Here is a 133,497-nt window from a genome sequence, read left to right on the forward strand (position 1 = left end):
ATCTTTACGAATGAATAAATAAATACATTTGATTACTTCAACAAACCTGGTTTTAAAGGCGAAAGACCAGAATAAATAGAGTGTATTTAAAAAAAAACCTGTGAAAAATGAAATCATAGAAGATGTAACAAGCCCTGAGGTGGAGGAATAAATTGAATCTTAGATCAAAACTGCAACCATCTGCTCTGAGAAATGGTGCATTTCAGACTCTGCTCCACTCAGTACTTCAAATCATGATTCAGGTCCTATTTGCATTCAAAACTGGGATGTTTTTCCTCCACCTCAAGATTTATACCTGCCGCTTATTGGGTCAAAAGTATTCCTTCAAACTTTATCTGCAGGCTGAAAGAGGCAGTCCTGGACAGTTTGTCATTGAATAACAATTAGCAGGAAAAAGTATAACGGAGAATATAAAGTGCCGTCATGAGCAGATTTACCAATGAGCAGTAAAACTGGATGAAAAGATACAGTCGTTGTTCCCTGTACAGCTGTAACCAGAGTGTGATTTAAAACAAGGGACACAATATTGACACATCTTTCATCTACATTTTATATGCCATCCCTCTGCAGCTGTCTTCAGTTTTTTGTTAGCATGTTGAGGAAAAATGCTGCAGTTGTTGTTGTCTGCGCTTTATGTTATGTTGTGTTAATGCTGATTCTGCATTCATACATTGAAATCACTTCTCTTTGAAATCTTCTTTTGCATTCTTTTTTAATGCCACCTATAGCTTTTAGCTACTATTCTGCTACCTTTAGCTTCTGTTAAGCCTTTTGCTACTATTAACTTTTAACTAGCCTTTTTATATATTTAGTTTTTAGCTAGCTCTTTGCTACTTTTAACTAGAATTTTGTTTCCTTTGACTCACAGCTAGAGATTTGCTTTTTTAAGCTTTCAGCTCGTGTTTTGTTTCTTTTAGCTTTAAAAACTCAGTTATAGCTTTTTCTGCAAATTTCAGCAGTCATTCAACACTGAGCATTCACTCTGCTCTTTTGTAGAAAATTGTATATTTTTTTGTTTTGTTTTAATGATTTCCTCTCATATTCTAGGGAGAAGAAAATCCAAATCAACGCATACATTTTTAATCTGTTTTCCTCTGAAAGTAATAACCATTATTGTACAAGTGTTAATTTTATGAAATATAAAAGTGTTTGCTATAAAAGAACAAATAGGAAAAGAAGAAAATTTCCTAAACTCAGATACGTTTATCCACTCTGTTCTGATTTATAGTCAGAGTTAAAGTAAATAAAATCTTTATTTTATCTCCTTTGCATAACTGAAAACAATTTATGACACAAGGAGAAATAAATACGGGTCATTCAATCTTTAATGCCTGTTTGTTATTAGCTGATTAATTAGCCAATCAACAGAAAGCACTCAACCTCCAGCAAATGTGTAGAGTCTTATTATGAACAGCAGCTTTATGAATCATCAAAGATACAAATTTCCAGTCAAATCTAAAATGACAGACTAATTTTAGACAAACTCAAGTTTGTTTAGGAGCCTTTCACATTCAAGGTCTGTTAGTCGTTTATTGATTAAAAACACATTTTTAGTCGTGTAAATAGCCTGCAGGTAAGTGTATGTTGAAAAATAGCATCTATAATAAGTCTTTGTATCGATGTACTAATTAGCCAGATGCTTTGTTTTCCTTACAAAAACTGCAGCTGCTAACTGAGGAGCATGACTGGAAAAGGAGGTCGTGTGGAAATATCTTGCAAGGTTTACGACTGAACTGTGATATTTTTACTCTGAACGAAATTATTGTTAGAAGCGTTTTTGGTAAAATGTGATGTAATGACAAGAGCTAAACAAACAGTGTTTATGTTTTCCGATTAATCAAATTAAACAATTAGGTAAGGAAAAAAATACATTTTAAATAAACTTATTGATAATAAAATGGTATCCATCCTATGTTGCAGGAAGTTTCATACAACTCCAAATCTACGGTGACAACCACAGTTAGATTGCAGATGTTCTGCTGAGGTGTGAGGAGAAAAAGAGTGCCTGTGCTGTACTCGTGACCTTCTAGCTGCAAATAGACACAATTTCTCCAACATACTGATATATTTATTGCAATTTTTTAGTTTTGTTTGAAAAAGTGAGAAGATTTATATAATCTGGCAAAGCTTTTTGAGGAAAACGGGGTATCTAATATAGTGTCAGTTTCATAAAAAGGAATTTAATGTAAAATAAAGTAAAGTGATAATGTCTGACTTGTGTATATTTAAAAATATGTTGTATATAACAGTAAAACTGCATAAAAAAGAAGGATTTTACTAAAACATCTGAGACTCTGGAGCAGACTGTAATACCATTTCATATATCGTAACTGTTCAGCTTTTAAATGAGAAACTTTGGTCACAATATTTCAGATGTTAAAACTGTTGCATTTTAGTTCTTTTATCACTTTCTCTATGTATTTCTGGCTATTTTAATGCTAACACCTTTGAAAACATTTACATTTATTATTAAGTAACAAAACTTCACTTTGTAGCACTGAGTTTAAAAATCTAATATCTATGTGCCATATGCCTACTGAGCAAAATTTAAACAAATTGCAGGTTATTACATTTTGTTTTTCCACCATTTCTTTTTACATAACGCCCAAGCTATTTCAGAAATGAGGCTATATGATCACACTAAATGGGATATGGCGACCAGGTGATGGAAAGTAAATCCCTGACAGCAGACTTATGAATATTTAGAGCATGATAATTGTCCCCAAAATACATGCATGGCTGGACAAAACAGCACAAATGATTCCCCTTGGCACTTCTGGGCCAAAACTTACCCATGTGAGGTGAGCAATTAGCAACTCTGGTGGTTGAAGCGTACCGGGATCGATAAATTGATCATTTGGAGTGAAAGAAGTCAGGTGGACTTCAAGAAGGACCTCTGCTGTTGGGATCCTAATAATTGTTTTGTTTATGCAGCTCTAATCACACCATACCACACCTCTCCCACAGAGAATTAATGATTACTGGCAAAAGGTTAATATCCACTCAGCTGAAAATGAATCAACAGTGAATTAATGAGATCATTACCTGCATGGATTGATAACGAAATTAGTCGTGTTTCAAAGCAGGACTGTCGGGGATGTGAATGTATTGATTTGAAAAATAAAGCATCTGTTGGTGGTGCCCTTGACCAGATGGGCTGCACCGAGCAATCCATGATGTTAGAGGTCATAGAAAATGAAAGAACTGCTTGACCTGGAATAAAAACTTGCACAAGAATAGCAGGAGTAGATCTAGGGACGTTTTCTTAGGGTGGCAAAGGTGGGGCTTGACGATCCAGCAGGGGGGCAGACTTTGTTGTCACAGGAAAGGTTCAGTTTTAGATAATAAGTTTATGCATTAATTTATTCATGAAACAGAAGTACAAAAATTAGAAAAAAATAACCAAAATTTTGTTCAAATTTGACAAAGTTATTACATTTTGGATATTTTAATATTAAACTGTTCACATTTAAATAATCAACCATGTAATAAGCTCTATAATCATGTAATAATACCATGTTAAAAGATCTCCTTGTTTTTATAATCTGAGATAAATCTCCGTTACATGACTGTGCATACCCAAAATGAAAAGTCTTTTAATACAAATCCCTTACCTGTCTCCTCTGTCCAAATGCACTTTACATCTTAAAGTAAATACGTTTATGGTTTTTGAAACCTTTTCATCCCTTGGTGATAGTTTCAGCTCTTTCAAACTCTTCATTAAATCATTATGCTGATTAAACTGAACAAATTAAACTTTATTTTTCTACTGAGGAGACACTGCTGGTCTTGAGGTTAGAAGTTAATTAGTTCAGGTAGAGATCAGCAGTCATGACACTTAATCACACACTCACCCTATGTGCTAGAAAGACATCCTATTAAAGCTCTTATTTGTGCTCTTTTCAACAGAAGTCACTTCAACAGCCTTTTCTCTGGGACTGATGTTGGTCATTTATCTGCTATAAAGTTTATCACTGCTCCATCTATAATCATATACACTAAGTCTTACATTCTGTATGAGAATCCAGCTGAAACCAATGATGCCTCAGTTGCCTCAAGCACTCACACAGCCTGCTGAAGGCTCATCAAAATCTGAATGAAAATAAATTCATAATCAACACATGATCTTTAAAAAACAGGACTAAATTGTGAAAGTTTATTAGTCTATCTAATAAAATTTGTCATAAAAAGTCTGTATTTTTAAACCTTGGTCCCATTTCCCATCTTTAAGCTGTGAATGATTAACAGAGACAAAAATGTTTGGAATCGCTCCAATTTTGAGCAAGAACACTGTAACCGGCAACTGTGAAATAGCTACAATTATTCCAAGAGGCACTTCTCTGCGTTTAGGTAAAAGTGCTTGTTTTTGCTATTATCCTGCCATGCTTACATGCACACTGATGGCAGGAAAATACTGTACTCTACCTATAAAAATATAAAAATAAAAAACTTGTCTCTATTCCATCTGTAATAGAGCTCTTTCTGCTCTTGCAACATCCATCCATTTTCTTTTCCTGCTTCTCTTTTCCAGGTCATGGAGGGCTGGTGCCTATCTCCAGCAGTCACTGTGCGAGAGGCGGGGGACACCCTGGACAGGATGCAAGTCCATCACAGGGCCACATGAGACAAACAACCATTCACGCTCTCACTTACATCTAGGGACAATTTAAAGTCACCAGTTACCCTCACATGCATGTTGTTGGTGGGAGGAAACTAACCACTGTCTTGCCCTGCCACTCACTCTTGTGAAAATAAAAGTGCTGATTTTTTAGTTGATTGGTCAAGCTGGTCAAAATGGTTGCTGCAAACTCTGAGGCAAAGTGTATGAAAGGTGTTTAAATGCTCTTGTTGCAGCGTCTCCACGTTGGCATAATTTTGTGGCCTTAATTAAAAAATGTTCAAATACTAACCACAGTTTAAACGATGATAATCAATGTTTTTGAATAACATTTTTTAATAAGCTTCTTTCTGCAGAGCTCTCTTTTATTACATTTTTGTTGTCTGCAGGACTTTTATATACACATAATAATTTGCAAAAAATTCCTGTCCATGACACAATGTTAAATCATGTGGGCAGCTGCTATATGAATAAAACTGTTGAATTTTCAAGGGTGCTTATTATTAATCTGTCCTCAATAATGACGTCCTAAACATTTTTGTCACTTTTAATCAATTCCATCCTAAACAGCAGGGATTTTATGATCAAGACCTTTTCGAGACCTTCACCTGGTAAATAATAATGCTTATACTTCTATTCTATGTATAACTATACATGACCTCATTCCAGGTGACAGGGGACAATGATAAAAGAATAGTTTTACCTGTGGACTTCTGGGCTTCCAGACTACCTCTTGTTTTTTGGCCTGGAGCCTAGAAACTCAGTCCTTCCCCCTGGAGGCCTGATGTCCTCAAAGTTTTTGATCCTCCCTCTGATCCTCCTTGATAGTTAAAATGCCACGACTGATGCCAAGTGGCTTCAGACCAGGTGAGGCTTGTTAACTGTCAGAGAGGATCAAACACCTGCAGGACATCGGCCCTAGGGGACAAAATCTAGGTACCTAAGCAAATAAGAACATTACCTTTTCTTTTCTATGGAGCGACAGATTTTTCTTGCTCTTTTACATGCTTTCGCCAGCCTAATTTCATGTTCAAGTCACAGAAAGATAGAAATGTATAAAAGGCTTATCACTTATAACCACAGCTAAAGACAAAATAATTTAGTGGACTGTAGCAAAGAGAATCCTTGTCTTCGGTCATACTGAAAAACTAACAAAAGTACAGATGATTGTGAACCATTTTCAGAGCCCCTTTATTTTCATCTGCTGTCAAAGGTGAGATGAGATGTTTTTGCCAGTGTGTGTATGTTCATTTGCACAGTGTTAGCAAAATATCTCAGTGAATGAATTTTAATGAAACTCCCAGAAAGTAATCATTGCATTTACATTTAAAACTAATTAACTCACGGAGTTAATTAGCTGTTATGGTCATCATTCAGGGTGGCAACAACAGCTCAGCTTAGCAGACAGAAATGCCTATAACTCAATTTTACATATTGAGCTAAAACTTAGGGTGGTAGTAGCTGGGCATCATACCTAATACATACTGGACACAACACATTGCATTTTTTTATATATAAAGCCCTGTTTGCATGTTATCTCATGAACCACTGGATGGATTTTAATTAAACTTTCAGAAAATAATCACTGGGTGTACATCAAGATGGCCACTAAAGCTATTTGGCCCTAGCCAACACAAAACTGATTTTTATGTCAGTAAATTCTACAAAAATTGAGCTAAATTTGGAGTAGTGTTATTGAAAGTCATCTTCAACACATTCCTAGCACACCAGCAGACTTTGCATGATCTCATAATGCAGCAGGAGGTTGTGCATTGTGTCATTTACAAAAAAAACTCTGTTCCTTTTCATAATGAGTTAATCCTAATTAATATTTTAGGCTCATTTAAGAAATTATAGTCCTTTTATTGGTACATACATATACAAAAATGTGAATATATAGTTTAAAAATTAAAATTACAGAAGAATATTGAATTTACAATTATTTAATAGGCAAAAATGTGTTTTGCTTGGGTTTCTAATCTTGTCTTTTCTGATTACTTTCTGATAAGAATAGAAGCTGCTGCTCCATGTCACGCTGACTTCACAGTTCTGCAAAAAGAAAGTAAACTCAAAGCAGCAGCACTCATGTTTATCTGTGACAACAAATGTGTGTGTATGTATGTAGAGGGTTAACAAGAAAATGAGAGCTGCTGTTGTTGTGAAAGTGAATAAAATAAAGCTACTAGGTCAAGATTATTCAGCTGCAACTGGGTTATTACACATTATCAAAGGACATTTTGAGGAGTCAGTGCGATTTTCTACTAATTTCATTAAACATACATTAATTATGTATGCCTAATTTATTGGTCTACATTATCAACATGTTTATCTGTCCGTGATTAACATTTAATTGGTTATTAGATGCTAACTATGAGTCCTGTTGATGAGTAGCATTATTTATTTGCTTTGCTTTTGATGAGGACATTTAAACATCTCACAATACCTCAACTGAACACAAAAACCTCATTAAAACCACACCAATAAGTTGAATTTGTAATGAGCAGCACATAGGTAAAAAAACTGTAGCATAAGATGGTTTTGCCTTTGGGACTTAACTATAAGTTGTTGTGCATTTTTGTAAATTTTATGAATGTTTCAGTCATTGTCTTCATCTGTAATCCTGAAATAAAAGGCAAGCAAAGTTTTAAAACTTAAAAATATAGTTACACTTTTGCAAAAAAACAAGTTGATTGAAGTCTTAGTCACTGTGAAAGTGCTATACAGATTGTGGTGTGAGAAAAGGCAGACTGGGAGAATGCAGTGCAGCAGCAGGGATGGAAAATCACCCATCACAGCACAGAGGAAAGAACTGAGTCAAGATTTATGGAGGGATGCTTTTTCTCTCCTGAGGTGGTTAAAGAGGAAGTTCCTGACTCCGGAAGAAGCGTTAGATGAAAGTGATTACTTCTGGTACCGACTCTGATCTGTGGAAAATGGCAGGAACTCCTGATCTGAAGGTTTTTCAACCACGTGTGATAGAAGGTTGTTTCAGAAATTATTACAGCCCTGCGGTTCCTGTAATGACCATTACAGAAGCTTCAGTCCCTGCGTCAACATCAGTTTCAACTCTGAAATGCATGGAAAATTATTTCTACTTCACAAAGCAGGACACCACTTAAATAAATTTAAGATGAAAATGTGGAGTCCTGCTGAACGGAAAAAGATAGACGCTTGAGTATTGAATGTCTCTATTTTCAGTGATACCAGGTGTTGTCCTTTGCAGCCTCCTACATTCAATAGTTGGTAAAAGGTTTTGAAAAAATAAAGTAGGAAGCATTTGATAACTAATTTGGTTAGCAGCTTGATTCTGTGAATGCTTATAGGCCCCCCTGAGAAAATTCCCTTTCAGTTGTAGTTTTGCGAATAAATGATTTTAAATTTGGATAGAAGACACAGACATGGTGTACAGCTGCATTTCATCTTCGGTTTATAACAGTTTTTTGGTCAGGGTTTGCAATGTTCAGAGACTGAAATGAACAAATACACTTTTAAATTAAAGGCCTAGTATTCCCTGAAGGAATGCACTTACCTTGCATCCCAAAGATTTAGTCTAAAATCATCCTATAATGAGAAATCATGAAGTTATAGCTGTTTTGTTTTAACCTTTGACAATAACGTTACGTGCATTGTCATCCAATGTTCTCTCAGCTACTATAAGATCAATTTTTAGCTCAATATATGTAAAACCGACTGAGTTGTAACCACTTTTGTGTTGGTCAAATTAGATTAGCTGTGATGGTCATCTTAATTCGTGTTTACTCCAAACATTAATCAGTTGTAGATGTCCATCCAGTTATTTTTTTTGGAAGCTTCATTAAAATTCATCCAGTGGTTCATGGAATATTTTGGTAACAGACACATTCTTATTGTTGTTTTAGTCGGGGTCCAGTGGACATTAAATAGAACAATGCAAGAGAAAACAATGCAGAGTACAAAGCTGTAAATGTTGACACTATTGTGCCTCTTTACTCACCTGATAATCGTTCACTCTAATGAAGTGAAAAACTAATTAGCTTGTAGTCCTGAAGAAATCAGCATATCTTCATTCATGTTTCCACAACCAAAGATTTTCAATATCAGCTCCTGTTTGCTGCATCTTTTCATTGGAAAGCATCAAATTGTGCCTCATATTACAAAAGTCTGTAAGAGTAAAGACCCTCAACACCCAAACTCGTGTTGTAAATATTCTCTTAATACATTCTTGTTACTTCACACCATAAAGCTGTATTGATGACTGAGTTTTTTTCTTATTTCTCATAATATGCCACTACTGTAGGAGATACCTATAATTTTGGGCCACATAACATGGCATAGTTCCCCATTGACAAAAACACAAAGATGTCATGTATTTCATTCATTTAGAACTCGCAGGATGTATCACTCTACCTGTAACTAAAACAAGCAAGAGAGGCTGGAAAAAAAAAATAATGTGCGTGCATATGTTTTTTTGGTTAATGAGAGGTTGGAATCCACGTTTCACTTTGGAGAAAAATTCCCTCAAGCATGTAATCCTGGAAATGCAAATGACAGCCAAAGTGCATATTCATAGAAAGAAAATGAAGTCCTCATCTGTCCTAATAACACAGCAGGGGGCCTTTTGTGGATGTATTTACACTGCGTAGGAGGGACTGTCTGCTTTGGAAGGTGGGTTATACATGTTACTGTGGGGGAAAAAATGCTAATAAAAATTTATGATAATACTTTGTTTTATTTTTTTAAAATCTGTCTTACTTGCAGTTCAATTATCTTTAGTGCTGCGCATCCTTGTTTAACAGTTTCCCAACACAATCTCAGCTCAGAAGGGGACGTGTGAGCGGAGAGACAGAGAGGGGAAAAAAAAGATAAATGGGAAAAGGAGGTAAAAGTGCATTGTCAAGAAAACACCAAGGGATGGCTGCACAGAAAAGCCTCAAAGTGGAAGTTGTAACTCTGGGATGGCACGACTCGGAGGCGAGCGTTCAGGCTCGGTGCTGCAAAGGGCAGCGCAGAGCTTCCTTTTGATTGAATCAATTGCTCTGTGTAAGTAGCTGCTGGTGTCGGCCTCCCCGGGGTGACAGAGAGGTCTGTAGAGAGTGAACCAATCCAGCCATCCATGGCAAGAGAACAAGAAGAATTAACAGAGCAATGCATCATAGCTGTAGCAACCAGTGATGTGAAGCAGACTGTATTTATTGACTCATTGACTGTATTGATTGTCTCAATTGATGAAAAGTCCAGAGACAACAGACAGACACACAGTGGTTTATGCAAAACTAAACATAAAATCAATAAAGAAAATTAAAAGATGGATCATGTAACTTCATTGAGTAAATGTGAATTTCACAGCAGAACCCTGTTGGTCATGTATTTGCCAATAAACTTTCAAGTTACATCACATTTCTCTTGCAGAAATGGTCACATTCAAGTTAAGCACATACAGTAATGGCTTGGTAATTTACCTGGGCATGTATGTGGCTTTACCTTGACAGCAAATTCTCTCTGACATTGACTTTGTTCCAGCAGCAGCAGTTTATTTAACACACCATTAATCTCTAATGACAGAGGACCGCGCTGCAGCAGATGTTTGGTAACAAACTTCTGCTCGGTCCTGCACTGTTTTCCTTCACCCTCACTGACATGTATTACCGTGACAAGAGGAGGGTCACGAGGAAAACAGAACCGTCCAGATGCAGAATTGTTCAATGCACAAAGAGTAGATGTAAAGTTAATACCAAAACCACTGATACTGCACCACGTCAGAGTGCATGGTCATCAGTATGCTAATGTTTAACTTTGCAGTGAAACAATCCATTTGTTGAATGATGGCCAATGCACATTAGCTCTCCTATTGAATATGTGTGCAATTAATAAGTGCCAAGCAATCAGAATAGCGACAGAACAGTAAATGAACACTTTGGTAAACTTAAAAGGATTGTCTCCACTCAAAATATGGACAACCTAAAAGATGAGCTTGTCAAAGGATTATATATGTTCTCCTTTCTTTGTTTTCTAAAGCAGCAGGACTGTGTCAAAAGAAGTAAAACAAAGCACTTCATGGCCTCAGCCGTTGAAATACAATATCTTTTTGTAGTGGATGCTGGTGAGTGGGTGTGAGGGCAACAAACTGCAGGAAAGTAAAGGGAGAAAAAACAGGCAGAGTTTCCCCTTGGGGCTTATGAGGTAAGGACACTTAACTCATCGCATGCATCGCCATTTTCAACAGGATTCTTTATCAGTTCTATGCTTTAAAAACAAAAGGAATAAATCATCTCATTTACACAAATATAAATATATTTTATGTTTCATATACACAATAATAATTTGCCATCATCAAGAAAAAAGCATGTCAGTGAACTCTTGCTAATGGATACAGACACTGCAAGGACAGCCATGACTGATTGGCGTGCTCAAGCACTTTCTCTTGAGATGAAGTGGGACAATAGTAGTCTGTAGTGAGAAGGCTGGTGGTGTGGCGGAGCCTTGCCATGCTAGTCCTGAGAGCTGCGAGATTCACTGTCTTCCTCCAGCTCCCATTCAAAGTTCTGGCCAGTCATTTGGTAGAACATCATGTTAAAGGGTTTGTAGAACTTGTGCAGCCTCCGAATCACGTCTGGGTCAATTTTAGGGTGAGTTCTCCCTTTAGATTTGCCAAGGCATCTAGGAGTGCTGCTGTCCTCTGGCTTCTTCAGACACGGAAATCCTTTAGTTTTATTAAAGTAAAAGTGTTTGTCTGTGACGATCCGTTTCAGTCCCAAGAAGTCCTGTACTTTGGCCATCTCTCCTGCAGGATCCACAATGAGCCTCTCCCCGCTGACAAAGTGCATCTGGGAGAGAGGGAAATACTGCATCCAGCTCTCCAAATGAAGTGCATATATTCCTATGCGCAACGCACTCCAGGAGGCATCTATAAGCCCAAGCGTCCGGTTCTTAAAAGCCAGAACCTCAAAGGTTGGGATCTCAGGTTTCTTGGATAAGGTTTGTGTATAGTCTGAAATGGCTCTGGTGACAGGATTACGCACCACAATAATAAGCTTGATGTCCTTGGCCATGGAGTGGATGCGCTTCGGGGCATGGTTAGTCACAAAGTAGCTGGGTGTCTTCTCCATGGTGATCTGCCCCTCCAGTGTTGAAGGCATCAGGTCTCTGGGAACAGAAATGGTACAAAGAAAGAAAAAAAGCAGCTTAGAAAGGTTTCATCCTCTACACCTTTTGCAGTGCAAATGAAATACCCAAGGACACAATGAAAGCAAATTTGGTACATTTATTAAGCAAGGGTATTATTTGAAATTACAAGTGAAAATAACTGTTATTATCACTGGACATTATGTCGTGAGGAGAAACATACAGCTAATTACATCCGTGGAGTAATATGCAAGAGATAAAAGAAAGAAGATGAAACGGCAGGCAAGCAAGTATGCTCATTGCTTAATTGACTCCATCTGTGTTACTCCAGGAGCTGTTTTGGAACTTTAATAATGAGTTCACTGCATATCATTAATACTGGGGTGCCTGGGGTATTGTTTTGTCATACATTTATTATGCATGCAAGGCTCAAACTCAGTGCAGGCAGTTTTATTTCTTATCCACATGCACTTTCCCTGCAACGGGTGCAAGCAGCACTTTCTTTCCCCCTCCATGCTTCATGTAAGGTTACAAGCTGCTCATTGAAGGCAGCTATAATTAATTACCAGGTTGAAGGAAATAATTTTGTAGTTTGGTAGAAATGTCCTGAACTTGAGATATTTATCTTGGGGGTAAAGGGAAGCAATTTGCTACAGTCTCAAATGTTATGTTCAACTTGGTAGGCCTGTATGAGAATAAGTTGTACCACAGGACAGTACAGAATTAAGCGTATCACATGCACAAGGACAAGTCTTCTTTCTGTGGTTTATATTTTTGTATCAATAATAAAGCATAGCAATTGCCTCTAGCAAATCCTTATCAAATGTTTGCACTCATGTTCATTCCAAGCTGTAGTGTTTTCTTTGTTTGTAGGCTATGTGATTTAGTGCTAAATTGGTACATTAAATCCTCTGTGAGACACGCAGCTTATTTAACTACTGACAAATATGAACACAGGAGGGCTGCAAAATAACACAAAATAAAACAGAAGCTTGCACACTTTAAAATTCATGCATAAACAGCCAACCAACCATCGCTAAGTCTGCAAGTTTCACAAACTTCTCCATAATTCTGGGATAAAAGCTTTTCCCCCTCCCTCTGCAATATATTTTATTAGCTTGCCCTGCATCACAAACCCCACAGTTGTAATGATATAGTCACATCAATCATTTGCATCTTGGACATATTCTAAATTAACTGTTCTCCAACAAAGAATCCAATTTAGCCTGCTAAACATAAGAGCTGTTATGCACATATCGACCACCCTCACACACATTCATCCACGGACACTAGGCTGAAAGTCTCACAAGTGGCCTGGTAATTGCATCTCAGTAGCAGTATTGCCTTCCTGATGGGTAATTTCCCTCTGGATTATGTTTGTCTCTTGACAGTATGGAACTGTGGTTACTTCTGGGCCTGTAATGGGATATCAAACATATCTACAGATAGCTTGGTGACTAGAAAGAGTATTAGTTTTCATTATATTCCCTCACTTTCCACGCTCCCCCCTTACAGTAATGAATGGCTAAAGATTTTTGTAACCTTTCAAGGACTTTGCCTCTGTCTTTCATTTAACTCCAAAGTACAGTGGGAGGTCTGAGGGTGTAGCACCACCAAGAAGAAGAAGAAGTAACAAAAACAACTCCAATATACTGCCACAAATCACCTTGAAGCAACCAATATGGACATGAGGTGCAGTAGCTCACTGATAATCTCTGAAGCATATCCAATTGACAGGACAGATGTACACTGTTCAAGGTTATTTTTTTTGAGAGCGTGCACACAACAAAGCTTTGTCCTAATCGTGCTCAGAGCTAATCGTCAAACATTTAATTATACAACAATGGAAACGGCACAAGCAAAGTACTTTGTCATTGTGCCTTTGATTGGGAATCAGTCATGGATCATGTACGTCTAAAATGTCAGTGGGATGGCAAGGTGGGATGGAAATCAAAATGCTGATAAACAAGCTAATTTCTCCATGCATGGCAAATGTCTCCTCTGGCCTTGCAGTCTAGTGGAACTGAAGTAAACAAGAGCTAACAGTTAACTCTCAATTTTATTTTGCTTCCTGCATCAGCTGCTCAGCTCAACACGGGTCATTCAGGTGGGTAGTTAGATAAAATCCATAGCGCTAAAGAGGCCTTCCTGACCATCTGCTGTTTACTGCTTCACATCGAGAAAATAACACATAACATTCATTTTCTTGCATTTCAACACATGTCCATAGCTTTATTTACATTGCAAACAGAAGTGTGAAGACACAGTAAAGGTGCTTCATTTTGTAATGAGTAATTTTAGATAATCTCTATCATTAGAGACATTTTTGAATGCGGGTAATTTAATTAGCTGAGTTTAAATATCATAAGTATACAAATAAACAGTGAAGAATGACTAATAATACAGAAAAATGTAATCACTCAGTACAGTTAGATTAATAAGGGAAGCAGTGAACCTTCAAAACCATATGTTCTAATTTTGTAGTAACTTTATGAACAATAAGTTATGTGGTAAACCAGTTATACTGCTACTTTATGCAAAATTCAGACCTGTAGGATGCTTTGTTATTTCTAAAGGTTGATTCATGGTTCAGACTGTGCAATGTGCACAACCACAAAGGTTTTTTTTTTAAAGGTACTTAATGCCCCCCAAAAAACAAAGAACAAAACTTCATAAAGTAATAAACAAAAGCTGCACATTGTGTTTTCATATTGATGGTTAATGAATCCTTATATTAAAGATTTATTAGCAAAGTTTGTGACAGCTGCCAACTATCATGTGTGTTTGTTTACCTACAAAACAGCAGAAGTGACTGAAAAAAGGTCAACAATGGAAATATCCAGGGGAGAGACATTTAGGATTGAGAATTCAGACAATTTTGATGTATGGATGCATATTTGCGCTCAGATGCGCTCAGATTTTTACATTTAATTTGCTTTCTTGAGATTATCTGAGTACTCTCTTTTGACTCAAAATGGGGTCTTGACCCCAACTTTAGAAAACCACCGTTTCTACATGGTCAAGATTACATGTCTAAAAATTAAAAACAAAAATGGTTTGGAATAATTTCTGCTCAGCAAATACTATTTTAAGACATGATGGAGAGAGAAATCATGCTGATTTAAATTTCCGGATACTAAGAGGTTTAATGTTTTTGCATTTAGTTTCTTTGTGAAGAAGCTGAGCTTCTTTAAACGAACAATCACACAAAAATGTGTTGCTATTTCTAATAAACTCTGGCAGAAGAATGAAAGCTCCCTCAGACTCTCATTCATATTGATCTTAGCTGCAGAGTATCGATTCCTCCACATCACGTCAAATACAATCAATTATTCTAAAGGAGAACAATCATAACAAGCTCTTGACTGCTCGGAGACGGTTTCAGTGAAAAGGGCTGTGATTCTCTGAATAATTCTTCAAAATATAGCAATGATATTGTAAGTTGTATAAATGTCTCATACTGTCAGCCAGTATTGACTGGGTGACTGAGAAGAATCCATCTGTAATGAGGGTATCAAAGTTTTGCTATTTGCGTGAAAAAAGATATAATTGATATGTTCAAAAACAGGAGCTACTGTCAGTTTTAGTGACTTTTTTTATGAAGCGTTATCATCAGTAAATCAGTGCTTTTGCTTTGACTGCAGGCAAACAATAGAAATGTAATGAATGGTGGTTCTTTATTGTATTTCTCAGTGTCGGAGTGCAAATATCAATCAAGGGCACAAGCACCTATTCATCAGCAAAAGTCAGTTTGCACATGAGAAGTGAAAGATACTGTGGTCAGCTTGCAATGAAGAACCCAATTATTTCACCCTGAGTGACATGTTTCTGATTACAACAGCACAAAGAAGAAAGACATGGGTTTACTGCAAAGTGGATAAAAAAAAAAAACAAAGACCGGTCAGATGAGTCATTCCGCGCTCGCCTCTCAACAAGCAGATGCGTACATGTTTAGCACGCATAACAACAAACCCACAGGCCAAAGCAAGGGGTCCTGGTGGGTCTGTTGTGATGTAGGAGGCATTGTTTTGCCATGGAGAAGGTGGAACTTTCAGCAGGAAAACAAAAACAGAAGCAAACAGCCAGCCTGAGCAACCCGATCAGGCTGAAAGAACAGCAGAGAATTTGGTTTGTTTTTGTTTACCTCAACCTGAGCCTGACCTCACCACTCATGTGTAGTGAAAGTATCCCTTAGGTGGTCGTGTCTTTAGGCTGCACACTGAATATGGTTGTGTAATTTAAAAATGGGACAGTATTATGTAGTTTTCCATTTGAAGAAAAGAAAAAGAAAATAGGAGTTAAAAGCCTAGCATTCCTTAAAGGAGTACATATCGCCTTTCATGCCAGCGTTGAAGTGAAATCATCTCAGGCTGACAAGGGATGTTTTGGTCCAAGCTTGCAAATGACTTCATGCACAATCACATGCAATATTAAGACATTTTACAAGATGTGTTTGCATATATCATGGAAAAGACTCTCAGATAGTATCTGTAAAACTGATTAAGTTGTAGCTAATTTTGTGTTGGATAATGATGATTAGCTGTGGTGGCCATCTTGACTCCAAAAGTTAATAAATTGTAGTTTTATTGAAATTTGTGTAGTGATTTCAGTACTCTTATTTTCTTTTGGGGATCATTCTCAACTATTACCCCTCCTGATTTTAGGTCAATATCTGTAAAAAATGACTGAGTCATTGACATGTTTTCATAGGGTCAGTTGGCTGTGGCAGCCATCTTGAATTGGGTTGTTTCCAAAATTAAATCAGATGTAGATGTATAAGTAATGGTTGTTTTCTGGAAGTTTCGTTATAATCTGTTTGGTGTTTCATGAGATATTTTGCTAATAAACAGAGAGAGTTGAATCTAATAGTTAATGACAACATTTTAAAACCAGGTCTCACTTAATCAGTTAGCACTTTGAGTATGTGTTGAGGATGAAGCTCAGCTACTTTCATACCAAATTTTGAGCTCAATAGCTGTAGAACTGGTTGTCATAGCCATTTTTGCTTTTGCTAAGGTAGCTTAACTGCAACTCCATCTTAAAAGGGACTGACTTCAGAAGTTAACGAGTTGTAAATGGTCCTAAAATTACAATTGTCTGAGAGTTTCATCCTAATTCAACCACTGATCAATGAGATATTTTACTAACAAAACAAACAAACACAGAAACAGGCAAAAACATTATTGCTCCGTCCTTGCCTTTGAGTTGTATAATTACAGTTAAGCTGTATTTTTTTTTCTGCTTTTGATATTTTTCATTCTTTAATTTAGATATTAAAGGAAGCTGTCGAGACCATCTCCCCCTCACATTCATATTCTTTTCATAACTTTTTATCCTCATTATCTATTCTACTCTTCACACTCTCAATTGCCTTGCTTTTTATTGTGCCTCTTTTATCATTCATCTTCTACCTTATGCTTTGGACATCTTTTAATCAAATCATTAATCAAATCATTCAACTAAATACCTGTAAAAATAGATGTGTTTTCAAGCCTTGAAAAGAGCCGATATGATTGAATATTTTATCAGCATGATGCAGCTTTTGAGCAGCACAGAAATCAGTCCAGGATCACTGTGTTACTCTTTCAGCATATGCACTTTATTGTCTTTTTTAAAAATGTTCCTGCAAAAATCCATATGGACCTGCATCATGTTTCTTTCAGTCTCTGTGGTGTGTGTGGTATTCCAAAATATCCAGTATCAGATGTCTGAAATGAGTAGTTACAACCAGCACCATAATAAAAAACAGCCATTGTGAATTGTTTTATTAAAAAGGAATCACTGATTTAGCTTTATTTTTTCATCTGTGTTTAATAAGCACTCAGTCTGTTGACCAATGCCACAGATGTGGTCTACGTCTGTATTTGTACTGTGTGTGTTCACTTTTTGAGTTACGATTATATGCAAACCAAAATGTTGGTTTGTGGTGGGCTTTTTACACAGTCCTGTTAAAAATCTTTGAGCATGTCTAACAATAGAGACACTGAATTTATTCTGGAGATAAAACAAACGTTTATCGACATTTTTTTCCCTAAATTTTATTTAAAACATAAAAGAAAGAAGATAATTGAGGTTTTATAATGGCTGGAAACTTACTATAAATAGCCCACTGTCGAAGGTAAAAGGGTGATAATGTTTTTGCCCTTGTCTGTGTGTGTTTGATAGTCTGTCATATCAGCAAAACATCTCATGAACCACTGGATGAATTTTAATTAAACGCTCAGAAAGATAATCATAAATAATGTTTGGAGTCATCTCCATTAAAGATGGCCGCCACAGTTCAACAGCCAACACAAGAACGGGTAAGGTTTTGTGTGGTTGTAGCTGAGAGTCATTCCCAACACATACTGTAAGTGCAATACTTAAAAGTTTAATATTAACCATTTGTGTCAAACCTGTTTGTTGTTAGCAAAATATCGCATGAACCACTGTATGGATTCGAATTAAACTCAGAGTGTAATAACTGGATGAATATCTACAACTGGTTAAAATTTGGAATCAACTTAATTTAAGATGGTCACCACAGCTAATCGACCAAACAACATAAAAATGATTTTACTGTGTGTATGATACAGGCAGTGATTCAGTTGGCCTGAACCTCATTGAGAGTCATGGAACACGAAGTGTGTGTGCTCGCGTGTGTGTGCGAGGGGAGGTTTTAACAAAATAATTTTTGAAATATTTGCATGTAGCCTTTTTGTTTGTTTGTTTGTTTCCATATCAATAGTCATAAGTGAACAAACACGGTGAAAAAGGCTGTTTGTGTTGCCGTGATGCCCTTGTTTAATTGGCTCATTAGTGTTGCTTGTATTCAGTCTGTGATAGGTAGGGTCACAAGTCTCTGCCACTGTTATTTAGTGAGTTAGAAACTGAACAGTTTATGAGTCTGTGCTTTTGGAGACATTTTTACATACTATAGTTATAGATTGGAACTAAACCTTATGTTTCTTTTTTTTTTTTTTTTGCATTTCTTTCAAATTTAAAAACAAAATGAGCTCAGCTGGGCAACACTGATGCCACAATTTTCTGAGCATCATTTATGTTTGACTCCAGGCAACCCAGATTTGTTTCTCAAATTGGGTTTTTTAGGACAGACTATCCATGCTGTTATTTGCAAGCTATCTGCATGTGTTTCTGTGGTAACAATGTAGTTTGCTGCAGGCACGACACTATATTGTAGATTTTCTTTTATTTTCCCATCTTATTTGCTTATTTACATCTGAACATTTCTTTTCAAACAAATCTTACGTAATTCTTGTTCTTCACCACCTTTTCTTCATGATTTTAGAACACATGTTGATTTTAGTCCATCATAGAATCCACTCTTCACCTTTATATCTTGCATAAATTAAATGCAACATCTTGCCAGTTGATAGGTTTATAACTTCTGTTTATCCTGACATAAAGTACTACCAGATCACTGTTAATTACTTCTGAGTGAAGTTTGTTTAAGTATGTCTGCTGCATTGCAAGGAAAATAAAACCATTATACTAATTAAAGCACAAAACAGCCTCTCCACTCTAAATAAGCCCATTATGCTTGTGCTTCGGCAAGAACTGTGGACTCCAGCCGAATAGTTGAGGAGAGAAGTGACAGCTGGTCCTGTTTAAAACGTTATTCCCTACTCTCTTCCCGAGATCCCCCAAAGACCATCCCACTTCCAACAGTGGATAAATCAGGTACTCCTCTCCTCGCATCACCAGACTGCTGCGCCGAGATCTGAAGCTCTGTTCAGATGGCCTTTGGACATAAATCACCCTGAGATAAATTATGACTATGAGGAGAATTCTGAGAATGTTTGGAGAGATCCTGTGAATATAAGCTAGAAAATGATCTGTTTCAAACTTGTTTCAACTCCATGCAGAAAATGGAAGGAGTCATATCTTACATCACAGACTTCAGGAATATTTGTTTTCGTTTATTTATTGTCAACTTGAGTCTTTAATCTTATCGCCACCGTCTATGAAAAAGCACTGACGTCTCCTCATAAATCTAGAAATAAACATACAGTACAGGCTCCAAACCTCAAATAAAACTCTTATATAACGGTTCATCTGTGCAGAAAAAGATCAGTCTGCCCCTCCTCTTAAAGCTGATTGTCTTCTTTTTTGTTCTTGTTTATGTTTTTGCCTTTTGATGAGCTGATGAGAGCACTTCAGGCCAAACTCAGTTTGCTCGGCGCCATCCTCAATACTCTCTGATTTATGTTGTGCAACAAAAAGACGCTTTCCTGACACCACAACAAACACCAAGACTTAAGTGGGCTCACACTATACTTTATTTTAAAGTTGGAGCCCAAACAGAAAACTAAAACACTATTTTTGTATTGCCTAATGTTGATTAGCTGTGGTGGCCATCTTGAACCGGCGTGATGCAAAAATCAATCAGTTATAGATATACATCCCATGACTACTTTGAGAGTTTCATTAAAATTGGTCTAGTCGCTATTTTGCTAAAAGACAAACACAGAGTTGATGCAATAGGGTTACAACGAAAGTTTTGAACAAAGATCTTGTGTAATGTGTAGCGCTCAAAGTACATATTGTTTCATTTCCTTTTTGCATTCACACTACTTGGTCCTTATGCTTTAGTTAAAAAAACAACAGCTATGAGGCATTTATTCAAATAAAAAAGCACAAAGTGATTTTCATTTATCTCCCTATCTTCCAACATTATTCACTTACAGTGCAAAAACCTTATTGAAATGCATGTTAGCTCAAAGAAAAGCATAAAACAGCCAATTCTAATTGAAAGTCACACCTGAGTACATCAGAGTCAAAGGCTAAAATTTACATCCTGAAAATGTTGCAGATCCTGTTCAGTTAGGCAGAACCAATTAATATGACAGTTTGAACATGATAGATTCCCTTGCCTGTGAAAAATTCCTGGCACTTCAGGAACCAATCATTTAAAGTTGACCAGAAACAAAACTCTTCACCTGTTTAATTGCAGCATATGGAACAACGACAGTACTTCACTTGGTGCAAACTTTGTCTTTTTTTTAATGATGTCATTCTTGGAACAGTTCAAGATGTAGCCTCCAAAACAAGGAATATCCTGGTAGTTGTCTTTTATTTGTCAAAATACACGTTGCACTTGGTACTATCTTTAATGACGTGACAAGGCTAAGGGACATCAATTAATGTGAATAAAGAAGTTGGCACAGTTGGTCGAAAAAGATGTCTTATCACCAAGGCAATTCCATTCCGTCCATCCTTTTTCTTTTACTCATTTTAATCCTGTTCAGGGTCATGGGGAGATGGTGCCGATTTCCTGCAGTCATTGGGCGAGAGTCGGGATACACCCTTAGTTCATCACAAGGCCACATAGAGACAAACAACCATTCACACACAAACTCATACCTAAAAACAATTTAGTTGCCAATTAACCTAACAAACATGACTTTTGGACTGTGGGAGGAAACAGGAGTACCAGGAGAAAACCCACGCACGCAGAGGGAGAACATGTAAAGTCCACACAGAAAGGCAGTGCTAAATGCAGCACCAGCCCACAAGAGCATTTTAAATTTGTTTAAAGAAAAAAGACAACAAAAAAATGAGCAAAATGGATCAATGATGTCTCCATGTTACATCACAACTGACTGTGTGAATGCTGCATGCACACTAGTGTTTTCCTGTTTATAGTTTCTATCAAGAAATTCATGTCAGCTGGGAAAGGTGTGCCATGCCTTTAGGTTTTTGTCACTGTTGTACCTTTCAAAATATTTAAATTTAATAAAAATAAAATTTGTCATAGAATGACATTGAGATCTCTTTATTTACTTTTAAAACATTGTTGTATTTTTGTCTTCTTACTTTTAGTTTTTAGCGACTGTTTTGCTTATTTCCGCACGCATTTTGCTAATTTTATCTACCGTTTTACTATTTTAGTTATTGTTCTGATCATTTTAACTTTAGCATAGCCTATATTTTATTCATTTTAGCTACATTTTCCTAATTTAGCTTTAGCATCTTTTTTGCTGCTTTTAGCTGCTATTTTGCTCTGCCTTTAGCTGTTAGCCTGTGTTTCCTATTTTAGCATCGGTTTTGCTCATTTTAGCCTCTGTTCTGCTCATTCAGCTTCTGTTCTGCCTATTTTATTTTTAACAACTAGCTTCTTCAGCAGATTTCAGCAAAGTCATTCAGCTCTCAACATTCATACTGCAGTTTCCCAGAAAATTCTCTAGTTTTATACTATTGAACGGGAACATATTACCTATCAAAGCTCCACTTTTCTTCATTTTTTTTCCTTTTTGTCATGAAGCTGTAGGTCAGTGTGACACCCAATGGAGAAGACTGCAAAAAAAACTTTTCTGAGCAACAAGTGAACACATCAGGAGGGACACATGAAATCTTGGCAGTTTTCACCTTTTGGAGAAGCTCACAGTAACTCACAAAATGTCAAGATCAATATTTGGGAACATTCACAGCAGAGTTTTTTGTAGTATATACAGTAAATTGTCAAAAAAGGCTTGTTCTCAGATCATCGTTTTGTTGTAGGAATTTTTGTTGGTATCGGCTACACTAAAGGTCTGCTTTGCAGCAGAAATATGAGTAAATCCTGATGCTAAGGCTATAGAAAACGAAAACAACAGATACACCTTCTAAAACAACATTTTCTGAAAAGATAAATATGAGATTATCATCTGTGCAATGTTCCTTCCTGCTCTCTTCTATTTATTTCACTTTAAATTGAATCGTTGATCTGATTTATGAAGAAAAGTAGTAGACTAATAACTGACCAAAATATAATTGAATCGTAAGTCTTCTGTGTTTCCACTGCAATGGTGTCTTCACCATTAAAAGCGCTGCTGGAGCCTGGTGAGTGGTGCTTGACCCTCATGAGAATGTACACATGGGCAGAACTGATGAACGCTGAAATGTGTATTGATTCAGCAATTTTAAATTTGGCAGCAATTTTTAAAGCTTTAAAGTGAAATTTAAAAGCAACATGTACAGTATGTGAGATGTTTGCTCAGCGATTTATAGCCGTTAACTGGTCAGCAAGTAAATGTGACAAACAGAAATGATTTTCTCCCCTGAGAAGGGAAGTCTGATGAGTTTGGCAGATTGCTTGTGTGTGATTTCAGATGTGCAGAATATTTATGAGACTGTGCTGATAGGTCTTTGTAAACACCGTATTTCATTTTAAATATGGGGTGACTCATTTATGAGGACGTACAATGAAGCCTGGTGACACTTGTTATTTCATTATTGACAGGTTCACTTTGCACTACGCTTGTTAATGAACTGAATGTTATTTAAGTTCTTTGTACTTCATATATAAGAATTAAAGGCCTAGCATTATTTAAAGGAATGCATATCACCTGCCACCATTCATGCAAACATTTCAAACCAAGATAATCTTATATTTAAGATTGACATGAAATAATGTTATACACAGTCTCATGCATTTTTGTCAGAGTTGTGAATGACTCTCAGCTACTACATCACTAAATTTTAGTTTAATATATGCAACATGGATTTATAGCCATTTTGGTGTTTGATAAGGTTATTTGGCTGTGGTGGCCATCTTTAATTGGACAGACTCCAAAACTTAATTGGTTGTAGATGTCCTACCAGTGATTACTTTCTGAGACTTTCATTAAAATCTGTCCAGTAGTTTGTGAAATATTTTGTCAATTTTACAAATGAACATGCACACAGATACAGGCAAAAATATTTTTGTCACTTTGTCTTCAGTGGGACACATTACTCAGACAGAAAGACACTGAATAAACTGTATTTTACTTTATTTACAGCTTTTGTAACACAGAATGTAATGTGATGAAAAAATACCTGGACTACAAATCTAACTTAGAGAAACAAGTAAAAAGTTTTTCATCTGTCTTTGCAGCTCATTTAGGCCATCTAACTGCTCATTAAAAATGAATAATGTTTGTTAAAGTGCTACAAGTTTAAACACATGGCAATATTTCCGGTTACGGTACATGGCAGTAAAATTAAAATATAGAAACTGTCATCAGGAAGAAACCAGTTATCTGCTCTAATTTTGGAAATCCCATGGGCTTCTTAAAATGTAGGTTGTTGTTTCATAACAGCAGGTTGGATCACTATCAGCTAATCAATTACAACTCTGTGTCTTGATTCTTTATTCACACAAATTAGCTTTAAATATCAGAGATGACATAAATCTTTAAAGCATTTAGGATGCTGGTATAAAGGGGCAGCAGGGGGTGGTGGTGGGGGGGGATAGTAATTCTTCCTAATTTAAAAAAAGCTACATTTTATCAGACATGCATGGGGCACCTTGAGATGTCTACAAATATCAGATAAGTCTGGCTGAAAATATATTCTATATTTAGCTATCATTTTACTAGGTTTAGCTTTTAGTTATTGGTTTGCTGATTTTAGCCTGTGGCTTTTGTTAGCTATTTTTAGCTTTTGCTCTTATTGTTTTAACTAATTTCAGCAGTCATTCAATTATCATACTGTATTTTCCCAGAAAATGTAATTTCTCCAGTTAATGCTGTTTAAAAATCCTCTTTCTAATTAGTTTATTACTGTTTAAATCCAGATTTCGAGCAGTTAGCACAGCACTTAGCAGTTTTCATGTTACCAGAAAGTCACCATTTATTTTTTTTCACAAAGCGCTAAAAGTGGCCTCAGATTATAAAGATGAAATAATGCAGGATAATCCTAGTTTTCTGAGCCCTTTGGAATTACACAGTGCATTCAAAAGCACGATATTTATCTCCCCGCCACCTGCATTCACAAAGCTCTGGGCTGCCCCGCAGCAGCGAGTCAGAGAGGCGTCGCCGCCTGTTTGTGCTGAGCCTGAGCTTGTGTGTTCAATTAGCTGCAAAACTACTTTCCTGTGGATCACAAACCCATAAACAAATAGCTTGTTGTGTGAGAAAAATAAGCAGATTTGAACCTAACAGCAGGTTTTATTTATTTGAAATCGTCCCCCTCAATAGAAGGGTTGGTGTGTTCCTGCAAGGTGAGATCAGGTTAATAACAAAAAGTCCTCTGAGTGGAAGCTGCGTTCAAAAGAAAGGGAGGCACTTTGAAAATGACTAAACCACACAACAGTTTGCATAAACTTTGAGACCATCATCTGGAAGAATAAACTATTGATTTTTCTAGTAATCTTCCTTTCAACTGATTTCCATTATTGACAACAGCATTTATGAACCTTTAAAACCTCTAACCCCCATCTTGGCCTGTTGTACTGGATTATTGATTGATTTTAGGATGCACACATTGTGCTGAGATGAGAATCACAGTGAATTATTATTAACAATACACTCCTGAGTCCTATGTGTAGCTAATTGCATTAAAATCTGTCCAGCAACACCCACACACATAACCACACACACACACTCACACATACAGTCACTCACTTCAGTGATGAAAATTGAAAACTAAAAGGCTGAAATTAAATTAAAACAGAAAGCTCTGACAAATATAGTTTTTAATGTAAATGTATAGCTGTTAAACAATTTTTGATGCTTTAATTCTACGAGCAGATCAAACTACTAAATTGTGACAAATTAACATCTTTTAAAATTGATTAAACACCAAGTATATGTTACTTGTGAATGACTGTCCACCACCACTACCCCAAATTTGAGCACAGTGTCTACATAATTCACTGAGGTACAGTTGTTTTTGTGTTGGCTAAAGTTGATTACCTGTGGCAGCCATCTTGATTCACTTTGCTTATTTTTATTTGTGGCACATAAATAAGAACAAAGTGAGCTATTCTCACCAACACAGTTACTAAGGTTATTTTTTATGTCAAATAAAATGCAACAATACTGTAAAATTAAAAACTGGAGCTTTTTTTTTTTTGTTGGACTTGAGGACTGGCAGAGGGTTTTGGCTGTAACATCTGGATGTAAAGAAACAGGCTGCTAAGAATGTTCTAATCACGCAGACATGGCCTAAGCTGCTCCATTACGGGCTAAGCTGACCTATCAGTGGGGCTTTTGCTAATCCAAATTGTGCTTTAGCTGGCAGAGATTGCTCAATTTCGAGGAAGGGTTGGGAGGGGGAAGAAGATGAAACAGCTCACCTGCCATGTGAGCTGCTACCACATATGACATATTTATTTCCTAGCATTACACAAGCAAAAGAACCAAGGTACCCCCCCCACACACACACCACTTAGAAAAGCTCATTTTCACGATGGCTATTACACTTGCTCGCCAGTTATGACCAGTTCAAAATGCCAAGTTGATTAGCCTTCGCTGTCACAATAGGATCATGAATAAATCAGATGAGTGACAGTTGTATTTACAACCAAAGGCAGGAGCATGCTCCAAATATGTTTATTACCTACTGCTGCAGGCTTAGGAGGAGTGATAATGTTTTTGCCGGTGTCTGTTTGTGTTTGTGTGGATTCATTTGTCTGACTGTCTGACTGACACTTTGAACCGCCTTGTTGCTGAAAAGTGCTTTATAAATAAATTTGACTTGACTTGACTTAAAAGAATCTCTGAGTAGATTTTGATGAAACTTTCAGAAAGTAATCATTTGGTTTACATTTGAAACCAATAACTTACGAAATCAACCCGATTCAAGATGGCTGTCACAACCAACTGAACTTGAATACACAATCATGGCTATAATAAAGCCAATTTTACAAATATTGAGCTAAAATTTGGTGTGATAGTAGCTAAGCACGGTTGCCAGTACATACAATATTTGTCTGTTAGCACATATCTCATAAATCACTGGACAAGTTTCAATGAAACCCTCAGAAAATCATTAATGGCTGTAACTCTGCAACTGATCAACTTTTATAGTCAACCACAGCCATCTGACTTTAGAAAACACAAAAATTGCTATACCTCAGTGTATTTTACAGAAATCCTCATTCACAAGTAACACACCCAAGCATGAACAGATATTGCATGAAACTGAGCAAAATGTTATTTTAAAAATTTGACTAAAATAGCCATAATACTCTCATTCCTCAACGTAAGATGATCTTAGTTTAAAACTCTAGTGTGAAAGGACAAAATTTATTATTTCAAGGAATGTTATGCATTTAATTCATTTAAGAATTAAGTGTTTATTTGTAAAGATGCAACCCGCACCACTTATTATGTCAGACTTAATGCATTCAAATTGTTTTTGTTATTTTGATAAATGAAGTACAGACTTTGGCTTGTTTGTTGTCTTAGATTATTTATTTTTTTCTGTGACTTACAAGTCTGCATAGCATGACTACATCTAATGTCAGCAGCTCACTTTTTGTTCCATACAGGGAACGTGTTACCCGAGCTGACATGGCACTGGGGAAATTAATTTGCTACAATCATATAATGGTTAGTTATTCAATCACTGCTAGATTTAATCTAACACCATAATCTCAGTGGGTTGCTCCTCTTCGCCGAGCCTCGTAGCTGTAAAGACGGAGACGATAAAAGACAGGATTAGACAGGGAGTCCACTCCGAGCAGAACCTAACTCTGCAGCATGTTCGCTCTGCTGTCAGAGAGAAAACATGAAAATAGCTCCTAAACAACCACTCCACTAAATGTCTCTGTTTATAGCAAAATGATTTCATATCATGGCTTCTGCGCTTTCTGCTTTCTGTCATGTATATTTAATAATTTTCAAGATCAAAGCATGACAAGCTCTCCCACTCCTGTGAACTCAAAGGCTTGAAACTTTATTATAAGCTGAACTCCATCCAAAGATCTTGCCGCACACAACACCCCCTGCAAGACCTCTGACCTGTTTATTAAGGCAGGCTCCGCATTATTTCAGCCAGTTGCACCAGCAAACCAAGATTTTCTTTATCTCTCAGAAATGAACAGACAACACCTCAGCTGTGAAATGGCTGTTATAAGTCATTGAACACCTCGCTTGTTTTTTAATACTCAAGATGGTTGGTGATATGAGGATGTAATCCCTGAATGGATCTCGGTATAGCCCTCAGCCCTTTTGAGCAGCTTGTTTGAGCACTTCCAGTAAACCCCCCGTACACACCCTTAATCTCCCCAGCAGAGGTAGTTCGACACAGCGAGTGAATCCGCTATAAACACACATCGCAAATGCAGGATAATGTTTTAGAGATATACAGATTAGCTTGTGTAATCCAGGCTGCCAAAAGGGAGAGCTTAAAGAGAAATGTGTCAAATGTTTATAGATAGAATAAAGCTAAATATTAAACCTCAATCTCTAAAGGCTTTATAATGTCGCCCTCAAATGATCTGCTCTGTTCTCAGAATATGAAGACTGGTTTTATTTTTTGCAAATAGCAATAATGTAAATATTTTTTTTCCAAGTTTCCATAATTTATTTTCTTGGAAACTACTTTGCAGTTGTCAGTTCTACGTGTTGTGCTGTTGAAGCCTAAAGATAGAATTCACTTACTATTTCAAAAATATTGGATTGTTGTGTATAATGCAAATAAATAAATAAATAAAAATGTGATGATTTGCAAATCTCAAGAAATACATGTTTTTATAAATATGGAAATAAGTAAACATATCACATATTTAAACAAATAAACTGTATTATTTTTAGGACAAAATAAGGTAATTTTTTATGGCAGGAACACATCTCCAAAAAGTAGGAACACGGCCATGTTTACCACTATGAAGCCTGTAAAGGTACATGAAGTGAGGAGATCAGTTGCTTGAATTTTTAGAGAGGAAGGTTGTCCCATTCAAATCCCATTTGTCCTATGTCTTCTTTGCTTGATTTTTGTTTCATGGTAGTACCGAGGTTTGTCATTGGGATGAGGTCTGGACTGCAGCAGACCAGTTCAGCAGCTGCAGTTTAGCATTGTCTTGCTGAAATATGGAAGGTCTTCCTAAAAAAGACATTATCTGGATGGGCGCATATGTTGTTCTAAAATCTGTAGATACTTTTCTGCATTGATGGTGTCCTTCCAGATGTGTACAGGCTGAATGGCTACTCTCCTCTTCAGTACAGAAGACGTGGTGTCTGTGGTTTCCCCCCAAAATTTCAACTTTTGATTCATCTGATCACAGAACATTTTTCCTCTGTTGTTTTGTATTGCAGTGACCCCTGAGGGCCCAAAGATCACAGCCACCCAATACTGACTTTCAGCCTTGTCCTTTGAACACAGACATTATGAACCGAATATAATGGGATATTTAAAATCTTTCCAATCTTCTTTGAGGAAAATGACTCTGAAATGGTTCCATTTTTCCTAGATGCAGTTTTCACAAACTGGTCAACCTCTGCCTGTCTTTACTTCTAAAAACATTAGTCTTTCTAAAATGTTATTTTTATACCCAGTCCACTTACTGGCCTGTTGCCAACAATGTAATTTGTTGCAAAATGCTCCTCCAACAGTTTCTTATTGGTACCTGATACTTTTAGGCCTACAGCCTTATTTTGCTCTTGTTCCAACATTTTTAAAATGTGTTGGTAACATCAAATTAAAAAATACAGATTTTTTTCTTAAAAATGGTAGAATGTTTTACTTTTAACATTTTGATATTTTACTTTGTTCCATTGTGAATACAATATAAAACATTTATAAGAATTGTAAATCATTGTGTTCTGTTTTTAATCACCTTTTACATATTGTCCCAACTTTTTTCAGAATCGGGGTGTAAAAAAATAATTTTCATGTCCTTTTGGTTTTAGTAATATGTTCTTTTTTCATTATGAAAATAAATGTTTCAATATTCCACACAAGTGAATTGGAAGGGAGTTCATGAGAAGTGGAGGCTGGTGGGTGATGAATTTCACAATCGAGCCGGTGATTAAGTTCTGGGCAGAGAAGTCACACTTTATTGTTACCACAAAATGCTTTGAGCAACACAAGGGCTCATTTCTTTTTCTGTCACCGATTCACAAATGCTCAAACACAGACACAAAACTAGTCTGAACTGCAGCTCATTTGATCCATCTGACGTCATCTACTGGCACTCTTAGAAATGGTGCACATTCAAAGCTCCATGTTTAATCACATCTATGCAGTCAGGCATACCTTAAAGTCTACATGTAAACAAACAGCCTAAAGGCTTACAATGTGTGGAGGTGGCCTTTAGCACCATGGAAACTATTTGCTTTTAGATAAAACATGTTTGATGTTAGGAACATGACAAAAGCTTTCTGTGGCTGCACCTCCACCTCTGTGCTCGAGCAGCATCACATACCAGCTTTCACTGGCTGAAGGAGGAAATTAAATTCTGCAGAGATGCCAGGTGCACATTTACCTTTGTTTATGGTTTGACAGTGTCATGGTTGAAGTTTGGCTGAACAGATAGGAACTACATTTGGGTTGTTATTCATCAACCGAGCTGTGCCAGAGCTTGGCTGTTTATTTGGACCATGTTTCTGCCAAAGACAACTTGCTGACTGGATAATGCACTGAGAGACATACTGTGCGCCACAGCATCCCAATGCACGAACATATTAAATGCAAATTTGCAAAGCTATGTAGTATGTTAAAAAGAAGTTACTGTTGTCCTTGTAGCATGTCTGTCATGATATTAAAAACAAATAATGCGTATAATTTGGAGCTTCTTCTAGTGGGCTAATTATCACCCGCCGCCAAAAGCGAAGGGAAAATGTTTTTGACCGTGTCTGTATGTGTGTTTGTTTGTCTGAATTCTTATCAAAACATATCATGAATCACTGAATGGATTTTAATAAAACCTTCAGAAAGCAATTAATGGGTATGCATTTGCAACTGAATAACTTTTGGAGTCAGTCTAATTTAAGACGGCCCCCACAGCCATATGACTTTCTAAAACACAAAAATGGACATAGCTGTGAATTTTATAGACAATGAGCTAAAATCTTGTGTGGTAGTAGCTGGCAGTCATTCACAACACATACTTTTTAATGTGACATGTTGCAACATTGTTTGAGAATAATTTCAAGCTTTGACCCAAACAGTTACAACTCATTTCTGTCATCTTTTATCATAAGATGATCTCAGTCTAAAATTCTGGCATGAAAGGAGGTGGGCAATATGCATTCCTTTGAAGAATGTAACTTTTTAATATAAAAAAAAAAAAATATGTGTGCATTCCTGAGTCTCTGCTAGTGAGCTAATCCCTGGTTTTTGATTGCTGTTGAACATTTCCTATAGGCAGAGGTATTAGCACTGATTTAATTATATGATGGGAAATATTTCAGCAGTCTACCTGGGTGAAACCTGTTTAATTATAGAGCACAACAACTATTGCTTTACGGCACAGTTGACTGCATATTAATTTTCTGTGGCGCAAATGTACCACTGACATGAAAATCTCTTATCAATAACTAGCTCTTAAAACAGGTACACACCCAACACGGCGCACAAATGAGTCAAAATGATCCATATGGGCTGAGTAGCATGTTTTAATTAGTTGTGAAACCTGCTCTGCTATCTCTAGCCTTCTGCATTTCACATCAGTATTCAATTAAGTCCTGTGATCAGATGATTTGGCAGCACAAGCTGCACTGCAGCTTTTTGGAGCTTTTCCCGTTCAAGCAGATCAACTCTTTCATAGAAAGTATGGTTGAAGAAAAGGCATTTAAACTAATAAATAAAGACACACAAGAATAGGTGCATATGCAATTAAAAGCCTAGATTTTTTAAAGGAATGCATATCGCCAGCAGCCAGAGTTTTTCATGCCAGAGTTTCAAACTAAGATCAACTCATGTTGAGAAATAATGGAGTTGTAGCAATTTTAGTCAAACCTTGTAAATGGTGTTAGACATGCAATATTCTGAAATCTGTGTTAGCACTCAAAGTATGCTTTGAGGATAACTCTCAGCTACTACCACACACAATTTTATCTCAAAATCTGTAAAACGGACTGAATTATAGTTATTTTGGTATTTGATAAGGTAGTTTTATCAGTTCTGGCCATTTTGAATTGGATTAACTACAAAATCCATGCAGTGGATCATTAAATACTCATCAGACCGACACAAATGACTGCAATATTTTGTAATAAAGTTTTAAAAACAGAACTCAAGTGATCAGTTATGCTTCATGATATGTATTGTGAATGACTCTCAGCTATATCTACAAGATTGACAGGATTATAGTCATTTTTAGTCTTTGATAATGGCACTTGACTGTGTTGGCCATCCTGAATCAGTTGTAGATGTACAGCCAATGATTACTTTCTGGGAATTGCTTCTAAATGTATCCATTGTTCATGAGATATTTTTCTAATGCGTCCGACAAACAAACACATTCACATAAACAGGTTAAAACCTTATCAATGCTTTGCCTTCAGCACCAGACCATAAATATGTCAGACATCCCCTTTAAATTTAAACATGCCACGTCAAATACTGAGATCACTTTGTGTCAATTTCTGAAATGAAGAAAATAAATTTATACTGTTGTTCTTTTCAGGTTTTCTTCAGTTCAGTGATTTCCGTGTCACTATACATCATTAAACACTGGGAGCTCTTTACCAATTCATCATCCGCATAAAACCGTCTTGGTGTAAACACCACTCTGACCAATCCTTGAACTCTTCACGTTATGCTTCGGTGAATCCGAATCCTCCCTTTACATGAAATAAAAGCTCAGCTCATTTGAAGTATCTCATTTCCCAATCATTCGGTGCTCGTAAATTGAACCAGACACCAGGGTGTGTAAAGTTGCACAATAAATTAATTTTATAACGACTCTTGTACATACAATTTATATATTCTCATAAAAGCAGTTAAGAAACAGAATGACTTGTACTTTATTTGAGGACTTACAGAAGCAGTGAGGAAAGGTTCTTTGTCGCTCACTGTTAGCAGACATGTCTTATAATCTTGTAATGGGAGCTCAGTTATCACTCACAGCATAATATGACTTCATAAATTCTTCAATAAGAACATGTTTGAGCAATAAATATGGAGAAAAGCTTAAAAAAATAAAACCCTTCACCAGAGGCCCTCTCCAGAGACTCTATCATTCAAATTCCAGAAATGTGTTAAAGAAAAATTGAAGTGAGGTTCCATCATCTTTACCAGTCAGTTGTTTAGTGTAAATGATGCTCTGACAGGAAGAATAAAACGAAGGCTGGGAAAATGCAGCTTACAATATATTCAGCAAGTTATATTTTTTATTTATTGAGAAAACTGCAAAGAAGACGTTTGAAATATTGACATTTTTTCTGAAATGATCTGCCTTAAAACTGCACAGCTCTTTAGAATTACAAATTGAGACACCATTTTTTTAGATAATGTGTTTGTGTTTGATCTTATTTTAATATTAAACAAAGGAGCAACAAGTCCAGTAATATCCTCTGTTTGATTATGTCCATTTATATTAACACTCTGGGTAAAAAAATACAGACAATGCTAATAAATGCTAAATTCACCATCCACCTTGACAACTTGTTTTAAGAGCTCACTGCATTATTAAAGCTGCCTCATTTAAAAAAGAAAATCTTGCCTTTTACACACAACACTTTGTTTTCTGAGTTTCTTTAAAACACACATGGGCATCTTACGGCCTCCAGGTCACATTTGACTCATTAGCTCTCCCTTATCTAGTTTGTGGAAGGGCAATGAAAAATCAGACATAACAAACAAATTAATCTGCAGGCAAAATAAAAGTCTCTGCTTTTATTTTAACATTAGTTTTTGCACTGTTTTTATTTTGAAGGCCCGTGGATGTTTACTTTAGCAACCTCTGTGTGTGTGCTAGCACACTGTGAAATAAAAACAAAGTTAATCACATGCATATGTCACAAATGGTGTAAAACGCTACAAACCATTAAAATGATTAATATCAAAAACATTTAGGCAAAAATGCATACTGAGATGCAAAAAATAACATATCATAAGCATTTGTAAAGATAATAAGCAAGTGAACATTTGTACTCCCCTTCCGAGTTAAGGCAATGTTTGTAATTCTTGAAATGTTCTGCCTGATGAGGGTTTAGTGACTGAAACGTCACAACAATAAATTTCTGCATGTTTGGTCGCAACGCGAGAATGTCTTTTTGCTCCTGTGGTTAAATTCTAATAGACACTAAAATGAAGTGGCATGTTTAGCAGTCACATACATTTTAGTCACTGTCATATTTAGTTTTTTAAATATTTTTCATTAGGCTTCTTCATCTTTCAAAAAATCTTATGCTGAAACTAATATGGTCTTTTTTGCAACATTTGGTTCACTTGCATGTGTTTTGGTCAGGTCTTCTTGTTTTTGTGAGCTGATGGTTTGATAATCAGTAATCCACACAACAAACTTCTTCCCCGCAGGGATTATTGCTTCCTGTTTTCAAGCAGATATATCAGCTGTTGGTCACTCAAACTCTTTTGATCTTGAAGAAATTATGAAACTAAAAGTGCTTTCAACAAGGATAATCTGATAAAATGAAGTGTCTACAGGATTATAAATGTTTTTAGTGGACAGTTTCTGTGTGTGAGAGCAGCTCTTAAAAAACCTGTCAGGAGGAATTTTCTCAATTAATCCTCTCTGGCTAGAAAAAAAAAAGTGTTGAAAATCTCTGCACTTTGCACCATTCATGTTGACATTTGCAGATTGCGTTGGTTTGTAATGTGCTGATGGTTTCTCCACTTTTAACAAGCTAAGGCAGCTGCTTGTCTCGGGTAAGGCTGGAGAGCCTGGAGAATTTCAGGATATATTATGAGAAACAATATTATCGCAGGCTCCACCTGATGATTGCCTCATTATAAATTGTCTCCACATTGACTTTTACTTCAGCGAGACAGAGGGCTATTAGAGAATGCTTTATTCTTCCTCTGCATGTTCATTATTTGTCTCAGCTCAAATAAAAAAAGCCTGAAGTGACCAGCCTCAGGCCTGTCAGGGGAAATTCAGATAAGCCTCATATGCATATATTTTAAGTGTTTTTGTTTTTATTTGTTTTTTTTATTATTATTTTAGGTGGCCAAAAATGATAAGGGACCATCATGTTATTGTTACTTACTTACTTTTTTATCACCCGCCACTGAAGATGATAATGTTTCTTCCCATGTCTGTTTATTTGTCTGTACCATTAGTAAAAAACCAACAAAAACTTATGAATCACAGAATAGATTTAAATGTCATTTTCAGAAACTAATCGCTGTGTTGGCTTCTACAAATGACTATCGTTTGGACTCAACCCAATTCAAAATGACCGCCACAGCCAACTGACCCTAGAAATCATAAAAATGGCTACAGTGCACCAAATTGTATAGATAATGAGCTAAACTTTTCTATGGTAAGAGTTAAACAATGTCACAAGCACAAACCCTGAGCACAATACATTGCATAACATCTTAGCTTAAAACTTTGGCATTAATCTTGTTTTGAAGACTTGACTAAAATGGCTATAATCATCAGATCATAAGAAACTCTGACATGAAAGGCAACAAGCGATATGCATTCCTTCAATATTGATAGGCTTTTTTTTTTCAAACAAGCACGTGCCTTTTTAACAGTGGATTTCTTAAACAGATCTTTATCAAATCTTGTAGTAAAGAAGGGGAAACAAAGCTTTCTGCTCAGCTGCTGGAGACATTTCTGGGACAGAATGATGGAGTCTGAGAGTGATTTATATAATTAATAAAGTACAAGACCTATTTGGACAGCTCCAGATTCATGACGGTTTAATGTGTAGCTTGTGACAAGCACCAATCTCATGACCACATTGTCAGACATTCCCACTGAAACTTGTAATTATTAATGTTGCTTAAGTGCTTAAAGGGGAAAAAAAAGTCTTGTTTGACTGCCTCTACAAGGATTTTTCTGGACAAAAATAAGGCTTGTTTTTTCCTCAACATAATTTTATTCTATAAATAATAAAGAACTCCTTGATACAAAGGCAAGATGCTGCAAACGCAGGTGATTATGTCTAAGCTTCTGTAAAAGCTTCTAAGTAAATAAAAAGTCTAACTTGTGTGTTTGTATACCTTTAAGGTTAATTTTGTTGCCTTAGACTGTTTTTTGTGTCTTTGATATGCAAGTAATCAAATCAGACACTTATTATGGTGATTTGATTACTGTATCACAACATAGCATACCCATGATATTTCACTGTTTTTCTCAGAACAGATGTTCAGTAGAAAAAACAATGTAAATGTAAAAGAAGCTGTTAAAACAAGGATTAACAGGCTGCACATTTACTGACTCAGTTTTCAGGCACACTAAAAATTTATTAAATGCTTGAGATAGTTGTATTATTGCAGTGAGGAGTCAACAAAATCAAACAAAAATTAGAGTAAACTAAAACAATTAAAGCAGTCAGAATGTCATGCTCTGTGCCCATTAATCCCCTTTTCAGACATGCACACCTTTTTGTTGATCTGACAGCATCTAAATGAAGAAGCACTCCGGTGTTTTGGTGTAAGGTCAGATTTTCAGAGAAATCATACACATCTTATTGTTCCATAAATAACATCGACCAAACCTTTGTGCACTATATATATATATATATATATATATATATATATATATATATATATATATATAAAGAGAGAGAAATCATACTTTATCTAAACACAATCAATTTATGTAGAAGCTAGAAGAAATATTCTGAATTGCATTGGATATACACAACAAAAAATACATGTTTCATCAAAAAATCAGCAACAAAACCAGCTCATATACCAGAAATTATCTAAAAACTAAAAAAAGTTCTGAAGAAATGTTGAAGAGTGGCAATATTTGCTGCAAAAATTCCAACATGACTTTGTAATGACCTAAGCTGTGAAAGAAATGCCTACAGTGTGATGCATAAACTACATAAAAAGGTAAGGCAAACCAAGATCAAAAGACCTTTTAAAGTTGCTGTCATGGTCACCATGGTAACCACCAACTTGTGCCTGCCACTCCCTGACTGCCAATTAATATGGCAGTCAAAAACAGATTAAAAATTAAGCCTCACACAGTCACTGTGCAAAAAGGATAAGTCAGATCTGACAAATTCTTGAACCCTGAGTGGCAAAAGACACTGATGGCCATGCATGCAAATTATTATGTTTATGACAGTGTTTCATATTAAAAACATGACAAGTTGAATTTTTTTTTGGCTAAAATATAACTTAAGTATGTGAAAACTTGGGTGTGCACTTGTTGAATTCTGTGGAGATTTGAGAGAAAGCCATAAATCCTTCAGTAGTGAGAGACCCACTGAGTGGAAGAAAACAAGATTTGTGTTTGTATTGTATTGTTTGATGTATCATTTGCACATGTACTAAAAATGTTGTAGGAGAAAGAAGAGTTTGCTTACAAAGGTTTTGAAAGTTTCAGACATTTCAGTTTTTTGGGGTTTTTTGCCTACGCTGTGCAATATAGCTCTACCAAAAAACGAAAGACAACGCTCATTTGACTTTTGATGTATAATTTGCATATTTTATTTCAAAGCTGTGCAATGAGAAACAGGACAAAATCTTTTAACTGAGTAGTAATAAGGCTGCTTATGCATTGGCACCTTTTAATACAACCATAAGGCTAAACTTATTAAAACATAGAAGTGCTTCTCACTGTCATAACAGTGTTACTGCATAGTTCAAGCTTTGTTTTAGCAACTTGTGTTGTTTTGCATCTCTTATTTTAAAAAAAGCTGCACATTGATAAGTTATAAGGTTGGTATTTTATGAGAGAAGAATAATTAAACTTTGGACAATTACTACTCAATTTGGAGAATACCCAAATGTGACGCTTTGATTGTAATAGAGTTTGTCTAAATGTCTTCCTTTGTGCTTTAAAAACATCACTTCCCCTTGCAGGCTCAGTGTTTTGATGATATGACACTCTCTTGCCGTGTTTTCAAGTACGTGTTTATTGGCCCCAGACAATCCTCCACCTCTGCCGCGAGCTGATGTGACAGAGAGTCCCGTCTGGTTGTCATTTGCTCCTGACCATGACAGGGAAGCACATGGCTGTGAGCTGCATACACATCCGCGTACGCTGAGAATCTGCGTACAACGTTGACACTTTATCTCAACTGGAATGAGCTGTGTGTGCAGACACTGAAAGCCAACACCACTGTCTGTAACAGAAGTAGTTTTGAAGTGCCTCTGAATACCTGTCAAGACACATCATTGTTGTTCCTCATGGCCATTTCAACTGAAGCGGCACACACACACCCACACACCCCCCACACACAAAAAACACACAATGGAAGCTAATACAGCTGAGCTAAACCTCTTGCCCCACAGCTGACAGGCTCACCTGCTGGTATGTTGTGTACATTTTTATAAAGAAGCAATTTCCTCATATTTAAACCCTTGAAGTCATGTTGGTGCAACAAAAACTTATATTTCAGGTCTAAATTTTCTAATTAAAGATTTATTGCATTTTCTGTTAGACTTGCTTCATTTTAACCAAATCACACTTTTTTTCACAGTTATCTCTAAATTCTACAATTTAAATTCAGTGCTTCATTTGCCAAAATACACAGCTAAAAGCAAATACATTACACTGGATTAGTTGTTTAATTACAACAGTTGTATGGATGCTGAATTTGGCCTCAGTACCACCCAGGGCCAATGCTTTAACAAGCTAAATACTGAACAGCTGCAACATTTTCTAGTTTTCATTCTTTGTGTCAAAATCACTTAGGTAACAACAAAAATGAAAGGAAATTTGACCCTTTTTTGATGTTATTCATCATAATGGTTGTGACATAAAAAAAGAGTTAAATGAGAACAAGGTTCATTAAAGTTTATCATCTCCAAAGTTTATCATTCCCAACCGGTAAATTTGATGTTCTTTAGCTCTGTGGTTGAAGACTTAAAATTAGAGCATCGATTTCACTCTGACTGCCTCTTCATTAGAGTCTAGCTTTTACAAAAAGACACTTATCTTCTTATTTTTCTTTAGCTTAGGTAACCTAGCTTAGCCAGATGACTGCAGGACTCCATTCACAGGTGACAAAGAGCCCAGCTAAAGCTGACAAATATCCACTTTTATACCAGAAAGTTTTATACTAAAATCATGTACAGTTTGTACATTTCAGTTATTTTATCTTTTAGTGAATGTTTCCAGTGTTGTTTTGTTTCTGTTTTAGTTTTTGGTCCTTTTGTTTGGTTCATGTTTTGAATTTCATTGGTCTGTTCTCTGGAGGTTAAAATTTGTCACACCTGGTTTTCTTGTTTTGTGTCTGTTGGTACTCTCTCCTGTTCAGTGGGTTTCAATCTGATTAATCTTGAATTAAAAGTTCTTTCTTACTTGCCTGTCTGCTGCCTCCTATATATCTGAATTTGGGTTGCTCTTCTAACCCACATGTGCATGTATCAAAAAATTATATTCGTATATATTTTTTCCTATTTCTTAAAAATACACCATTGAGAGCAAGGTTTTGACTCCTTCCCTTCTGCCAGAAGCAAAACTGTACAATAAAGTTCCTATTCCCAGGGCCAACCCTGCAGACATCTACAACAAGATTTGGCAGGTTTTGAATCCAAGACTGATTAGAATATGTTCTAGTTGGTTTATAAGGTACCCATATTTTTTTTTCTTTTTTGTAGATATTTCTGATCTTTAACAAGTTTATGTGCCAACTGGGCCACTCAGATGTGTTGACGGTTTGCTTCTACTTGTCTCCAGGTCCAGTCGCACAGGGGAGACCCTTTGCAGTTTTCGACCCTCATTTGTGGAGCCATCCAGCCCCTTCATGTTAGGCAGGGTCAGTCCTTCCCTGTTTTTAGATCTTTCTGAGTCTGTTTTATTTCTTTGCAATGTGTTCAGCTTTAGCATCCAAGTTTTATAAAATCTCATTTACATTTGACAAAAGGTAAATGTCACACATTAAAAGAAAATGAAGTCAAATAGAATTTGTGATCAAATATCTTTTATTTTTATTTTATTACCAAGAAAATACCAACAATGATATTAAAAATCATTGTTTATTTAGCAATATTTAGTTTAAAGTTTGTGTGTGCGATAAAGTTTTATTTTGCAATATCATTAGTACATTAGTCTTTTCTACCTTTCAGTACAAACTGCATCAATGTCTTTTCAGATCAGGTTGTACTTACACTGACAAAATTAAGTGTCAAAATCTAAAATTCCTTTCTTAGCTCAGCAGATCTACCCTCCTGTGTCCTTTAGTGTCAGAGTTACTGACTTTGACCTTTCATCGTTTGTCATTTAAGTTAAAGACTTCCATCTTTTCTCATTAACTGTTATATTAAAGAAGTTTGTGCGACACATTTTTTTCCACATTAGTTGTTTTTGACACTTAGTTATTTCTGTGGTTTGACTGCATGTTGAAGAGGTTCATTAGAACAACATCCAGATGAGACTTATTAACAACTGATTAACTAATTCAGAATTTCTTCAGGGAAAAGTACTCAGATTGACTGAAATAGCCTCAGTGTTCTGCATTACACTGACAACATCAGAGCATTTTAAATCTGATAAAAGATGCTACTCGTATTAAAATACAAAATACGTTTTTCTTTCATAACCATGTGTTTAGAATACCATCGGCTTATTTCTCTGTCATGTGCAAAGGGCCACAGAGGAAATAAGTTTGACTCTAAGGTGATCTCGCTGCTCTTTTCTTCCGTGCACCTGCATGAACTGCTTGTTGTACTTTAACATTGGAATAAATTTGGAATAAATCTTGTCTAAACTGCTGTCATTCCCCCGAAGTACAGCTATTTCAAATCCTGCACAAAGGAGATGGCTAGGCTATTACCCTCGTAGACAGAAGTGTTTTGATAGCTGTCTTGATAGGGTGGCCTTGTGAAATCTTGTGAATGAAAAATATGAAGTAAATGCCAGTCAAAGTAGTTAAATGCCATCTTATTTGAAGCAACAGATCAGGACCTAAAACCTTATTGCAGCCAATTAAAGATAAATATGCAAGAGACTGATTCAAGAGATGTTAGGTTATCAGGTCATTTCTATTTTACAGCAATTAGTCTGCTGTACCATCAGAGTTCTTATGAAGGCTGAGCGGCTCAGCAATACATGAGGAACTCTAAAGGCCTGGTACATTACATCAGTTAGTCTAAATCAATGTCTTTGACCTTTACTGACTCAAAGACCATCATGTTTGCTGTACAAAATTCTACAGTTGAGGGTTGTACATATCACAGTGAGAGCCGGTCAGTCATGACCCCGATAGGCTAAGGGGCAGGCTACTTCTTAATGAGGCTTTTCATGCTATGCTAAACATGGCCTTCATAGCAGTGATTGTCAACTCATGGCCCCTGGGCCAAATCCAGCCCAAGAGCTAATTCTATCTGGACCCACAAAGTATTAAATTATATATAATCCATGCGTAATCTGATACAGAAAACAGCTGTAGTCGAGCTCAGAGGATGTTAAAAAGGTTAGTACCTTATCCAGTCATAGAGCAGGCTTGATTCAGATGCTAAAACATGGAGAGTGGTGATGAGCATTAATAATTGTTATGGTTGGCTGGCTCAATCTTGTTGATCACACATCATAAAAAAAGATTCCTTCTTTAAGAAAACATGTAAAAGCAACATATATGAGGTTACGATCAGTTGTTGAAAACAAAGATCTGATCAGACAGAGGAAACCAGGGCACTTTAGTTGTTGCTTTCTTTAAAATAATTAACATTCCCTAATAAGTAGCAAACAAAAATTATGATCCCAGGTTGATTATACAAGAAGTGATGAAAGTTTTAGCATCACTGTGAGACTTCAGTTGGCCCTTCTGCTTTATATATTAACTTAGACTTTTCATGTTTCCATGCATGATTGCATTTTGTTCCTCTAGCTTTTTGTATCTACAACTTCCCATCCTTGATGTTGACGTAAAAGAAACATGATGAAAAAAAAATGTTTTATTTATTTATTTTTAAATATGGATGTTATATTTTCAGGATCATCTTCACATCAGCTCCTGAATTATCACCCTAAGGCTCCAGAGGCAGTTTTGTAATAACACCTGATGTTCCCCATGCAATATGAGATTTTATGTACTTCAGTAGATACAACTAAACAAAAGAACGTGACATTAATCTGCAGCTTTTAGCTCGCAGCACACCACAAACTGAATTATTGATGTTTTATGTCAGCTTTGTGAGTTAGCCCCTTCTGCTTTGTCTGGAATTTAACAGGTTAATCAGCCCGCTATATTAAAGTACAGATTTTCACAGGTTGACGCATAAAAAATACATTTGAATTGGGATGATCTGATGCTATACATGCAACACACAAGCCAAAGCAGCACTCAAGAGAGAAAACAACAGAGTCAGAAACAAACAGTGTCATTAAATATGAATGTTTGTCTTCTCTCCTAAAACAGTGTATTTGACCAAGTAATGGATTGTTCACATAGCAATTGAGGCACAAAGACAGAGGCTATTCAAGCAAAACAATGCACCCCTTTGAGAGTATATGATCACAGCAACAAAACTGTGTATACTGCATGCATTACTGGCACTACAGCACAGGAACAATGGTGGGAGTGCTTAGAAAAATAGGAGAAACACAGTTAGAATACTTTTGTCTCCAGCTTTAACAGTTTAAAACACAATAAACCTAGAATTTTTTAGTCTGACAACCCATGATCATGTCTTCTGCTGCTTAAAATCATCCTTCACAGCCATGCACTTTTGTCTGAAGAGGCTCTTTCTTTGTTCTCTCAGTCCACTTCAAGTTTCTGAGTGACTTCATCAGTGTGATGAATGGCCAGGCGGGGGGTATAGGAGACCAGCAGGATGCTTGAGAATTTGGGAGAAAATCAGCACGTGCAGACGCTTCTGTGTCTTTAACCTCACAAATTATCGCAGGTGAAAATGTTTATCATCAGAATAAAATGTTTTAGTTAACACAGAGTGCACTATTTACAACAATTTATTGCTGCAATCTAGGATAAAAGCTGTGTGTAGTTTTGAATTACTGGAGGAATAGACATCTGCTGAAGCTAAGACAACAGACTCTGTGAGTCTGTGTTAAAGCTGGTTAATGAAGAGTGCAAACATTTATCTGTAAAAACAAAACAATTTGATCAGTGCTATGATTTAAACTCTGTTCTGGATAGAGTAAGGTCAACAATCATGCATGAATAAAATATTTTAAATAACTGACAATATTTCCAGTCTTATTTTCACAGAGCTCTTTTGCAGCAGAATGAATTTCAGGTTAAGATTTCCTTCAAATGCGTTTAAATCAATAAAACAAGCTCCTTTGCTTTTTATGTTGTCCTGCCAATCAGAGACTAATGACGCCAAGATTTTGCTTTAAGAAAATTTTTAATTATATACTAAAGGCCTAGCACTCCTTATAAGAGTGCACATCATTTGCCACCTTTGATGTCAGAATTATAACTAAAATCATCCTTATCTGAGAAGGGATGGAGGAATAGCTAATAGTTGTAATGTTATGCACAATCTTATGTGACAATGATCGTATTGAAATGTGTTGAGGAGGACTCTCAGCTCTTACCACTTCCAAATTAGCTCAATATCTGTAAAGCTGACTGATGCCCTGTTTATGAAGGTTAATGTGGATTAGGTGTGGTAGCCATCTTGAACCAAATTGACTCCAAACGTAAATCATCTGTAGATGGATATTTGATAATTATTTTTGAGAGTGTAGCAATAATAGACCAATCTCTCTCCCTCACTTCATTAAAATTTGTTCAGTGATTTAAACAAACAAACATGAACACACAGATATTATTGGAGGTGAGCAATAATTAAATCTTTAGTTGACAGTATTTCCAGTCATGTTTGATGTCTCAATGTGCTCTTTTTTTTAGCAACACGATGAGGTTACAAAATGATTCAAATTATTGTTTAACGTTAGAAAGGCTTCCATTGCTTTTATGTTGTGCTGCCAATCAGTGATTTATCATGTCAGCTTTTCGCTTCATATGTTTACCTCTTAACAAGAAAATCCCCTGTTATATGCAGTAATCTATTTTGATAGCATGTTGACTAACCCCTGCTGCGAACATGTGTCTAATTGTAAGCAGGACCTCCATCCATCAGCATCAACAAATAATCTGCTGAATCAGTGATACTTGTGAATAAACTGATTTCACAGTTACTGTGATGAGAAGGAAAGGTGTAAATATGGACAGCTGCTCGACAGAAGAAATAAATAAATAATTAAATTACATCTGTTGTAAAACAAAACAAAACAACTGCATAATGTGGTTCGAAGACGTAATTATAGTAGCCCTATCTACATGAGTTTTCAATAAGGTATTGTAAAGCGTATAGCGTTTTTTTTTCCTTTAATTTTTTTTTATTTATATGTTTTATTTACATGATCAGAATAAATAAACCTCCTTTTTTCTAAGGGCTACATGACATTTGTCCCGTTTTTGCTGGTTTTGGTTAGTTGCAGGACTCTTCTTTTACTCTCAGTCATCATTTTTGTTCAAAACACATAAGAAATCTTCATCTGAAGCAACATAAATGCAGGGAAAAGTGAAAAATGTGCCTGATGACAACAGCTACAGTTACTATGATATAATGTGCATAAATAAAAAATCTATCTACTGGCATGTGTGGGTGTGTTTTTGTGTACATATATATAAAAGCATGGCAAACATTCTTTAAAAGATCAGTTTATGTCTATATAGTTTATATATAAACCTGCTCAAGCCTCATATCCACTAAGACCTAGATGAAGAATAAGTTTGCCCCTTCAGTGTGTTGTTACCATGGGAACCATAAGTAAGGATTAAACGAAGGCCATCTGTTTATTGCAGGAAAAATGGGAGAACATTTAAAATATAAGTGCTTTGAATAGAGTTGAATAATAATAGTTTAAAGCCTGTTCAAAGTTATTTTTAAAATGAAATGCTCTGCTAATAAAGTGTGCCTATGTTGTATAGTAAATGAGTAAATTAATTTAAAGAAATTGTACTTTCTGTGAAAATGCTGTGTGAATGATGAGTGCTGAAGGACTTTAGTAAAATTTGGTAGAGAATGAATTGTAAAATATAAATCAAATAGAATGAAAGATAAAATCAGCAAAACTGGCTAAAAGCAAATTGGAGTAAAATCATAGCTAAAATTTTTAAACAGCTGACAAAAACTAAAATTAGCAAGTTAGTAGCTACAAGTAGTATAAAACAAAAACAGAGCAAGTGTGCTGAAGAAGATTTCAGAGAACAATGTTTTTGAATGAAGTGAAGAGATCTCAATGTTTTTCTAGGGAGCATACTTGGAAATAAAATTGAATAGTTTGAAAAGTATAAAGTTACTAAGTTGTAGCACATAGTTCCTGATTGAGCCAAATGTTTTGATATATGAATCGTTAAAATAGCACAAAGTATGCAGAATAAACTAAACAGTAACCAAACAATTGTGTAAATGCTTACTTAGCATTCACACAAATATTGTGTTTGGATTTTGCATGTATAATATTCCACAATTCCTAGGCTGCAGAGGAAGATTTAATTGGACAAACACCTCACATGTTTAAATATACTAATTAATTAAATGCAATATGCTTAACATTTTAAACATCCGTATCACATAAAACTAAAAAGATGCATTTTTCTATGCATATAGTGGTGACTATTTTTTCAAGATTTGTTTTGTGTTTTAACTCTTGCTTTTCAAGCAAAAAAGTGAATTTTGTATAATTGTATGGAATCAAATTCTGTCAAGTAAAATAGAACTCATGAAGCATATGTCCCTCATCTTTAAGACCACGCAAGAGTTTTTATTGCAGAAAAAAGAAACAACTATTTGAATAAACACAGACAACAAACAAGTAACTAAAGCAAATACTAACATATGGCATCAAAACAATCTTTTTATGTATAGATAAAGAAAAACAAACACAAACCCATGATGGTAATGACCTTCTCAGCCTTAGAAAAATGCAGAAAATACTCCAACTTTAAAGCTCATTATTATACAAATTGCTTCTCTGCCAGAAACAAAACAAGACCTTCTAAATATATGATGCATTTAGGTTACTGCTCCTCATAATACCTTGAAAACTGTAGAAAACTAAATAGTCGTATATAAAGACAGAGCCAGAATGTCCTGATTGACCTAATGTCTAACTGAGGCTGCAGCATTCCTAACCTGAGGCGTTATGCCTGTCCCTGCTCTGCTCTTAATTGCTAAGTGATGCCAAAACGCTAACACCATGAATTTTTCAGGAACTATTAATGAGCAGGTGCTTAGTGAAGACATTTAATAGGCCGGTGTTAGAATGGCTGTGACTGATGTTGTATATGAAGCTTGATGGAAAATGTGACATTTTCTAAGAGAAAAAAACTCAGATTTCACAATTGCGGCGACAATTTAGAAATATTGTTTAATTTTTAATAAAGTGATTGTTTTATGACTGAGCCAAAAACCAGAAGGTTACTGTATTATTAATCCTATAAATCTTGCTCCTTCTGTCCAGACAGATAAAAGAAAAAAAATAGTACTCAAATAGATGTTGTTGTTTTTTTTACAATAAGGTTTAGTTAGCAAAGAGTCATTCATTTTCATGACACAGCTATTTGTTGATTTGTTTGTTCTGTTATCACCTGCAACCAATGGAGAATACAATAACGTTGTTGCCAGTGCCCATGTCTGTGTGAGTTCATTTGTCTGACTTTTAGCAAAATATGTCATGAAGCAGTGAGAAAATTTTATTGAAACACTTTAAGTAATCACTTAATTCACATGCACAACTGATTAACGTTTAGATAAAATTCTGTATATTGTCAAACATCTTACTGTAAAAAGTATTTTTAAAAGAGACAAAGAGTGCATTCACACCAGCCCTGTTTAGACTGCTTTCATCAAACTCCAGTTCGTTTGCCTAGAAAGTCCGGTTAGTTTGGGGAGGTGTGAACGCACAATCGAACTCTGATGACCAAAAGCATTAAGCGGACTATAGCATAGGGCCTTCTGGGTAAATGCAACCAAATCAAAGGTGCAATTCTACCACTGGCGGGAGAAATGGCTCGTGGTCAGACGTGGAGTGAAGAGGAGGTAAAATGTTTGTTTGGCACATGTACCACAGACAAACCAGAAATCCCAAAACTGCTAAAATTTGCCACCACTCCATTGTTGTTTATTTTTCCAGAAGAAGGAAGTTGCGCTCAGTGTCTTCTTCAAAGGTTTTCATGTCATTTCCTTCAGTAACTCTTGTTCCACAGGCGAGGGGAGGAACAGGTTGCTCAAAGGGTTTGGCTCGGTTGACTCAGTGCAGTGTAAATGCGTACCACACTGGCTGAAAGTGGAACAAAAGTGGCAATTTTGGTCCCCAGTCGAACCGAGTCTACCGGACTATGAGGTGTGAATGCAGCCTAAAACATATCAATCATTACATGAGCAAATTTTGGAAATTTTACAGCAGCATTGAGCTGTTTACTCCCTTGTAATCCTTTAAAACCCAACAAATTCAGGGAATTTGGGAAACTAATGTCATGCTTGACCTCTCTCATATGCCTGCTTTAGCGAAGCAGTTTTCAGAGCTGCTTTTTAAATCTAAATCACTGTTTGGCTCACGTGTTGGGAGACAGTCGTCCGCGACACGCAGCTTTACTGAGCTGTTGGAAACTGTCCGTTTGTGCGGATCACACACAATTATTTGGTCTGCCGAATGGTTTTGTTGGGCAAGCTGTAATTATTCCATCTGAGAATGAAGCGAGCCTTGATCATTATCAAAAATGAATGATGAGAAAGAAAACCTAATAGAGAGTGTTAAGTGTCCTCAAATTAAATGAGGTCTGACTAAACGCATCCTTAGAAATATGAAGCTGCATTAGTTTTCTGACAGCAAACAATCTCTGCTTCCTTTATGACACACAGAATACAGAGGCGTGTGGTGTGACACCAGAAACATAAAATACAACAATCAGCAGAATTTAAAGCTCCAATGAGCAATCCCTAAATGTGCTGGAAAACCTAAATAGACTCACTTGTCCTTTTTTTATTAAACCACGATGTGTTGTCAGTTATATTTCAAAGAGTGTATGCAGCCAGACACCGGAAATAGAGACGAAAATGCAAATTTACGCTGCTCATGTCAGACATCTGAGATAAAGCCTAAGCCGAAGATCCTGTGGTGAGAAGACTCTTTTTCCTCCAGATTTCCTCGCTGCAAAACAGAGCGTTCTTTACGTGCTCTATTAGTTTTACTTCTTAGTGACAATGAAAGACAGTAAAAAATAGACAAAGTGATCAAAGGCACATCTGGGACTGGCGAGAAGAAAAAGAATTCATCAGCAGATGGAGAAAGTGGGTCTGCAATGCGCGCCGTCTGAGAGCGAAGCCACGAAGAGCCGTTCCTCATGCGCCTCCTCTGAGAGCCAGGTGCTGAAAATCACCTGAGGTCACCAACTGTCCTCCCACGTGGAAATCTGTGCCCTCTGCAGGCACTATCAATGTTTAAAAGCTTTATAAGCATGGAGAGGCAGAGAGGGGTTTGTCAACGAAAACTAAAAGCAAGACAAAAACACTGCTAGAGTGACAATCAGGGGAAGAAAAAAGCTGGGGTTTTAGGGAATGGAAACTGGATGGAAAAGAGGTGGTCATTTTTGTTCACTTTCCAACCACTATCTCTACAGCCTCCTATTTCAAAACCCCCAAAGTGGGTCATTCAATTTGGTCAGTTTGTGTCTCACAAATCGGCTAATTCCAAGCCCTATAGTTGACAGCAGACCGAGACGCTGGTATGAAAAATTGATGAGAAGCAAAAAGGCATTGCTTCAGGAATACCAAATAAATCTTTGAGATCTTAAACTCAAATACACACAGAATTAAAGGCTTGGCATTCCTTGAAGGAATTTTTATTGCCCACCTCCTTCCATTCCAGAATTTCTGATTATGCTGAAAAACAACATAATTGTAGCCATTTTGGTCATTTTTGTGTTAGCTAATGTCAATTAGATGTGGTGGCCATCTTGAATTGGATTGACTCCCAACAATAATCAGTTGTTGATGACTCTTTTGTAAAAAGCTTCATCAACATTTATCCAGTGGTTCATGAGATATTTTGATAACAGATAAACAGAGTTGACTCCAACAGTTAATGCTGAAGTTTTAAGCATGTTTCTGTTCTAAAGTCAGCTAGCTATGGCAGCCATATTGAATTGGATTGGCTCCAAAAAGTAATCATTTGTAAAGGTACATCTAATGATTATTTCCTGAAATATTCATGAAAAATATGTTCTGTAGTTAATGAAATATTTAGCTAACAGTCAGACAAGGTTGACTCCAAATGGTTAATGTCAAAGTTTTAAACACAGACCTTGGGTGATCAATTAGTGCTCAGAGTAAACATTGAGGATAAGTCTCAGCTACTACCACACCAAACATAAGCTTAGAATCTGCTAACGTCACTTTGCTCTGGTGGCCATCTTGAAATGTTTTTTCCTCCAAAATTTAACCACTTGTAGATATCGAATTATTGATTGCTTCTGGAGAGTTTCATTTAAATCTGTTCATGGCTTCATGAGATATTTAGCTAATGGTACAAACAAACACAGACACAGGCAGAACCATTATTGGTCCGCCCTTTGCCTTTGGCAGTGGGTGATAAAAATAACACAAAGTGTCTGCTAAACACTGGACAATAGGGTCTTAATTTATTCAAACACTAAATTTCCTCCAAGGAGTTATGCCTGTGAGTGTACAAGGGATATAATTAAATACAAAGTTGCAACATATGCAGCAGATTTAATTATTCCCCTAAGATGTTTAGTTTAAAAAAGAACCATTTTGTTTATTTATTTATTTTTATTATTTTAAGTGGCATGGCGCTTTTAAGGATAATGCTCAGTTCTGGTATCAAGCCAAGTCACCATGTTGTGACATTAAAGAGCTACTGTATGTGTGTGTGTGTGTGTGTGTGTGTGTGTTTCTGACAGGGAGTCACTTTCAGCAAAACTGAGATCCAGAAACCTGCCGTGTGAATTACAACCACCACCGCCACCATCGGCCAGAAGTTGGACTAGACGAGAAGACTTGAGAAGATATGCGTCATCAGGAGTGTCGGGGTATTCTTGGGAGCAAACAGCATGTGTGTGAACACAGAATCCTGAATTTTGGAAAGTAACATGGAGATGTGCAGCGAGATTATTGAAATTTCGTTCACTCCTGTTGTATTTTTGTGTTTTGTTAAATATCTCATGACTTAACACCATGAGAGGTAGTATAGAAACTATATTTAGAGCTTCCCTGTGCTTTAAATAATTCTATGAAACATACAAACTCATTTAATTTAATCCTCCCACAGCAAATCCTAAGACGTAAAACATGTCTTAGATTTAAAAAAACATGGTAATAACATCCATTGACAAAGGCAAAAAGGCAGTAATGTTTTTTCTTGTGTCCTTGTGTTCCTTTGTCTGCAGTGTTAAAAAAATATCTACTGGATGGATTTAGATGAAACTCAGAAAGTCATACATGAGTGAACATCTACAACTGATCAACTTCTAAAGTCAACCTGATTCAAGATGACTGCCACAGCTAAGCAACCTTAGCAAACACCTGAGAATTGTTTCCAACACATTATTTAAACAAACACATAATCTGTCTGTTAAGAAAACATCTCATGAACCACTGGATGTATGTAAATCATTCTCTCAGAAAGTAATTATTAAATGTAACCTACATATATTAACTTTTGGAGTCAACCAAATTCAAGATGGCCGTCACAGCTAATTGACCTTAGCTACCCAAAAATGGTTATAACTCTGTCGATTTTACAGATGAGCTGAAACTTTAATGTGGCAGTAGCTGAGAATCATCATCAACCCTATTCTGAACACATTTCACAAGATCTCACAATATCGCTTGAGATTATACTTAACGTCATTTATAAGGTTGAACAACAACAAAAAAAAAACAGCTGTAATTTTATTGTCTCAGCATAACAAAATTTTAGTTTAAAATGAATGTTGGCAGGCGATATGCACAATTTCAGGAAATGCTAGACTTTTAATTGAAAATGAATGTTTTTTTTTCCTCACAGCCAATCTTTGAACTCCATGTTTTGTGCGTTTTGTGCTCATATTCAATAGATGTTAAACAGTGTGTCATCAAACACCGCCTCATTAACAGCAACATCATTAGGCTGAACAGTTTTGGAATGGTGCTCAGCTGTGTGTCAGTGCTGTCAGAAAACTGAAGTGTACAGTGACTTAATGCAAAATTTGCATCTTAGAACAAATCTTTTTTTTTTCTAGTGGGCAGAATACAGTGCCAACTCTCACGGCATTTTATGTACATTTCAAGTTGTCACTGTTGGCCATGTCACAATCCCGAGCGCAACGCTGTGAATGCGACCCACTGTGCTGTAAACAAGATGAGATGATTCCTGTCGAGGGGCGGCTGTGCGATCTGTCTCTTGTGGTGTGCCTCTGACCTTCTGATGATCGAGCCATTGGCCCGGGATGGCAAATTTGTCCAAAACGACGACTCAAGCCAGACTGAGGGAGGAGATGGAAGCAGCTAAAAGCGAGCCTCACATAACCTCATCTAATAGCACCTCGCAGAAGTGATGGCAAAATCCTTCTGACATTAGGGAGGTGGCTGCCCTCCCATTTTAATTATCTCAGAATCTGGAAGTCAGACATTATTAACATTAGCCTCCAGATTCTTTGAAGGCGTTTGTCATTTTTAAAAAGATTGGGGGGAAAAACTGTCAAGTAAAAAGCTAACTCCTCTCTAAAGTGATTTACAGTTAATCCAGGTGGGACAAGGAGACTGGGTGGATAAACACTGAGTAAAACTGAGCAAGCAAACAATTTTAGCTTCTGCTCAAATCAAGTCTTAAAGTAAACAACCCTGTCAAAATGTGAGAACTATTCCTGAAAAAAAAAAGGTTTCACTTCAGATTGAGAGGGCCAACTGCAAACCTGGATGAGCTTTTATTTATTATGTATTGCACTTTATTTTTGCGAGGGCATTTGACCCAGAAAGGCTGGAATCTCCCTTTTGTATGACAGTTTCATTTAAAAACACTCTTCTGTTCAGACTTTTGTGAGAAACCTGCCTGGGTTTAAACAATTTTTAACCAAGCTAACATCTTCTCAAAAATCTTTCACAGAAGCCAAACTTATTGGCATTGCAACAGTCGTATGTTTATGTAGATAATGAAATTAGCTTAAGTAATTAATAAGGTCAGAGATCCAAAGAGCAGCAGATTATTGTCTGATGGGTTGCAGTATGTAAAAATTCTAAATAGAAGAAATTTTATTTTATTTTTATTTTGTATTTTGCACGTTTTATATTGTTTTGTAAGCTGAAAAGTTCCCAAATTAAATCTTGAACCTACTGTTCATGATGAAAATGTGATTCACTTGTGCAAAGATGTGCGGAAATAATTGCACAAAAAAACAAACTATTAAATCTATTTTGACAAACGTAATTTCACAACAAAATAACTTTGTTTAGGAAAAAAGCACAAGCTGATATGGTTGTGGGGTAGTTATTACTGTTTGTATTGAAACAAGATGATATCTAGTTCAGATCTTTTACCTGCAGGGCAGTTTTTTAATTTGTTTGTTTTTGTTTCGTGGGAGATAAGGAGGGATTTCTTTAGCCTGGCTGGAAAAAGCCTAAAACTCTTCTAAGAAATTAAAGTTCCACACGTGTGGTTCTAGTGTTACTTAAAGTCAGACTTTCTGCTTTGGTTTCTTGAGTGTGTTCACATGAAAAGGGCTACTTCATGGATCATTTGACACTTTTTTGACACTGGTCTATAAAATGAAGTTACAGGGGGAAAGAGAAAGACAGAGAAAGAAAAATCTGGTTGTCCCAAGACTTTATTCAGAAAGGACTGCAGGTTGCAGCCTACTAATGAAAAAAGAAAATTAAAAAACACTGTTGCCACAAAAAGGGCTAATTGTGAATTTTCCTCATATGTTACAGCAAACAGTTACTTATAAACCAGAATAAACAGATCAGAAACTTTTTACTCCACATTCAAGATATTTCTTTAGTTTACTCTGTGCCATTTGCAAATCACTTGATTACTTAAATCAAATATTATTAACTGAATATTATTTGTTGTACAGAAGTACAAATGAAATAAGTCTAATATTAAAGGTTTAATGACTGTTTCAACAAAGCCAAACCAAGTATTTAAAAATGTATACACACTATTGTACGTAACCCTTGAAATGGTTCTGATGATGTTGTGTTGCACAATCCACAATTTGTTATTTGTTTTTAACTATTATTTCTTACTACTGACAGCTAACTGTAAGTCTGAGCTCAAAACCTGTTTGGGATCAGGTTATAAGCTAAGCCTCTGTTACCATGGTGACCTAGTGATGCTCAAAGAGAGTCTCTTTCGCGATACCGAAACCTCCTTTAGCTCAGCATAGCTGACTAAATGAGAAATCGTATAATATACCCCTCAGGTACTTCAACTTCTTTCCACAGTCCAAAAACATGCATGTTAGGTTAACTGATGATTCTAAATTGACCTCAGTGAGTGTGTGTGTGCGTCAGTGCTTGTCTCATGCATCTCCGTGTTGGCCATATGATGGAGTGTAAACTGCCTCTGGCCCAAAAATTTAGGTCATGATCACAATTTTTAGTAAAAGCGGGGATCTTTAACGGCTCTGCTGCCACAGCACATGGCCTCATACCAAACCTGGAACATTTCAGATGCTTAGCATTTTGCCTGCCTGGCTTCATTAAGTCAGACAAAATCACACATCTCCCTGGCATCTAATTATTAGGTAACGGAGCCTCCACGTTCCAAAACTCCTGCAATTAATTTCCTCTCCTCATCCACTCTGGTTCGACCATTATAGGTGTGAAATCCAACTGATTTTTTCTTAGCTTCCAAAACAAACCTTTTGTTGAAAATCCACAGCTCCGCTCCTTATCCTTCAAAGCAATTTGGACTTTAGGTACCTCGGGAAGGTAATGATGAACTATTGTGAGGGAAGATCTAGTTTTTCTTCCTGATTAATGAGATCTTTCTGTCTTCCTGCTCTCTATTCTTGTCCACTTACCATAAGTCTCACTTAAGATAGTGTCAGTGTAAGGGCTTTCTGAGCACTTGAACATCTCTCTGTTCATGAGACGTTCTTTCTCTCTCATAAATGATCCAACTGACACAGACAAGCAAGCGCCCGGGTTAACTGTGGTCATCACAGCATTCATTAATAAATTAAAAGACGAGCATTCTCTGAAGGAATTCACACCGTCTGCCACCTTTTATGTCAGAGTTAAAGGCTAAGGTCATCTTATGTGGACAAATGATAAAGTTACAGCTATTTTGAACAGAACTTGTAAATAACATTATATGCAAACTTGTAATATCTCACGTGATCTGTTAGTGATTAGTGCCATGTGCTGGTAATGACTCTCAGCTACTAACCCACCAAATTTTAACTCAGTATCTGTAAAACTGTGTAGGTTGGTTAGCTGTGGCGACCATCTTGAATTGGGTTGACTCCAAAAGTTAATCAGTTGTAGCTGTTGATCTAATGACTACTTTCTGAAAGTCCTATAAATCTGTTCAGTGATTTATGACATATTTTGCTGATGATGAACACAAACAAATATATTTGCACTCACGCACACACACGGCCAAACATTATCACTATGCCTTTGTCTTTGTCTGCAGGTGATGAAAAAAAATAATAAATAAAAAAATTAAAAACTTCAAGTTTGATAATCACTTAAAAACGTATATTTAATTCATGGCATTTTTTTTTGTCAAATGGTGTTTTTATTGCAGCAAGCAAAAGACTGAAACCCTGATTAAACTTCATATTTTTTCAGAAAGCTGAAACAAAATGTGATTTTGAAGTGAGGACAAAAGAAAAGAGCACTCAGTTAATTTACTGCAGAGAGCGGAAAAAAGGGGAAAACTTGAATGACACAAGTTTACCAGAGTGAAACACGACATATTCCAGCACGCAATAAATGATCTATTTCACTTTGAATTTGCACAGGTAGAAGAAGGAGAACAGCTACTGGAGAAAGATAGACATCTGTTAAGAATGCTCTATTTAATGTAGAAAAAAAAGACTTACATGTCAGGTGTTTCTAATGTACCTTACTGAAACACAGTGAACAGTTTAATTGATCGTTGGTTTTCATACCGTCAAATTATGAAGCAATTGTTTGTATCCAGATGCTTTTTATTAAAGTGACACTGTGCTTTGGTCTGTAAAATAGCTTTTTAATATTTTAGCTACATTTTGTGGGGACAGTCGCTGTGACATTTAGTGAATTTAAATGCCTATTGCTTTCAAAATGCGCACCCAATTGTGCTGTTTGTGTCCGCACCGTTAAAAGTGCCTCGTTTAATTAGAGCCAAGCAACTCTAATTTCAGACACATTTGCTTTTTCAGAGACATGTTAACGTTCATATACAGTTTGCCACAAAAAAGATTCATATCCTCCCTCAAATTTCCTGTTTTAAATGACTACTTCTGTGACTGATAATGAGGTGAAAGGCTTTTCAGCGCTAAAGTACGAGTTACCTCATTACTTGACATGAAGTGATATGACAAATATTTTCTACATTTACGTTGTAATTTCAAATAGATTTACAAAGAATATGAAACATTTAATGAAAGTAAAAGGATTTAAATACAGGATAGAGATAATGTTGCCGTTGATGATAAAACTGGTCTTTTGTATTGTTTATTGAGTTCTGATTCTTTCATGATATTTGTATGTTGATAATATGAAAGAATGTTTCAACAATCACTAAAATATAAAATAGATTTTAAAAATAACAGTAGACCAACAGAATACTTTTTCAGCTTGTATCTATCTATCTATCTATCTATCTATCTATCTATCTATCTATCTATCTATCTATCTATCTATCTATCTATCTATCTATCTATCTATCTATCTATCTATCTATCTATCTATCTATCTATCTATCTATCTATCTATCTATCTATCTATCTATCTAGTAGTTTTTTTGTGAAAATTGATCAATTTGAATGCTGATTTTTCTGCCATCAAACTAAACAGAAAGAAAACATACTTTGTTGTTCTGGTACATGCTCCAGCTAAAAAAAAGAAGCATAATGTGTTGTAATTTTCAGTGTGTATAAAATCAAAAATTTGAGTAAAAACTGATCCGGTGGTGTTGTGAGGCTTCACAGACGTGTACTACTGTCTGTGACTGCAAACAACACAATAGCTGCTGAGCAGTTTCATTCAGTACTCTGAAACAAAGTAAACCTTGTGGTGACACCACATAAAAAGTCAGAAGCTCTCCAGAGTCATCGGGATTCATCACCCCGGTGATATGAATGCCTCTATTGTATTACTCTATCCACTGTGGTCCAATTCAGAGGACCGACTGATGAGCACACCAACACTATGGTCCTTTGAGACATGCAGCTGTCTATTATTTTCTACAGTTTATTTCATGTTGATGTTACAGTTAAACCTCAGAGTTTCCATGAATTAATAGTCATCCTGAGCATATTATATACATAGAAAATGAATATTGTTACAAAATTGAAAAGAATGTCATTCAAAATAAATAGTCAGCTAAAGTAAATGCAACTAAAAAGAAAATTCAGAACTGATACAAACAATGTTGAAAAAACAAAGCAATGGATGCATATCATTTGTTGCCTTTCATGCCAGAGTTTTAAACGAAAACCATCTTATCCTGAGAAGGGACGGGGTTAAAGCTGTTTTGGTCAAACCTTGTAAAAAACTCATGTGATAATGAGAAATGAAAAAATTTTGGAACAAATTATAAAGGAATTTTCAATCTGTAAATTTTTCTTGTTATTTTTGTTCACATCCACTCAGTGTTTTTACAGTTAGCTGGAAGCAAGTGATTCTCCTGTAAGTAACGCTGCAGAAAGCACCTGTTAAATGCTTTATTGGTGGTTTCAGGCACTTGGTCAGTTGAGGAAAAATTAGCCTAACTTTTAACATATATCTTCATTTATTTACTTTCTATATGCCCTTTTGTAATGAAAACAATCACACTATAATGAAAGAGTGCAGCAGATGAAGTCTACACCACACACAATGGGATGCTCATACATAAAATCTACACATTTATCTCTGATAAATAACTCCTAGTTTAACTGATTTAAATGAACTCACAACGGACACCCAGATTACTGTGCTGTAGTTATATAATTATTAGTTGGGTTAGGTTAGCAGCTCCTGCTTCACCATTTTCATGTGCAAATGTAAGTGTCATTTACCGAGTGCGTGTTAGTAAATGACACTAAACACATGTGAAGGCACTCTGACAGGAAAAGGGGAGGTAATTGTGATCTTGTCACATTATAATGGTAAGATAAGAGAGACTCACACGAGCAACTAGAATAATTATTAAATGCGGAAACAACCAGTTTTACTTCAACGCAATTATCCCAACTTCATGATCATTAGTATTTTTTTTCCTTTCATTAATCTCCCCCTACATTTGCATTTCCATCCAAGTTGATGGAACTTGACACGTGGAAAAAATCTTGTCAAATCAGGCCACAATAATTGTCAGTCAGCTTGGCAATTCAAACAAGGGAAAAAAAGTGAGACAGAGGATGTGTAAACAGCATAAAGATGTATTATAAACAGCTCATCCTGCCAGTTGTGTAGGGATGTAATTAATTGTCACAGAAAACCATCTTGTGTGCCTTCAACACTGAATGAGAACAAAAAAACAAAGGCATAACAGAGCTAGTTGTCTCCGATATTGGATATTACTCGCCATGCTCACAGAATCGCTAATGAACTTCATCCTCTTTCATGCTAATGGTTATCAGGGTGAATTCATTCCCTCGGTCTTTGTATGTAATTATTGATTTTCCCAAGAAGGTGGGGTGTATAAAGCCCAGTAAACAGCAGGTAATTAGTATTTCTGGACCTTTGGCAGGATAATGTTCTGTGTTGCTGCTATTTGTATGCATGAAGGCAGAGAATGTGAGAATTCTTTTCACGCTGAAAGATAATACAAACCACAAAGAGCTGCTACCTGAAGCTTGGTTTTATCTCCCCTCTAACAATTAGAATTTACAACTGGACATGGCCAATGTTTACAATTAAAAAAATAATAAAGAAGAAGAAGAAGAAGAAAAACAATGTTCCGTGCGAATAGCTGTGGTGCAAGAAAGAACTCTTTATTCCTTGGTGTGACTGTACGTGGGAAGGAATGTTATTTCATCTTTTTCCAACATACCTGCATTATTCTCATTATAATGATTCATCTGCAGCTTTTCAAGAAATACAATGTGTGGGTCCCTCTTTCCCAGAGGATAAATGGTACAAATTAAATGTAATCTAGCAAGTAGGCTCCCATATTCATACACTTTCTCATATCTTGTTGGCATCGTGGTTTAAGTGATGCTTGTAGAAGAATGTGGAGATGAAAAAAAAGTAAATTACTATCTCCTTTGCTTCCTTTTCATTCAAGGCAAAAATCTGAACTCGTTGCATAGTACAAATACCCCTGCAATGAGTCCAGTTTTACATCTTTTAAATGATTAATCTGTCAGATTCTGGTAATGAGGAAACGTGACCTTTCATTCATAGAAATCACAGCGTTTGGGGCTACAATGAATCCAGGTTTTGTCTCATACTTTGCTGAATATCTGTAGACATTTTGTTCTGTATCAGAGGTAATCCACTTTTTGGATAGTAATTGAAGATTATTTTAATCACAATTTAGTCTGTGTTAATCAAGCCTAATTTCAGCTGATTGATTAATCTTTAAATGATTTATGTTTTAAAATAGAAAGAAGCACTGTTTAGAAAATAACCATAACATTTTTCTAAAATCCAAAAGTTTTACTTTTAGTGCCTGCTGCTGAAATAATGCTTTTGCTTTTGTGTGTGTGTGTGTGTGTGTTTGCCCGTAGAGTTAGCAAAATATCTCAATAACAACTAAATTAATTTTAATGAAACTCTGAATGGATTGAACCCATTTCAAGATGACTAACACAATATACTTACTTGACTTTAACTCTGTCAGTTTTACAGATATTAATGTGAAATTTTCCAGATGTTGCGCTTGAAGTTGATGTGGTAATATCCAAGAGTAATTCACAATACATATTTCAAAGGCCAATAATTCAGACAAAATTACATGAGATAATACAATTGTACATAATGTTATTTTCAAGGTTTGTTTAAAAAGGTTACCACTCTGTTTTTTCTCAACATAAGACGATTGTTGTCTATAACAAAAAGACAGCAGGCGATATGAATTCTTTCAAGGAATGTTAGGCATTTACAGTGATTGAGAAATAGGTGGCTAATTTTAGAAACATTTTTTTTTAAATCATAAATTCTCAGAATAACTGCTAATTAATTTTTTTTTTCAAATTACTTATTCATTATTCAGCTCAAAGTTTCCGCCTTAGCTCTGTGACTATTATGCACAATCAAAATGTGTGACCTTCTGTGTTGCAAATCAGCAGCCATCTTGCATGTTCGATGCATTTTCTGGCTTAATAAATTTCTGCCTCACTGTGTACAACATAATTTTTTATTTATTTTGTCATCCTTTTTGCTGAAGGCCTGGTTAATTATAGTTTTGAATGTTGCCACAGATTTATTTGCTTTGTTGCCAGCTTTAAATAAGGTGGGAGGGTGTGAGTCACTTAACAATTTAGAACCATTATTTTCAGTTTGTTGACCAGAGATATCAGCCCAAGAGCTTTATCTCTTAAGGGTTTTGAGGCTTCTTTTTTTCTTTTTTTTTAAGTCTTATAAATTGTAAGGGCATAGGGATATCTTCTACAGTTGTTGCTAAAAAAAGAAAAAAAAACATTCCTGGAGGTGGTATTTGAAATAGTTGTCCTTTTCTTGTGGAACAGACGGACAATAATGGTATCTTGTTTCTTATCTATTAACTTTAACGACTTTTTTCTTCCAGTTCTGAGCACTGATTATGAAACCCTCTGTAGGTGGGATGCACAATCACACCACAATCACAGTGTCAGGGTATTTGTTGTCCAATGCTAGTGGCAGTCTTGCTTGTATTTCCATCAGAGCAGCAGACACTTATGAACCAAAATCCAATTTTAAACGGCATCTCATGCAGAGTAAAATGGAAAACTGATTTGTGCAGGTTGGTGGAGCATCACCTCTGCTGACAGAGCGAAGATGACCCGCGTTGGGCTGGAAGAATACAACAGACTTCCATGAAATGCAGCACACCATTAATGGACATTTGCTGTGGATCACTCGCTTTAAAATGTCAACGCATCTAGGCGACCACTCCCCCCACCCCCACCCTCCTTTTCAGTCCTGGCAGTGAGGCAACACAGGGTCACTGTTAGAGAGCCCCTGCAGCGATGCATGTGCATGCATCATTCATGGGCTTGTGACAACACACACACACAAATAATTCCTGCAAGCAGGAACATTACACTAGCTTGTGAGAATCAGCATATATTTGACAAAAACGGCAGGGGTTTTTATAATAAAATAAATATTTGCAGTTTTATAGCAGATCCAACATGTGTCCCAAACGCTTTCAGACCTTTAATGTATCTGCAGTTTCAAACATTTAAAAACTTCAGCTGTGCAAACTTTTGAGATCTAAGCATCAGATTTCAGAAGAAATGTTTCACCACATCCATACAAAACAAACTTCATTGTTAACATTATTGTTAGATAGGAAATACGCAGTATTTTTTATCATGCATATATAATTTTCTGATACACTATGTTCATCCTTAGTTTGAACCTTTGAAGGAACTGATACAATTTTATTAATTTAGGAAAAGAAATATACTATTCCAGTTCCAGCGTTGGTGATATTACCTCCTGGAAGTAAATATTTCAACACAAAATAATAGAATGTAAAAAAGAAGCATATAAAAATGTTTTTATTGTCTTTTCTGTTATTTGCAGAGATGCAGCAAAAAAGACATTTTGGTTGTATTTGTTCAATACCAACAAAATCAGCTGTAAATGTAAATGGAATTAGTTAGTAGACTTACTAAGTTCAGCAAACTCTAGCTTTATTGTTGTTTCAGTTCATTTTCTGCGAGGAAAACAATCAAACAGAACATGCAGTTACAGACAAAATGAGAGTTTTGAAAAAAAAATACATAAATAAGACAGTATCTGCTGAACTTCTAAAGGATTTTGTGTGACTAATGTTTTTTTCCTTTTTCTAATAATTCAATTTTTGTTGATAATATGGGTAAACTGAATCTATTTAAAAGCACTTCACTAAAAAAAAAAAACTTCTACTTTAGCTGTGTTCACTTCTACTACTTTAAAGCCAATTTGCTATTTTTTTTTTTGTGACAAACAATACAAAGCAACAAAAAGCCCCAGTTTGGGAATTACTAAGAATAAAAAAATGCTACTAAAGGAAAAAAATGTCAAATTGTCATAGTTTTATATGAAGTATTTACTTTTTATGTTGAAATGGAAGTAAATGAAACATCTTTAGTTTGTGTCTGGGTTGGTGTCATGTTTCATTTTGTAAAATAAAGGAACTGCAAAAGTAAACTCTATACAGTTAATAACCAACTGAAACACTGAATTGTTTATTATTAGTCAACTACAATCTTTTTCACAAGAATTTACTATAAAATTACAAAAAAAACTGTGTTACCACTTCATTTAAAAAAGCTGATGTCTTAATGAATTTCTCTTTGAAACTGAACTCATCTTAGATCTAAAAGCTTAACATCATTTATTTATGAAATCCCTCACAAATATTTGCAAATCCTTTGAGTGGGAGTCAGAAAATCCTAATGTATTATTTAACCACCTTCAGTAATACTTCAAGTTTACCAACTAATACATAAATGCATTTTAATTCATGCACGTGTGTATTTTATAGGTGGTGCAGGTAGAAAGCCCTGATGTGGCAGCTGCACTCCCTGATGGACAGGCTGCCGCTGCTCTCGACTGTCTCCTCCTGACAACACATGACCTGATTGATTACAAACACTGTCAGTCTCCCTGAGAACTGCCAATAATCACTGTCTTGCCAAAATAAAGGCATCAATGTGTCTGTACGACTACAAAGTTAGGATCCCCCTGCAAGTTAACTGTCGAGTTAACCTCCCCCCATGCTCCTCATCGGTTTCTTGAATTTTGGCCTCACTTTAGGATGATTAAGGCCATCAACAGTTTCATGTTGCTTCAAGAGGAGTTAAAAGTGCCAGACAGATGGAGATATAATGACAGAGAGGAGTTCAAAGAATGCAAGAGAAAGAGGAAAAAAAAACTTTTCAGTTCCACAAGATATTGAATAATTACTCTACGACAGTGTTAGATGTTGCCTTTGTCTGAAATATAGACTAGTGCATTATAAAAAAGAAAGCTAGAAGCCATAACTGTGTCCCTTTAAACTCTAAGAGGGTTGTATAATAAAACAACAACACACACTTCATTAAAAAGACAAACACGATGAGTTGTGAATTAAGATCAGGCATCTATATCAAGTCAAGACACCTCTTTTTCATTTAATTTCTCCACACACCTCTTGCTATAGTATCTCAAATTACAGACAGCAAATTGCTCTGTAATTGGGTGCTAAAAGTTAGACAATTATTGCTACATTTTCTTTTCTACAGTAGCAGCTGCATAATCTTATGTAAATTAGTTTTGATGGCTGTTATCACTTACCTATGTGAATGGCATGCTGAAACCACTGAGGGGCAATTTAACTCTCAATTCACTTATTCTTCCATTAGGAATAAAAAACAGAGCTACGTACAGAGAAAGCTAAAGAATCAGGGTTCTAAAACTCCAAACTCTTCTTTCACTTTGTCCACTCAGGTACATTTCTTTTCCAAAACAGTCTTTTTATTGTTGTTTCTGAAACATGACCATAAACATGGCACTATTTCTAGAAATGTTTTCATCCACATAAACATGCAGAAATGACCAAAAATTCTGTAGTAAGTATGATATACCTGACCGTGGTGTTGTAATGTCTCCATGAAAAGACACCAAAAAGAAGAAACAAGTCATACAGCGTGTGCATAAAGCTTACACATTCGTTAGACTGTATATGTTATACTGTACAATCTATCACAACAAGAAGTAAAAGATGAGAATGGCAAATACAAGAGCAAGAACAAAATCAAAAAATCATTTTTGTGGACTGACAACAAAGTGGAACATCTACTTCGTGTCACATGAAACCACAAGACCTCAAAATTTCAGGACATGTTGACAGAGAATCATGTCTGTCTAAGTACATGAACATAATGGACATTTAGAGGTAATAAGGTTTTTTTGCTGTACTCTATTTAGGGCAAAGTTATTGTTCAGTAGCTTTTTCTATGCATTGAATTAATACAATAAACAAAGGTTTACTTAAACTGAGAAACTATTGTCTTCAGCACAGATGCAAGCATATAATCTGTCATTATTGCAGCATTTCTGTCAATTTAGGGTTGTAGATTAGATTAGAAGTTTGTCTGAAAGACCATAGTTGTCAAAAGGTTGTGTTTGGGCTGTCCAGGCAAAGGTGGCATTTCAGGATTTCCTTATCCTGGAACCAAGTTTTGAAAAATACTGTTTAGGGGCCTTTTAGTTAAAAGAAATGTCTCATAGGTGTGATTGCACTGAAAACACCACCCTGATCTCTAAATAATTAAAATGTAATATTGAAGCCAACTTTATTCTTTGCTCCTTTTGGTTCCCTGAACATTTAAAGTCGAAAATATTGAGTTAAGGTAGGCAGGCATTTGTACATTATTTTCTTTTCAATGGAAGCAGAGAGCAACTTGGCAAAGTGGAGACTTCTTTTCAGTTGCTTCACTACACCTCCTGGCGATCACTTATCAGCAGGCAAATCAGCTTAGTCATTGACCTCATGCCCTCTGGCACTCATTAGTGCAGCATGTGACAGTGATGGAAAAGTGGGCTTGTCCTGGAATATGCTGCTCACACAGGGAATACATGGTTCACAACTAGTGGGTGGCGAGATTAGTGAGTACCAGAGAGAGCTCTCTGGTGCGCTCTGCCCCGGGCAAGCTTTTTCTTTTTCTTTCTCTGCCTCCTCCCCCCCAACCTCTAGACAAAAACCCCCATTCCACCTTTTTTTCTTTCAGTTATTCTATTCTTGTTAGGCTGGATATTGAAGGAGAAACTAGAATTGGAGAGCGGCTGCGCTGAGTGATGTCATGTAGCTCAGGCAAGCACTCAAGGTATTATGGACCCAATGTGCTGAGTGCACTGAAATGAGAGAGGATCAGCTTTGGCTTTCTAACTCTTTCTATAGCATCGTGGGCCATGCACAGTGTGCCATCTTTGGAAATCCCCCCAGGGCTCTTGTGGCACTGCATTTGTGGTGCGGTTGTTACAGGCTAAAGTGTGGCAAACAACACTGTGTACCTTTTAGTTTATAGGAGTTAACAAAAGTAGCTTCAGATAAATTATTTAATAGGCTTGTAATGTCATAAAAGTGCATGTCAAGTTTTGATATCCAGTGGGACAGTTTTTAAGATGTAAAAATATAAATGGAAAGATTCATTGTTTTTATTACAGTGCAAACAAAAAACTGCACCTCATCAAGAAGTAGACAGTTTGTCCTTTTAAACTCACCTAAACAAACATATAAATCCATGCAGGAGATTGGAGATAGACATGATTTAAGAACTTAGCTGCTGGAAGCTACTCAGTTTTGACCTTCGACCCTTGAAGTCACCTGGTGCTAAATGCTGAGGAAAATGAACACATGAAATAGTAAAATAACTGCAGTCTGGGCTTTGGTTTAAAACAAATGCTAGCTGGCTTAAAGTCTCGCCTTTGTCAGTTGTGAGGGATTGTTCAGTATGAATAATAAGGACAGAGTTACCTGATTAGCCTAAGAATTAGGCACAAGGAGACAGATAAAGGGTTGCTTGGCAGGAGTTTAATTCATCACCTCATTTACTGTCTCATCCACCACTGCCTGTCCTTAAATAACTCTGAGTTGGTCAATCAAACATGTGGACACAAGTTCCTATTGATTCATGAATGAAAATCTGATCTACAGTGATTGTTGTTGTTGCTTGTATACAGTTTGGTAGTGGTGGTGGTGGTGGTGGTGGTAGTGGTATGGGGTGTGAGGGTGTCATGTCATGTCTGTCTGTTACCAAAACATCTCATAACCACAGGACGACTTTTAATGAAACTCTCATAAAACTTACAAACCATTGTCATTTTTCTTACTTTAAGTTTGAACCAATCAAACTCCAGCTCTTATCACTGCACTTCCTATAAAAGAGCTGGGTTTGAGGCGGGCCTGCTCTGTAGCAGGGACCCAAGATGGCTGCCACAAAGACAACAAGGTAAACATTTCATCAGTACACTGACACACAGAATGCTCACATCCACACACTCTAGAAACAGAAAGGAAAAACTAAATGCTTTGTCACAGATGTACATCTACAGCTGATCAAGTTTTGGAACCAATCCAATTCGAGATGGTTGCCACAGACAACTGAACGGTGAAACACAAAAAAGTTATAACTGAGTTGATTTTACGCATAATGTGAGTCATTTACAACAATACTTCATGAGGTACTCACTGTGTGACTTTTTGAGTGAACCATGTTTGTCTGTTGGCAAAATATCTCATTAATCAGTGTATGGATTTTACTAAAATGTTCAGAAAGTAATTACTGAATTTACATCTGTAACTGGTTTCCTTTTGGAACCAGCTCAATTGACAGTAGCAATGCTAGACCCTTAGTTTAAATTTAATGCTTTGAAAATAATACATTTCCATAACGTTCTCTTTGATAATATGTCACCATAAGCAATTAATGATAAATATGGATGGTTTTATTATAAGTAAGACTTTTTATTCAAACATTTTTTCTTGTTTTCACTCCCACGAGTCTCATATACTAAGCACTCGCTTTTTTTCTCATTCAAAACAAGATGTATTTTGAGACTAACACATCCCTTCCTACATTTTCCCCACCTGGGAAGTGGATTTTTATTGCTAATTTTACTGTAGGTGCAGCCACTGACACATTTGGATGAGTCTTCTTTTTGTTATCTGTAGCTTTGCTTCTCTTAATACCTCAAAGTTGTACTGATAGTCAAAGCTTTTGCAGCTGAAATAATTATTATTTGCAGTATAAAATACATGAAGTAATTGCTTCTAAAATGGCTTAAATATGTGTGATGTGTAGCTACTTGTATTCTTTAGTCTAGGCGAGTGTGAACACTTTGGAATATTGTGCTCCCTCTTACTATATTTTCTGATTAAACTGGCTGGACAGAAGCTCCCGTGGTATTTAATCAGCTTCCACAGACCACAGCCCCTGTAAGACAGTGCAAACACCCGGTATTGTCTTTTCTATAATTCGGCACTATCTCTTATTCAACCAGTATGACAAGAGCTGACATGAGAGCAGCAGTGGTGTGTGTGTGTGTGTGTGTGTGTGTGTGTGTCTACAAAGAACTGCACTCATGCAATACTGTGAAGAAAAGCAAGAGCAAGGAATTCCACAGGGAGAGGGTAAATAAAGAAATATCACAACCTCTAACAATTATTTTAATTGGTCATTTATGATATAATTACACTGACTGAGCAACAATTTCTCCAAATATATGACCTGCTTGTTGGTAATGGTATCCAAATTGACATTGGAACTCTAGAGTTATGAAAAGGAAATTAGGTTCAATTACAAAAGGACACACACACAAAAAGAAAGAAATAGGACCAAAAGTGAAGTGGCACAAACAAGTGTCTTAGTTTCATATTGCGTGTCAAATGGGTTAGGGTTAGAAACAGTTCAGAATAAAAGTATAATAGTATAATAAAGCAAAATATTTTATATTTTGTATTATTGCTGACAGCTAAGGATGAAGTGACAATAATTATTTTGTCCAGCTCTAAGCGTGTGTGTAAGTGTGTCTTTGTTTGTTTAAGCAGACAGTTTTCAATAACACTATCACAATTAACTTTTGAAGTGAATTCTATTCAAGATGGCCACCACAGCTAAGTGACCTTATTAACCACAAAAATAGCTATACCTCAGCCAATTTTACAGATATTGTGCAAAAATATTAGTAGCCTGCTACTGGTAGTCTAAACACATACTCTGAGTGATTCACATTGCACAAGATCTTTGCTTAAAACTTTGCCATTATCTCTCAGAATCAACACTGTCTGTCTGTTGGCAAAATATTTCATGAACCACAAGGCCAAGTTTAGCGAAACACTCAGAAAGCAATCATTGAATTTACATATACAGCTCATTACCATTTGGAGTCAACCTAATTTAAGATGGCTGCCGCAGCTAATCAAGCTTTGGCAACACAAAAATAGCAATTACTCAGCCAATTTAACAGGTACTGAGCTAAACTTTGTCAACACACATTCTGAGTGTTAACACCTTGTAATGTCATTTACAAGGTTTGACCAAATTATCTGTAACTGAGTCCCTTTTCAGTATAAGTTTAAAACTTTGGCATGATATGTATTCCTTCAAGGAATGCTAGGCCTTTAACTTTCCTTTTAAATTATACATTTTTAAAAGGAGGAATCGAGCAGTTTTTAAACTTTTAGTCCAGATATCTCTGTCTGATAATAATTTCAATGGCCTCATTAAAATGACTGTGAACAACCGAATAAAATCACTGGCAAGATCTCTAATTGGAACGTCATCATTATTTCACCACTTTGGAAAAAGTGTAAATCAAAACGAACAACAAGGTAAAAAATATCATTTGAAGCCGACATGAAAGCGCAAAGTGATAAACTTCACCTGAGAATCAGCAGACGTCAAACCATTCAGCAGTCCTGTTTTTTTCTTTTTTTCTTTGTAAAACAAGCACAGATCTGTGCTGTATGATCACCTCAGAAAAAAAAAAAGTCAGAGGCAGTTAAGACATTGTGGCGGAGCTCACTCAACAGATCAAAGTGTGAGGCTTTGTCCGGTGTGAGATCAGTCGGTGAAAATGGGACCAGGAACCGGCAGACTCAGCTCTTTTCCTCAGTAATAGGTTGATGCAGTTTCGTCACTAAACCTGTCAGAGCCTGTAGCGGAGGGGAAGATGCACGACCAGAAGCTCTGTTATGTTTTTACTGATGGTACAGTAAATTGGCACAAAAAGATGGCTTCAAACACAGACAGATTCTTAAACCTGATTGATTAAATGTAAACACTTAAAGCAGAGCTGTGTAAAATTTGCTTGTGTTTCAGCACAAGCAAGACCTGCTGGTGGGTGATATAGTTCTTCCTGAAGGAGGTGAGACTTGCTCACTAAAGTTACATACTACTAAAACAGGAACCCAGGCTGCTGAGAGGAAACAAGATCATATTTTTCCAATAAGAAACCGCTACAGCATCACATTGTTTAAAACGCACTAAAGTTAAAAGTCCACAACCCTCGAATAACTATTACTGCCCACTGCCCTCAAGCCAGTGATTTAAACTAAAATCATTTTATGCTGCGTATAGAAGAAGTTATACTTGTTTTAGTCAAACCATGTAAATGACTTTATACAAAATCTCATAAGATATTATGAGGTCTCACGTGAGGATATATCTCAGCTACAACCACCCCAAATTTTAGCTCAAAATGTTTAAAACTGGCAGAGTTGTATTTATTTTTGTGTTAGCTATAATTGATTAGCTGTGGTGGCCATCTTCAATTGAGATGACTCCAAAATGTAACCAGTTGTAGATGCACACTAAAATGTTACTTTAAAGGTAAATCCATTCACTGGGTCATGTGATATTTTACTAACACTATAGACAAATGAACACACAAACATTGCTGGTTTGCCTTTTGCAGCAGAAGATAAGACTGTAAACTTAGTACAGGAAGGTTCTTATAGCAATCAGACTCAAGAATTTAAGAATATAACTTTTACTAAACAGAAAAAAAACAGTCCTATCACTCACTCAACAAAGCTTTCACGGCAAGGCATTTATTCATAAATAAAAGTCCTGCACTTTAGCTTTAAAATCATGTTCTTTGTGAACCATCCTAATGTTCTTATTGTCACTTAAAAGCACTTCAAAAATGAGCCATTTGAGTGCAAGAAATTATAATTGAGTTCAAAGATTTGGCAATTGGTAAAAAAAAAAGCTGTCAGATTTACCATTAAGTTGTGTGTTGTAGTGTGATGTGTCTTTGTTGTAAGAAAGAAAAGATTTATGTGCCGCTTCATGAATACAAATAAAATGTGTTTCATTGCATCGTTCTATCCCTGCGACCACACCAAGATCGCACAAATGTGTAATAATACTGCACAAGCAACACAGAAAAGACATACACAGCAATACCATTTCTTGTTGTATCTGTTATTTTCTGATTCAGAAATCCTCAACGGAGAAAATAAAGAAGATTTACTTTGTTCAGCAGAATGTAGGCCATAAGCCTTAAAGCAAAGGTCAAACCCCAGAGAATATTCTCTGACCAAGTCTGGAAGAGAATCAGAGAAAACCACTAAACCCAGACATGTCTGCTGGGGTTTCTCTACTCTACTGTTATTACATACAGCGGTAAAACAAACAAATGCAAGAATAGGCACACATAATTGCATTATTTTGTTATGTAAGACATCATTTTCCTTTTTTATCTTCTTCTTTTTCCCTTTTTATTACTTTAAGTTATTTTTGTGGTAATTTTTTTCTTGTCATTGCATAAGCCCATAAGCTTTATGTACGCATGTGCAGCAGGTTATTTATTCTCATGTTTGGGATTTTTAATGTCTATGTTTTAGATGCTGATTAGGCTACAGAAAGAAAGGATTTACTGACTAGAACTCCAGGATTTTCATTGTGAAAATAGGGGCTTTTCTGCCATCTTTTATAACTTAGTTTAGTATGTCAGTCCCTAACTTAACTCAAACAATCACTCATAAAACCCATAAAACTTTAAACAAAAACATGGGTAAAGCAGGTGGAGCAAAGAAGAGAAAGAAAGTGAACTAATGAGTTCATTTTGTTCCATATTTTGTTGCTGATTTTCAAGCTTGTGAGATAAATTTTCCTTATATGTTTTATGTTTTTCAAAATACTGAATGTAGGGTTACTCATTTCATGCTCCTGTAGAGAGGTGTAACCTCTTGCGTTTTATGTAACACTAACAAACCCAACTTACACACAGGAGATAAGAGGCATTTCTTTAACTGTCTGGTGTGAGATGGAAAGCTTCTCCCCAAAGACAGAAACCACTGACAAGCAAAAATGTTTCCCAATTTCTCATCTTAAAAAAAAAAAAAAAGAATATCTTACCCATTGTAGTATAATCGTAAACTTGACTATGATAATTTAAAATTTCAAAGCAAAACATTTGAAGTTAACAGGTCAATTACATACACATAAAACTGAGTTGGAAGAAATTTTAAAGCCGAGTCATTCTCAAAAAATTCATCACAGTTTTTGGTTCATTCCATTAAAGCCGACATCACGCATCAGTTTTAAACAAAGCCCGATGCAGCTTTGTTGCACATCAGTGTAACAGCAGTGAGGCAGAATGGAGGACTGAATACCTCTGAGAAGACAACAATGGTAGTCATAGAGCCAAATTAGCATGTATGTATGTAGTCAGCTGAGGAGTGTGCAACAAACTGCTGCAAACAGCCATGTTGTTGTCATTCATCTGACTGCAATCTGTGCTTGTTGTGTTTTAAGCTCACATCCATGGAGTGCTGAATCACCTCTGTTTGGCCTGAGTGAATTAATAAAAGGGAAAGAGCAGTGGCTGCGAAGGATGACCAGACCAAAAAAATGGAATGTTGGGTTTTGTTAGATTTTTTTATTTTTTTTTTAAATCCCAGGTCCTCTTCTGTTACTTAGTGCAGCATCATTTGTGTACATCATTGACAATATACTGTATATATGAGACAGCCTGTGAATGGCTAATTACTAACTGGTTTATAGCACTTCAAGTCAAAAGGAAAGTAGATGCTAAAGCGCACTGGCAATTCTGTTTCTGACCTGACAGTGTTTCAACAAACGCTGACCTGTCTGACCAGCGTCGATCAGGAGGCAGGCAGCAGGCGTCATCATAGACAGCTATCATTACAGCCAGGATGAATGAGGACAAGTATAAAGGTGGATATTAACATATTCTCCCATCACCATATTAACGGTGTGCATGAAAATGTGCCCCAAGCACCTACCTCAATTAAATTAAATTCCAAGGTCACATCTAGATTAATTCTGATCCTTAAAATGTTAAAATATTTTAGATTTTAAAACATGTATTGATGCATATCTACTCTAAAAACAAAGTCAACAATGTCAGATTTCTATTTATTCAAATAAAGTATTATATAATTATTTTTTTGCTCTTTGTGCCTCTTTTAGGAGCAGGATGTGAGGTTGTTTTGATCTCAGTAGACAAAAACTTCATGACTAAAATATTCAAAGAAATTAAACTAAATAATATGCAACAAAATCAAAAATGCTTTTACTAAATTTGCAAGTGAAAACAATAAATTTTAAATTATGTGACTGAATTACAAAATTTCTTTAGTGAAGATAGAAATTTATTTTAATGAGAATGTGCCAATTAAATGAAGACTGGTGATGTTTCAAAAAATTTTACTACAGTTTATGTCCTTCATTGTTCTGAACCGTAAAGTTAGACAGATGGAGAGAAGTTAGCTGCTTGTGGATTAACACACTCCGAAGTGAAAAACAAAATCTCCTTTATACTGAGCCAAACTGTTAACATAAAATCCTCCAGGGAGTTGTCATCTGCGAAATGTCTGCTGTTTAAAATATCGTTCGCAATTTCCACATTTTTAGGCATGGAAACAGCACATTTTAATCAGCAAATTATGGAAAGTCTAAATGAAAAAAAAACAAAAAGGCCTGACATTCCTTGAAGAAATATAAATCACCTGCTGTCTCTCATGTCCACATTTTAGACTAACATCCACTTATGATGAGTTGTATCTGCTTTGGTCAAACCTTGAAAATAAGATCCTGCGCAGTCTCATGTGGTATTACCAAATGTCATTTTTAGAGCTACTAGCACATGAAACTTTAGCTCAATATCTATGTTATAGCCACTTTGTGTTAATTGATATCAATCAGCTGTGGCAGCCATCTTGATTAGACTGACTCCAAAAGTTGAAGAGGTGTGTACACAAAATGATTACTTTCAATAAAATCTGTTCTGTGGTTGATCTGTGGTATTTTGCTAATAGACAAACATGGATTAATATCTGTAAAATTCACTGACTTGTAGCCATTTTTGTGTTGTTTAAGCTCAGTTGGCTAAGGGAACCATCTTGAATTGGGTGGACTGGAAAAGTGTATCATTGGTATATGTTAATCCAATAATTAATTTTTGCAAACTTTATAATTATTGTCCAGTGGTTAATAATAATTTTGGTAACTGACACACCAACACACAAGCAAAATCAATATCATTCACCTTCAATTGCAGTGAAGATAAACTTGAGTGTGGGCAGCATTAAAGGTGTAGTATCTTTTTTTAAATTTAATTAAATTGATTTATTTATTTTTGTAAAAAAGTGTAGTAACTTTAAACTTAATTAAGACATTATTAGGTAATATAAACATACATTAAAGTAGTGTGATGAATGCAATAAATAAATGGAATGAACATGTTTTTCAGCACTGCTTTAATTGTTTGAGGTATATAATGTGATAAAACAACATGGCAGTATCATGGAGCTTCTCCTACAACAACTTGTTTGCAAGGTTGATGTTATTATTGCTTATATTATTACACATCCTTTCACAAATTTAATTTGTTTTGCCTAGATAAGAGAGCTGTACTTTTATGAAACATCCTTCTTATAAAGATTGTCTGAAAAATTATTTCAGAGCAAAATTATTTACTCATAATTCCAAGATAAATTTAATAAATCTGTTGAAAGTAAAGCTAAAGCAAGTTAAACAAAAAATTTTTTATGAAGAGGATGCATAAATTATCAAAGCAAAACCAGCAATAATAGAAAGACAAAAGAAAAAGCTTTAATGATCCATCCCTGTTCCATTTTTACCATCATACAAATACCCCTTGCATTGCATTTTATTTGTTTCATATATTCAGTGAAATCACACATTTGTGGATGTGCTGCTTCGACCGGCTGTCACTTTGAGGAATGGTTCGTCGTAGTCATGCCCATGGGCAGCACGAATTGAGTTGCACAGCTGGAGTTATGTTAAACGTAAGGCGAAGTGACAGAAATGCTAATCAAGTATCAAAACTGACACTGCATTTCCATCGATTCACAAAAGACCATCAATGATTTATTAGTCAAATTGAATGCGTGTGTCACCACTCCGAGAAGCTCAGCAGTAAACAGCTCACGCCAAGGTGCACCATTTAGCATCCCCCCCGGCCTCTCTGTATGGATAAATAGCACACTTCACAAGGGCTGCTGATAACACAGCTGAAAAGTAACTTTCAAAACAGGTGAGACACATGCAGTATATCTAAGAAAGTCACTTCAGAATACACTAAAGGGCTGTTATAAGAGCACAAGGTTGTGTGTGTGTGTGTCCGTGCTTCAAATAGGATCTTCTGCTGAGTAAGCCCTGCTGCTTTACCCCTTCCTGACTCGCGTTCCTTTCCTGTCCCCAGATCAGAGAGAGGATGGAAAGCAAGCTGCGGACCCCAATTATCAGACCGTCACTCACAATCCTTCATTTGCCTTCTCGATCGCTGCTCGCTATCCGGCATTCGTTTTATTCGGGAAATTCCAGCTGGAGCCCAGGGGAAGTGTGGGTGGAGAGGTAAAACACTCTTCAGAGCAACTCTGTTTTGGCATTAATACCGAAAGGAATGAAACATAAAACATAGCAGGCTCATTTTTTTTTTTCCTGTTCTGAATATCATTTGCATCATGGAGAGAGGAAGAAAGTTGTCTGTTTGTTGTGACTCTGCTTTGGTGTTGCCAATTAATTCTGAATTTCTTTGTGAGTGGATTGCTGGAAGAGGGCCTGGTTTGATGGATAAACAATGCTCCAGTGCATAATTTAGTTAGGGACGAGAAAACAGGAAAAAAAAAAAAACCCACATGAGATCCATTCACTCTTCTTTTCCCTCTTGATTTCTTAAAATCGATCTAAGTTGACTGCAAAGTTGTAAATAAAAGCCTAGCACTCCTTGAAGGAATGCATATCACCTGCCGACTTTTATGCCAGAGCTTTTCACACAGGTTATGTTATAATGAGGGAGTTTTGGTTAAACCTTAGAACTAACGTTGGGCGTGATCTCATGTGATATCACCCTCAAAGCATATGTTGTGTACGACTCTCACTTACAGCCTCACCAAATTTCAGCTCAATATCTGTTAGATTGACTGAATTATGGACATTTTTGTGTTTTCTAATCTCAGTTGGCTGTGATAACCATTTTAAATTTGATTGGCTCCAAGCATTAATCAGTTGTAGAGAAACATCTAATGAATATTTCCTGCAAGTTTCATTAAAATATGTCATGTGGTTCATGAAATATACTGCTAACAAACAGAGTTGACTCCAAATATTTAATTGCAACAACAGCAATGTGACACTTCAGGTCAAACAGACCTGAAGTGAGAAGAACTTCTCTTCCTCTCATCAGTTATGAGGGCTTCGTAAGGGTTGAAGTCACTTGACTGTTGCCACAGCAAATGAATCAGGTTTATTTTATTTATTTTTTATTAATCTATTCAAATTTAACAAGTACATACAAAATATGCTCTTGCTAGGGTTACATAACATGAAATAAAAGGTTAAAGGAAGACAAAAGGGAAAAAAACCAAATACCATGAGTTTAAAATAAATATAACACAAAGTCTTGTTTTTACAAGAAATGTGTGAAAAAAAAAAAAGGCTTTTTTATTTTTTGGTTTCTTGATTCTGATGCTGAACTGCAAAAAGTCTTGACAGAAAAAAGTAATGTTTGCAGGAGGTGAATTAGTGTGACCATAAACATGGAGAATGTTCAATCTGAATATGGATGTTAAAAAATGTGCTTCTGTATTATAAAATTACATTTAAAACCTAAAGCTAATCTGCCCACTTTTGTGTTGGTTTTAGGCGGTGAGTAAATGATAAATGATAACAGTGTTGGTTTATGTGTCAGGTTTACAAAACACAATAATATCAAAATGTTATTGGAGATTAAACATAGGCAGCACTAAGGAATTGTTTTCATTGATTCCTTAGATAGTATTAAGACTTCCATGTATTTAGACCAGTGTGTCCTTTGGCATCCATCAGGGGTGCTGCAGCACCTTCTGCACCTCACTTCTGACAGCCTTATCAGTTGTAAATATGCATCAAATCCCTCTATTTTGGCAAAAACTGGATTGTTGTGACTGAACACTAAAAAACATATCAATAGGACACTATTTCTACCTTAACTCTAAATATGTTGTGTCATCAGTCAGTCTGAGATCCAAAGATATGACGTCATTCTTCCTTCCTTTTACGCAGCAAGAGTATAAAACTCATAAAGGAGTAATAAATATTAGAATAGCAGCTTTTTAAATAATTCATCCATCCTAACATCTAAGAGAATGCCCACCCACTTTAAGACAGTTCACTGGCAGCTTTGCAAATGAAGATAAAGCCCTATCTGCCTTTTTCATACAGCTGTGGTGGGTTTGTACATTTTTAATAGCAAGTTGAGAAAAAATGGAATTGCTAATGACCTTAATGCTCAATATGTCTGGTTTTCCTTGAGAAATGCAGGGGCTCATCATTGTTAACGAGATCATGTGTGGCCCCAAAAATCCTGTAAAGTCCTTTCGTCAACACACACACACACACACATCTGCAGCTATTCTCCAAAGACCCCATTTGCATTAACTTCCACCAGTAACTCTGATGGTGTTTATCAGCAGCAACAAGATCCCTTTGTTCATTTTATGTAATTAATGCAGAGTCTTTGATTAATGCAGCTTTAGTTCGAGAAGAGTTTGATATTAAAATTATGCCTTGGCAAAATGCATTTCCACAACATCATAATTAGGTATGAAAAAAATGTCTTCAACTGCAGTGTCCTGTACTTTTTATTTATTTATTTTGCACCATCTTAATTCCTTTTTCCCTCTGTCACAGAGTGTTTTGTGAATGTTTCTGTTGTAACTCAGGCAGTACGAGCTGCTGTTCCATGAAAGTAGCCTGAAGCAATTTATGCCTTCATGTGAAAAGAGAGGGGGGTGGGGGGAATAAAGCAAGAGCCTAATGGTACAATGCAGATAAATGTTTATACTGGTGTCCTTCTTTTTTAGTCTTTTTATTTGTATTTGTTCAGTAATTTATAAATTCTTTGTAAATTTAGTCAAACTTGTGCTCTGCCATTATCCCTGCCAAGATGTTTACACAATGAGTGTTTCTAATGCTCGTAGTAACAATCAGACCTCCACTTTGCTGATTCAGTATTTGCTGGCTTGTTTTAAAAGATCTTTTCTAAGAGGCTGCTTTCGCTTTTATGACCACAGTTAAAACCGTTAACCAAAGGGTTCCTCACCAACCAAGTGGCGCAGCCAGAAATGAGTGTACAGGTCAGCCTGTCTGAAAGTGGGTGGGCCACCAAATTTAACACAACGTGTACAAAAGGGTCGAACAATGTTTACTTGTTTGTTGACCCTCGTTTTCAAACTATTCAGCTTCTAACCGACAAAAGTGGCAAACACTTGTGACCGTTAAAGTAAAATTGTCACAAGGTTTATTTCAGAATTTTTTTTTGGAAAGAGCTTGAGCAAGATTGCAAGTGATATCCAGATCTTGTATTTTGATTTAAACAAATTAAAGTGTTTTGAAATCCAAGATTCTGGATTAACTCATGTACTTCAATTTACACAAAATAATATGAAAAGTTGTAACCTGTCACAAAAATTGTCATAATTTATCCTTCAGGCCTTTTTAAACATTCCAATGAACCTTTCAGCAAATGTCGTTTAATTAATGTACTACTTTATGCAGTGGATAGGACAAATGCACATCTAATAAAATTTAATAACTATTATTAAAATTTGTTCAGTGAAAATATTGAGTTTGTAACTGCATTACCACTGAGAGGCAAATGGAAATCCTGTTTTGATGTCGCAAATCAGCTTATATTTGTTGTGAAGATACTTTTAAACATGAACTAATGGTTTCTTATGTTGTTTAAATAATCTTTTTTGCCTACAAGAAACAGGTGTGCTTTAGTCAGACCATAAATTCAATTTTGCAGCTATCTTGCAGATCAGAAGCAAACAAAAAAATAGATCATGAATCAAACTCTGGGTATTTTTTCTTGTGCATCATCAATGCAGACTCCCAACATTTCACCTCACCAGCCAATAAAAAGTGATTTTTGTGTGGACGATTCAGTGGGGTCCTGAACCCAGCTTTGGGAACCATAGGTCTATAGGGATATACCTCAGCCGTCCTTACAAATAAACAAATCTCATCGGAAGATCTGAGCAAGATTCAGGCACAGCAGCCAAATGAACCATTAAATGCAAACTTTACATATTGAATCTGTGATATACAGTCAGTTGACAGACAATAAACGGTTCCAAAATCAAAAATAGCATTTAAATTATTTAGTAATGTTATTTATATGGTAACCTTCTTTATTTATTTATGAATTCTTAACCTGTTAAGGGCCAACAAAAATAAGAAAATGGAGGCTATATGACTGGGCAGGCCTTGCCAAAGAGATCTCGTCCAAACCCACCCGTAAATGCGCTGCTGTGACACCAACTACACATGAGTCGCTCAAATATGACTTTTTGAAACAATAAACACTGTTGTTTACTACACCATTTCTTATCCAGCTGTCTGCTGGCGAAATACTCTTTGATAAATACCGTTTGCATCTGGGCTAGAAGGAAATCCAGCACACAGGACAGGAGAGACGATTTATTTTAAAGTTCAGTCTCGAGACATGCTAGGGTTTTGATGGCACATTCGCAACTCAATAAAATGAAAGGTCCTTGCTGGATAAACTTGATTATACGGGGCCAAATCAAGATAAACACATGCTGACAACAATAATAATTCTTCCGTCTGGCCACATCGGTATCAGTGGATGATTAACGAAGTCTGATATGTGCAGAAAAGCGAGCTTCTGCAAAGGCAAATCTCTGGCACTGACAATGAATCATTTTACTTCTTTTTTGTTATTCTAAACAGCTTAGTAACAAATCATGCTGGGCTACATTTGCTTTCATGTTAGGTATAAGATATTTGGGAATTTGAGCACCTAATGGGTGAATTGCTTGGTTTCTTTAACAAAATTAAATAAAAATGAGTTGTTTGATTTTAAGATAAACCCATTTGTTGAAGAGCTTGCTGACAGAGAACAAACATCTCCTACAGATAAATCTGAGGTTCTTAGAGGATTTCTAATGTAAACACAAGTATCACAATTAGGTCTTGGATCAGTTTGGTAGCGAGGTCCAATATGTAAATGGGAAAATTCATTTTGTAGCCTGATTTATTTGCTGGTATAAATAAAGGAGTGTTAAAGTGGTCTGTGGTTGCCAGAGCAATCACTGACCTCTGAGAGGGCATTAAATCAAGACATTAGGGAATGCAGTAATAAAGAGGTCAGGCGAGGCACTGAACCCAATCCAAAACAAACAAATCATAATACATATAATAGTTCTGTTCTTGTACAGTTTTTAGTTGTGGCTAAGACCTGAATTTCAGTACCATACACATGATAACCAAAGCAACATGATGTCTGGTCTTTTTTTAGTTTTTGCAGAGGACATTTTAGCCAAAGACTATGCTTTATTTACTGGAGAGAAATCCGAAAGTTTAGATGGCACTGCAGGAACTCACATGCACTGAACTTCCAACTAGCTGAGCTGCTGCATCACTGAGTGGCAGATCTTTGATTTCTACAACTGTAGGTATCACCGTAAGTAAGAACATTGTTAATATCTACAAATCTACTACTTGTTTATTTGTTTCTGCTGTACTTATAGCATTATGTGTGCTGTAGAAAGTAAATAAGAGAGTGTGTCGCTGTGTCTCTACCTATCTCCTTATTTTGAAGACTTGGATTACTCTCATAAGCAAAAGTTTTGATTGGACCTCACCAAGGAAAAAATCATTTTAGTGATTAGTTAAAATAGTATTTAATATTTATTCATAAATCCCTGAATACACTTCAAGAGAGTAGTGTGAAACATGGGCATAATAATAATAAATAAAAAACAAACACAAGAAAAAAGCACAATTTAAGGCTGTAATGGGAATGTTACTACTGTATGTACAGTAGCCAAAATAATTGGAAATGTTTTAGATATTATTTCCAACATCTTGTTCTGAGTTTTTTTGTCATTAATGTACTTTTTTCCCCCTTCTTTTGTATTGTGCCAAAACAATGGGAGGTTGGATAATTGAGTTAATCTTTACCGCACAATTTCTATGACGACTTTATAAAATTGACAGACCATGCGGTGGACATTGTTGTACTTTTCAAACTTTGAGCTTTAAAAAAGAAAAGAATGGACAAAAAAAATGTCTCAGCAAACTAAAACCATTGGATTTATGGAGAAAAGGAGCATTATCTGACTCTGTGGGTTAGCACTTATACCGGGCAGGAGATACTGAGGCTCTGATGTCAAAGAGTCGGTGCAACCCACTGTCTCATTATTCATCAAAATAATTTGCTGCGGCACCTCTGCAGACATCTGACTGTGAGGTAAAAAGTGACAAACCTAAAAAAAAAAAAAAAAGCTTAAAACATTGTTCAAACTAACTTTTGTGGAAATGTGGAGCTATTATTTTTTTTTCCCCTTTTTTCTTTAAATAGCATCAGTTGAAAAGCAGATAAACCAGTCTGAAAATATAATCGGGAGCCGTTCACACCTGAGACACCAGGTGAAAAAAAATTACCTGCAATTGACGAGCTGGCAGGTGAGGAAGCAGTTTTCTGCGGTGCAGAGAGTTGCATTCAGTGTTGTTCAAATCATAGGAAATGGTTTTAGTGTGATCATGTAGTTTGCATATGCTACTCATGCTAAAAAGCTCCACAATGAAACACTTTTTATACATTTTGTTGAGAAAATAGTAAAGAAGTAAATACAAACATTTCTACACAACAAAAACATACAGATTCTCCAAATGTCAGACAGTGTAGCTGAAAATCACCTCACAGATTTTTTTTGGTACCACTTTATAAGGGTACCCTTATAAATGGATAGGGAATAGGTAATAATACAGTTAATAATAGCAGCAGCAAACCTTTAATAAACAATGATAATATACAGCAACAAGAGAACAAGTAAGCTGAGCAAATAAAATACATTTACTCAAATGAGTAAAAGTACAACACTTGATCTTCCCAGTTAGTGAGCCTGCATCAATGTATGAAAAGTGTTTAAAAGGGGTAGTTCATTCATTTTTGACTCATAAGGGATTTTCTGTCTAATAGTTATTAATAGCTAGTACCTTATCAGCTGTGACGTCATTATTAGGGCTAAAGGTTCTTGTATTGTAAAGTGGTACCAAGCTTTGAAATAAACATCTGCCACTTTTTCACTTTTATTTTTAACACTTTACTGAACATGAACATCAAGAAACATATGCACACTACAAGCAAGGAAAATCACACCATATAATATTCAACTCAAGGTGTGAAATTTCTTCCTCCAGCATTGCTCCATTGCTTAACTAATTATCATGGCGCATTAAATTTCCAAACCCCCAAGCCTTCGAGTTTACCCGGTGTGTTTAGCGGACACGTTTATTCCTCTAAAAATGAGGTGTCTTACAAAACAAGTTTGAAAGAAAGCTGTTTGCTCTGAGATAGAACAACACACAGCTAGCAGCTGCTCAGACTGCTTAATTTGTATTCTACAGATTACATCAGAAATTTAAGAAATGTTAATTGGAGGCAGAGTGTTAAGAGTCAGATACGATCTGACATGTAGCCAACATAATAATGTTAAGAATTAATTAATTATTTTAATATGCTTAGAGCAGAAACAGAATGCCGTACTCAATCCATAGAGATAAATAATAGATGAAAAAGATAGCAATGAATGCTAAACATTTGCTCAGAGAGAGGAAAAAAAAATGCTGGAGTGCTTTCAGCTGAAACACTAAAATCAAGAGACGCTGCCTTCCAGCATCTAACAGTGGACATGTTGACAAAGCCCTCATTTATTACAGATTCCCAGCCCTGTGAGCATAGCAACAGTGTGACGCTGATTAGAAGGATTGTCCAAAATAAGCTTGAAAGCCCAATTTCATTTCAAACCTAAATTCATTTAGTTCTGCAGCTTTATACATCCAGCCATCTAGGCACAAAAATCCAGCATGAACAGAGAGTTTATTCTGCCCTTTCGAAAAAAGGGGGTTAATCTCTCTTTCTTTTATAAAACCTCAATCTTACAGTGACCAGCATGTCTCATATGATGCAGCAGCAGAGGCAATAAATTGAATTAAATAAACCCATTAGTTACAGCAGCTACCTTCTCACCTCGGCCCAGATACACTTTTCATGGTAAGTTGGTCCTTTATAAAGACCAGAGGACACTGCTTAAGTCCACGATGACAGAATGACCTTGAGTCCAAAGAAGAATGCTTGTTCATTACTCAAATCAGTTCAGACAGCACATTCGCTGCACAGCATAGCTGCAGTGAGTTATGCAGCTGTTTAAAGGTAAATGTATGCTCAGTCAAAAATCAATTCATAGTTAGGATTCTGTCTCCTCCTTGTCTTGTAGACATGAAACAAACTAGAGGTCGATTAGATCAGAAAGCGACTTTTGGGTGATTCACCCCGAGCGTAGTTAAGATGCATTCAATGAAGTGCAGTTCAGATGCAGGAAAATCCAAGTAGCCAAGGATCTTACTGTAGATGATCCTCAAAGGAGTTTTACAGCAACTCTACCCTTAGCCTACAGAAAATCCACATCAATTTACCATGTTTTTCATGTGATCCCATGTGAAAAACTATGCGACCATGTGATGTTAAAAAAGTTCTGAAATCACATGGGAAGCATGAGCAAAACATGTTTTGTATAAATTTAAGTTTATTTATTTGGGAGCTTGCACAATTTCAGATTAGATGTAAATAGTCCACACTTATATTTTTAGCTGGGTTCTACAAAGCACATCACAATGTGTTTGTCATTAACCTATTTACAAAATCACTCTCACAATTCTTCTATTATAAACTCTCCGTATAAGCAGGGCTCATTTTTTTGTCTACAGTCACACAGTGTTGCCCAAGGATACTTTGCCATGTGTCAGAACTTGGAATCAAACCAACAATCTTTCAATATGAAGACTATCGTTATTCTAGGAAGCCATTTGCAGCATATTCCTGCGACATTGATAGAAGTTCACTCTATAGAGCAGCTTTTATGTTTCCTTCGACGAAACCTTGCCAGGACAACACTGAACAAGATCCTAAGATTGATTATACCAAAGGGTAGGAAATCCAGCTTGACAGAAATTACCAGCGAGCACTGATATCTGATGAATTAATAGATTTCCTTGCATTTCTATGCTGATTTATACTCATTCTCTCTACCACATACAGTATCTGCAACACTAAAATGTAGTGTTGCATAAAAAATAAAATGTGATATAACAAATTTGGAATTAGGTCTTGTTGTGGTCCTGTTGCCTTGTTTTATGTAACAGCATGCTTTCCTTTCAACACTGTTAGTATTTAGGCCAAGGTAACTCAGCAGGAAACTAACTAAGTTCTCCACAATGGCCAAACAAATTAATTTATTTCTGTAAGATGTTTTTTTTTCCTCTCTGATTTAATGCCATTTCCTGGTATCATTGATGTGTAATAGATTTATAATTAAAAGTCTCTGGCCTGGTCTATGTGTGCTAGGGATTCAATTTATAGTCAAAGGTTTAGTGCTTGTAAATTATAAGTAAATCAAGCTTCATTTTTTTGTCACATAAATCTGCCTGAAAAATTCAGGGAGAGTTTTTTTTCTTCACATTTAAAGTCAAATGAGACTATAAAAGCATCATTTTGAAAATTAGAAAAGAAGTTTATATTCTGGTCAAGAGGTACTTTAGTATTATTGCTTTAAGGAGACAGGAAAAAAAGTGAATGACAAAAGAAATAATTTTTTCTTTTATAGTAGTTAAACTTACACCCTATGAAAAAGTAGGAAAAAAGATTTTACAGTAATTCACTGCAGTTCCATTTTTTATGTTCTAGTGTACTGCACTCAGCACCAACAAGGCAGAGATTAGAGAGGTTTTCTCACTTCAGCAAACTAATTTAACAAATCTTTGATATCATGTAAACTTCAGAAGAAATTTAAGCTACACAGATATGTTAAAAACTTTCAGTTCTAAAAAAAGAAATTTCAGAAAGTTACAATTTCAGGTGGTCAAAATGACCAAATCAGTTCCAACATGTTGATAAGTCTCTCTTTTAAAACTGACTGTAGCATGCAAGACAATGGGCAATATGCATTCGTTCAAGGAACGCCAATTTCATTAATGAAGTTTTCAAACACAACACCGGCTTGGAGAATAAGGAGAAAAAAACATCCCCACATTCTAAAACAAACTGCCTGAGAGAATGTACTGTTAAATAACTTGAGTGTTTGAATCCATTTTTATTTTGAACAAATCATGGCACATTTCTAACACTGGTTCAGTAAATGATGTGATTTAGGTGCATAGCAGATGTACAAATGGCAAGAATTTGAAGGAAGAGGCCTACGCAGAAAATTGAGAATGACTTTTTAAATGAGATTGTAATACAATTTCAACTTCTGTTTCTAAAAATTTATTCTAAAATGATATTGAAAACGGTGGTGTAAGTGGAAATCAAACCTTGCTGGTTTGTCTAGCTTCTCACTAAAAAGTATTTGATTTCTGAAAAGTGCTTCTTCTGGGTACACAGGGTTGGAGAAGGCCCTCTGTTGGTCTCAGACAAAAAAGCTCTTCAGATGATTTGAAAAGGTGTATAAATGTGGTGTTGTGAATTTAACAGGGTTAAATTCTTTTTAGGACTTCTAAGCAGTCTGTGATAAACATAGCTGATGAATGTAGACTTGACAAGAAGCAGCTTGGACCAAAATAAATTCTTCTCTTTAACTCAGGGCCAGCACTAATACTGTTAACTATTGTCTGCTGCCAAAATGCAAAGGTGGACCCTAATATTTTTGCTTGTGGGTGTGTATGTGGGTATTCACGTGTCTGTGTGTTACCAACATATCTCGTGAGCGACTGAATGATTTTTAATGAAACTTGCAGAAAGTAAACACTTAATTAGATTGATTGGTGTCAATGTAATTCATGATGGCCCCCACAGCTAATCAACCTTCCCCAACACAAAAATGGCTACAACTCAGCCAGTTTAACAGACAGTGAACTAAAAATTGATGTGGTCATAGCTGAGTCAGTAACAACACATCCAGTACTTTGAGCACAACATTTCATTATCTTAATCTAAAACTCCTCATTCAATGAATGCTATGAGGAATGCAAGAGTATTTCTGGTTTAGCTTTTTGTTTGTGGCATATAGACAGTTTTAATGTGTGATTTTGTTGTTCTTACAGCACCTACACAACAAGTAGAAAGCCTCACGAGGGAAGAGTTGGCTTTATGATTGAGAGCAGGTAACAACCCTATTAGAGAGGGAAAACACAGCACCTTTCTTCTAAATCTCTAATGCCAATAATCCAAATTACCCAGGAAAAACAATCACCTTCTGATACACCAATTAGCAATTAGCATAATCCCTAAAAGCATCCTTTTGCATTTCACTGGCTTAATCCGGGTCTCAGGGGACTTTGGCAAATGCCACAGCTTGTGTTAATGACTTCCAACTTACCAAACGCTCTGAGTGTTGGTGGCAAAGATGTCAGCAATATGTTTTACTGCAGAGCTGTAAAATCGGGATTGCACTGAAAGGATTTTCTCTTCAAAGCTAAACCAGCACCGCGACATCTGTGCCGCATGTAAGAAGTGTGCTGAGTGCAGTTTACACATCTAATACACGTCTCATACAGTGCTTCACACTGTGCTAAAATACCACATGGTGATTTGGGAGAAAGAGCACAAATGAGTAAACAACATAAAGAGATGAGAAACTTCAAAGACGACGGGACAATCAAGGCTCACGGGATCCTGGAAGCCAATGAGAGTGTTTGTCTTTGTTTGTGGCAGTGACTCAAAGGTGTAAACAGAGGCATTAGCTCACACCTCTGGAGTCTCAACATGTCACAAAGCAATAATTGAATTAACTATGTCAGTTTTCTTGCAGAACTGTAAATGCTATGCAGAATTTGACTCCAAATATCAAAATATTAATGCTTCAGATTTTTCTTTGTCTGAAATAATTTCAACGCCTAGCATTTCTTGAAGGAATGCATATTGCCCACCATATTTTATGGCATAGTGTTATAGTCAGATCAACAATGTCAGAGCCATTTTGGGTAAACCTTGAAAACAACATCATCATTCAATATCCTGATATCATGCGTGATCTGTTAGTGCTTGGAGTATGTATTCTGGATGATTCACAGCCACTGCCACACCACATTTCAGCTCAATATTTGTAAAGATCATTTAGCTGTAGCCATTTTTCTGTAGGCTAAGGTTAATTAGCTGGGGTGGCCGTCTTGAATTGGTTTAACTTCAAAAGTAAATCATTTGTAGATGTATATCCAATAATTATCTTCTAGGAGTTTCCTTAAAATTCACTCTGTGTCATGTGATATTTTACCAACAGACAAACACGGTTAACTCCAAGTTGATGCCAAGGTTTTAAGCAAAGATGTTTCTCAGTGTGTTACACTCAAACTATGTCTTGGGGATGAGGCTCAGCTACTACCACACAATATTTAATCCCGATAGCTGTAAAACTGGGTGAGGTGTAGCCATTTTTAAAGTAAATTAGCTGTTGAAGCCATCTTGAACTGGGTTGACTCACAAAGTTAATCAGTTGTAGATGTACATCCAGTAATAAGTTTAATTGAAATCTGTTCACTGACTCATGAGATATTTTCCTACCAGACAGAGTTGAATCTAATATTTTAAAAACAGATTTTGTGCATTCAGTTAGTGCTCAGAATTGGGGATTGGTCTAAGTTACTACCACACCAAATTTTAGCTTAATATCAGTAAAAGTTACAAAGTTATACCTGTTTTTGTGTTTGCTAAGATTGTTTTTCAGTGGCAACCATCTTAAATTGGATTGACTCCAAATGTTTATTTGTTGTAAATGATTAATTAGTCATTACTTTCTGAAAGGTTGATCAAAATCAGTTGTGGAACTTATGTGATATTTTGCTAACACAAGAAAAAAAAAAACAATATCATGCCGTCCCTTGTCATTTGCAGCAGGTGGTGATAAGCAAAAAGAAAAAAAAATCAAGTGTGAAAAATGTCTGAGAAAGCAACTATAGTTAGGAGCCAAGATGAAAGTTTCATTTAAAAATGGCAAAAGCATTTCCTGATTTAAAAAAAAAGGATATTGGTGCATACATTTAGTTCATACTAATATGATAATGCTGCCTGTACCAGAGGGAAACACCAGCATTTTCATTCCCCCATCCTTCAGCAGAACATAGCACAGAAGCACCTATCAGCTCCTGGAAACACATTTGAAACATTCTCCCAGAGGTCCCAGTATCTTGGCTCCATGACCATTCCTGTCAGGGTTTTCCCTTTGACTGAACAAATGCATCAGCTCGTGTCATGAGACCACATCCCTCCCAGCCAATAAGCAGCACCAGCAGCACAAGTGCTCCAGGAGATGTGGAAGGAAAATTGGAATCCTGACAAGTATGATTGACATGCGTATTTGTCCCAAGGTAGTCTTATTTGCAGAGATTTAAAGACGTCTGTAAAGCAGCATTCTGCCGAACAGAATCATTGTTCCTCCAGACTGGAAGCAGAACACTCCAATTCTGTCTCATGCAAATAATCTTTTGGGAGAAATGAATCCCTTTGAGCATAAAAATGACTTCAGCTTAGACTTTATTTTGAGTCTGAAATAAATAATTTAACAGATGAAGCTATGTCTTTCATTTTTAGACAATCTGTCCATGTTGCGGACAAAAATAAAAAAAGGACAAAAAAAAAACTTAGTCCTTCCCGCTATCCCAGGAGCAACAGAGGAGAGGGCTGCTCTGAATTCAATCTGGCTCCTTTGATGGACACAAAAAAGTGGATATGAGACTTGATGGTGAACCATAACCCACGGCTAATTCACAGCAACGGAAGGGGGGAAAATGGTGAATTAAATTCTAACCACAAGTAAAATAGACTTTGACTTGAAAGTATTGGAGTGTAGCTGCAGCAGGGCGAAAGAAAAGGACAAATGTGTGAGAGAGAAGGAGGAGAATGTACATAGATTTCAAAGGCAGGATGAAATTGGCTGTGCCCATTAACTGCTCAAGAGGATTTTTTTTCCTCCATATGCAAAAAGGATGGAATGTTATTACTCCATCCATAGATCACTAGAATAAGATCAAGCCTATCTGTAATTCTTGAAATGAAAGGAGCCTCTATGCAGCCAAAACAAATCAGTAGTAAAATTAAAAAAAGAAAAGCTCTGAAAAGAAAATGATCACTTTAACCTGCACAGTAGGAGTTGATCCACAATATTGTAATATTTCTCACAGATTATTTTCTTCATAACAGGGTTGAAGAAATAGTTGTAATTATAAATGTAAAAAATTTGCCCCATTATGTTTGCCTTAATAAAATTCAAAGGATTCACCCAATGTGTGACGATGTTTATACATGTTGCATCTATTTGCACCTTAACTGCACATATGTTGAACAAGAAATGTTTTTCCTCCTAAATAATGTTTTGTTTCATAACAAGTTACTGTTTGTAATACCTATACAGACAAGTAAAAAACAAAACAAAAATCTGACACAAATATAAATACTCATTACGTACAGATTGTTTTGGCTACTTACTGGAATTGTAACCATTTTATATGGTGATTTAGGTCTTATGTGCAAAAAATACAGAATAATAGATGTTTTTGTAAAATCTAGAAACAAAACAAAACAAACAAAAAAAAGTAATGACAATGAAAAAACATGCACAATCTCATGTAATGTTGCAATATCTTGTTTAATCTGGGAGAACCAAATTTAGCTCAATATCTGCAATATTCACTAAGTAATAGCCTTTATTGTCTTAACTAAGGTTGATTAGCTGTGGCAGCAATCTTGAACTGGGATGTCTCTAAAAGTTACCTGGTTGTGGAGGAACAGCAAATAATTACTTTCTGAGGGTTTCATTGAAATCTGTACAGTTGTTCATAACCTTTTGCTAACAGATAAACTGGGTTGATTTCAACAGTTAGTGGTGAGGTTTTAAGCAAAGATCTTGCACAAAAATCATTGTGCTTGAACTATGTGTTGTGGGTCAATCTCAGCTACTATCACACCAAATATTATCTCAATGTCTGTAAAATTGACTGAGCTATAGCCATGTTTGTAACCATCTTGACTCCAAAACCTAATCAGCTTTAGATGTCAGTCCCATGATTACTTTCTGCTAGGTTCATTGAAATTTGTTTAGTGATTCATGGGATATTTTGCAAATGGCACACACAGACATGGACAAAAAGCACATGTTCCTAACACTCATTCTTTAATGTAGGCATGCACTGTGTTGCGTTCTAAGAATATTTCCGATCTATAAAAAATGGCAAACTTCTTCTTTTACCTTTGAAGCTGCACGAGTTCTCACTGATTCTCTATTACACTTGGCAATCAGCCTCATGTTTGACAATCAGCCAGGAGTGCCTTTTTGACATAAGAAGTCATTTCCTACTACATGATTTCATCATAATGTTGATCTAATGAGGTGGACAGGAATATATTGTAGCAGATCTGCTGTCTAATAAATTATGTTCGAAGTTAGTACTTATGTGTTTAAGCAGGAGAAATGGGCCAGACTGTCTGGCAGCATGAATTAATCACTAATCTTTCTGCGCTACGCTGAATTTGAAGCAATTCTCAAACAAGAAATAAAACATGATTGCTCCTGTGGTAACAGAAATCTCATGGCTCTGCGATGTTTGTTAGTTAAATCAAGTGGAAAGAGGATGAGCGCCAAGAAAGACCAGTCCACTCTCCTGACGGCGCAGGGGTTTCGGTGCTAATTAAAAAGTTTAATTCCACAACTGCAGCACTGAGAGGTGCGTCCTTGTGAGTCTTGGCGCTGTCTTATCAGGCGTATGCAGATTCTGCTACGTTGGGAAACCATGGGACACTGCAGCGGCTCATGGGCCCAGCTGGAAGTGATGGCATCCTGCCTGCACAGGGATCTGGCTTACCTTGTTCTTTCCCATCTTCTCACTGAGTGGAGTCTTGGGCTCTCAGTCAGGTGGCAGGAGTCAGGGGGCTAAGCTGCCCCATGAAGCAGACGAGAGAGGAGAAAGAAGGGCTAAACATGGGATAAATGCTGGATTTAGGCTTTCTGCTGCTAGACTTGGCCATGGCTCCGCATGTCCATTAAATGCCTCCTGTCACCAAGTCCCGTAAATAAAGACTGTGGATTCTCAAAACTCTGCTGCATCGCGTACTGTTTCTTCAAGAACCCAGATCAGTTAAATTAGTCATAACACACTGACGCTGCTGCCATGAATAGGCTTTCATATTTCAAGGAAAAAAAAAATTACTTTTTTTTCACGAGAAAAAAGGATGGGTTTCTTTGATAATGTGAGCAGAGTAATGAATGTATCATATGACCTTGGTTGAGCCAAAAGTTTTAGCTGAGAAAGATCTATTGATTAAAGAACATTGCAACTCATACAAAGCAAAAAAAAAAAAGTCCTTGGAAATGGCAATGCTCTCTTTCTCTCTCTCTCACTCACTCTCGCTCTCTCTCTCTCTCTGACATCTTGTCACAAAAGCCATGTCTGCTCATAAATAAAAGATGATAGAATAAAAAAAGCCATGAAAACAAAATAAAGAGTAGTAGTTTTAAAATCCGGCTGAAATAAAACCCAAAGTCTGCCGTAACTAATCATCATGGGGGGTGAACACTATCGCTGACTGCTGTCTTAGCTCAGGGATTCAGCACTGAAAGGGTAACAGCATCTCCTCCAAGATTTATGGGAACATCCTTTTGGCTTTTATTGCAAAGGGGTTAAAGTGTCATTTTAATAACACAGAGATATTAGAGCTTCCAAACCTCAGTAAAACTTTGGTTCTGCTTCACAGGTTCCCATTTATCTATGGTTTAAGTGGGTTTTTTTTTTCCTTTGGAAGCAATTTGATATACAAAAAGTGAGCACATGTTGACCATTGAACTGGTGATCTGTTCATCACAGATTCTTACACTTGTCTTAATGTAATCAGTTTCTATTAAAGTTGATAAATCTTTTTTGTTCATTATTGTTGTTAAATCAAATTTTGTTGCAGTATGATATTTCTAATAACAGTTCTTTTAGTATTTGTACTTTCAATCATAGCAATATTCTTACATGCTGGCCTGAAAAATTCTAGTATAACTTTAGTTTTTACAAGTTCTGTATTTTTATTATGTAAGATCTATACTCTTGCCACAGAATGTTGTATTTCCTTCTGCTCACCCTTACTTTTAAGTTTCAAGTCTATTATAGTACCAATGATTTCATGATGTTTGGTACATGAATCAGCTTTTACATCCACTTAAGAAACTTTATGGGTGAAAGGTAATGTTCATCTTTTGGCCAGTTTTTTAGGAGCAGAATTAAATATCCAACGCAAAGTGTAAAAGGGAACTTATTTTCAAATGTGAGGACAGGTGCATTTAAAATACAACATTTTGCAAATTTGCAAAATGCAATTTTTTTTCTTTGATTATATATAAATTTTTATTACAATTTATTGAATTTTGATCAATTTCAAACAAATTTTTTTTGAGTTCTTATTTATCAGTTCTTGTATTTCTGCAAAAATGAGTGTTACAGTTCACTTCATATCAGACAGACAACCTCTAAAGCGTGAATCATAATGTTAACACATACATGTATTGTATAATGGAATGGGAATCCTTGATTTTCCCCACAAACTGAGCTCGTGCTTCTGCATTTAGCCTTTTAATTACAAAGTATATTTCTCAACACAATAGCTCCAGACCTAGTCTGCTCAGTATGCAGAGAACAATTCTTGCACCTTGTGAACAGACTAATAAAGCTTCTCACACGTTGCTGACTGTCCAGCGCAGACAGAACTGAGCCTCTGCAGCTCAGAAACCTCCTGTCTTCTGTTGTATTATTTGATCAAGGCCACTTGTGCTTTACACGTGACATTAATCTAAAATGGACAATCTGACACTTCTCACAACTGTGTCAGTTCTAATGATGGGAAAAGGCTGAAACTGCTGTCGTTATTTTTTTATTTTTATGTTTTTTCAGTTTGCTCAGATTGTCAAATTTAGTAATTTTAAAAATGGAAAACAAAACACTGCAAGTGAATATTTTCAGTTTTTTTTTTTTTTTTACAAATGGTTCATGTTTTCTTGACAGCAGTGTATAGATTCTTGATTTGACTCTATATAAACATTATTAGTTAACATGTATGCAAACACTATTGTTTGACATTTTGTAAAAAATTGAAATAACAAAGAGCCAACCTCACCGATGCAGCTGATCTTTATTAAACTGGTCTAAATGGTGCAAATCTCCTCAGTGAAAGATCATCTACAGCAGGCGCATATCTTCATGTGTGACTGATAATCAATGACATTTTTTAGCACAATTTATGAGGTGCATTATTGTTCCACTAAAGTATAAACGGCACAGAGTTGAGAGCTGGAAATAAAAAAAATTACTGTATTGATTGTCATGCATCAGGATTTCCTACTGCAGTGTGGGCATGTACACCAGATTAAGGCAAATTCAAAAGAATTGAAATCCTTGAAATGATGACTCATTTTCTTTCATTTAGAAATAAAGGCAAATTTAGATGTGTTGATTGGCTATTGAAAGTCCTCTGTGTGAGGTAATGACACCACTACTTGTTGAAGTATACTCAAAAATACTGGGAAAACACTGAACCCAGTTAAAAAGAATATTCCACCAATCATATGTTGATGGCAACATGTTGATGGCAACTCAAACCAGCCCAAACTTGGACTACTGTTGAAATTTTTTATATTTCTGCAGACTTTTTCATAGATTTTCTGCATTTTTAGTATGCCAAATTCTTTTCCATCTAACAGTCATGTGGGAGAAAAAAACTGTCAAATTTTCATCTTCAAGTTCTACAGAAATGTACTGAAGGTCTGAAAGCAATTTTTTCCAAGTAAAAAGTCTGCAGAACCACAAAGGGGCAGGTCGTCCCCAATTTGGGAGTGTCCACTTTGAATGGGGGGAAGGTGGATCTTACAAAACATGATTAGCTCGATCCACAGAGTCAGAAAGTAGGTATTCCAAAACAAGAAGAGGTAGCTTGCTAAGGCTTCAAATGAGGAAGCAGCTAAATAAAAAACAGATTCCACACTGACATTTATCATTGAAGGCTTTATTAAAAGTGTCATTTTTGTTATTTAATCTAGAATAACAGTCAATGTGAATGGCTTTTGGTTGCATTTTTTGATATATAAAGTTATGAGAGCTTAAAAGTTCAATAGTCTTAAAGGTGCCAAAAATCACGCACTGATTCACACAGAGCCTATAATTTGTCATATTCAGCAGATTCACTGGCTTTATTCATTACATTTGGACCTTAGCTTTGACACAGCTGTGTTTTGTTTACTTCAGTCATGTGGTTTAGCTGGTTTAGTCGATGGGTCTGATTCAACTAATATGCTGCTTGAAATGAATTGCAAGATCTGGCCACCCAGCTAGCCACTTTGTCACCTGGGCTGCAAATGATGTGTAGCTGCTTGGTGCATTTATTACATTTTTTAGCTGTTTATTACCTAGTTATGCCTTAGCAAATGTTAGCTATGTCTTTTTTTTGTGGAACACCTATTTCCTGACTCTGTGGATTGGGCTAACCCTGTTTTGTGAGTCCAATATGACCATTCAGGTTAGGTCCTCCTACGTTCAGGGTGACCCACCCCTTTGTATTTTACAGAGACGTCTACTTGATTTCTCCCTCCTTTCTGCTCTCCTTCACAATAACTTATCATTGGTGTGATATATAATATACAAAACAGCATATGTTTTGCAGGAAATTTTTTCATCTGTTTAAAATGTCAATAACTTGTTTGTGGTTAGACAATGAGATTAAAATAAAGACACCCTTCTGAATAACAATTGCATAGATAATGCTAATAGTAATAGGTAATTTTTGCAGTTAGGAGTTGAAAGCATTTTTCTAAAATTACATAGCAAATTGTTTTTTATGATAGCTTAAAATTTCCATTCAGTTAATTATTCAGTCCATTGTAAGGGTTTAATAGTTAAAGGGAAATTACTGTGGAAGCAATCTGTCCAACTAAATGACAAAACCACAAAACAGAAAAATTACAAAAGTTAAGTTTTATTTATGCTCAGCGTTGATGTCTTTTTTCTCATTCATTATATCTAGTCTGTTTTATTTATCACTGTCATCACAAAAAGTGTGCTGCAAGTCAACAAAACAAGTTCAAAAAGAAAAAAATGTTTTGGTTTCGACAGACAAATAAATACCTGATCCGTTTAATCTCCAACTTTCCTATGAAAAACTGCTCTGGCTAAAACAAATGACCCCCAAACACAGACAAATCATTTATTTATCAGGCTGTGTACTGCAATTAGAAACTTACACCGAACAAGGTTGTGTTTCTTACACAAAAACAGTCCCGCAGAGGCATTCAAACATGCGTGAATGAAGTCTGGAGGTTGTATTCCCAGCAGTTTATCTATCATACCCATCAAGATGTGGAGCAGGTGTTACTTAGACAGCCCTAAATTTATGAATCACATTTTATGAGATCACTGGTCTCATTCAACTGCAACCGACGTTTCAAACATCTGTAAGTGATCATAATTTCACTTCCATTAAGTGCACATTAGCCAGAGCATTACCAGCTGAGAAGAAAGATGTCGTGTAATGCATCATTTGGAGACAACTTTAGCTGAATAAATTCCAGATCAGTTAAAAACAAGTGACTTGGTACATTATAACCATTTAAGCACTACCTGTGATTGTTTAAACAGGGAAAATATATATATACATATATTTCTTCGGTGTGGTCTCTCCATTGGTGTAAAGTTTCATTTGGTGTATTTATGCTCTCATTGAAAGTGAATTTATTTGTTGAATGTTTCAAATGTGACAATGTCAGATGTAAAATGAATAATCATTCAGAAACTTTTAAGCCCAGGGACCCGAAAACCAACAGGCACATTTATTATTATTTATGTAAACATGTCACCCTCCTGTCTAATGAGCCTTTCACCGTAAGCATAATGAAACAGCTTGCATTAGCACAGGCTAAATGAACAGCCGAGTGCTCCCATGTCTGTGCAGCAAGATGAAAGCAGATGTTCCACAACCCAAACGCCGGCATAACAAACTAAGTTCTACAAAGGAACAGAAGGGACTTTGAACCAGCATCATTCTCATCAGCTCATTGACTCCATTAGAAAATTCCCCTGGTTAAACAATATTATGAGAGCAACACCTAAATGAGCCATGACCAACTGACCATGAATGAGCCACCCAGATTGATTTTTTTTTCTTCCTTCCTATAAACACATTAGTGATGTACAACTAATGAACTTGGAGTCAAAGCGGATGTCAATTATCAGACACATGAAAGGTGGCGTAAACAGTTCAAAAAAGGTTGGAAAACCAGACCCGACGCTGAGAGACAACTCATTCAACAAGTTCTGCACATATAGACGTGCCACATATTTTGATTCTGTGTTTAAGAGAATAATTGGGGTAAATTAAATGCTCTAGAAAGAGACGGACTTTTGAAATCAAATCTAATCAGCAGCAGGAAAAGGATGTCCTCTCTTTTACATAAATGCTTTGAATTACATCACAATACTCTTGTCCAAACTATGATGTCTCAAAAATCACCAAATACTGTATATATCTCTTTCTTATCCAGGCAAAACTGTCATTGAGATTAATGATATCTTTTTAAGAAAAACCTGGCCATAAATATAATTTGATATCCATAATTTTAAATACAATTCATCACATAAAGAGGAAGACTTAAAAAAAGATTGTTCCTCTCTTACATGTATTCATAGCTCTTTGCATATGGACATAATTGTGAGTAATAAAAAATACCACAAAAACTAGTTTCTGATGTGAAAATACAAATACTCATTTTTTTATAAATACACTGTAACTAAAAGTATAATACTTTTTATTTGACTCTGTGAATTAAAAAAATTTCAATGAAATTTGCAAAATAAAATGCAGCTTTCTTCTGAAGGACAAGAAACTCAGAAGCAGGCATCAATAAGGCTTTCAGTTCTTTAAACTGTACACTTCCTTTTTGAGTCTTCATGCTGTATTTAGCTTGTCTTGTCTTGAATAATAGTAAAAGCTGAAATCTACTCAGAAAATACAGTACTTTTTCTACATATTACTCAGAATTTATGAATTGAAGAAAGGGATTTTCAAATGAGAACAACCTAACAACTGTGTGCTTTTTTGTCTTCTGATTACATAAAATGTCAAATAAAAAAAATTCTGTTTATTAACCATTGGGAAAGTGAATCTTTTTAAAAGGCTTGAACAGTCAGCTTTTCCTTATTGTGCAACTCACATCTAGGCTGAAGTCAGGAATATTACATCAACTCTTTTCTTGATCTATAAACAGTTGGTAACTATTTAAATATGTTGTCATGCTTAAAATAATGACTACTGCATTTTCCCCTTTTTTATCACTCTTGTATCCAATATCATGTAGTTTTATCAGTTGTGTGCCTTTTGTTAGTTATTTATTAGTTGCAATTATTATTTTTTTCTTTCTTGTACCACCAACCTAATCCTAACCCAAGGTGAAGACCTTATCAAAAGAATATCATCCTACAAATATTTAAGTATTTGGCTATATGTCCTTCTTTTAAAGTGATACTGAGCATTTGGTTAAAAAAAAACAAAAAAAAAAAACAAACAAACGATAGATTAGAATGAGCTTCAATTATTCAAAGAGAACCTTTATAATGATTAATAAAAGTTCAATTGAACTTTCAGCTTTTTATTTTTTTACCAAATGTTCAGTATCACTTTAAAAGAAAGACAGTTGTCCTACATTTTTAAATGTTCTTCACTATGGTGACATTATTTATATGCATGCTGTTTCCTCTGCACTTCATTCCCCAGATTCTGTACAATCTTAGTTCTTTGCATTTCACAAGAAACTGACTGTATAGTATGCATCATTGTGTATATTAGAATCTGGTTTCTTGAACTTCCTAAAGCCCAGCGCATGACAACAGCACATGTGTATTTTTATGTACTTTTGTGTACTTTATTCATTTTTCAAAAACCTGCAATGAGTTGGGGTCCTCCAATTGGCTCCTTTTTAGATATCCCAGGATTTTTCCAAACTTGGTAGAACAGCATGCTCTTTTTTTTCTGCACCTTGTTCATGAACTAATCCTCAGACTTAAACAAATGTTGATGTTTTCATCTTGTTGAGAGAATTATGAGCTCTGATGGAGTCTTCTGTAACTGAAGACTTGTTTTGTGCTGATGCTGACTTTTTATTTTTTTATTAATTGTATTTTTGGCCTGTAACATTGTAATGATGTGCATCTTTGACAAGGTCACCCCTTGATAAAGAGATGCTGATGTCAAGGGACTTTTTGATTAAATAAAGTTTCAATAATTAAGTTTAAATGGGATGTTCTATGTTTCTTAAAGTTTATTTGTAAGTCAGACAGAAGTCACTGTTGCAGAAAATTTGCATGCAAAAGTAAGAAATTTCTACTGAGCCTTCCTTGCCATGCTTTAATAAATAGAAGGAGTGGGATGATGACTTACTTGTACCAGTCCAGCCCCCTCTCGTAGTTCCTATCAAAGAAATGTGGCTCGTTTCCAACGGCTCTGACGTCCGGGTGCACTCTGAGAGCTTCCAGCAGGGCTCGGGTCCCCCCTTTCTTCACGCCGATGATGATGGCTTGGGGAAGCTTCTTCTCGCCATAATCCGAGGTGCAGTTCACCCTGAGTTCGCTGTCCGTGGTGCTGATCTCCTGGCGGTCCCTCTCCAGCGCCGGCGTTGGAGACGCCTGCGTCCTAATCCACTCCACTGTCCTCTGTTCGGCCCCGGCATGGCCCTTCACGGTGGGGGACGAGGTCGTCCCCTCAGCCTCGGTGAACTCCACGAAACCCTGCGAGGCCGAGTAAAGTTTCTCCCTCAGAGTCACAAAAGTTGTATCCTCTGTCACCAGCCTCCCCTGATACACGTAGTTCTCTTGCAGAGGAAACTGCAGCGAGTTGTAGCAGCTCATCAAGCTGTAAAACAAGTAGGTGACAGAAAGGGAGAGGGTGAACATGAATAAGATTTTCCGGGGCACTTTAGAGGTGAAAACCGAGGTACTGGACCAAGATGCCATCTCTGACAGCAGGGATCCTCTCAAAGAAGTGGCCAGACATGTTTCCACCCCGAGTCTTGCATGGACAAAATCAACAGTAAGAATCAGTCACTATCAGCCGCTGCTCCAGCTAAAAAAGCATCAAGCTGGACCAAACCATCCCAACCCATCCGAATGGCATCTTTGATCAGGGTGGCGGGGAAATATTCCGAGAGAAAACACTGCCGTCCTCTTTTCTTACTCCAAATCTGACAGACAGTGTCACAATTTATTGGACTGAAGTTGCAGATTTGAGAGGCTGGTGGTCTGGCGCCCTTCCAGATGAGCAGCCTGGCTTTAAGTGGACAGTGTATGATAGAAAAAATCTTGGCATTTTATGAAAAATAGGGGGGAAAAATGAGTGTCCAAAGTACGTTTCCTCTTCCTCAGCCGCTCAGTCCCGTCTGCGATTCAAAGAGTGGATTTCCATGCAGCCAGATAACCTACAGATCCTCTGAGTCTTTCCAACAAATGGAAAACATTTGTTTACTTTGTGTTGAGAAAAAAAAGAGTCGACAGCCTTTTGCACAAAAAAGCATCCACACTTCCCACTGACTAAACCAGGCTCGATGTCTTTTACGCCTTCTCACATTGGTCGGATCTTACGATGTGCGCATCGGCTGTGTGAGCTCATCTGAGCTGGAGCCTCACAGCACAACTATAGTGAGAGTACACCCACATTTCCTCAGGTCCGCGCGCACAAACAGGGCTAGAAACGTCAGATTCCCTCCGTCTCGGATAGTTGTGTGAAGAGGGAGGATTTTCCTCATTCCTGGGAGGGCTGGCAGAGATTACAGACTCCCGCTGCTGGGATGTGTCAGAGCTGATCACAACATGAATTAATTTACACTGTATGGAGTTCACCCGTTAAACTCAATCTCAGCGAGATTATTTAGATATATGTTATTTTTAGAGAAAGCTCGTGTCTGCTCCCTGCTGGTTTTTTGTGGAGCATTGCAAAAAGAACGGCGGAAAAAAAGTGTCCTTCCAGTTTATGAGTGTTGTAAGTTAAAATGATGGAAGCTTATTTCTGTAAATGTCTTTGACCAGGAGAGAGCTGATGCAGCAAAAAAAAAAAAATATATAAACAAAGTTAAAGGCCTATCATTCCTTAAAGGAATGCATTTCGCCCGCAGATTTTCACTAGAGGTTTAGATTAAGATAATTATGCTGAGAAATGAAGGGGGTGTAGCCGTTCTGGTCAAACCTTGTGCTCTGTGTAATCACGTGATCTTGGGAGATTTCAGGAAATGTGTTAGTGCTTAGAGTATTTGTTGAGGCTGACTCTCTCTACTATCTGTAAAACTGACTGAGTTATAGCCATTGTTATGTTAGTTAAGGTTGATTAGTAGTGGCAGCCATCTTGAATTAGGTTGGCTCTAAGTGTTAATGAGTTGTAGTTGCACATCCATTGATTGTTTTTTGTTAGTTTCCTTAAAGGTCATCCAGAGGTTCATGGGCTATTTTGCTGACTAAAAACAAGGCTGATGCCAACAAGTAATGTTGAAGTGAAAAATCATGCAATCTGTAGTACTCAAAGTATCTTGTGGGGATGATGCTCAGCTACTATCACATCAAATATTAGCTCAGTATCTGTAAAGATGACTGAGTTCTAGCCATTATTTGTTTCCTAAAGTCAGTTGGCTGTGGCGGCCATCTTGAATTGGGTTGTCTCCAAAATTTAAGCAGTTGTAAGTGACTACCTAATAATTACTTTCTTAGAGTCTCATTAAAATCTGTCAAGTGGTTTGTAAGATATTTTGCCAACAGTCAGACACTGTTGACAGTAATAGCAAATGACAGAATTCTAAAAACATATGTGTTACAGTCAGTTAATGCTTTTAGTATGTGTTGGGAATCATTCTCAGCCATTATTATACCTAAATTTAGCTCATTGTATCTAAAATTGACTGAGTTATAGCCATGTTTGTGTTTGCTGAGTTTGATTAGCTGTGGTGGTCATCTTGAGCTGGGTTGACTCCAGATGAGTTGTAGTTGTATATCAATTGCTTTCTGTACATTGATTCCTGCTATATGATTACTTTCTGAGAGTTTCACTAAATTTTTCTAGTAGTTCATGCGATACTAAGGCTACAAACAAACACATGTAGACACAGTGGCAAGCAAATATCACACATTCTGCACCACGCTGCTGCTTAGATGTATCAAACACTGAATTTATTGTACATTTATGGGTGCAGACTGTAATTACTGACTGGAATATTCAGTGGACCTTAACTTGTACACTTTGTTTCCACAGTATGATGATCTAAAAATTGCATGTCACCAACAAGTCTCCATGTATTAGAGAATCTAATTCATCACACACCAGGAGAGCCATCACCACAATAAGTAATCAGTCACAAATCATTTGCAGTGCCCAGTTCTCCTGGAAAGAAAAAGAAAAAAAAAGAAAATAACCCCACTATTTTTAAAGTTCTGTGGGTTGCAGTAGGGAAATATTTATATGGATATTTTGCTTGAATATATTTGTCATTTGTAAATGCGTGAAGGTGGCTGGGAATGTATGTAAACCAGAGGTGAAGTGAATAATATTTTATAAATATTTCTTTTAGCAAAGGACACCATACCAACTTATTCAGCATTCAGCAAGCACACTTCTATCAAATCATAAAAAATCTGTGAATTTGCAAGGTTTATATAGAGAAAATGACCTTCCTGTGCACAACATTTTGAAGCCATTGAAGACGATTTTTAGACATTTTTAATAATATTAAATAAGAATCAGGAACAGTTAAGGATATTGGGCTTTTAGGGGTTTATGCTCATTGTTTGCTGTGTGACCCACTGCAAATTTATCATTCTGGTTGCACTGTGATAATGTTACAAGGACATTTTTGGTGTTCAAATGCTGTCAGGTTTTAAGTCATAAAAATAACAAGCTAAGAAAATCAAACAAAAACTGTTAGAAACTACCCTAGAGGCATAGTTTTGTATCACTTTTCAGGCTTATAAAACAAACTAAAGAAATGGTGTTATGCAAATCTGTGGAGGTTTAGTATTAAGTAATGTAGCATTCTTTCACACTGGTATATTGGTTTTTGGAAAGAGTTGTTTTTTGATCATGGATTTGGCTAGCCTAAGCCCAACCTGGGCAAAGACTTTTGCCCTTTTCTCCACACTCTGTGCTCTATGACTGATGTCACAGCTGCTAAGGTAGTAACTATTGATAATTATTTGACAGAACATAGATTAAAATGTTACCAGACTATCCCTTTAGGACCCTTAAAATTTCATCTGAAGTTTGTACAGAACATACTTGCAACTAAAATATGGAGAATAATAAACCTGCTTTAACCAGGTTTGTCATTTTGACCCCAAATGTCTTTACAGTCATGTTGCTTTTCAGATCCACGTGTGAAAAAAAAGCAGCAGCCTAAGCTATTGTGCATAAAATTAAAGCATCTTATTGCCAATATAAGTTGCCCTTTTAAAAATTAGCTGCAAATATCTTCTGGTTTCTGTGGACAATAATCTACATTTTTGGCAGAAAGCTAATTCAAAACAGGATCACATTTTTTAAAAAATATACTAAGTGTTCCGTGTTTTTGTTCCAAGTCAATGTCTCATTTTGAAATATTTCATAATTGTCAAACCAGAGCTTAATGTAGCGATGCAGGTGACTGGGTGAGTGGGAGGAGAGCACGGGCAAGTGTTTGGAGCACAATGGTTACTGGGTGTTTTGCAGTCAAGAGAGCGTAGGAGAGCTCAATGGGTTTGTTGAAATTGTTGTATTCATAAATTGCCACTTGGAGAAGAAGAGAGCTCTCTAACACCAACTGCCACGTTTGAAAAGTCCTGTTGTCATCAGACTACCTGTCTAAGAGTCACCCTGTCAGAGAGTTCTGAGCATGCTCAGAAAGCCTGGTTGTGAAGCTGTTACAACAAAATGCTTCAGTGTTAATAATACAAGTGAATGGTATTAAGATGGCTGCCGTTACTCTGCGGTGGTGATAAATTACAATCTGAGCACAAGAGAAAATGTATTGAGCCGTTCTATCTTCCCTTTGTTGTGTCTGTTATCTCGGTCATTCATAAATCGCTCAGACATTGTCTGTCCTCGAGCACGCTCAGTGGGAAGAATGAGTCTATTTGCATTTACAAATAAGCAGTCACTCAGAGAAAACCGTGTTCACTGAAGTCAAGTTCAAGGCCAGACAACTACCTGGTTGCAAAAAGATTCAGTTACTTGTGATGAAAGGAAAAAAAATCCGCACCTGGGGGCAACGGCTCTTTGAAGGATTTGATACGGTTTAAAATCACTACCTGACAGTTCCTGGATAACATCTGAAATTAAAAATGTGTCTCAGCTTTCCAGTATGTCTGCTGTCCCCATGCAATTGTAGTTTTCTCCATTTTTATACTGTAACAGTATCCAACTGTTTGTCTAATTTGTTATTGCCTTCCGCTGAAGGCAAAGACAGAGTGATAATGTTTTTTTCTATGTGTCTGCATGTGTTCATTTGTCTGTACTTCTAGCAAAAAGTCTAATGTATCACAGAACAGATTTTAATCAAACTTTCAGAAAGTAATGAACATCTATAACTGATTAACTTTTGGAGTTAAACCAATTCAAGATAACCTCAACATCAAATCAACCTTAAAAGAACAAAAATGGTGAAAACTCAGTGAATGTTACAGATATTGAGCTAAACTTTGGAGTGGTGGTAGCTGACAGTAATCTCCAACTCATACTACAAGCGCTAACACATCACTTGAGATATTGGAATAATGCATGAAATTGCACATAATATTCTTTTCAAGGTTTCTCCAAGATGGCTACAGAATTTCTAAACATAAGATGATCTTAGTCTAAACCTAAGAAAGGCAGCGGATGATAAGTGTCCCTTTAAGGAATGCTAAGTCTTTAATTTTAAATGTAAATAAGGCAGAAACCTTCATATACAGAATACAATTATACACATGGTTCATGCTATTTTCTTATCAGCACTGTTACATTTTAGTAAAAAAAAATGAACAGGCAACAGATATATATAGTTACACTGCATGCATTGGTCAGCAGTTTTTGTTGTAGAGATGGAATCTAGTTCACCTGGAGGCAATTAGCATCCTAAACAACATCTTCCCCCTCATTGAAATGGAAATGGTGAATTAATGTGGCAACAGATTTCCTTCAGCATGTGATTCAGAATCAGAACATGCAACAGAAAGAAGATTACAAAGAGGTAAACCCCCCAAAGACTGTCATACGATTCCTGTCCAAGTTTGTAAGGTGCAACAAACACGATGTACCTGCGCTGTCAGTGTAAAATGCATCAGCCCTGTGGCACTCTCTCAATATAGTTACAGCTCAGGAGCTGCTGCACCACCTTTGAGATTTGGGTCTTCTGCTATGAAATGACCTGATTCTGAACTCTGACAACGGCTGAGTATTTCTGGTGGAGCTGAGACAAACAGTCACTATGTGGAGGTTTTGGCAGGTACAGACATGCAGAATGCTCACTGTATTATAAGTCAGTGCACCATGGACATATTCCTGAAATCAACTACTTGGATATATCCCTAAAAAATTTCATTGCCAATTTTTGAAGAAATGACAGGTACCATTAATATATCAATATAAATAATTTGTTAAATAACTCTGTACAATGACACAGCTAAGCAACTAAAGAAAATAAATTAAAGCCCTAGTAATCCTTGAAGGAATGCATATCATTCGCCAGCTTTCATCCCAAAGTATTAGACAAGATCATCTTATGTTAAGAAAGAATGGAGCTGGCAAGTCTGTCAAACCTTTAAAATAACAGCATGCACAATTTCATGCAATATTTCCAAATGTTATGCTCAGAGTATGTGTTCTGAATAACTCTCAGCTACTACCACTACAAATTTCATAATTATTTTTGCAAGTTTCAATAAAATTTGTCCTGTGGTTCATGAGAAATTTTGCTAAAAGTCAAACAAACATAAGCACACACACACAGACACAGATAAAAACATTCACTATCAGTGGCGGGCAAAAACATTTTTCTTTTAGCTGCAAATGACAACAATCCTCACTCAAAAAATAAGTGACCTAAAAAGATCATTTTGGTTTTTTTTATGCCATCTCTCAAAAGCTCATTTGCTTCACAATCATGAAAAAGGTGTCTGCATCAATTCCATTTCTCACAGAAAACTTTCTAAAGTGAAAAACTATCAGAAAAGTGGCAGCACTTTAAACTTTATAGTGCCTTTTTCAGGTTCAGTAGAATTTTGTTCTCCAAATTTAATAATGAAAACAAAATTCATGAGGGAAATATGTTTGAGTAGCACTTGAAGGCATGACTAAAGTATTCTTTTATTTGACCTGACAAAAAAAAATAGGCAAGAAACGATCATTTTTATGTTAATGTAAAATAACATTGTAGCGCACAGACTGTCAAATACAAAAAAACACAATGGACCTTTATTGGCTACATTAAAGGTGGCAAATCATCATTACATTTTCCCTCATGTAGGATTCATCTCATGTTTGGCAAATTCATTATGAGGGCCAAACAAATTCATGAATTACATCCATGAGAGACCAGTAGCCTGGGGGGGCTTCCATATAAACAGAATCTGGGATGTATAAACATAAAAAACAACATGCAAATGCGTGTCCCACCTATACTGCTTTACACCACGGCCAAGTAACATACCTTTTGATGTGAGTGTGGGTGTTTCAAACAACATCAAGGGCAGAATTATTTTACACTAAAAGCAAAAGGCAGCATGATTCAAGATGGACACAACTCCGCTGAAACAAAGTACCTGCACTGCAAGATTTGTTTCCTTTTTCAGTTTGATAGGAACATCTTTTTTCATGCAACACTTTGAGACTACTAAACATGAATGTTTAACACTTTTGTTGTGAGCCTTATACCTCTTTATGTAAAAAATGAAGAGTTTTTAGTTTGTCTGGTTTTGTTTATTAGCCTTGTACTTGTGTAGTCAGAACAACAAGTCCATTTGCGAGTGGTGCAAGCAAAATGCTTTGTAAAGCATTCATGAATCAAATCCCTTGTTGCTTACAGCGGTATTGTCTTCCCTGTTTTTAAGTGGCTGCAGGGTCAATGCTGGGGTGAAATGATAGATACTATCCTTTACTTGATCAATACTTCTGCCTTCTTCCAATGGTGCTCAGACTGCCTCACTGTAGACTAATTAGATGATAAAAAGTGATGGATGTGTATTAAATCCAGCTGGTCCTTAAGAGAACTCCTGTGGGCTTTGTCCCGTTTTAAGCTGACCTTTTGGTTCCAAACTTTGTTGTTCATGGATGACGCCAGATCAGTTTGTTAAATATTTGTGTATTAGCAAGTAGCCTGTTAGCTTGGATGGGTAGATGGATGGATGGATGGATGGATGAATGGATGGATGGATGGATAAATATATAGATAGACAGACAGACAGACAGACATTGACTCTGTCAGTGACTCTGGCTTTTCAATATAAACCACAAACAAGTTCAATATTCTATAAAGAACAGGGAATTTTGTAGAAGTAAACTGAGAAGAGGATGTCAGTGTTTTTTTTGTGTAATGTTTATGGAAGAATTAGTTTGTTCTTCCCATTTCCTCAAACTGTTTACTCATGCTTTTTGATTGCACTCCCTTTTTCGCTCTTACTCTCATTGTGCCAGTGTGTTATCTTCAGGGTGTTGATGTTAGACTGATGCAACTCTTGGCCTGCTGTGCTTTGAGCCATTTTTTTTCTCTTTAAACAAGTCAGAGCACAGCCAGATGATGGGGTTCAATTAGGGCAGAGGTAAAAATGTTCTGTTGGAAGCATCGGCACAGAAAAAAAGCAACATTTTAAATGGCTTTTATTTGAGTCTGGATTAAAAGTCACTTTCTCTAATGAGCTGTCAATTGGGTGTCTTAAACTAATGACAGTGACTTGCTTGATACACAGCATGTCACTTACAGCAGTAATATCCTCAGTGAACTTGCTTTAAGGGTTCTCTTTCACAGAGGTGACATGGTGAAGCTCGGACTGATCTGCATGGAGCAGGCTGCCTCCTGAGTCGTTGTTCCTGAGTTAGCATTGTCCCTCGGTGTCTCCCAGGTGTGGCTCTCTCAGCATAATTAAGGTGGGATCTGCCAGGGCTTCTGGGCCGGGGTCATTCATCAACTGGATCACCCTTAAGATTAATGTGCACTTGCTGCAGCGCTCCAATGGATTGCTGCCACTTGCTGAGATCATTAGCATTGGCCTCCGTATGACTGCAGAGGACTCCGCTCAGTATACAGGAAGATTTGCAGCTTTGCATACTAAATGAACAGTCCATCATTGCCTAATTAAGGGATTATTGGAGACACTTGTGTCCAGTCTCATGGACAGTAAACCATAACTGAAGGGCAAACTAGATAGATTAGCTCCACCTGCTTAGTAGCAAAGTGCAAAGTAATGAAACTGCTGACAAAAGTAAGCTCAAAGGAGGGAGTGCGTCATCACACAGCGTGTAAACCCCAGAGGAACGTGATTTAATAACTCAGAGCTTTTACAGCATACAGAGGGAAAATTGCAACATTTTTGCCTGCTATCACTGATCTTGCTCATAAACACGTCACTTTTTTTTTACTTGGCAAAAATCTTGAAACAAGAGACAAAACTTTGACCTTGAGTTGTATTTTTGGATAGAATTCTTCCTATACTGGTTTAATATCCTGATCTGTGGAGCTTTATGTTCTTGTTTTGACCTTGTTATTTGGTTTCTAATGCCATGTTCTCTATGGGGCGCCGTTTGTAAAGGAGCTTGTGCTAAAAATTCATGCCTAAATTTTGTCACATTTAGCTTCAAACATTGTTTAAAAATGTAGTGTTGATTTTCTGATGTCACTTTTTACAACATTTAGATTTAACATTTAACATTTAGATTTAACATTTAGCATTTAGATTTATATTTAGTATGTAGCTGTAACAATTACATGTAACTAGCTAAATGTTGTAAGTAGGTCAGTAGGGGAGGTTTTGTTGGCCTTCATCTGCCCCACATATTCTCATTACTTCCATTACTGTAAGCTATTTTACTGACTTTGTCTAAACTAAACCTGTTATTGTTTACCCTCATTATTGTGCTTTTATCTGCTTTATTTTAAGTTTTGCTTTCCAACTTGATTAACCATCCATTCATTTTCTTTACCCGCTGTTTTGTTCAGGGTCACAGGGGGCTGGTGCCCATCTCCTACAGTCACTGGGTAAGAGTCAGGGTACACCCCAGTCAGGTCACAAGTCCATCACAGGGCCACATAGGCAAGCAAGACAGACAACCATTCATGCTCTCTCTCACACCAAGGGACAATTTAGAATTGCCATTTATCTGTGGGAGGAAGCAGAATTCCTGGAAAGAACTCATGCATGCACACAGGAACTCCACACAGACAGACCATAGACAGTTTTTGAACTTGCAAACCTTCATGCTCTGACTTGACAGCTCTAATCACAACACCCATATTTATTTTTTCTATTTTTTTGTTTTCTTAATGTTTTTTTCTCCTTTTTTAGTGAGTTATACCCCCTTGTTTATTCTCGTACTTCCTTCAGCTATGAACTGTGACATTTATTGATTGCTTCCAATCAGAGTCCTGAAGGCAGACACATTATTATTGTTCTGTCATATTTTGACAAACCATTTGAAATGCAAAAGCATCCAAACTTTTCACTTAAAAAGGGTCCAGAAACGTGTTCTCATGCTTGTGAAAAGCCATATACAAGTTTTCATTTTTTTCTACTTTTTGGGACCACATTCAAAGTAGTTTTCAGTAAACCTTTTATGATGAAACTTTTTTTTTTTATAAGTAAACCTTTAATAACTGGAAAGGGGACATGTGATTTGTAAATATAACAACATAATCACAATTGTTTCAAGTTTAGAAGCATTTATACTTTTGGGGCACATACAAATTATTATCACCAGCTCCCAAAAGGCGAAAGCAGACAATAATGTTGTTGCCCATGTGTGTTACTGTGTTCATGTGCCTGTCTGTTATCAAACCACTGCATGAACCCTTGGACAAATTTTAATGAAATTTCCAGAAAGTAATTATCGGATGTGCATCTACAACTGATTAATGTTTGAAGTCAGTCCAATTCAACTTGGCCATCAGAAGTAACCATTATTAGCCATCACAAAAATGTCTATAACTCAGTTAAAATTTCAGATATTGAGCTAAAATTTTATGTGAGAGTCATTCACAACACATATTTTGATCTTGACATATTGGGATATTGCATGACATTGCTCATAACGTTATTGTCAAGGTTTGACCAAAATGGCTATAATGCTGTTATTTATTTTCAGCTTAAGATGCAAGTGTTAGTTGATATGCATTCCCTTAAGGTACGCTAAGCTTTTGATTATGAAATTCTATCTGTTTACTCTGTTTGTGGTCACTCATTCTGTTTAATTCTAACTGTGCCTGACGATTTGGCCCCCGAGCATATGGTGAAATATGAATATTTAAAGATCCTTTTAAATTCAAAAGTCACAGCGATTCACTTTAAAACACTAAAATTCCAGATTTTGTTTTAGTGAATATTGTTTTTTTCAAAAACAGGTAAACATGAATATCCCCTTAGGTAGGTTAGTAACAGCTTGGAAAAATATCTTTGTTGGTAATATACACCCTCTAAAACAGCTAAAAACACCAAATAGTTGCATAATATTGCAAATTTTTATGTTTTTCTTCTAGTTCAGTGAAACAAACAACAACTTTATGTTAACCATCATTTGATTTAGCATCACTAAAAACAACAACAACATCTTGTGAAAATAAAAAATGTAATTGCAGACTGTAAAGTGAATAAATGTGCCAAAATACCTTAAAATAGGAGGAGATTGTTCTTGTGTAAAGCATTATAAAGTCTCACATTGAGATGTGAGGGGAGGGCTGAGTGCGGCTTCTCTGGCTGTAAGCCTCCCTGTATATGAGGCTTGTTTTTCATTGACTGTGTCAGGAATCAAGAGGGCTAATCCCTCAGAGACTTCAGATGAAAGTTTCAAAAGAAATAATGAAAGGCATACTGCCTGAGGGTGCACATCGGGGTGAACGTACAGCAAGCTGGAAAGAACAGCAGCGACGCACGACAAGCAGCAAAGGAGGAACATAACAGCTTCCCTCGCTGCCACCCCCACCAGTCTAACTATAAATCACATATTCTGTCTCCAAGACATAAACAAATACACAGCGGAGCACATCAAAAACTTGGCACAGCATGAATACTTACAAAACGTGGCATTTTGCAGCTTGTTCTTCTAAAATATCTGAATGATCCGTAAAAAGGATGAGAGTCTTTATAAAAAGCAACATGAGACCAGTTTTTTTGCACTTGGCTTTTTATCAAAATTGCCTCCTCAAATATTAAAAAAAAAATTACAATTATTTCGTTATCAGAGATTGTAACAAAAATAACTATGAATATATGCATATACTATATCTCCATGATACAAAGCCTTTAAAACAAATTGTTAAGAAAAAGTAGACTTTGTGAGTGTTTTATGTGGATTTCCAGGTTTGTTTTTATTTGGTTTGTGCCTGTGTAGGTGTGGGTAACTTTAATATTAAAGTCTTAGTATTCTTTGGAGGAACGCATATGGCCCACTGACTTTGCCATAGTTTTAGATTAAGATCATTTTAAGTTGAGAAATGATAGAATGAAAGCTGTTTGATCAAACCTTTAAAATAACCTAATGCAGAATCTCATGCAATACTCTGAGCTATCACCCTCCTAGTATATGTTTTAAATGACTCTCAGCTACTACCCCACAAAATTGTATTTCAATATCCTTAAAACTGACAGAGCTTTAGCAGTTTATGTGTTGCCTAATGTTGATTAGATGTGGTGGCCATCTTGAATTGAGTTGGCTCGTAAGTTATTCAGTTCTAGATGTACAACCAAAGATGTTTTTTTTTAAAGTTCCCTTAAAATCTGTCCAGAGGTTCATAGATATTTTACTAACATACAAACAAAGTTTATCCCCAATAATTTAAAGTAAAAAACGTAAACATATATCTTGATCAATCTGATAGCACTCAGAATATTCATTTGAGATCAATCTCAGCTACTACGACACTAAATATTAGGACAATTTTTGTAAAATTGCCCGAGTTATAGCCACTTTTGTATTTTCTAAGGCCAGTTGTCTGTGGCATCCCTCTAGTATTAGGCTGACTCCAAAAGTAAATCAGTTGCAGATGTACATCCAGCGATTACATTTTGCAAGCTTCAATAAAATTTGTTCTGTGGTTCATGAGATTTTTTGGTAACAAACACACACAGACATGGGCAAAAACATTATCATGTGCCTTTGTCTTTCAGTAGTGGCCAATAACAAATATGGGTGACTAAAAATATTTGCAATTCAATGGAACAGGTGTACAAATCATGCCATTGTCCATTAAAACATTACCAATTCATGACTGCAATACTGATACACCTGTTAACTGGCTCTGTGTTAATATACCAAATGTGACCTGTGACCACAGACTCATTTAGGCTGCCGGGGACATTAGGTTCATTTGGATCCTCACTAAAGCAGCAATATTTTTATTTTTACAAAGACATTCCAGCAACAGGGAAATGCACCATATGGTTCTATTATTCTTTAGAGTTGAAAGATAAAATGAGCCACCAGGACATAAGTCAGTGTTGACATGTTACTTCCAGTTGATTTTATGATGGGTTTCACAAACAAATTATTCACATGGCCTTGGCTCTTGCAGTAGATGAGACATTTAGTCTGTGGCTCCAGGGCTTGAGCTGCAGAAAATGTGCACCATACGTCTGAAATGAAAAAAAATTAGAATGCCATACAGTTCACAAACCATGTGCCATGAATGGCGAGCACCCCTAATATTGCTGGCAGAGAATTACATCTGCATTCTGCTGGTCATGCATATGTAAATCTACTTTCTACACTTTCTCACAGCAATGGCTTTTAGGGTAGGACTAGGCAACTTGGTCAATAACCCTTGCAATTATTAATGTGCAAGTAAGATTTTTTTTTTTAAAAGAAAGTGTGGTGCCATTTTTCTTTTAAACAACAAGGTCTGGTCATACATTTGCATATGCCGTTATCTCTGTTGTCAGCTGAGAATAGAGCAGTAAAACTCAAGTTTATATTTTAGGTCAATTTAGCATGAGGTAGCAATAAAACTAAAATTGTTGAAGGGAGTGGGATTTATGAATACAGACACAGCAAGCCTCAACAATGACCACCAGAGCATTACCCTGGACGTGTTAGAAAATTGCACAAATGTCGAAGTTGAAAATCACACTTTCAATTTCCAACAGTTATTACCAATGGGTGCCAATCAAAGTGCCCCTGAACAAGATCTGAACCAAGGAGGTATAAAGACTAGGGAGCAAACAGTATGCTGGAACAATGACTGAATGAAAACTGGGAAAGTAAGTAGGCTGGGGGAGGTGATTACTGACTGAGTGCAGCAAAAGCTAATGGGTAAATTACGAACAGGTGTTAATGATAAACTGAAGGCAAGGTTGACTTTGGGAACCATAACCAATGACAGAGAGAAACCAAGTGACAGAAAACAAGCTGAACATAAAGGATCACAAAACAAAACAAAGAAAAAAAACAGATAAATAACACTCAATACAATAATACACAAAATCATATTACAAAACAAATACAAAAAACCTGGGCTTATGACACAAATGTACCACAACAGGTTTTAGACGTGTTTTGCAAAACCTATTATGGCAACAAATAACCACATAAAATGTAGAAAACTAAAGAAAAGGTTTTTCTTTTGCAGAATTGTGATAACAGATACATGTAGAATTTTTTTTTATTTTTATTTTGGCTATGGTTTTCCTAATTTTAGCTTCCATTCTGCTTATTTTTAGTTCAACAGTTCAGATAACAATTCAATTTTAAACAGCATTCACATTGCATTTTTTGCAGAAAATTGTATTTTTACAGTTATTAATTTGTGATTTAAAAAAGTGAATATGGTTTTCAAAGTGTTAACTCTCATTTCATAATAAAATCTCCCATCTATCATTTTAAAAATTAAATAACAAAAAATAAAAACAATGAAACTCAGCACAGAAAACATATTTGGGATAGTAACAAGATGAGAATACATCCAATTCGAAAGCTAAAGACTCAGATCTGCTGTGAGGAGGTCTCCACATTTATATCCACAGAAAAAGCAGAGCAAGCAGCTGTTTCTGGTTCCTCACCTGATTTCCCAATATGTGACACCAGAGAAGGTTTTCACGATCTCTTTGCTTTGCTGACCAGGGGATTAGTTTCACTCACTGCCACAGATGCCAGAAAACTTGAGGGTCAGTGTTTATTGTAGCCTTTAGGACAAAACTGTTCAGTTTAAGTTTTACTTGAGGTGGCTTCAGTCCGAACGTGATCATGTCTTCCTCAACATTTTCTGTATTTTGCTCTCCTATTCACAGACAGTTATTTTCATGAAATCACCAGCAGCCGTTGATGCATGCGCAAAGTCAGTGGATGGTTTCTATATATACATAAGCTTGGGAGGAACTTAAAGTTTCAGTGTAATTAGTGTTGGAAGTTCGAACTACTACAGCTACTGTTTTCTTTGAGCATATGGTTAAAAGTGGTGGGCGATGAACCTTTCCATGTAGCAGTCCTGAAACTGTGTAATTAAAAAAGCTGTTCTTAAAATATCTTCAAACTATTTCTAAACTCTTCTGTGTTTTTTTTAGGTATTTCATGATCTTTTTTCCCTCTCACATTTTGACTCTCGTGTCTTAATTGTATTGTTGACATTTAAAGTTTCATACTTTTTTTAGTGTGGTGAAACCCCCTTTGAATATCCTTATTATACAGTTTGATGAATGTGTAGTAAAATATTTTTAGAAATGTGTTGCATGGTAGATGTATGCTTGCACCACGATCTACTCCGAATATTTAAAATTGCGTCCTCCTTTGCTGAGACATTGGAGAAATAATGCCCTTTTTTCAAACATAAGCAGAATAATTTGAAGAATACATCATAGGCGAGACATTCTGTGTGCAAAGAGAACATTTGTCCACACGGCTGATTCAGAACATACAGTACCTTTCCATTCAGGGAAGACCAGAGGGTAAATGTTCACATGAAGGAGAATTATGGACCAGCTCGCAGATGTTTGATAACACCCAGACAGAGGTTAAGTTTATCCACCATGTCGAGAGATAAAGATTCGGGTTTGGTTTTCCCATTTCGTCCAGGATATGCTGAGTCCTTATCACTAAAGTGTAGCTTAGTGGGAAACAGAAGCTAAACTTGCTGGAACATTGTTGTAAAGGAAGGAGAATTGTGACACCATTTCTGTTACAGCTACACTAAGGTCAATCTAAAGCATAAAAATACTGATATGTCATGTTTAGATTATTTGGTACCACTTTACAACAATGGTGCCCTTATGAAAGATTTATAAACAGTAATTTTAAAAATATCATGACATCTATTCCTGTCACTTACACAATTATTGAAAGATTGATGAAACACCTATTGATAGATATCATTTTTTCATGTATCTGTAATTCATTACGGTGTTGCTTAAAATGAATAAACCAATGATTAATTAATTAACAACTTTGCTATATCTCTAAGAAGCAAAGCAACACATTATTATGAGAACTGCTGAAGGTCACAGGAAACTGAGAAGCTGCACAGGGACCTTTATCAATTCATGCCACGTTTTGAAAGAAAAGCAGCTCAAGCCATACCATCAATTCATAAGACCCAACTGTCCAATTAGTCTTATCTGTGCTTTGCAAGAACAAAAATGTGTCACTTAATAGAAAAAGGTGATTAAAAATGTTCGACTGTAACTGTCCAAAGAATCAAGAACTGAATATGTCACCTATTTAATAACTAATTAAATAAAGATTTCCAAGCCCTTCGTGTGTCACCGCCTCTTTCACGAGGCACCATGAGTGATTGTCACCAAAATGACAAAAGAAGATTCCAATTAAAGATGGCTTTCAATAATGAAAATGATGCTACTCTGTCTTAAAGACACAGTGTTATACAGCCTGTGGGTGTGCTATTTAATCCTCAATGCTGCATCAAACAGCAAGAGAAGGAATCAAATGAGTCAAACACAGAAATGAATCAACCTCCTAATGTGCAGCAAAACAACAAGACAGGGATTATTTTCAGTTTAACTTGTTTTCTTTATAATTTGAAGTATTTCAAAAAATAAGTGTGGTATAATTGCAAGTGGAAGATGTAAACAATAATTTAAACCATAAGATGTTTTTAATTACATTTCGAAAGCAACAGAATAAACATTGAAAGTGAAATTAAAATGTCACAGGTCTGTTATGATTAGAAAACAAGTGATAAACAGCAGCTCTCTGGTTCTTCCTTCACAAACACGCTTGTACAGTTCTGGGAAATTATGTTAACTGGATTAAAAAATGGCCCATTTGAGAAAAGAAAATGAAGGAGGTATAGACTGATAACAACTGGGTGCATTATAGAATTGTACATATAAATAACACAGTTATGGTTAAGTCATCCTGAAACTGAAGATTTCTTTTTATTAATTTCTTTTTTTTTCCTTTTTACTTGTCAGGCTGTGCAGATTGGCTGTCATTAGAGGAGGAGTAAGTGTAAATTATAAAACCTTGTGATACAAACAGTATAACTATCTGTTGGTTGTGGAAAACATTTGGAGCATTTTGAAACAAAAGTAATCTAAACTTAGATATTTTCAGTGAAAATGCAGTGTGAATGCTGAGTGCTGAATGTGAAAGCTGAAACTGAGTTGTTAGAACTGGAAGGAGCACAACACTAGATAAAAACCAAAGGGAGCAAATTGCTAGCTAAAAGTAGCACAAGGCTAGCAAAAAAAAAATATATATATAAATAGAGGAACAGTAGTTAAAAGCTGTAAGGAGCAAAATCTAAAAAAAACAGTTTTTTAACCAAACAAGAGGATTTCTAGTTTTCTTAGCTCTCAGTTGCTTGCAAAGTGTTTTCTAAAGAACAACGACACTATGTCAGTAACTGTTCAGCTTTTACCGAAACTAGTTGTTGCTATCAAATCCAAAATCATGGAGATTTTTCTAAATCCAATAACATTCCTTAAGTTACAAAGGCCATGCTTGTCACCAACTTTGTTTTTTGTTAAATATATAGTTAAATGCACGGGCATTTTCTTTATTGAGATTTTAACAAACGCAAGATTGTAGAAACTTTAAACACTGATGGTTTATTACATCTATCAAGAATGGAGCAAAAATACTGAGCCTGCGATCCAGCAGAATACAATGTTTTAAAAACTTTATGACAGTGTAACTGTAATATAAAATAACTTGTCATGTGAGAGAAGAAAAGTAACTGGCTGTAAGCAAGAGAGAGTTTCGCTATCAGAAAACCCAGATGTGCCCTTGCAAATATTTGCACAATACTCCAGCTATTGAATATCAAATTTAAGTTTCTTTCATTGTGCTTGCATCAACGACACGACTCTCTGGCAATACTTCTGCGGGCAAGTTGTTACGTCTCTGCAGGTGCCTGTTGTGATTGGAAGTGTATAAATCACAGAGCAGGAAGGCTGTCAGCCGTGATGGCACTCCTCATAAACACTGCTGACCGCTGGCCATGGCATTGTATTTCTTCATCGGCTCTCCCCATCACAGACAAGTGCCTGGGGCATCGTCCACATCTTCAGTGGAGGGGAGCACTGAGTTCTCTGACAGAAAGAAAAAGGAGCTGTATCTGGAGTAGAAAGCTTCACATCGTGGTAATTTTAGATACAAGAGCCAACAGTAGTGAGGTGGAAAAAACAAAATTTGATTGCAGCAAGTTTACATCACACTGTAATGTGGAACAGGCCTTTATCAACAGAGGCAAGCCTGGCCACTATGATTGGATGTTTTCTTCACGTTAATATTTCTCCCAAGGCTGGTATACTAATGAATATTGAGTCAAAACACAAAATATATGTTGTTCTACACAGTCAAAGCAGTCAAAGCAGCTGCAAGACAGCAGCTATTTGATTTAATGGTTTTCAGAGATGTTCTGCTGCTCACTATAATGCACACATGCTGTGGGCTATTTCTTTAAGAAAATATGTGTGTATCTAAATCAAATTAAGTAGCAAAGACTATCTTGAGTGGAATTTTCTTGGTTCCTGTTTTGAATGTATCACAGTGAGTCTTTGTTTTTGGTGTCTGACGTAATCTAGTTGTGATGTTTATTTTAGATTAATTGTGTTCATTGTTGTTCTATTTTTGTTACTTTTTGCCCCGTTTGTATTCTTTTTGTGTATTTAGGTCAGATTTATTCAATTGGTTTCATTCATCTTGGTCAGGTTATGTTTTGTGCAGCTTTTTACTTTTGTTGGTTTGTCTTTCAGCCCTTATTACACACCTGATCTCAGTGTCTGATTACTTTGTCCAACAAAACCTTTGCTTGAATTCCTTTGTTCATAGCCCGATGTGTATTTAGGTTTGTTAGTCCTTCTTTGTTTTAGTGGTTGTGTTGGTTTTTTTATAAGAATAGGAACACTGCTTTAAGTCACATAGACCAGATAATTTTTCATAAGGACAACACACTCTTAGAGGTTACTCATAAAGATCCTCAAAGTTCTGTGTTTTGACTATTTTTAGCTTTATATTTGCATCCATTAAGTACTATTAGATAGCACAGCATAAATTCTCATTGCTATGCAGATGACATTCAGCTTTATTTCTTCAAGAACCCAAATTAAACCACTCAGTTATGACTGCAAGGATGCCCTAAAGACAAAAAGTTGATTAGGATATTTAATTTTCTGCTCCTAAATTCAGATGAGACTGAGTCTGGTGTCCTTGGAGGTATTTTTGACCAAATCTTTTAATTATAGGGAAAAAAAATTATTTTATTTTTTTACATTGTTTATTTTATGACTTATTTTTATTTTTGGTGCCTTTTTTCAAGCAGTGAATAGCTTCCCTAACGTAAAGACAATATATTGTTAAAGTTTATTTAATTTTTTTACAATTTAAAAATTGTTGTTTTTTTTTTTTGTTTTGTTCCTTTTTAATTTTATTTTTAGAATGAAATGTTTTGTTCTTTTTTACTTCTGCATGAGAAAAACCCATTTTGGACTAAATGTATTGGTTAATTTGTGTTTTCTTATTTAAAACTTCATTTGCTGAAACCAGGGCACAGACATAGATTATTTTCATGGTTTCTTTTTCGCACCAACAGTTGGATTTTAAGTACTTTACACTCTAATAACTTTCCATAAAGTTAATGAGATGTGAATTGTTTTAGAAGTAGCTGCTTTTTCCTCAGGGTATCATGGACAAAATGCTCATGATTAATAATTCATGTGATCCGTTTGATCCCCATCATCATAGAAATAGTTTCCTCAAGCTTAATCCTCATCAGTCTAAAAATTGCCATCTCTGGAGGACAGTACACCTTACTTTGCCTCTAATGTCTCTGTTCCTTTCTCCTCTTTGATTTTGGACGCATCTCTGAGATCGCGTTTTGTTAGGTGGTGGAGGGAAATATAATTTCAGAGCATACTTCAAGTACCTGGATTAGATTTCATCGGGCAGAGTTGTTAACAGAAGTACCCTTCTTGTGTTAGAAGCACAGAAGGGAACTGATTGCAAAATGAATACAAGCCTAACCAGGTTTCTGCACAACATTTATTCACTTTGGGGCAACATTTCATCTTGTGTACCTCAAGGACCCCAGACATAGTGGAGGGCTTTAAATGAAATGGACTGTGGAATGAAAAGTAAAGTTTCATTATGAGGCGAGCATCACATTGCTGCCCGCCTTTATGCCAAACACTGTGAGTCCTTTGAAATGCCAGATTATACTTCTATTTCTGTCTCTGTGCTATTGAGAGAAAATCATTCTTTATCCTCTTTGAAAAATAGCTTCATCATTATATGTAAATGAATCTGGAGCTTTTTATCTATAACCTCTACATACTGAACCTATGATACATGTCTGCATTTATTATTATGCAGCAAGCCTAATAACTGTGTTTTCCTTGCCTAACAGAAATGCATAGAGCCAAGGCAGTGATAAAATATTAAAACAAACAGATGCATTAATAAATCAGTCCAAACACGGTTTGCAGCACATTGGTCATCTAGCAATAATTTCAGGCCCAGGCCCATAAAGAACTGAGGAAATTGGGTGATCTCAATTTTTAAACAGCAAAGCATGACACTATTGACTGCTGCTGAGTGCACTTAATCAAAGCACAAAATAATTTAAATTGGGTGTCAGGGTATATATTATTGCTCCAATATGTGAGTGTTTAAGGAGAAGCAGCAAGTGTAAGTGCTAATCAATGGCTGTTAATATTCTTGTTACCATGCAGCGTCCAGTTTATGTTCCAATGCAGCTTTGCTTCCATGAATTCACTGCAGCTCCAAAGACCAAACCTTATTGTTTATGATTATTCATACAAGTTCCTTTCTTTTCAACAAATGCTTTATAATTTAGGTAATAATAATACTAATGATAATAATAATAAGATGAATTATTATTATAAGTTTTATTATTGTTAATATTGGTATTATTTTTCAATTGAACCCCATTTTTAAAAAAAAAATCTGAACTTAAGCTTTAGGGATGCTAAATATCATGACAGTCAGGAACATGACTGCCTTCAAACTGATTCAGTTTCCAAGAACTTGTTTTTGAAGAAGGCACAGAAAAAGTTGTTTTTTGTTTCAAGGACATACAGTTACAGCCTAAAAACAGACAAAAAATCCAAAACATTTCGTTTCAGGTTATTTTCCTGTTCAGCTCTACACCCTCTTCAGAGATTTCAGCGTTTTCTAGTAATAAAAACAAAAGCCCCAAAAGGAGAAAGTTCAAAGGACACAGTGTGGCAGGTGAAATGCTGGCCAAATGCACAGTCTTAGGTTACTCTCCAGACTGATGTTTTGGCTATTAGCGGTCTTGTAACAAAAGAATCAAAAGTGTGTAACAAGCTGTCAGAATTACACTTGACTTCTATTCCCTGGACAAAGCTGTGCACGTCAAGGTTGTGTAATGTTTTTACACCTGCCCAATTGTCCATCAGTGTATGTTTGATTTCTACAGTGTTTCACATTTTACCAGTAGCCCAACATATAGCCTATCATTACTCAGTCTTTTAGCAATAGAAACATCACTAAAACCACTGTATCAGGTCAAGATTTTTACAAGAGAGAAACTAAGTTGTTACTCTAAAGATTTTATTGTGTTTGTTGGTGAATACCTTAAACTCTTGTTTCTGCTAACTAGCCATGTTTACTCTCTAAGCAACTCTTGAATCGTCCATGTAAATATAAAATACATCAGATGTTTGTTGCATTATGAAATGTTTGCAAGAGATAAAAACAGTTTGAATCCAACAAGCAGATGTAATTTCCCTTTGTTGTTGCTAATAAAAAGGCGGTCATGGTGTGAGTCTTCCATGTGGCAAAATTAAATTATTTACCTGCAAAATAAGAAATTTCTTGGAGCAACAAACACAGAATTAAAGGCGCCTTGCACTGAAGTACTGAGTGATTCAGTTTTATCAAGTGATCATAATTGGTGAAATGGTTGGCTTGGTTTAAAAATAAATGTTTTCATGTGTCTGATAAGCATTTTCTAAAAGCAAGTAACTGAAAATACATCAGTCACTTCTCTTAATATGTGAAAATGCAACTCTTCTATGAGAACATGGTGTGATTTAATGGCTTATCCTTCATAAAATGACTCAACCAGCTGCCACCTACACATGCAGTTGAGAGCAAACATAAGCTTGTGTCACTAATGGGGGGAAAATATCCCCTGATGTTGTAATCTAGGTCAAACAAAAATGACTTCCAAGTGTTTCGTAAGCTGAATGCTTTAAAAACTGTATGCAGTAAGTCTGTATGTGTATGTCTTATTCATCCATCCATCCATCAATTTCCAACTGCTTATCCTGGGTCAGGTTACAAAGCCCTGATCTATCTATCCAGCTCTCGCTTCATCCTGCGATCACTTGTGAACAAGAAACCAAAATACTTAAACTCCTCCGCTTGAGGAAAATAATTTCCTCCCCAACTAGGAGCAAGCTTTCTACCTTATTTTTCAGTGAAGAACTATGATCTCAGATATGAAGGAGCTGACTCTCATCCAGGATGCTCCACTGTACTCTAAGGTCATGCTTTGAAGAGACACTAAAAGAACCAAATCGTTTGCAAAGATGCAGACCTGGGGTTCCTAAACAAGACACCCTGATTTCCATGGCTACTCCTCAAGATCCTTTCCATGAACACTACAAGCAGAATCAGAGAGAAGAAGCAGATCTTGTGGAGTTTTTTTGTGCTGAAAATGCAAACACACCAAAACTGATCCAGGCACTTCATACTACCATGTGACAGCTTTTCACTAATTTCATCTAATACTTAACAAAATAACTTGCACAAGTATATTATTTAAAGGCAAATCATCAGACCTGTTTTCACCTTGCAGGTTTGAATTCCAGGAAGTGAAACCAAGTATGGGCATAAGGTGATTGGTCAAGTTTGTGGAAAGGTTGGAGTAATTTGTCAAAATTTTAAATCTAAGAACAGTTTGCAGGGATTTTCTGAATTTACATTAATACTTGCAACATTGTAGTTCCTGAAGGGATGCATAAATCTTGATGAAAACACCAATTTGTGTTATAACTGTTACTGTTTTAATCAAGATTAACACTTAAGTTAGGAGTTCATTTGTTAAGCTGATTTTCTAAACTTTAAACGCAGGTGTTTATAATCTATCAGTGAAAAAAAGTATGTGAGTATATCTGCACAAATTTGCTTTAAGTTATTTCAGTAAATTTGAATTGTATTGAAGAGTAAAGCTTCACACATATGAAGCTGTCTGATTCTGCATATACATACTTTATCAGGCAGGTGGTGTTGGTATTGCTATGACTACAGTGTCAAGCCGTGAAGGTACCTGATCTTGTGTGTCAGGATTCAGTAGGAAGTGGATTCAGTTGAGCAGCAGAGAGGAGGTGACATGCACCTTTATCATTTGGCTTAAGGAGACTGAGGCCGAGGAGAAGACAGGGCTGGTGATGAATGGGCTGCAGGCCTTGCCTCCCCTCTTCCTTTGACAGAGCTGCTGTAATCTGTTACAAAGCCACCGTTGCCTCTATTAACTTCTGACACATGCACACCTGCACACTCAGTATTACTGACCTTCCACTCCTTCTTATTCAGTCCCATTTATTCTGACTCCAAGCCAAGTGAAAGAGACAGAGTGAAACCAAATATTTTAATGTGTTTGCCAACAGTCAACTTCTGACAGGAAGGTTTGTCACAACTGCAGAGGCAGATTTCTCTCTCAAGCAAAATAATAGTTTTTTTAAGCTGTTTAAAGTACGCCCACATTGCAGAGAGAAGACTATGTGTAAATCACTCAAGGTAAAAATAACATTGTTTGATTCAACATGGATTAAACTGTCAGAGATAAAACTTAAAATATGTGAACACTGCAAGGCATTTGTTTTTACAATCACAGCTACGCTTCACTCACAGAAAGTCTGTTTTATCACCATCAAACTCATATAAACTAATATTACTCAAAGGAAAATTTTAGAAAATTCAGGAATAATTTGACACCTTTCTATGCAGCATTAATTAAAGTTCAGAATAAATAAAGAAATGCATATCACCCCTCACCGTTCATGGAAGAGAAACTTTATACACTGTATGGAAAGTAGATGGTCAGCTGTGTATTTTCTCAGTTTTATGAAAAATAAATCAAGTTAAACATGTTTATCATATTTAAAAACCTAATAAGGACAAAGATAAATGTTTGTCACACTAGCTGTCTGTTCTAAACCTTTTAAATCTGTTTCTTTTGACACCATCTAGTTTACAAAGGGGCAAGACATGTATTAAAATTTGAAGTGTAACATCATTGCCCTTTAGGTAGTTGTCTAATATCTCAGTAGAACAGCCAACATATCCATTACTGATATTGACTTGCAAAAGATCAAGGGGACAGCTATTGAAAGATCTCACATATGTAACAAATCTTCTGTAAGATTCAACAGTTTCAGATTCACCTTTCATAATATAAATTTACAAACTATTAGTAGGATACAGATTGCTTCCATCCAATCAATACCTCCTTTACAGAGTTATCAGCAAGACAATACCAATATAATATGCAACATTATCAGCTCAATTGTTGCCAGGCAACAAAGACAACATCCCAAAGAATCCCATTGAATACCTCTGGATATTTTAACTGTACCTCTTATTCTGCTGCACTCATTTTCAAACTGTTTTTCCACTTTTCCACCAGAGAAAATTAAATATTAAAGATGGGTCCAACTCTTAAGGTTTTTCATCTCTGCTACTCTAAAAAAATGACACAGGTAGTCATTTCTGCTCCTGCAATGTTTTCATCCTATTACCCTGTATGACAACTCTTTGATGCTTTTTATAAAATAAAACTTGTTTAGAAATAGATGACCAGTCTTTTTAATATGTGTGATTGAGACAAAATTTTAAACTGGTTCTCATGTTTGTTGGATAAAAAATTCCAGTCACACTGGATCATGGGAGTTCGATAAAACACTTGATTTTTCAGCTACTGGAGAAAGAAAAAAGTCAAAACTGTTGAAAATATGACAACACCGAGGTGTTCAATAAATTGAGCTGTGATGTTCCCCCGTAATTACACCACTGAAGTACACAGAGAGAACTGATCCACTTGTCTACTGGGTCAAACTCATTCCCAAAACCTACAAAGAAAGTCGATCACAGTGAATATGAAAGCAGAAGCTGCAGGTTACCGAGGCGACGATCTGCATTTATTTACCGACGCAGACATAATTAACCTGAAGATGAACTTGGGGTGTTGAGATTGTTCAGTTTCAGACGTTCGTGACAGAAGCTTTGGCTTGTAGGTGAAACGTTTCCCTAATGGAAGTCTGTCTCAGCCTTTTTTATTCTTGCTTAGATTTGAGTTAAAGCATGTAGAATTAAAGGCCTACCATTCCTTGAAGAAATACATAACGCCACATTTTGTGCAAGAAGAGACTAAGATCAATATATGATGAGAGGCCATGGACATTTTGTAAATGACAAATGTGTGAGCTCATGTGATACTGGAAGAGCTTCCGTGATCTTTTACAGCTTGAAGTAAAGACACTTTTGTGTCAGCTAATGGTCATTAGCTGTGGCGGTCATCTTGATTGGGGTTGACTCCAAAAGATATTGAGTTGTAGATTTATAGCCAATGATAACTTTCTAAAAATTTCACTAAAAGATATCCAGTGGTTCATGAGATGTTTCGTTAATAGGCAAAGTTGACTGAGTTAGCTCTCAGAGAGGAGAACACACACAGATACAAGCAAAAATATTCTCCTTGGCAGCTGGCGATGAAGTAAAAGAAAAACATTCCTGCATTAATGAGGTAACATGGTTGCATTTGTCTTTTCTTAACATGTTTTTTATGCTTTTAGATACACTCACTGTTTAGTCTAAGTAACTTTGTCTTACATATCTATCTACATTTGGTGGCAAATCTTAGCAAAGATTTGCTTTTTTGTTTTTGTGTGTGTGTGTGTCATGCGTAACATAGTTATTTTTATTTATTTTCCACTTATTTTGCTGTCACACAAACGATTTCATTAACTCCCTACAATCCTTTAATAACATCCAAGTATAACTTTTTTTGACACTGTTGGCTTTTTTCACTCATAGTGGTTTATTTGGTAGTGATAAAGAATAAAGAAGGCACTGGATAACAGCACTGAATAAAAGTAATGGATACTTGAGTAATGTTACAATTTTCTAAAATGTCCAACTGGGACAAAATAACAGCAGTCAGACGCTCAACTTTTAAACAGACCCCTGGGTTAGTCAAAATAATTTAGACTAGAAATCAAACTTATGACCCAAACTTCCATCAGGATCTCTGTAGCTCCAAAATTCAGTTTAACTTTAAAACAAAGGCTGTTTGGCTGCTCATGTTAGCTCTCCTGACATTCTTGTTGCGCCCGTGGTATCAAACCATATTTACAGCAATAAAACTCAAAATGTAATAAAAGCAACACAGCTTATATGACTTTATTTTCTTGTTCCATTTACAAAGAGAAAACACCAAAATTCAGCTAAGTAAGTATTACAGTTCATTGGATACAGGTGAAAATAATCACAAAGTTAATTTAAATCACTGCCAACGATCCATTCTTCCACTGTTGACAGAAAGCGATAGATGAAGCTGTGACTCTCTGTTCCCTCCTGGGCACTGTAAATGCTCACATAAAGTTGACGGACATGTTTTTCCCACAGTGTTTCAGCCACTGGCCACATAGAAACACTGATAAAGACTTTGAAATCAATAGGCCACACGCTGTTTTATGATCTCTCAGCATCACTAGTGCTTATACAGCAGCTGGCCTCTGACCCTAAAGTGAATTTCGAACGCTCACTTTCTTCCACCGCTTTTTATCTCATCCACAAACACTGCAGGCTGGCAGCATTGAATATTAGGGGCCAGGAAGTAAAATTATTGCCTGTCACCAGAGTTTGTGTGTGTCTTTGTGTGTGTTTGTTAGTCTGTAGTGTTAGCAAAATATATCATAAACCACTGAACAGATTTTAATGAAACTCTCAGAAAGTATTCTTTGGATGAACATTTACAAAGTATTCTCTTCCTGAGTCATTTTGACTTAAGATGGCCACCACTGTAAAACAATCTTAGCAAAGACAAAAATGCTAAGAACAGCGATTTATACAGATACTGAACTAAATTTAGGTGCTTCAGTAGCTAAGACCTTTAAGTGTTTGTATAAGAGCTCTTTAAAAGTTTGTCATCAACTATTGGAATCAACTCTGTCTGTTCGCAAACTGAACAGACTTTAATGAAACATTCAGAAAGTAATCATGCAATGAACACCTACAACTGATACACTTTTGACTTAACCCAGTTAAAGATGGCTCCCACAACCAACTGACCTTAGAAAAAACAAAAATGGCTATAACCAAACCAGTTTTGCAGATATCAAGTTAAAATTTGGTGTGGTAATTGCTGAGAGTCATTCACAAAACATACTCCAAGGCTTAACAGATCATTTGAGATATTGTAATATTTCATGAGATTGAGCTTAATGTTATTTTGAAGATTTAACCAAAAGGGCTATAACATCATCATTTCTCAATTGAAAATGATCTGACATGAAAGGTGGCAGTCGATGTGCATTCCTCCAAGGAATGTTAAATCTTTAATTTATCTTTATTTATTTTATCTTGACAAATGTTTGTGGCATTCAATCACAAGTCTAGAGGTGTCAGGATCCCATCCTGAGGAACGGGTGCTAAAGAACACATAACTACCCAGGTATTATACAGGAAACTGTTGCCTCCAGTGGTGCCGCATGCTTCCTGGCTGCAGCAACAAAGGTGAGAGTTCATTTGTTTTCATGAGGTGCGTCCAGAGGAAGAGGAAGACAAATTGCAGAGCCATGTGACGTCGCCATTTGGCTGAATGCCTTGTCCTGCCGAAGCCTCCCCTGAGTGTCCTACTGCCGGTGTCAGATTCCCTGCAAGGAGGGCAGAGGGGGTATCAGCTCCTGCCCACACAATCAAAATATAACATGCAGCATGCCCTTCAGTGGCTGCCTCAGGAAACTTGGTAATCTAACACTTGGTGTTGCATCGATCATTAAGGTCATGCTCAGTTCTTCAAGACACAACACACGACTGGATCTGACTGGGATCTGGATTCCTTTGTTGTGACAGATTTGAAGCATTTGACAAAACAAGACACTTTGACTTTAGACAGACGAGTTTTTTTTTAATTTGGTGCAATAGTGGCTGCACATTTTCCACAACACTTCCCTTTAGCACACCACATTGTGCAATATGTTAACTTAAAACGTCTGTTAGCAAACTATCTCATGATCTACTGGATAGGTTTTAATGAAACTCACTGAAAATAATTATTGGATGTACATCTACAATGGATTCATTTTTAAAGTCAAACTCATTCAAGAGAGCGACATCTAAGTGACCTTAGCAAACACAAAAAACACCATCACATGCCTCGAGATAGACAATATTGCATGTGATAATTTTTAATGTCATTTATGAGGTTTGACCAAACAGCTATGTAACCTTGTCCCTTCTCAGCACAGATGATCTTAGTTTAAAACTCTGAAGCCTTAAATTATTTAGGAATTTGTTGATGAATTTTAAATAGGCCACCAACTGCTTGTTAAAGAAACTGTTTGTGTATTTCTCTTCTATTTGTTACCCCTCAATAGTGCTTGACTTATCTGATTGGCTCCTCATTTCTTGCTCAGAAACATGCTCTCAATAATCTTTGCTCCGCTCCAAAGCAGTAGGGATCTGACTCCACCTAGATCAATGTTTAATGCGACTGTCCTTATGCAGCATGGTAACATGTGAATGGATATGTCAAGTGTAACCACATAGGAGTGTCTCCGGAATAAAGCCATGATGCAATATTGGTCAGGCTTTGTGTTCTCTTCAAGCAGCAGTGAGTGATTTTTTTTCCTTTCTCTCTTGTCAGATGAAGGCCTAGACTTTTATGGAAATGAGGAACCCAGCCACAGGGTGTACATGTTAAATGAGGCACCAGATAGAGTCAATGTATATTGGCTGTTCATCATATTTTTTTTTTTTATTAATATTTTTTTCTGCCCTGTTTTAAGTTCCAATTTGAACTTTCTCCAGGTCTCCCTTTCATCCCTCCTGGAGTTGCAGCAATTTACACTTTGTCTTTCAATTCATTCCTGTCTGATGTGAATCTTGGTTATCTGTTCACCTCATGCCTCCCCTCAGTCAGGCCTCTAAAAGGTTTTGGGATGAATCACATGGGGTATTGACTTTGGTGAATAGTAGGCAAAGCCCTTTTTTACCCACCAAAACACCCTCCTCTCTATTTAATGTCTTTGCACACTCTCCATTTCATCCTCGACAAGAAGCAAGGGAGAATTTTCCCTTGTTGACATCATAAATCTGAACTAGATTAAAAGTACTACTACGCTGTTGGGGAAGCTCTGTGTTCTCATCTGTCACTGCTGGAAGAGTTAACACTGGAGACAGGGGGGAAAAAAAAGAAAAACAGAAAGCTTACCTGCTTGTGCCTGTTCAACTACTGCCATCTGCAGCACGGTGAAGTCACAGCTGCCTTCTTCTCTTCTCTATTCAATTAAAGCTTCAGGAAAATATGCAACGGCTCTGTGATCACTCTGTGTACTGTATGCAGAACCAACAAGCATGAAATATGAAACAGAATAATTACAGCACAAGCCAAACAGACCCGTGGCGTAGTTTGCAGAGAAATACCTTGAAGCTACAACAAATATTTAGACTTGACGTTGTCTAAAAGAAGGATACCAAAAACAAACAGACCTACTGAGCCCATTTATTGTGCCGGGATGGCGTAATTTGTTAGCAATGAAAATAAAGTAAAAGAAAGCATGACCTGTAATGGCATAAAAAAAACTTACTGAGCATTAACTTCTATGTCTGCTGAAATACTGAAACGAGTGTTGAGCAGTGGAGAGAGGGATGTTTATTTAAAAGAAAATAAAACTACAACAAATGGCACCACCTTTTTTTTTCGAAAGTCAAAATAAATGTCTCTTTTCACCAATCAAAACCCAACAGAAAAGACAATATAAATTTTCAATTTATATTCTGTCTATCATAGAAATGGGACCACAGAGGCAATGCTGTGAGGACATATGAATCAGAATATCTGTCTGTATAAAAATATTCATTGCATTTGTCTTTGCCTGTGTGTGTTTCTGTCTCTGTGCAGCACAAATCTGTGGCTACTTGCCAACATTCTCATTCATACCAACAGTTTAATGACCTTGATAATCCTGCTTCTTGTTGTTGGTACCTTTTTTTTAATTATAATAATAAAATATTCACTATTTTTTTTTGTGTGTGGAGGATTAAAGGCCATTAAGATGGTCAGCAACACTGTGTTTAAGAACATTTCTTGGAATTAAAGCTGTTAGCTGTGGTGGCCAGCTTTAATTGGGCTGACTCCAAAAGCTAATGAGTTGCAGATGTACATTCAGTGATTACTGTGTCATTAAAATTCATCTGGTGGTTTATGAGATATTTTGCTAACAGATAAATAAACTTGAATCCAAAGGTTAAGGTTAACGTTTTGAACAAAAATCCTGCACAATGAGTAGTGCTCAGAATATGTGTTAGGTGAAACTCTCAGCCACTGCCGCACAAAGTTGTAGCTCAATATTTGTAAAACTGATTTGCTTTGCTTGTTTAGATTAGTTAGTTGTGGTGGCCATTTTTTATTGGTTTGACATTAAAAGTTTATCAGTTGTAGCTTTATATCCAATGATTATTTCCTGGAAGTTTGTATTAAAATCTGTCCAGTGAGTCATGAGAAAATTTGCTAATCGTTCACTGTTAATGGCAAAATTTTAAATAAAGATTTTACACAATCTATTAATGCTGAAAATATCTGTTGAGGCTTTATCTTGACTACTGCCTTGTTAAATTTTAGATCAATATATGTAATATTGACTGAGTTATAGCTATTTGTGTTTTTAAAAGTCATTAAGTTCTGGCAGCCAACTAGAAACAGGTTGATCCCAAAAGTTAATCAGTCATAGATTTACATCCAATGATTACATTCTGCAAGTTTAAATGAAATTTGTTCTGTGTATCATGAGATGATTTGGTAACAGACAGAGTAAAAACATAATTGTCCGCCTTCGGCTTTCGGCAATGGGCGATAATCGCTGGAACAACCCAAACCATCGGACGGTATATGATCCGTTGTGGGTTTAATCCTTGCATATATCTATGTTTGGGTTGAAAGAGCAAGTCCACATGAGCACAATCCCCATCTAAGTCTGATAAATCTGCAGTGGAGCCTCCTACAGAAATGAAATACTTCTGTCACCTTTTTTGTCAGGATTTAAACCCTACAGCCTGGATGGGCTCCCTTATCCTCGAGTCACGTAATGCTTTTTGACCCTCGACCTCTGATCTACACTCTACATCTGCTTTCCCAGATCTTCACATTTTATGGCTTTTAAAATCTGAAAATAAAAAGTCTGCTTGAATCCACGAGGTGAATGGTCAGATGTGTCTGGTGGGTTGCAAAGATATGATCTATGTTATTCATTGGCTGCAGAGCCCCGTCAACACAGGAGCAACCAACATAAGTCTAGGATCTGAACGGATTGGAGAGTGTGTGCAAAGGAAAGAAAGAAACAGGAAAATAACTTGAGAAATTGCCTGGTTTGTTGGAAAAATACATACATTTTTGAATGTTAAAAGGCTAAAAATCCCCACCTTTATTGCTAATTCTAAAGTGCTTATGTGGAGCAACATGAAACCTGACCACACTGTACTTGTGCAGATAGGCAGCAGTTTGATCTTTGCCCACTGCCAGCTTTTTCAAGCTTCCAGATATAATCAAATTTCTAAACTCATGCCAGCCCCTGCAGATTGAATGAACAAGCACCTGCTGTGCCAGTCTGGGAAGGGGACAGCAAAGGCAGCTTGTAGATTAAATAAAGCTGTCTAGTCTGTGCCAAGGTAATGGCTTCTCAAACCAACGTTAAATGAAATACTTATTCTGTGTCAGTGTTGCTTTGTTGGATGACTCTGCCAAGTGTGTTGAAGAAAACGAAAGCTTGCTTTTGACATTTGAGGCTATAGCAAACAGCTTCAATTCAGAGTCCACACGGGCCTATAGAAAAGCTCCCTTAGATTCACATCTGCAACAAATCAGCTGCAGAAGAGGTTAAGACAAAAGGGTAGGAACAGACAAAAGGTAAACACATTTTTCAACTGCAGAAAACTGAATGTGTATACTTGTTTGGATATAATTTTGTATATTTTAGAAGCCTGGAAGCCTTTTAACACATGTATATTTGGCACAAAATGCTACATTTCACCTTTTTATGTGGAAAAAGTTTTTTATCAAGCAGTTGTTATGCATATACTCAGAAATGTAATTGTCTTGTGCTGTTGTCATATTTTCAGATGTTTTGTTTCATTCAAATAAAAACCAGTAGATAAAATGCATTTTCTGCAAAATTGCAGTGTGAATGCTAAGTGCTGGATGGCATTGCTGAAATTTATTGAACAATGTAACTGAATTGTTGAAGTTAAAGCAAGCAAAAAAAAGGCTAAAACCTTCCAAACTTAGCTTTTTGATGCATGTAATATAGTTGTTGGGGAGGGAATCTATTTCATTTTAAGTTTCCATTAATTATGAAGCATTTTAATATCCACACAATCATTATTTTATAAAGTAGCATCAATGTAACTTTTTTTTTTCTTTAGTTTGTTTCTTGTCTTTTTTTTAATAAGCAGTGATTTATGTTGCAATCTTTTGTTCTGACCTTAAAGCGCCAAGCACCTCAGGGTCAACGGGGGACTTTAAATTGTCTTTAAGTGTGAACTGATGTCTGCTTCTCTGTGCCCTCTCTGAGACTGATTCCTGACCTGTCTCTGTTGCACACCTTTCAGTCCGTGTCAGCTGACAGAAGCTCCAGTCCCTTACCATCCTGAAGGATAAGCGAGTGAAGCCTAAGAATGAGTAAATGGCATTAACATACTGGATTCTTGTCACTATGGCAACCATGACAGAATGACTGGTAAAACTGTTTTTTTGAAACAGAAAAATAAAACAATATCTGCTTCAATGTGCAGCAGAATTACACAAGTTGTAGAATAATAAAGTATTTGAAAGTGACATTAACACAATATGTGGTAGAAGAAGTAAAAGCGCTGGCAGAGAACCGGAGTGCAAGAGCACTCCGTCACATCTTGATGGGAGCGTTCACTCTTAAATCAATTTCTGCTGAGATGATACAATTTTTTATTTCATGACCACACACTGGTGGTTGCTATGACAAAGAATCAATCCTAAACTGTAACAAATGGCTTCAGTTCATACAGGGAAATGGTTCCCATTTTTCCCCAGCTGGTCAATACACATTTGTGGTCCAGTCAAGAGCTCTTTAATGAATGTGTCCTGGCTTGTTTACTCTGGGAGACAGAGACATAATTTCAGACAACACGTCTCTGACTCCATTTTGCCAGAGCTTCATGCCATGATTGCTGCAAAGCCAGTTTCTTCAAAATATTTGGGGCTCATTAGGTGTTTCAGTCGGGCATGTATCACGTTCACCAGTAGGGTAAAGCATGGAGATAATCACTGTGTCTCTGCTTTACTTTCATCCCATTTTTTTTAAAGGGGCAGATGATCTGGAAAAATTGTGCATAATCTGCAACACATAAAAGATATAACCCTGAACATATATGTTTCGCTTGTTGCTCTAGAATAGGGGTTCCAAAATGGCAGCCTGTGGTCTGGATCCAGACCCAAATGAGGTATTATCTGGACCTAGGGCAGTTGTTACCTTTCAGTAGAAAAAATTATATATACTAGAGGTAATTAATTATAAGTGGTGCAGCTTTTCAATAATTTATGGTAATGTAGTTTAAGCAATGTAGTTTTATTACAATTTACAGTAATTTATTTTAGGCAGTGCGGCTTTTCTCACATTTATAATATTTCATTTTAGGCTGCACAGTTTTTCTACAAGTGATTTTAGGCAGCACATCTTTTCTAGCTTTTATGGTCATTTCTGTGTCCGGCCTACATTTTTTCCTAATGAAATAATTTCATAATGAAAAAGTATAAGGATATGGGGAAAAGTATAATCAATACCTGCTAGAATTAATAATTTAAGGTGACTACTTAAAGCCTATTAAAATTATATCTCCTACTACACTATCTTTCCAAATTTGCTCCTTTCTCCTGCTTTTTTCATATAGACTCAGTCCAGGGACGTCTCAGTTAATGTTATTGATCTATAATGGCGAGGGTTGTTCCTCTTAAACTGCAAACTATGGATGTCAATAAGAATCCATTCACAGTGGCATCCAACAAATGAGGAAGGAATTCAATTTGCCAGTATTCATTCAAAACCTATTTTGTTCTGGTCTTGCTGACATCTACCATCAAGCAAAAGCAATGTGGTGGAACCCACAGTCAGTCTGGGTGCTGACAGTAAACGCTCCCCTGTTACTGCAGAAACAGACTCATCTACTCCCACTACCAAGCAGACAATGGACAATAAATATGTGGGTAACTACACTGCATAGTGAACACTTGTTTAGGTGTTTTCACCAAACACTACATCATATAATAACTCTTACCCTGATAAATACCAGAAAGCCCATCATATGTCTCAGATGCAGCCACTGGTAATGGAGGGAAGTCAGCTGGAACCATTATTGGCAAAACCACAATTTTCAGGATTTAAAGCTTTTCACAGTTTTGTTCTCTAATCTTTAAACACGTTCAAAAATAATATCTGCTGTTCATCATACATGATATCATTCTGTGCAACTGATATAGTAACTGATGTAAGATATGTTCAGTTGTTGGAAGCTTGTTGCTCCAGTCATTCTATGTTTTTTCTTGGATCTTCATGGAATTTTCTACAAGTTTTTCTTCTTGCTTTTCAAAACATTGACTTTAGGAGAATTTTCTTTTTGCAATTATTGTGCTCCTACAAATTTCATCCATGCACCCATTTTACATGTGTATCCACTTGATGACTAACAGAAGAGCTGTTCACAAGTAGGAGCAGATAAGTTTTTAAAAGTCCAACCAAGATACAAGACCCCAAGGAGAGACACGATGAATGCTGAGCGGGAGAAGGATGGAGGAAAAACATTTTTTCTTTTGTTAAGTTGTTTTTGTTGTTTAGTCATCATAGGAAAATCAATGACAAATAAAATGGATCAGCTTGAGGCTCTTACAAGAACACAGTGTCAACTTGATGACAATGAGTGTGACAGCATCAGGTTAATTGTTTCCAAGTTATAAACAAAACACCACAATGCATTTAAGATCATCTCTGGAGAGTTCAATTATGCTGCGGCTCTCTCTGTTATCACTCACAAGTTTTCTACATTTTCCTAACTGCTTTAGGACAAAAATGAAAATGTTGTCTTTATCCTATGTTCAGCTGCAAAAGTAGACGCCTACAGCTTTTATTGCTCTCCTTCAGTTAGAGGATTAACTTGATCAAATACTACAAATATCAGCTTCATCTCTATTCATTCTTCTTCTTCCACTTATCCATGATTGGGTCACAGAGGCACCAGATCGATGAGGGAGACCCAGACATCCCTCTCCACAGCAGCATGATCCAGCTCCAGAAAGGGGCTACCTGTAGGCATTCCCAGACCAGACAGAATATCCTGTACAATCCACTTTAGCAAATTCTGGGTTTGCTCCAGGGTCTCCTCCTTGTGGGACCTGCCTGAAAAACCTCCAGAGGGATGTCCCTGGGATATGTCTGAACCACCTCAACTGACTCCTTTCAATAAGGAGGAGCAGCAGCTCCACTTCATGCTCCCCCTGGATGACAAAGCTCCTCACCTTATCTCTAAAGCTGAACCTGGCCACCCTACAGAGGAAGCTCATTCCAGCTGCTTGTATCCAAGATCTCATTCTTTCAGTCATGATCCATCCTTCATAACCATACGTGAGAGCTCAAACACAGACCAACCAGTAAATCGAGAGCTTTGTCTTTTGGCTCATCTCTTTCTTTACCACGACAGAATGGAGCAATACTTGAACTCTTTCTTAAAGCAGAGAGAGCTTATGACTTCATCTTATGAGTTAAAAAAAATAGAAAGAACCTGAATTACTGTAATGTTTTTGATTTGTACTTCTGATGATTATTTTCTGAATGTCATTTTGACAGCAGTTAGTTATGTTGAATCCATTGTAAAAAAAAATAATAAATTTTAAAACACATGCAGCTATTATTTCATCAGTCTTGTCTAGCATTTGAAGATGCAGTGTTTATCTCCTGTTTATGTGTGCCACTAAATTAAATATGCTTCTGATGTTTGTTTAACAATGACTGTGTCGAGTTTTGGAGTTAAAAAAATATATTTAGGCACTCTATTCCACCACAGTTTATTCATATACAATTTAAATTAGTGGCTAGTTTGGATGCAATTATGCAGCAGATACATTTTCTTTCCTGTGTTCAAGCTCAAGCACCAGCAAGAAACTGACTCACTGGTTTACTTTTGAGTCAAGCTGAATTAAAACCAGCCTGTTTGTTGCCACCCTTCCTCCAAAAAGGAAGTTAGCAAACAAAAAGAAAAAATTCCTTGTTATTGCTGTCATCATGGTTAAGCAATTAACTATTTACAGTGAGAAAAGCCTCTCAGACTACATTGCACTAAATTCAAGTTGTGTGTGTGTTGGTTTAAAAAATCAAAGATGTCATTAATCTCAATATGTCCAAACTGAAGAATTCTAACAGCTGTGAGCATATTCTAATATCTAATCTTATCTGAAGCTACAACATATACTCCAGCTTTGTGAATTTGTTTAATGTTATGTTATTTGTGTCAAATAACACTGGCCTGAAATGATGTAAAAAGCAATCGTCTGATGTTTGGAGGAGTTTCTCTGAGTCTATATTTTTATTGACATCTGTCTGGAGGAATGTATGGGCCGTGGAAGTGGTTACAGGGAATATTTTGAGCTTCGATCAGTAAATTGATTAGTAATGAATGAATCCTGCAGAGGTCATTGAATGCAACACAAGGACAAGAAGGACAGCAGGGCTTTTTTTCCAGGCCTTTGCTGCCTC

At 36.3% G+C, this 133,497-nt stretch overlaps 1 protein-coding gene across 1 annotated transcript; it reads right to left on the bottom strand.

Moving 5' to 3' along the window:
- Window positions 1–8,456: 8,456 nt before the first annotated feature.
- hs3st4 (heparan sulfate (glucosamine) 3-O-sulfotransferase 4) lies at window positions 8,457–97,668 on the bottom strand. The gene is made up of 2 exons (XM_017429297.3): window positions 96,257–97,668; window positions 8,457–11,740 (listed from the first exon to the last, which is right to left on the bottom strand). Exons 1-2 carry the CDS (start codon window positions 96,826–96,828, stop codon window positions 11,086–11,088), a joined length of 1,227 nt encoding a protein of 408 aa, XP_017284786.1. The 5' UTR covers window positions 96,829–97,668; the 3' UTR covers window positions 8,457–11,085.
- Window positions 97,669–133,497: the final 35,829 nt, after the last annotated feature.

The sequence above is a fragment of the Kryptolebias marmoratus genome, linkage group LG12, assembly GCF_001649575.2.
Source record: "Kryptolebias marmoratus isolate JLee-2015 linkage group LG12, ASM164957v2, whole genome shotgun sequence".
NCBI classification, from domain to species: domain Eukaryota; kingdom Metazoa; phylum Chordata; class Actinopteri; order Cyprinodontiformes; family Rivulidae; genus Kryptolebias; species Kryptolebias marmoratus.

Coding starts and splice junctions, on each gene's coding strand:
- hs3st4 (XM_017429297.3), bottom strand. CDS start 96,828: ATGGCATCTTGGTCCAGTACCTCGGTTTTCACCTCTAAAGTGCCCCGG. Junction 11,741..96,256: donor AGGGGGCTGGACTGGTACAA/GTAAGTCATCAT, acceptor TTCTGTTCCCAG/AGACCTGATGCCTTCAACAC.